The sequence below is a fragment of the Tachyglossus aculeatus genome, chromosome 19 (genome assembly GCF_015852505.1).
Source record: "Tachyglossus aculeatus isolate mTacAcu1 chromosome 19, mTacAcu1.pri, whole genome shotgun sequence".
Lineage (NCBI taxonomy): Eukaryota > Metazoa > Chordata > Mammalia > Monotremata > Tachyglossidae > Tachyglossus > Tachyglossus aculeatus.
In genome coordinates this window covers 7,445,363-7,567,258 of record NC_052084.1, presented here as the reverse complement: position 1 = coordinate 7,567,258, position 121,896 = coordinate 7,445,363, and the positions used below count along the sequence as shown (strand labels likewise).

Below are 121,896 nucleotides of genomic sequence, written 5' to 3'. Positions count from 1 at the left end.
TCACCTGGCTGCTGCTTCGTCCCCATCAATCAATCAATCAATCAATCAATCGTATTTATTGAGCGCTTACTGTGTGCAGAGCACTGTACTAAGCACTTGGGAAGTACAAGTCGGCAACACATAGAGACAGTCCCTACCCAACAGCGGCCTCACAGTCTAGAAGGGGGAGTCAGAGAACAAAACCAAACAAACAAAATAAAATAAATAGAATAGATATGTACAAGTAAGATAAATAAATAAATAGAGCAATAAATATGTACAAACATATATACATATATACAGGTGCTGTGGGAAAGGGAAGGAGGTAAGATGGGGGGATGGAGAGGGGGACGAGGGGGGGAGGAAGGAAGGGGCTCAGTCTGGGAAGGCCTCCTGGAGGAGGTGAGCTCTCAGTAGGGCCTTGAAGGGAGGAAGAGAGCCAGCTTGGCGGATGGGCAGAGGGAGGGCATTCCAGGCCCGGGGGTTGACGTGGGCCGGGGGTCGGTGGCGGGACAGGCGAGAACGAGGCACTGTGAGGAGATCAGCAGCAGAGGAGCAGAGGGTGCAGGCTGGGCTGGAGAAGGAGAGAAGGGAGGTGAGGTAGGAGGGGGTGAGGTGATGGACAGCCTTGAAGCCGAGGGTGAGGAGTTTCTGCCTGATGCGCAGATTGATTGGTAGCCACTGGAGATTTTTGAGGAGGGGAGTAGCATGCCCAGAGCGTTTCTGGACAAAGACAATCCGGGCAGCAGCATGAAGTATGGATTGAAGTGGGGAGAGACACGAGGATGGGAGATCAGAGAGAAGGCAGTGGCTTGTGACACTCCTGAGGATACGCTGTTCAGCCAGTTGTCCCCAGGTGAAACCTGCAGAGGTGAGAGTGGGGCATCCTCAGGAGAAGATCTAATGCTGTGGTACACTGACCTTGCAGTGCTTATGAAATCTGCTGTGAGGACTTTTAGGAAATACCCTGCCCGTCTTCTTGCCCTGGTTCTATACCTACCACTGGGCAGATTATCGGGATTTCAGCCCATTAGTTAAGGCACAGGGAACCACACTCCCTTCTCTTCAATTCTGTGCTTTCCTCTCTCCTGATCTAAAATAACCTTTGAGCCCCAGGGCCTTGGTCATTCAAACTAGCACAACATACAAACACAGGGAGACAAAATCAGGGTTTAAACAAGGTCAGGTCTTTGATGAAGATAAGACTCTGAGAAAAAATGAAAAACATGATCAGAATCCTTCACAGTTTCTGTTGTCAGCTTTGCTGCCTGCTTCAGATACTGCCCCGACACCTGTATGCTGAAGAAGAGAGGGTAAAAATGTGAATGGCCATTAGAATCTTGGAACTTGGTGTAAAGCTATGATAAGTCCCTGACAAATTTGCAGACTTTCATGTCTAATTGTCCTTTGGAGCCTGCACTGAGGGGCTCAGTGATCCTCTCTGCCTAGGATGATTTCCTTTTATAAGAGGGAAAATGGGCTGGGAATGCTCATTTGGCCTTTTAGGGAGGTAGGGCAGCATGGCCCTGGGCTTGGTGTCCCCCAAACAGGTGTTCTAGAGGAGACAGCCCAGTCTTCAGACACTGCTTCTGGTGGACCCACTCTTTGGTGAATTTGGAAGCTTTCACACAGGGGGATTCATCTTGAGCTTTGAGATTCACCTATCTATGAGGTGGAGAGCGATATATGGAGACGTTATGTTTGAAGGGCATCTCAAAACTCTTTAAAAAAAAAGAAATTTGAAAAGTTCTATTTCAAAGGGCCTCAAATAGCAATCTGAATGAAAAAACCTCCCTTCCATCTAATGACCTCTGAAAGGGGAATGTGGGAGGCAGGAGAATGGTGCTTAACCTAGGCAAGAGATGACTAAAACTGCATAGGGAAAATTAACACATGTACAAAGAAGCATCCTTGTCATCAAAGTAAGGACTTTGCAACCAGTTTTTCTTGTTGTCTTGTTCTGGACCCTGCTGAAATACATTCATTTGAAATTCTAAAATCCAGCTTTCTTGGCCCGTGAAACTGTCCTCAGGGATGGTTCCTGCTTGCAAATCCCTGTGGTCCTCTTATCTGCTCTCATTTGCTCTGCACTTACTAGCTGTTTGTTCATTTGTAGTTTATCTATTTGTGGTCATTCACCTCTGCAAGCACTCATTGACCTTTTGTTTTCTCAGAACTCAGGATGGCAAGTAGCCACTGAGTGGAAGGACAACTCTTGGAGCAGGTAGAAAAACTTGAAGTAATAGCAATAGTATTTATTAAATGCTTAGTGAGTGCAGACCACAGTACTAAGCTCTGGAAGTTAGAAGGGAGCAGGTAGTGGGCTTCCTGGAGGAGGTTGGCTCTCAGGAGGCTTTAAAAATGATGACACCTGTGTTCTGGTGGATTTGAACGGGAAGGGAGTTCCATGTAAGGGGACAGGGCATGCGTGAAGGGGGAGAATGCTTAGTTTAGTGCTCTGCACATCATAATTGCTCAATAAATACCATTGATTGATTGAAGAGTGCAGAACAAGGAATAGCTGGGAGAAGTGAAGAGCATGAGTAAGGGAACAGTAAGTGAAGAGATAGGTAATCAATCAGTGGTATTTACTGAGTGCTTACTGTGTGCAGAGCACTGAACTGAGCACTTGGGAGAGTATAATACAATAGAGTTGATAGATGCCATCCCTGCCCACAAATAGATTACAGTCTTCAGAAAGGAGAGAAGCAATGTGGCTTAGTGGAAGGACCACAGGCCTGGAATTCAGAGGACCTGGGTTCTAATCCCAGCTTTGCCAATTGCTTGCTGTGTTAACTGGGGCAAGTCATGGAACTGTGCCTCAGTTCCCTCAACTGTAAAATGGATATTAAATCGCTGTTCTCCTTCTTGAGCCCCATGTGGGGCAGGGACTGTGTCCAGCTGACTCACTTTTACCTACCCCAGAGCTTAGAAGAGTGCTTGACACATAGCAAGCACTTAATAAATGCCACCATCATTATTATTAGAGAGGTGATGGAAAACCTGTCTCATCTACTGTTGATTCTTGCCTAGGGTGCAGCAGAAGAGGAATTGGGAACCTCTGGAAACCCCAGGGACTGTGTCTGTTTATTGTTGTATCATACTCTCCCAAGCACTTAGTACAACTGCACACAGTGAGCACTCAAGAAACACGATTGATTGAACGAATGAATGAAGTTGTGTGGGAAGCAATGGATGCAGCAGTAGTGGAACTCATGAGCACAGGCTTGGTGGAGTGCAGAAAGCCATACTGTATCAGCTGTTACTTCCTGTTTATTATCTGTGGTGGCGGCTACTACTCTCTGCTGAGCTCCCTGCCACTGAAGTAAGTCCCTGCTGCTGCCACCAGAAGCCCTATCTTTCCAGTGGTCTTGCCAACTGATTTTTAGGATGAGGGATTAAATTCTGTTGCCGTCCCATCTAACACAATACCTCTGTTCACGTTATGCCGAGGGTGGGAGTGAATTTGGGGGCCTAGGAAGTGGTGAAGGATTGAGCAGAAGGCAGTGGTGATGGGTTTCGGGGAGAAAAGAAACAAGCAGGAAGCTACCTTGGCTGTCCTGTTTGGCAGAGATGGTTTGGGGAGTTGACCTGAGAACTACTGAGCCAGCTAAGAAAGCATCGTTGGCACCATTTAAGCTTCAAGCTGGAAGTCCTGAGATAAACCTTGAGACTCTCAACCACTCAAGCAGCAAGAAAAGGCCAGGCAGAAAAACAGATTAGAAGAGCCTGATGAGGGGAGTTATGGCAGCTTTAAATGCTGGCAGAAATCTATTCTGGTGCAGCTCTAAATTAAAGTTGGAATGGTGAGTTCCAGTTGGATTCACTAGGCAATTCAGTCACTGTTCTTATTCTAGATTACAGCCTGAGAGGCCCATCCCTCACACATTCAAACTCACTCATGCATTGATGTTCTACCCTCAAACAGATGACCTGTTTAGCAGGAGCCAAAATATCATAGGAAGTTGAACTGTGAAACACACTGAAGGTGGGGACTGCCAAGGAGAAGTTCATTTTAGCCACACCAACTTTTTCCTTCACATTTTCCAAATATATTCAAGCAAACAGAGACTTCGGATTTTATTATCTGGGCTTTCAAATTTATTCTTTGAAAGCTCTCCTAAGGACCATTTATTTATTTATTTATTTTACTTGTACATATCTATCCTATTTATTTTATTTTGTTAGTATGTTTGGTTTTGTTCTCTGTCTCCCCCTTTTAGACTGTGAGCCCACTGTTGGGTAGGGGCTGTCTCTATATGTTGCCAATTTGTACTTCCCAAGCACTTAGTACAGTGCTCTGCACATAGTAAGCGCTCAATAAATACGATTGATGATGATGATGATGATGATGATGACCAGAAAATTCTGGTCTTATCATTCAGGGGCTGGTTAATATACCACAGGAACCTCAACGTTCAAGTCCCAGGTTTCCGAATGTGTCAGTTTTCTGCCATCCTGGGACACAAATATGATTTTGCTTAGTTGCTTTGAGATTTTGTTGTGCTTACTATATGCCAGGCACTGTTCTAAGCACTGGGGTAGATCCAAGCTAATCGGGTTGGACCCGGTCCTTGTCCCACATAGAGGTCACAGTCTTAATCCCCATTTTACAGATGAGGGCACTGAGGCACAGAGAAGTAAAGTGACTTGTCCAATGTCACACAGCAGACAAGTGGCAGAGCTGGGATTAGAACTCATGACTTTCTGATTCCCAGGCCTGGGCTCTATCCACTAGGCCATGCTGCTCCTCAAGAGAAGCACCAGTTTGCATTTTGTCTGCAGTATTCAAGTTTGCCCGAAATGTTAGGTGGAAGGTTTCTACAGTGTATTCCATTTTGGACTTTTAAGACTACAACTTTCACTACTGGCTGTTTTTCTTTTTCCCAAGATGTCAGCCTGCCTCTTGCCAAGTTTGAAATTTATGACTCTCCGGTTAGTGAGTTTCATGAGTGTAAAATCAGGTTGTGGTGGGTTTTTTTTTTCCTTTCCACTTTTTAATGATGCCAGAAAATGTCTATGTGTTCCAACATCCCATCACTCAAAAACAGTTGAAATTATTTTTGCTCACTATTTCCCCAAAGATTCACTTTAGGCTTGCCTCAGAACACGTCAATGCAAATAACATTTTTTCCAGGAAAATTAGAGCAATTAAAAATGGGGAACGAGTTCTTCACTGTTTTCACTGTACTATTCATCTGTCAAATATACTTGAGAAGGTCAAGAAATAGATGCATTACTCAGTCTCTCCTAAGGACAACTAAAGTTGAAGAGTTCTCTCTGTTTTGAATGTACAGTTTCTTTTAATTGCTTTCTCTTCAAGGTAAGATTTGTGATTACAAAAAATACAAATAATTAAAGTTATTTAGAAGCAAACAAATCCAGCAGCAGTTGCACAGCTCTGAGTGACTGTACTGATTGAGGGAAAGCAGATGATTTTATCCCCTGAAGGTGAACAGGTTTGTGCGTTGCTGAATTGGGGAAGGAAACTCCAAATGCAGGACCTTCATTTAGAACCATCTGCGTCTTTCTTAAGGGTTCAGTTGTGGGAATTGTGTTTGCATACTTGTCAACATGACTCTATGCATGGGTATAGCAAATCAATAGCATTTATTGAGCACTTATTGAGAACACTATATTAAATACTTGGGAGAGTATAAAGAGTGTGTAGACATGATCCCTGTCTCAAGGAGCTTGCAGTTTAGTGATTTTGTAATTATATGAACAGGAATAATTTTTAAGGTAATTGCACTTAATGTTTGGAGTTCTATAATCATGAATAGATGGTAGCCAAAGATCATTTGATTTTGTGCCTCTGTGTTTGCTTGTGTGTATGCTTTTCACTAGCATTTACCAGGACTCTCAGTAGAGTGAGTACCCAATTAGGCATCATGAGAGTGCTTTACAGTAGAGGTCAGAGCTGAACGTTAGATTAAATTGCCTACTTATATACTTTGTGTGTGGTGGATTTTGAAGTCATCCAATGAGAATAATGCCACCTGGGTCAGACACCTCTTGCCTTAAATGTGGTTAGGGTTTAATATGTATTCTATGTATTCTATGTTATTTAAAAATGCACACATGTTCACTTATTCACCCTTGTGCGACTCTGACAAACTTCACTTTTACATACCTGAAATTTCCCCATAAGTAAGAATTGTAATGGAAACTTGCTTATATTTTGCCGGGGTGGATTATGACACCTTCCTCCTTGAGACCAGTCCCCAGTTCTCACCAAGCTCTAGGGATTTGGACGCAGGATGTGGAGGGTCAGAGAGGGGTTCCCTAAGATCACCCCTGAGCCATCAGGGCAGTTTTGGAGTGCCACATCTGAGATGTCAAATATGCTTTTGGTTGGGCCGAAGGGGGCCTGCTGGACCCGCCTTGGAGCAATCCCAAGCCCATGTTCGTCTCCCCCCGGCCCCCGAAGGCCAGAACCAAAGCGGACTCTTTGATGCCCTTTGGACAAGGTGGTCCAGGCAGGACCCCCTGAATGAACCCTCTTCCCCAGAGCTCAGCTGGGTAGTCAGGAAAGGCAAAGCAGAAAGGGGAAAAATTCATTCAGTAATGTTTAATGGGCCAGGATAGTATGCTGGGCACCTGGGATAGCACCATAAAAGTAAAAGCATAGTCCCTGCCTCCTACCAAGGGACCCAGACGACTATTTACATGTGGTGACTAGTCATAAGGCCAAATGGGAACCCCCACAGAGGCCAGGAAGAGAAGGCTAGCTGAGTCTGGTTGGGGGATTTTTTTTATGGTATTTAAGTGCTTACTATGTGTCAAGACTGGTCAAATATAAATCACTGAGACTCCTATTTTATTACAATGTGGCCTCACAGTGCTCACTTTCTCTGAGTCGAGGCAGCACGACCGTGCCATCTGATTTCACACTGTGCTGTGGGATTTTTCGCACACCTTCCGACACTCCTCCTATTCTCGCCTTGTTTTCTTGCAGGACGGCGAAGACTTAGAAATACAGCTCTAGACAGGCTGGATTAAAACAGCGTAATGTCTGTGCAGATATTGTGTAGATGGGGCAGTCACAGAGCAGGGGATAGAGGTCAGTGGGAAAGGGAGTCTGGCCTCCTGCAGCCCGTGGCTGCTTTGGAACTGGTAGGGAAAGGGGTTGCATGAAGCGGGTGGGGACCAACGGAAAGATCACTAGGTCAGCAGCAGCCATCGCCAATCCATCAACATCATGGACTGATTTGAAGCTGTTGCTACTGGTATATAATAATAATAATAATAATAATAGCATTTATTAAGCTCTTACTATGTGCAAAGCACTGTTCTAAGCGCTGGTATCTTATGCTGATGGGTGATTCAGGGAAGCCCCGAAACCCTGGCTGTAAACTGAAAGAGCAGTGTGGCCTAAAGGAAAGAGCACAGGCCTGGGAGACAGAGGATCTAGACTCTAATCCCAGCTCTGCCATAAGTCTGCTGTGTGACCTTGGGCAAGTTCCTTAACTTCTCCGTGCCTCTGTAACCTCATCTGTAAATTGGAAAGTAAATCCTACTCCCTCCCATTCCTTCCTACCAAGACTATGAGCCCCATGTGAGACAGGAACCATGTCCAACCTAATTAAGTTGTATCTGCCCCAGTGCTTAGTTCAGTGCTTGGCACATAGTAAGCACTTAAAGTACCATAATAATAACAATAATGGTACCTGACTCAGGTAACCCTGTTCTTATTGCATGACTTTAAAATCCACCACACAACAAATACGTGATTAGGCAGATAAATCTAATGTTCACCTTTGACCTCTCTACTGGATCTGGGTACTTATAATTAAAGATTTAAGAGATCTAAGGGTGTTTCATAGAAAGGCAACTTTGTCGCGGGGGGTCAGTGATTTAAAAAAGAGTAAAGTCCTTTAAGAAGCAAAAATAGTACAAGGTCACAGGAACTTGAAGTCTCCTTGGTGCAAAAATAAGCTTATTTAAAATCAGCACCAAATAAGTGATTTAAGATACTAGAAAAAAGTCAGCTGTCTTATCTAACTGGGGAATGCTACCTGGGTGACAAGTCAGCACTTGGAGAGGAGCATTAACTCTTTCAAGCCACAGAGGTTTTTTGGTTGTTTTTTTAAAAAATTCTAACTAGGAGCATGGCCTTTGGTAGCGTAGGGTTAGGGAGACTGAGAAAGCAAAAGAAAGCCCTTTGCTCCCACCTCAGTCACTTAACCACACATACAGGGAAGCAGCACGACCTAGTGGAAACAGCATGGGACTGGGAATCAGAGGACCTGGCTCCTACTCCTGGCTTTGCCTAATGTGTGGCCTCGAACAATTACTTAACTTCTCTGGGCCTCAGTTTCCTCATTTGTGAAATGGGAGTTCCTGTTCCCAGCCTACTTGGAATGTGAGCCCCACATAGCCAGGGTCTGGGTCCAATCTGTGCTTACTACCGCAGCACTTAGTACAGTGCTTGGCACATAATAAATACTTAAACAAATACCACAAATGTTGCTATAAACAGATTCAGCCTCACACACTTAGCAGCATACACCCTCAAGTACAAAGATGCAGTCAACCTCACGTACTCAGTGACACACCCATATACACTCAGCAATACACCCTTACACAGATGCACACATGATCAGTTGGACATATAATAATAATAATAATTATGGTATTTGTTAAACGCTTACTATGTGCCAGGCATTGTTCTAAGCACTAGGGAAGGTAGAAGATAATCAGGTTGGACCCAGGCCCTGCCCCTCATGGGGCTCACAATTTTAATCCCCATTTTACATATATGGATTCCACTACATATGCACACAGGCATATTCGCAAACAAAAATGGGTGGGTTTGGCCCCCTGGGCACCTTCTGCCACTGACCTCACAATCCTGGAAGGAGAGGTGCAACAACCAAGGCTCATTTTATGCAGAGCACCAAGCCGGTGCTTACTGGCATTCCATCCTCTATGGCATTTAGTGAATGCTTACTGTGTGCAGAGCACTTGGGAGAGTACAGTACAACAGAATTGGTAGACGGGTTCCCTGCCCACAATGAGATTACAATCTAGAGGGATTCTATTTAGTGCTTCTATTACCAAAGTACCTTATATTAGTTGTTTTAATTTACCCCTCACAAAATCCCTGCAAGGTAAGGCTCAGTATTATCATCCTCACTTTACAGATGGGGAAACTGAGGCATGAGGAGGCTAAGTGACTTGCCCAAGACTACCCGGTATACAGGTGGTGGAACCCGGGACTTCCAACTTCCAGGGTTGCAGCTCTTCCACTTCGCCATACTGTCCCCCGCCATGTTCAGAGGAACAAAAAAACAGTTCCTGATCTTGATTTTTCAATCCAGTGAGAGACAAGACCACACAATTGTTCATCATCATAATGAACTTAAAACAGGGAGTCTACAAAATATAATGAGCAAACAACTGAAAGGGGCATATGAACATATCTTGAACAGAGATACCCATATGTGCTTAGAGAGGTTACTATCAAGCAGTAGTATTAAATGCTGATTATAATAATAATAATTATGGGTTTTGCTGCATGCTTACCATGCACCCGACACTGTACTATGTGCTGGGGTAGATACAAAATAATCAAAGTAGAAGGGAGAACAGGGTTGAATCCCCATTTTGCAGATGAGGAAGCTGAAGCACAAGAAGCTAGGGACATGCCCAGTGTCACACAGCAGGTAGATAGTGAAGCTGGGATTCGAACCCAGGCTCTCTGACTCCCAGTCTCATGCTATTTCCACTAGACCAGGCTTATGTGATACAAGGGGTAGGGTTAGGTACCCAAGTGCTTAGATAGTGTGACCTGATGATCTCGTCTCTACCACCGCACTTAATACAGTGTTTGGTATAGAATAAGTGCTTAACAAATACCACAATTGTTATTATTGTTGCTGTTATTGCTATTATTATTATTATTAAAGTACTAAAGTGGCAGTTGCTGAGGATGTAGAATGGGGAAATGAGTAATTCATCAGAGATGGCCTTCTGGAAGAGATGTGATTTCAGAAGAGCTTTGAAGATGGAGGGAGAAGAGATCTGTTCATTGTGAAGGGAGAAGGTATTCCGAGTAAGGAGGGTTTGGGGAGGGGGGCGGGAGCAAGAGGTGAGCAATGGGAGAGAAGAAAATGAGGCACGGTGAGTCCTGGAGGGATTGATGTCATTTAAGGTAAATAGAGTTTGTCTGGGAATACTTACTTGAAGAGGATGGCTTAGTTTTTGAAGCAGGACGTGGCATGGTTCAACAAAAGGGTGCACAGAAAGCCTTCCAGCCATGGGGAATTTAAAGAAAAAAATTTGTTAAGCACTTGCTATGTCTCAAACACTGTGAATGGGACATGCTTTGTGTGTGCTTGGCTGGAGGAGAGAGGTCTTCCTTAGTCTTTCCTCATCCCCTCTTTGTTGGAAATGTCAGAAAACACCAAGTTGTCATCTTAGCTGCATTCCCTGGTATTTCTGAACTCTTCTCCCCAAACCTTCTGCCCAGGTTGGGAGCCAGCTGCTCCACCACTTACTTATCTGCTGAATGACTCTGGGCAAGTCACTTCACTTCTCTGTATCTCAGGTACCTCATCTGTAAAATGGGGATTAAGACTGGGAGCTCTATGTGGGACAGGGTGTGTCCAGCACGGTTATCTTGTATCTACCCCAGCACTCAGTACAGTGCCTGGCACAAGTAAGCACTTAAAAAATACCATACAAAATGATAAAACTCATTTTCTCCTGAGGTTTCCCACTTCAGCCAGCAAATCTTGCAGGCTTAGGATTAGATCCAGCTACAAGCGAAAAATGGCATGGCGAGTCTAGCCATTACCTGATCTCATGCAGCTTCCTCCTCTCTGTCGTGGCTAAGATATCACTCTAATGGTTTGCAATTCTATCTGGTTGGCTTTCTTTTTCACCTCCTTTTCTTTTAACACGGATTGGGAGAGTTTATCTAGAAACCACCCAACGTCCTGATGATTCTCAGGCCACTTGAAGTAGTGTTGCCTCTGGATAAAGACCCTAATGGGTTGGTACTTCATCAGCTGGTACTGAGAGAGTGATCCTGCCACAACCATGATTAGTCCCTCCTTAAGGTCAGAGAAATATCTGCTCTGGGCAAAATTGAAGGCTTCAATACACCAGCCGTCTTTGAGGAACTGCCTCGTGACCACGCAGATTGTCTTTCTGCTGTTCCAGATGGCATCTCGGATGTTGCTAATATGTTCTTCTCCTGGAAGGAAGTCTCTTGCTTCAAAGCACAAGTTAAATCTGTTGTCGTCATTGTACTGGGAATCCAAGTGCATGAGAAAAGCTCGCTGGACCCACTCAAAGTCCTTGCTACTGAAGCACAGATAAGCGTCATACTTATATGCATTTGATCCTGTCCTTTTTGGATGATCTCCTAACACCAATCTTGTGACGGTTTTGAACCCAGTGAAACAAAATCCCCGAAACTGTGTGTAAACAATGACACTAATTATGATCAGGAGCAAGCTCACAGTAAAGAAAAGGAAAAGTGAAAACTTGAGCGGCCTTAGGACTTCTTCTTCATCACAGTCCTCCAAGGAAACGGAATAGAGTGAGACCCCAGAGAGGGATTCTGGATACACACAGTACATGTCGTTGGCTGACCCTATAAAAGTGACATTTGACTGGTTTAGCCAGCCTAGAAATTCTCTGAGTTCACACTCACAGATGTACCTGTTATGGGTTATATCTAGAACTTTCAGGGACATGAAGAGGTTAGGATCAGGAGAAAACAACTGGTTTCTGGATATATCCAAGAAGACTAAAGTGTCAGGCAAATCACCATGGGAGAGGGAAATTAATCGATTGCCGTTCAGGCTAAGGATCTGAAGTGATATCAAGTTACTGAAAACACCCGGTGGAAGGAAACTGAGGTAGTTGTTATTCAGATAGAGATGTCTGAGGTGAGAAAGCCCCTTAAAAACATCCCAACACAACCCTGTTTCCCAGACAAGTTGCAACATATTTTCAGAAAGATAAAGCTCTGTCAAGTTGAAGTTCTCTGTGAAACGGTGACTTGCATAACAATAGGAGAAACGATTTTGATTTAAAATGAGAAACTTGAGACATGGAATTTGGAGGAGGAGGTACAGATCGTCCAAATTTTCCAGTCTGTTTCCTCCCAGGTGTAGAAATTCTGCCGAGATGATACTTCCTTTCAGATGTACCAGTTTGTTACCAGACAGAAAGGCACTGTCAATACTTGGGAGAAAATTGATTTCTTTAATAGCGTTGTCACGGAGATCTAAGGTTCTTAATTCTTTCAGGTGGGTGAAGGTTTGGTCCTGAATTGCCCCAATGTGATTTTGTTTTAGATCAATATACTTTATGTTAGGGAGGCCATCAAAATTGGAGTTGTAAAGTTCACCTAGCAGGTTGTATGACAAGTTGAGAATTTGGAGAGTGTCGAGGCCATAAAACGCCCCCTTTTCAAACCTGTTTATCTTGTTGTGGGTGAGACTTAGGACTTTCAGCCATTTGAGGGCCCAAAAGAGCCAGGGCCTGATAGAGAAGATAAAGCCATGTGAGAGGTCCAGTTGAACGACCGAACTTCTCTCGAGCCCTGAGAAGGTGTCACTGTTGGGGTCCTTGAGGTTCTCAAACCCAAATCCCGAGCCCATGACGTGGTGGCGGAGCACCAGCGAAGAAACCTGTGTCCTGTTGATGGCGGCACAGAAGTCTCGTGTGATGTCGGCGGACCAGCCGTTCCCTGAAACGTCCAGGGTGTTGAGGAGGATGTTCCTGAACGGGTTCCCACATGCTCCCCAGTCGACCGGCCTGCGGCTGAACAGCTGGTTGTCGGCAAGGATAAACAGGGAGAAGTATTTTCCCTGGATGCTCTGGAGATCCCTTTCACACACAGAGGAGATCTGGTTTTTGGACAGGTCCAGGATCTTCAGAGATCTCAGCTTCCGAAACGAGGTATGAAGGGGAAGACTTTGGATGTTGTTTGCGGACAGATCCAAGCGGATCAAGGAATGTAAATCCCGCAAGTGGCCGTCCCTGAGCACGGATTCCGAGAGGCCGCAGTAGAAGAGTCGGAGCTCAAGCAGATTGTACAGTCCTCGGAAAGCGTCGGGATCCAAGGAGAGCGCCGGATTGTATCCCAAGTCCAAGACTTTAAGATTGGGCAGGTTCCTGAAAGCGTCTCTGTGGATGGTCAGGGCAGTGGCTTGGTTCCCAAGCTCCAGCAGTTCCAACTCCTCCAGCAGTGGGAAGGAGGTGGCGTTCACTGTCCTGATACGGTTGAAAGCCAACAGGAGCTTCACTGTGGTGTTAGCGACCAGGGGCACCTGGGTGAGGTTCCAGAAATGATACACGGCGATAGGTCCCGACGTGGAGTGGGGCAGAACTCCTCGTGCAGGGCTGGCTCCCAACAACATTCCCGAGAATACCATCAGAGGGAGCCACATGATGACTCTACAAGGAAGGAGCAGGAGGAAAAAACAGTTAGGCTTTATACTGGAGCGAAAGCCCATCAGTACGTTCAGATGTCTAGAGACTTGAGTTGAAATTAGGCATCTTCATTTCAGTTTTACTGTGATGCTGACTGGCTTTACTATGGCCAGGACTTCTTTCCCCCTTATTTTTCTGGTGCTTTGAAGATGGACCCTCCGGCTTGACTTCCAGCCTTTCAGAAAAACGCTCAAAGTGGGTTTTCTGCCTTCCCGAAACATCATTTTCTTTAGTATTTTATAAATCCCAGGTGTTGGACGAATAGAACATTTCCAAATTGATGGCTTTAAAATGTAAAGATAGGCTAAGATAGATTAATGTAAAGATAAGCAGAGGGGGCAGTGGAAGGGCCAGCCGGGGAGGGTCAGCCTGGAAGAGGAGAGGAAAGTTTCAGAAGAGAATTGTCCTGTGAGGTGCCTCGCTCTTTGTCACTTCACTGCCAACACTTTGTCATTGAAACCTCATCAGCGGCAGACACCGGCTTGTTCCCCTCATCAGCTGTTGAGAACAATACTCAGGTTGGGAGGGAAGTGGTCTTTTTCATTTTACAGCTACATCTCCTCCAAGGAATCTTCACTGATTAACTGTACTCTCCCAAGCACTTAGTTCAGTGTTCTGCACACAGTAACTGCTCAATAAATACCATTTATTGATTGATTAATCTCTCATCTTCCCCAGGTTATATTCCCACAGCTGCCACTTCAACATTCATATGCTACGTCTGTGGTTCTCACAACTACCCGTAGCACTTATGTACTACTACTTGAGCATTTACTCATGTAAATATCCCCCCTTTCCTTCCTCTTCCTAGTTGAAGTTTCTTTTGTTGCCTATCTCCCCAGCTAGCTTGCGAGCTCCTTGAGAGTAGGGAAATTTTTCTATTGGCCTCTCCCAAATGCATAGTACAGTTCTTTGCACACAAAAGATAATAAATACCATTGATTGACTGATTGATTAATTAAAACCACTTTGCAGCAACAGAAAGCATCATATGAGCATCACAAATCATATTTCACTGTCTTGGTTCTCCTGTCACTTCTGCCTGTGAGGAAATATTCCCTTTGTTGATATTCCGTGCAGCCTAATATCATAGGCTCAGTATAAACAGTATAACAAACTGATTAACCAAAGCACTGCAGGCCCCCAGCTGGCTGGAAAAGCCTAAACAATTCATAGAATAAGGGTCATGCAGTAAGAAGTGAGTCGTTAATTTACAAGAAGGCTAATCTCATTAATTTCCATTATTGATTGACTGTTTCACTAGCAAAACAGATTACCCAGAAGAATCACAGCAGTTCTTAAGAGTTCAAGTTTCTGCCCTGAGGACAAAACAATACAACTGAAGATGTGTCTTTTAGAGAGCAAGTGATTTGTGCTGTTGTTTTTAATAGACTTTTGAGGCAGTGAAAGACTAGAGCAGAGACCTCTGGCAAGCATGTTTTGTTACACTAAGAAGAATCTTGTCCTGTCAGTCAACTTTAACTGAACTCTCCATTTCCTAATGAAAAGAAAATATCAGCAAGATTAATTCAGTGTTGCTGTAAACAACGGAAAAAACCATAAAAGCTTGGATGGTCTGAGGAAAAAGAGATCCTCATTTATTTGCTTGCTAATTCTTTCTAAATCCCAGTTGGCCCACTACTTTGGCTTTAAACAGGAAGACTGTCAACGTAATAATGCATTTCCTTCCCCTGTGATGATACTGCCATGATGACTTGAGTTTTTCAAAGAAAACTTATTTTCAGTACTTACCCAACTTATTTCCTTTCTGGCATTTCAGTTTAAGCAATTAAATTACATTGCAATAATCAGATGTGCTTATTGAATTTGTTTCCACTATTGTAAGTGAATCTTAACATTATCTTCAGTGGTATTTATTGAACACTTACTATGTGCACAGCACTGTACTAAGCACTAGAAAAAGAACAATACAGTAGAGTTGGCAGAGGAGTTCCCTGACCACAATAAGCATCCTTCTCTTCCCTAAGGGCTTCACTGGTTCAGCAGGAAGGGGAGTGTTATGTGATCCTGACAATGCCCTATGGAGAGAAGCCTGACAAGTAGCAGAAGGTAAGGGGATACCTCAGTATATCACTATCACTGATTTAGGGCCCTTAGTTTGGCTTATAGATGACTCCCAGGAGGTGATTAGCTGGGCTATCGATCAATCAAGGGGGGTGGGGGGGGCATGAGCACTTGCACCCTTCCCTCTGTAACCCTACCGGATTCTTACTCCTCATCGATGCTTCTTTGCCCGTTCTTGTTTCCGTAGTCTTGCAGCATTTCCAAGCCTCTCTGAGGAGTTCGATCATTTTCCTATGTTTGTGTCTTCTCCAACTCAGATTAGTAACCTCCTATGGTGGAGACACTATGCCCTCAATGTTTAATATCATGCTCTGCCTCTGTTATGTAAAACTCAAGTGATATGGGTAAACAGAAGAATCAATCAAGAACATTTCTTGAACACCTACTGTGTGCAGAACACTGTTCAGGGCCCTTGGGAGCGTGCAGGAGAATTGGAAGGCATGGCCGATGATCAAATGCAGGGAAACCAGGGGAGGAAAACATAATTTACAATCAGTCAGTTGTATTTATTGAGCACTTACAGTGTGCAGAGAGCACTGTAGTAAGCACCTGGGGAGAGTATAACAGAGAACCACCTAGGGATCACGACACAGATTAACCACATCACGTTGTTTTAAAAGCCTAAGCACAAGCACACATACCATCCCAAGGAATACAGAGGCTAAGAATCATGAAGTTCTACTCAGTATGTCAGATTCTTCCTCATACTAGGAAACTCTAGCAAGACCTGGGCTCTTCAACTCAGAAAGGGAGCCACAAGGAAGACTAATTGTGGCTTTACCTAAGGGCAGGGGAATGGACTAAATGGCCTCTCAAGCTTCTTTACAGCCATAAGATTCTAAGTTTTGGGTCTGGGGTTCTAGGGAATATCAAATGTTCTAAAACTAGCTGAGGCTGAATCCAGGGTAGGAATGAAAAGTATATGTGTCTATAGGCAAAGACAGTTGATGTGACAACCACATTACTGACAATTATTACTCTATCAGCTGCAATGATCCCTTATCTGGCTTCTCATTTTCACCATTCAGACAGAGAATTCTAACAAGGTTAAGGGCAAATAGAGCACCAGAACTTGATTAGATAATTTAAGCTGCAATGTTTTCTGACCAGATAGTTGTCTTTCCCATTTAAGATGAGGCAACTAATAGTGACTCATTGTTCTTGAATGCAATTAAAAATCTTTGATTTGTGACTGCAGAGAGCTCAGCATGTGGCATTATTGTCAACAGCATTTATTACATGCACATTGTGTACACAGCACTGTCCTACATGCTTGGGGAAATACAGATGTTTAAGATATTTAGTCCCTGCCCCCAGCTAACTTATAATAATATAAATAATTGTGTTATTCATTAAGCACTTCTGTGTGCCCAGCCCTGTCCTAAGCACTGGGTTAGAGAAAATACAATCAAATCAGACACCGCCTCTGTCCCACATAAGTCTCACATTCTATTCGGGAGAGAGGAGAAAAGAGGAGACAAATTGCCAAATATGCAAGTGATGGTGATACTGGAATCTCCTGTCTTAAATGATGGATGAGCCTTAGTCAAGGTATGAAGCTTTGAGACCCGAGGGCCTATACAAAGGGCCCGTCACTCATGTTCCTGCTGGGTCATGGGGTGCAATAAGTGAGTAGGGCAGGGGTGCAGCACATAGAGAAGCCTGCTGTGTGACCCTGGGCAACCCACTTAACTTCTCTGTGCCTGTTACCTCATCTGTAAAATGTAGATGAAGATTGTGAGCCCTACATGGGACAACCTGATTACCTTGTATCTATCCCAGTGCTTAGAACAGTGCTTGGCACATAGTAAGTGCTTAACAAATACCGTAATTATTATTATGTAAGAATCTTACAAACAAAATCCATTTGGCGTATTTCTTAAGTGCTTACTATGTGCCAGACACTGTACGAGGCCTGGGGGTAAATAGAAAATCAGGTTGGACACAGTCCCTATCCCACATAGGGTTCATAGTCTTAATCCCCATTTTACAAATGAGGTAACTGAGGCACAGAGAAGTGAAGCAACTTGTCCAGCGTCACACAGCGGACAAGTGGCGAGCCAAGATTAGAACCCAGGTCTTTGGACTCCCAGGCCACTGCTCTTTCTACTAGACTATGCTGCTTCACATCTGGGCAAAGTGACTGCAGCACTGTTATGGGGCCACAGCACAACACTGGCACTAGTAGACTGTGAGCCCACTGTTGGGTAGGGACTGTCTCTATATGTTGCCAACTTGTAATTAAAAAATAAACAGATACACTTGCTGTTAAGGGAGCATAATCGGGAAGCCGTTTCAACTCTGTTCCCTCAGCTGGCTTTCTTACAATTTCCTCTTTTGAACCCCTGCTGGGAAGCACTGAATACAGAAGAGAGCACCATTCATCAGGTTGAGATGCCAAACTGGTGACCGGATTTTAAAGCAAATAATTCTGAAAATTCTGTAATGTTCTCTTTACAGCCTGGGGAGGACAAAAAAACTTGAAGTTGTGGTTGTAGGTGGTGGAGGTCAGGAATAGACTTGATGAGGAAGGAGGAGGGGAATTCCAGCCCAGGACCTTACAACTGATGGGTGAAGAGCCACAAAATGTCCTCCGAAAGCTGCATTCTGGTTCTTCAGGAGCCACAAGGGACTAGAGAACCAGTTAGCCAAACCCTCATTCAGCCAATTCATCAACATTATCTATTGAGCCCTCATTGCATCCAGAATTCAACCCCTGACTTTCTGGTGTTTCAATCCAGTGAACGATACAGGACCAACATACAAGTAAATCCAGATAGGACCAACATACAAGTAAATCCAGATAAACCCTACATTGGACCAACTATAGCTGCTAATAATAATAATAATGGCATTTATTAAGCCCTTACTATGTGCAAAGCACTAAGTGCTGGGGAGGTTACAAGATGATCAGGTTGTCCCACGGAGGGCTCACAGTCTTCACCCCCATTTTACAGATGAGGTAACTGAGGCCCAGAGAAGTGAAGCGACTTGTCCAAAGTCACACAGCTGACAATTGGCAGTGTCGGGATTTGAACCCATGACCTCTGACCCCCAAGCCCTGGCTCTTTCCACTGAGACACGCTGCTTCTCCAACGAAGAGCTAGCTAATGAAATATTAATTAAATGGGGAGGTAGGAAGGACAAGTGACGTGAAGGTTGCTGGAGCAATGGATGAGGCTGGAGCTAGATTAGGTTACAAAGAAGGATGAGAATGTGGAGTGGGGTTTAGAAAGAGAGGAGGGACATAGCTTGGTGAAAAGGGGTGAGGGACGCTTCCAGGAATGGGGAGCAGTATGAGTGAGAGTAACCCTGAGGTGGGCCATTAAAATTGCTTGGCTGGAGTGGAAAAGCAGGCACCAGGTAGTTGCAGAGATAAGGAGGAGTGGGAGGGGAGGAAGGTGGAAGGAGAAGATGACTCTGAAGCCCAAGGTCCCAGAAAGGTCATAGGCTAAACTATGGAATTTGTACGGTGAGGATGTAGAGCTTGCAAGGGAGCTCTTTGGAGAATTAAGGACACTTGCTGGTGCTGTTTCACAAATGACAGAACTTACTTCCCAGAACTTCAAGTCATGCAAACTGACTAGCGATCTCCAGTACTTGTGTGCCCTTCCTGATCACTTTGGTATGTAGGTTATTTAATTTTCCATCCAATTACTTCATACGTACACACCCCTGCGATATGTGGCATGTGATTCCCATGCAGAGTTGAATATTTGCCATTTCCCACGAGGGCATTTACGGGATTATTATGTGTGTTCCAGGGGTACCCACGCAGAGGTGTGGAAGAGTGGGAAGTTATGAAATAATTATTCCAGAGGACACCTTGAAAGACTTCAGTTGAACTGGGCCACCTTGCAAGTTGGACTCCTCATTCCCAATTAAAGGTAACTGAAAACTTAATTACTTACAGCCTTGCACACAGCCAGGCACACAGAGAAATAATTTGTCAGTGTAGTAGAAAAATGGTGATATTTTTTTGTTACCTGCTGAACACTTGAGGGGAGTGTGGGACAAGAAGAATATTTGGGCTATTGAATTATTTTGTAATTATTTGCAAGGTTGAGTTCCTTTGTTTCATAGGCATTGGATCCAAAAGACAAAACAGGAAAAGCACAGTCAGTGCAAACCTCAATAATTCTGCCAATTACTGTTAGGTTAATGAGACTAGTGGGAATGGGGTCATAGTCTCTTCTGTTTGGGTTGAGATTCCTTTAGCTGAAATTCTTGGCCAGTATGTTACTTGGCCAGAAGGTTTGCTTGTTTCGCTAACTGGTCAGGCCTAAAGCTCTGAGCTAAATGTCTTCCCAGTAAATATACAAAGCTTTGCTGCTTCAGCATGAGCCTTGCACTCTGTGCATCATAATTGGATAGAGAATCACTTAGGCAAAGGCTTGTATTATGTTGATTTAATGTTTGGCCTTCAACAAATATAATAACAATAATAGGCTTTTTGGCAGTGCCTGGAGATCCTGAGCTCTGCTCTTGCTGACAACCCGTAGGCTTTGTAGCTGAATGGAAGATGAGTCTGTGTTCCCTTGGCCCTATAGCCCTGCTCGCTGTGATGAAAATTGAGTTCATTAATAGGCAGCAGTAGAGAATTTTACCCAGAGTTCCAGGCACTGTAAAAATATTTGATAAATTTAAAGTGTACATATGAAGAAAAGTAATGATTGCCTATGGCTCTAATGAAGACAGGGTAGTAAAACTGTACCATGGTGACTTACGGTGGGATACTTTTACCCATCTGTTTGTGGTAATACAGTATTAGACCAAGTCAGTACAATAGAGCAGTGAAATTTTTGATCAGCGACAGCAACAATGTGGGCAGATGGACCAATCCTGATTGCTGGAAAACAAAATTGCTGGGCATGAATTGGACGTTTAGGTCAACCTTGCACACACAGATTGTTTGTGCGTGTATGTCATGGACATATGTGCATATAGTTATGTGCATGTGTATGCAAACACATATACACATTTCTTTTTGATGGTCTGTGGCCATTCTTCACAAGTTTGGCAGATTGGAAAACTGAAGTTTACATCTACATGTATATGTTGTGCTTGTTTATGTGGGCCATTAGAAAGATAGCTTCTACTTAAAGCACTGTGAGGTTAGAGGGGAAAAAAAAACAACAGAACTGAAAGATTATTTTTGCTAAAGAGAACATTTGCTTCTTTCCATGTTGTCTGGAAAGTTTTTAAGAAAATTATCCTAGGTAAAAATCTACCTCTCCACCCCTGACCCCTCTCCTCCTCTGTGGTCTCGTATTTCTTCCTGCCTTCAGAACATCTCTTCATCCTGCCGACACCTCCAACTTAACATGTCCGAAACAGAACCCTTCACCTTCCCACCTAAACCCTGTCCTCCCCTTGATTTTCTTATCCCTTTTAGACATTACCATCCTCTTTTGCCTCACAAGCCCATAACTTTGGCATTATCCTCAACTCACCTTTCATTCAACCTACATATTCAACGTCACCAAATTGTGTTGGTTCTACCCTCACAGCGTCTCTAGCATCCATCCCTTCCTCTCCATCCAACTGCTACCATGCTGATCCAAGCACTTATATCCCACCGCTGCATCACCCTCTTCGCCGATCTCCCTGCCTCCAGTCTCCCCCATTTGTACATCTCTAGGCTGCCCAGATCATTTTTCTAAAAAATGTTTAGTCCATATCTCCCTACTCCTCAAGAACCTCCAATGGTTGCCCATCCACCTCTTCATCAAACATCAACTGCTTACCATCACCTTTAAGGCACTCATTCATTCAATCAATTGTATTTATAGAGCGCTTACTGTGTACAGAGCACTGTACTAAGCATTTGGAAAGTACAATGCAGCAAAATAGTACAATACACTCAATCAGCTCTTCCCCTCCTACCTTACTTTGCAGATTGATTACAACCCAACCCGCACACTTCACCCCTCTAGCACCAACATACTCATTCCCAACATACTCATTCTTCCTCATTCTCGTCTCTCCTGCTGCTGACCCCTTGCTCATGTCTTCCCTCTGGCCTGGATCTCCCTCTCCCTTCAAATCCAAAATTTCGCCGTTCTCCCCACTTTCAAAGCCTTCCTACAGTCACATCTCTAAAAGGTCTTCACTGGCTGAGCCCTCACTTCCCTTCCCTACGCACCCCACTGGATTGCCTATGCACTCAAATCTGTACCCCATAAACATTTGACATTCACTTCCCCATCACTGCACTTATTTATATAGCTTTATGATCTACCATTTCCTCTCTCTGTAATTTATTTCAGCATTTCTCTCCGCCTCTAGACTTCCTGAGGGAAGGGATCGTGCCTGCCAACTCTGTTGAACTGGACTCCTCCAAACTCTTAGTTCAGTGCTCAGCAGTTAGCTTTTAATACCATAGATTAATTCATTCATTCATTCAATCGGATTTCTTGAACACTTACTGTGTGCACAGCACTGGGAAGTACAGATTGGCAACAATTGATTAAAATGGCAGCACACAGCACAACCAGCTACAGTACTAGTGGGGACAGTGTTCAAGATGATTGTAAAAGTACAACAGAAGCTTCAGGGCAGGGCAGAGGGAGAGCCAGGAGGAGAGGCAGGGCTATGGCTCTTAACCCCCTGGGGGCCCCAAGCTGGCAGAGGAAGTTACAGTGGTCCAACCCTCCTCCAACCATTCTGCGGCTGCATTAGCTTTGATTTTTTTAGACCGTGAGCCCACTGTTGGGGCGGGACTGTCTCTATATGTTGCCAACTTGTACTTCCCAAGCGCTTAGTACAGTGCTCTGCACACAGTAAGCGCTCAATAAATACGATTGATTGATTGGGGTTTTGGGGGCCGGGGGGGTGGGGGGCGCAGAGCTGCCCTAGGGTGGTAGAGGCAGGGGGCAGAAGTAGGAGATTGCCTCGGATTCCAGAAGTGAGATGCAGGACAGGGCCTGGATCTGATTATCTTGCATCTAACTCAGGACTTTGGCACAGTGTTCAGCACATTGTAAGCATTTAACCGACACAGTTATTACTACCTCTGTCAAGGACCTTGGCCCAGGCTCGAGTGAACTGCTTGGGAGGCAGCCCTGTGGCTTTAGTCCCAGAATAGTCCTGAGGCTAAAGTTCCTGCAGGGGAACCATGAGGTCCCTGGGACTGGGGAGGCTCTGCTCTGCCCGGAGATGCGGACGGGGTTTCCTCTCCAGCTGTCCACCCTCTCCAGACTGGAGCATCCCGAACCCTGGTGGGATGGTCCCAATGGACAGGGATACAGAGTTGGAAGCCAGCCTCATCCCACCCCAGAGTAGGTGGGAGGCCACCCTGACCCAGCCGCAGCTCCAGCTGGCTTTGTTTGAGTACTCTTTAAGCTGGAGTTCAGGAACAGTAAAAGAAGAGATTTTTAAGGATAATAATAATAATATTTGTTACATGCTTACTAGGTGCCAAGCACTGTTCTAAGCGCTGGGGCGTCATCATCATCAATAGTATTTATTGAGCGCTTACTATGTGCAGAGCACTGTACTAAGCGCTTGGGAAGTACAAATTGGCAACATATAGAGACAGTCCCTACCCAACAGTGGGCTCACAGTCTAAAAGGGGGAGACAGAGAACAAAACCAAACATACTAACAAAATAAAATAAATGGAATAGCTATGTACAAGTAAAATAGAGTAATAAATATGTACAAACATATATACATATATACAGGTGCTGTGGGGAAGGGAAGGAGGTAAAATGGGGGGGATGGAGAGGGGGACGAGGGGGAGAGGAAGGAAGGGGCTCAGTCTGGGAAGGCCTCCTGGAGGAGGTGAGCTCTCAGCAGGGCCTTGAAGGGAGGAAGAGAGCTAGCTTGGCGGATGGGCAGAGGGAGCAGGGCATTCCAGGCCCGGGGGATGACGTGGGCCGGGGGTCGATGGCGGGACAGGCGAGAACGAGGTACGGTGAGGAGATTAGCGGCGGAGGAGCGAAGGGTGCGGGCTCAGGTTGTCCCATGTAGGGCTCAGTCTTAATCCCCATTTTACAGATGTTGTAACTGAGGCACAGAGACGATGTGACTTGCCCGAAGTCACACAGCTGACAAGTGGCGGAGCTGGGATTAGAACCCACGACCTCGGACTCCCAAGCCTATGCTCTTTCCATTTCTCCTCAAGGATGCAAATTAACTCGCATTCACGTATTAGATGGTTGTGTGTTTGTGTATGGCAGGCACATACAGAAGTGGCTGTCATGGATTAAACTCTAGCCATGAAGTTCTACTTTTAAGGGATGCTGTGTCAGGGCTGAATAGCACAGTCTGGCCCTTTCCTAGATTTCGAGGACCAGTAATTTGGGGTCTGCATTAGCACAGATCCATGAAATAGATCCTTGAAACTCAAGCGTGCTAACCCAAACTCGGGTGAGCAAAGGTTCTCCCCGTCGGATCCACCCCAGCCCTTAGCACAGCCCCGAACAGATAGTAAACGCTTAACGGACACCGCAATAATCAGTTGATCGATGGTAAGCGCTTAGTACAGTGCTCTGCACATAGTAAGCGCTCAATAAATACGATTGATGATGGTATGTATTGAGCGCTATGTGCAGAGCACTGGACGAAGCACTTGGGAGAGCAAACCGCAGTACATAGGAGAAGCAGTGTGGCTCAGTGGAAAGAGCATGGGTTCAGGAGTCAGAGGGCGTGGATTCTAATCCCGCCTCCGCCACTTCTCAGCTGTGTGACTTTGGGCGAGTCACTTCAGTTCTAATTGTCAGCTGTGTGACCTTGGGCAAGTCACTTAACTTCTCTGGGCCTCAGTTCCCTCATCTGTAAAATGGGGATTGACTGTGAGCCCCACGGGGGACAACCTGATCACCTTGTAACCTCACCAGCGCTTAGAACAGTGCTTTGCACATAGTAAGCGCTTAATAAATGCCATCATTATTATTATTATTATTATTATTATTCTCAGTGCCTCAGTTTCCTCATCTATAAAATGGGGATGAAGACTGTGAGCCCCATGTGGAACAACCTGATTACCCTGTATCTATCCCCAGCGCTTAGGGCAGTGCTCGGCACATAGTAAGCGCTTAACAAATACCAACGTTATTATTATTATTATTGTCAGAGTTTCCCGGCAGACTGTCTGGAGCTTCCTTTGCCCTCCGCGGATATCTTCTTTTACTGTATTTATAATGATGTCCGCGTCGTTCTCCCAAACTCGAAGGGCTGCGGAACTGTATCAATCAATCAATCAATCAATCAATTGTACTTATTGAGCACTTACTGTGTGCAGAGCACTGTACTAAGCACTTGGGAAGTACAAGTTGGCAACATATAGAGACAGTCCCTACCCAACAGTGCGCTCACAGTCTAAAAGGGGGAGACAGAGAACAAAACCAAACATACCAACAAAATAAAATAAATAGAATAGATATGTACAAGTAAAATAGAGTAATAAATATGTACAAACATATATACAGCGTGGCTCAGTGGAAAGAGCCCGGGCTTTAGAGTCAGAGGTCGTAGGTTCGAATCCCGACTCTGCCACAAGTCTGCTGTATGACTGGGCAAGTGACTTAACTTCTCTGAGCCTCAGTTACCTCATCTGTGAAATGGGGGTTAAGACTGTGAGTCCCACGTGGGACAACTTGATCACCTTGTAACCCCCCCAGCGCTTAGAACAGTGCTCTGCACATAGTAAGCGCTTAACAAATGCCATTATTATATACATATACACAGGTGCTGTGGGGAAGGGAAGGAGGTAAGATTTGGGGGGATGGAGGGGGGGGCGAGGGGGAGAGGAAGGAAGGGGCTCAGTCTGGGAAGGCCTCCTGGAGGAGGTGAGCTCTAAGCAGGGCCTTGAAGGGAGGAAGAGAGCGAGCTTGGCGGATGGGCAGGGGGAGCAGGGCATTCCAGGCCCGGGGGAGGACGTGGGCTGGGGGGACAGGCGAGAACGAGGCTCAGTGGAAAGAGCCCGGGCTTTGGAGTCAGAGGTCAGGGGTTCTAATCCCGGCACCCCCGCTTGACAGCTGAGTGACTTTGGGCAAGTCACTTCACTTGTCTGGGCCTCAGTTCCCTCATCTGTAAAATGGGGATTAATCAATCAATCGTATTTATTGAGCGCTTACTGTGTGCAGAGCACTGTACTAAGCTCTTGGAAAGTCCAAGTTGGCAACACATAGGGACAGTCCCTACCCAACAGTGGGCTCGCAGTCTAAAATCTGGGAAGGCCTCCTGGAGGAGGTGAGTTTTCATCAGATCGGCGTGATTTTCGCAGGGGGCCCTGCCGTGGTAAAGCACTGTGGTTTTCCGGGGGGGGGGGGGAATCTGAAAGCGGGCATTCCTGCAAACGGGCGAGCGGGTTTGGGGGACCCCTTCCTCGCCTATTCAGGGGGTCCCCCTTGGCGGCTGCCCCCCTCCGGGTGCCCAGGAACCAGTGCCCTCCCTTACTCCGCCCTCCCACCGCCTGGGCCAAGGCCACTCACTTGTGCCCTCCCTCTTGTGCCCAGAAAGGTGCCCTCTGTCCCGTCCCCCCGCCCCCCGCCCCGCGTTGGGCCCGGGGGCCCTACCCACCTGGCCAGGGCAGGTTGGGGGGCTCCTTCGGCCCCGGGCTTCCTCCTCTTTCTCCTCCTCCTCCTCCTCCTGGTCCAAGCACCCCCCCCTTCTCCCTCCTCCCGCTCGTCCCAAAGCCTGCCTCTCTCCCTCCCTCCAGCCCCAGCTCCGCCCTCCACTTGCCCCTCAACCCCGGGGCCGCCGACAATCAATCAATCCATCAATCGTATTTATTGAGCGCTCACTGTGTGCTGAGCCCTGGACTAAGCGCTTGGGAAGTACAACTTGGCAACATCTAGAGACGGTCCCTACCCAACAGGGGGCCCAAGGTCTAGAAGGGGGAGGCAGAGAACGAATCGCAACGTATTAACAAAATGAAATAAATAGAATAGATAGGTACAAGTAAGATAGAGTGATGAATATGTACACACGTGTATCCGTATATAGAGGTGCTGTGGGGAGGGGAAGGAGGGCAGGCGGGGGGGGGGGGAGGTGGAGAGGGGGGCTCAGTCCGGCAGGGGGCGTGTGTCCCGGGACGGGGGGAGGGGGGGTGGGGGTGATGTGTGCGTGTGTGTGTGTGTGTGTGTGTGTGTGTGTGTCCCCGTCCCGCGGCAGGGAGGGGCCGCCGACAGGGGGCGTGTGTGTGCCCGGGGGCGGGGCCGCCGGCAGGGGGCGTGTGTCTAGGAACGAGGTGGGGGGGACGGGGGAGAGAGAGAGGGGGGAGAGGGGGAGAGAGGGGGGGGGGGGAGAGGGGGAGAGAGAGGGGGGGACGGGGAGGGAGAGAGAGAGGGGAGGAGAAGAAGAGAGGGAGGGGGAGGGAGAGAGAGAGGGGGGGAGGGGGGAGAGGGAGAGGGGGGGAGGGGGGGAGAGGGAGAGAGGGGGGAGGGGGAGAGAGGGGGGAGGGGGAGAGAGCGTGAGAGAGGGAGAGGGAGAGAGGGAGAGAGGGAGAGAGAGAGAGAGAGAGGGAGGGAGAGAGAGAGAGAGAGAGAGAGAGAGAGAGAGAGAGAGGGAGGGAGGGAGGGGGGGAGAGGGAGAGGGAGGGAGGGGGGGAGAGGGAGAGGGAGGGAGGGGGGGGAGAGGGAGAGGGAGGGAGGGAGAGAGGGGGGAGGGAGAGAGAGAGAGAGGGAGGGAGGGAGAGGGAGGGAGGGAGAGGGAGAGGGAGAGGGAGGGAGGGAGAGGGAGACAGGGAGAGGGAGAGGGAGGGAGAGAGGGAGAGAGGGGGAGAAGGAGAGGGAGAGGGAGAGGGGGAGAGGGAGGGAGGGAGGGAGAGGGAGAGAGAGGGAGGGAGGGAGAGGGAGAGAGGGAGAGACGGGGGAGAGAGGGACAGAGAGAGGGAGAGAGAGAGACAGAGAGAGGGAGAGAGAGAGACAGTGTCCCCGTCCCGAGGTAGGGAGGGGCCGCCGACAGGGGGCGTGGCTGCCACGGGGCGGGGCCGCCGGCAGGGTGTGTGTGTGTGTGTGTGTGTGTGTGTGTGTGTGTGTGTGTGTGTGTGTGTGTGTGTCTGTCTGTCTGTCCGTGTCCGTGTCCCGAGGCAGGGAGGGGCCGCCGACAGGGGGCGTGGCGGGACCGCCGGTAGGGGGCGTGTCCGTGTCGGTGTCCGTCCGTGTCCCCGTGGGCGGGTCGGGTCGGGGCTGCGTCGGTGTGTGCCCCGGGCGGCGCGGCCGGCGGGGCCCGTGGCCGGCGGGGAGAGGGGGGCCGGAGGAGCCCGGAGGAGCCCGATGGGCCCAGCCGGGGGACCGTTTGGGGCCAGGCGCGCCGGGGCTCGGCTCTCTGGCTGTCTGTCTGTCTGTCTGTCTGTCTGTCTGCCTGTCTGTCCGTCCGTCCGTCGGCTGACCCGCGACCCACAACTGACCCCCCGCCCGGGGGAGGCCGGGGCCCGGGGCGAGCCACCCCCGGCCCCCGTCCTCCCCCGGGCCTGGAGTGCCCCCAATCCCTCCGCCCAGCCGCCCAGCTGGCTCTCTTCCACACTTCAAGGCCCTACTGAGAGCTCACCTCCTCCAGGAGGCCTTCCCCACAGCACCTGTATATATGTATATATGTTTGTACATATTTATTACTCTAGTTTACTTGTACATATCTATTCTATTTATTTTATTTTGTTAGTATGTTTGGTTTTGTTCTCTGTCTCCCCCTTTTAGACTGTGAGCCCACTGTTGGGTAGGGACTGTCCCTATATGTTGCCAACTTGTACTTGTACTTCCCAAGCGCTTAGTACAGTGCTCTGCACACAGTAAGCGCTCAATAAATGATTGATTCCCAGACTGAGCCCCTTCCTTCCTCTCCCCCTCGCCCCCCTCTCCATCCCCCATCTTACCTCCTTCCCTTCCCCACAGCACCTCTATATATGTTTGTACCTATTTATTACTCTATTTTACTTGTACATATTCATTCTATTTATTTTATTTTGTTAGTATGTTTGGTTTTGTTATCCGTCTCCCCCTTTTAGACTGTGAGCCCACTGTTGGGTAGGGACTGGCTCTAGATGTTGCCGACTTGGACTTCCCAAGCGCTTAGTCCAGTGCTCTGCACACAGTTAGCGCTCAATAAGTACGATTGAGCAAATGAACTGGTCAGAGCCTCAGTTCGCTCAGCTGTAAAATGGGGATGGAGACCGTGAGCCCCACGTGGGACAGGGACGGCCTCCAACCCCATTTGCTTGCCTCCACCTTGGTGCTTAGTGTAGTGCCTGGGCACATGGCACTTAAAAAACACCAGAATTATTCTTCTTATTCTCATTTGTACAAAGACCGAACATGCACAGAGCCAGCCAGGTGTTGGGCAGAAATGAAGCCGGGCCGGCCTGGGTTTTTCCGCCGGGAAATGGGCCCAGATAAACCCGTTTGAGGCCACGATCCTGGGCGACCCCGGTGGGAGCTGATTAGCCCGGGCAGGGCTCGGCTCCATCCACGTGGCCCAACCGCTTCCAGTTGTCGGAGGGTATTCCCAACATCTCCTCCTCCGCTGAAAAAAACAACCACCCACAACAGCAGAGTACAGTATGTATATATATTTTTTTGTCTCTCCTTTTAAATAAGAATTCCAACTGTCGCGGGTGTTTGGGTGTGCCAAAAAAAAAATGCCATCCTGTCCCTGTTTCATCGCTTAATCCCTTCCTTTGTTACGTTTTTCTTGATCCCAGGTGCTGGATTTTTACCAGATTACCAAACAGATGTTTAGGAGGAAATAAATATACTGTAATCAGTCAGTAGGTTGAGAGGATTAACTAAAGGTCTTCCATTCTGGAATTTTCGAGGATCTGAAGCTGCGTGGATTTGGGGTGTGAGATGGGCCCGGGTTTATTGGTGGGCTGTGGTTCATTCATTCGGTTGTATTTATTGAGTGTGTAGTGTATTGTACGAAGAGCATTGTACTAAGCGCTTGGAAAGTGCAGTACAGCAGTAAAAGAGTCCCTGCCCACAACCGGCCTCAGTTGTATTTATTGAGTGCATAGTGTGTGCAGAGCATTGTACTAAGCGCTTGGAAAGTGCAGTACAGCAGTAAAAGAGACAGTCCCTGCCCACAACCGGCCTCAGTTGTATTTATTGAGTGCATAGTGTGTGCAGAGCATTGTACTAAGCGCTTGGAAAGTGCAGTACAGCAGTCAAAGAGACAGTCCCTGCCCACAACCGGCCTTTGGTCTGAGCTGAAGCTACTCTAAGGACAGATCTAGTTACCAAATGCAAAATAAGAAGCCAGAATGTTGCCCGACAGGACTTTTGCGGCCTTAACAGTTGTGTCTCGATCAATCATAGTGTTTATTTTTCATGGTCTCTGTTAAGCATTTACTATGTGCTAGGCACAGCGCTAAGCACTGCGGTAGATTCAAGCTAATCAGATTGTGCACAGTCCATGGCCCACGTGGGGCTTACAGTCTTAATTTCCGTTTTACAGATGAGGTAACTGAAGTAATAATAATATTAATGGCATTTGTTAAGCGCTTACTATGTGCAGAGCACTGTTCTAAGCACTGGGGAGGATACAAGGTGATCAGGTTGTCCCACGTGGGGCTCACAGTCTTAATCCCCGTTTTCCAGATGAGGTCACCAAGGCTCAGAGAAGTGAAGTGACTTCCCCAAGGTCACACGGCAGACGTGTGGCAGAGTCGGGATTCGAACCCATGACCTCCGACTCCAAAGCCCGTGCTCTTTCCACCGAGCCACGCTGCTTCAGGTACAGAGAAGTTAAGTGACTTGCCCAGAATCGTACAGCATGCTGGCCTGTGGCGGAGCCAGGATTGGAGCCTAGGTCCTCTGACTCCCAGAGGACCTTTACACTTGGCCGCACTGCAGAGCTGCGGAACTCGGCAGCAGAAACATCATCATCATCAATCGTATTTATTGAGCGCTTACTATGTGCAGAGCACTGTACTAAGCGCTTGGGAAGTACAAATTGGCAACATACAGAGACAGTCCCTACCCAACAGTGGGCTCACAAACAAACAAACAAAGTCGGGGGGGAGTCTAGATGCTTAAAAATGCTAGACACAAAGGGGTACCTGTACCAGAAGACGGAAAAATCAGCTTGAAGATGATGATGGTGGTATTTGTTAAGCGCTTACTATGTGCAAAGCACTGTTCTAAGCGCTGGGGGGATGCAAGCTGATCAGCTTGCCCCACATGGGGCTCACAGTCTTAATCCCCATTTTACAGATGAGGTAACTGAGGCACAGAGAAGTTAAGTGACTTGACCAGAGTCACACAGCTGACACTTGGCGGAGCAGGATTTGAACCCAGGACCTCTGACTCCGAAGCCCGTGCTCTTTCCACCGAGCCATGATCAGCTTCAAACCAGACCATACAGTATAAAACCAGATGACAGGCCACTCTTTGCACTCTGTCATCCTTTCCTGGAGTATTCCCCTTCCCTACTATGAGTGAGCTCTCCCCTCTTGCAAAACTCACTTTTCCCACACAAACCCGACTCCATGGGTTTATCTACCCAGATAAAACCCGCCTGGCTGCAGTCACTTTGATCCATTCAGTTTCCCCTGCCATTCACCACTTAAATATGCATACAGTGTGTTGACATGCCTTCTGTGTTCGGCTTCATACGTTTCTTTTGTGTGGTTTTATGCGCCTTTCACTTGTATTTTTTATTTGGGTCTTGAGGAATTTGGGTGTTTTTTTAAAAGCTTCTTCAGGTCAGGAGCCATGTCTGCTTTTTGTTGTCATTCTCCCCTTCAGGGCGATCTGCATATGGTTGCCATGGAATTAATTTCACTGCTTTGACTGATTGATTGAAGCTAGGTGGTTAATCCTAGGCCTTATTGACTGTACATCATTAATAATGGCAATGCTTAGTGAACCAGGGAACATAGATGGAAAACAGACTCACTTCAGAATCTGCTTTGGAGTTGCCAAGAATGCAGGGAAAGGCCAAATCTGGATGGAACAAACAATTGCATATTTAAAAAAAATGATATCAGAATCTCTTGTTTACAGAAACACATTAGTTTGGATTATTTTCTGAATTGTCGTGTTTGGAGGCAGTAGGCGGGAATAGATGATTTCTCACGGGCCCTCTCACCTCTAGGATTTTGAATCAGTATCGGGATTCTGGAGAAGAAACGGGAAAGTGAAAACTGAAGTGCTTTCTAGATTTCTTTTTCACTGCAGCCCTTGGTTGAAACTGAGTGGAGCGAAACTCCGGATAACGAGCCTGGATATGCACAGTACATATCTTGGGGTGATTTAGACAAGGTGATGTTTGTTTGATTCAGCCAGTCTATAAAGTCTCTCAGTGCACATGTACAAATGTACCTGTTGTGTGTTAAATCCAGGACTCTCAGTGCAAGGAATAGTTTGGGATCCGGAGAGAGCAGTTGATTTCTTGATAAATCAAGTTTCTCCAAATTGGCAGGTAAATCGCTGCGAGAAAGTGACGTCAGTCTGTTGGAGTTCAGGTTAAGGGTCCGAAGTGATATCAGGCCTTTAAAGACTCCCGGTGGAAGAAACCTAAGGTTATTGCTGTTCAAGTAGAGAACCTGCAGACGAGAAAGCCCATTAAACACATCCCAACATGACCCTGTCTCCCAGACAAGTTGCAACATGTTTCCTCCTAGAAAAAGTTTCAGTAAGCCTGAGTTCTGTGAAAAATGGTAATTTCCATAACAATGGGAAAACCGATTTTGATTTAAAATGAGAACCCGGAGCTGTGGCATTTGGAGAAGGAGGTACAGATCTCCCAAATCTTCCAGTCTGTTTTCTGCCAAGTGTAGAAATTCTGCCGAGATGATACCGCCTTTCAGATGTACCAGTTTGTTACCGGCCAGAAAGGCACTGTCGATGCTTGGGAGAAAATTGATTTCTTTAATAGCGTTGTCACGGAGATCTAAGGTTCTTAATTCTTTCAGGTGGGTGAAGGTTTGGTCCTGAATTGCCCCAATGTGATTTTGTTTTAGATCAATATACTTTATGTTAGGGAGGCCATCAAAATTGGAATTGTAAAGTTCGCCTAGCAGGTTGAATGACAAGTTGAGAATTTGGAGACTGTCGAGGCCATAAAACGCCCCCTTTTCAAACCTGTTTATCTTGTTGTGGGTGAGACTTAAGACTTTCAGTCTTTTGAGGGTCCGAAAGAGCTGGGCCCCGAGAGAGAAGATAAAGCCATGTGAGAGGTCCAGTTGAACGACCGAACTTCTCTCGAGCCCGGAGAAGGTGTCACTGTTGGGATCCTTGAGGTTCTCAAACCCAAATCCAGAGCCTATGACGTGGTGGCGGAGCACCAACGAGGAAACCGGTGTCCCATTGATGGCGGCACAGAAGCCTCGTGTGATGTCGGCGGACCAGCCGTTCCCCGAAACGTCCAGGGTGTCGAGAATGATGTTCCTGAACGGGTTGCCACACGTTCCCCAGTCGACCGGCCTGTGGCTGAACAGCTGGTTGTCGGCAAGGTTAAGCAGGGAGAAGTGGTTCCCCTGGAGGCTCTGGAGATCCCTTTCGCACACAGAGGAGATCTGGTTTTTGGACAGGTCCAGGGTCTCCAGAGATCTCAGCTCCCGAAATGAGGCGTGAAGGGGAAGACTTCGGATGCGGTTTGCGGACAGATCCAAGCGGATCAAGGATCGTAAATCCCGCAAGTGGCCGTCCCTGAGCACGGATTCCGAGAGGCCGCAGTAGAAGAGTCGTAGCTCAAGCAGATTGGACAGTCCCCGGAAAGCGTCGGGATCCAAGAAGAGCGCCGGATTGTATCCCAAGTCCAAGACTTTAAGATTGGGCAGGTTCCTGAAAGCGTCTCTGTGGATGGTCAGGGCAGTGGCTTGGTTCCCAAGCTCCAGCAGTTCCAACTCCTCCAGCAGTGGGAAGGAGGTGGCGTTCACTGTCCTGATACGGTTGAAAGCCAACAGGAGCTTCACTGTGGTGTTAGCGACCAGGGGCACCTGGGTGAGGTTGCAGAAATGATACACGGCAATAGGTCCCGCCGTGGAGCGGGGCAGAACTCTTTGTGCTGGGCTGGCTCCCAACAGCATTCCTGAGAAGAACACCAGGGAGAGCCACATTGTGATTCTACAAGGAAGAAACAGGAGGAAAAAAGTTCCATAAATATATAAGAAGGACCATTCTGAAAAGGAAATCAATGTCAGTTATGTTTATTGAGCACTTATGTGCTCTGCACATGTACTAAGCGGTTGAAAGGATGGACAGGAGAAAAATTTTGGCTTCTAAGCCCAGGACTCACTCTGTCTGGGGATTATTAGGTCCCGTGTGAAGGAGTTCTAAGGAAAAAGAAGACATAACATTAATTTGACAGGATAGAACCTAAAGGAGGAGGCAGGTCATAGCAAGACTATTTATAAACTCAACTCAAAAAACCTAAAAACACCTGATTACAAATTCAAGTGACAGCTCCATACAGTGTGGCAGAGATATACACATAACAGGAAGTAGTAAAGGTTGATGATGTCATTGGGTTAAGGAAGGGATATTGAGTTGGACGATAAGTCCTTGGCAAGATATTAGAGACAAACATAGAGTGTGTTTGAGAGAAACATTGAGGAGTATTAGAAGGTTCATCTCTAACCATGAGATGTAGTGGGTGTAGTGAAGGTAATTATCACACCGATCCCTCAACCAGGCTTGATGATGATGGGGTCTCCTGTCATAAACGGTGGTCAAGTCTTGGTCCAGTCCCAAAGCCCTTCGGAAGCTGGGGTGAAGGAATTTGTTAGACCGAAAGGGGTTTGCCCACCACTATTCGCTCACTTCCACTCTCTCATCCCTGGCAGTATTGGGTGCAAAGAGGGAGGAGAGGGTACCCAACGTGAAGTACAGGAAGCCTTTTCACCCGTAACTCCCATTTACGGCAGAAGTTACTGCGGCATATAGCCAGTACTCTAGTGCTGGCCATCCCAGAAGTTTCCAATATTGGAGGGGAGAGGAGGAGCTGGGGATCACCATTAGCAATCACAATAATGACAATAATTGTGGTATTCGTTCAGTGCTTACTGTGTGCCAAGCGCTGCGCTAAGCTCTGGGGTAGGTACAAGGCAATCAGGGCCCACGTGGGACTCATAGTCTTAGTAGAAGGAAGAACAAGTATTGAATCCCCATTTTGCAGATGAGAGGGAACTGAGGGGCAGGAAGTGAAGTCACTTGCCCAAGGTCTCACTGCAGACAGACGCCGGAGCCGGGATTACAACCCACGTTCCCTGTCTTCCAGGCCTGTGATTTTTCCACTAGGCTGCACTGCTTCTGAGAGAGAGATGATGAAAGTTGAGTACAAGGATGCAGCTATGGTAATGATTGAGGTCTTTTCTCAGGGAGAGAGGGGAGTTCTACAGGAATTGGAAGAGAGAAGGAGGTAGACCAGTGAATTCTTCTTCCCTCAATTTTCAGGAACAAGCCTCAACCCTAGATCATTATCCTCTGCGGTTTCATGTGTTCAGCGTAATGATGAGTGTACTGTGCCGTTTAACCAAAGCACCGCAGGCGGCTAAACGACAGGCAAATAAATGCACTTTATGTAAAAGAAGAAGAAAAGGGGTCATCCATTTTTAAGTGGGATCATCCCGTTATGTTCACCGATTAGCTGTTCAGTAGTGGAAATAGATCGCCCAGAAGCATTACAGTAGAAACACAAGGCTTCACGCTTCTTCCCTGAAGACAGAGTACTGTTTGATTTGTGGTAGTGCTTTTGTAGACCTCGGGGCTCCTGCAGATTACATCAAATTAAGTGTTCTGTTGTATCTGCCAACTTTTCCTAAGGTATCTTTCTGTAGGGTATCTTTTCCTAATAACAAAAACATTTGACTTGGCAGTAAGTGTCATGTAAAAACATGGGAAGTGATTTTCCCCATCCTTTTATTCAGAAAGTATCCCTTATAATTTTTAAAATGCCAAATGGCTCTTCCCTTTATTTTAAATATTAAGATAGCTCACAGAAAACTAACATTTTTCCTTTATCTGGATTAGAACTGATTATTTTCCAAGTCATTTTATCTCCCAATATTTCACCATATTTTATATTCTTTTGTGTTTTGCGCAACATAAACAATGAAGGATGAAACAGTGCTCAGCGCTTAGAACAGTGCATGGCACATAGTAAGCACTTAACAAATGCCATAATTATTATTACTTCAGCCTTGTTCCTGATTTCCTTCATGCAGTTCCTGTTGAATTGCTGAAGTGTACACCCTGTTAAAGAGGTTTTTTGAAATTAGGGTGATTGAAAAGCAACTGTCTTTTTAAAGATGGGATAAATAGTACAACAAATAAAATATTAATTTTTTTAGAATGTTTCAGTTCAGGTTTTGCAGTTGAGGGTGAAAATTATAGCAAGTTTGGAGAAATGTGCAAAATTTCTAAATTTATATGGCATTTTAAGTCCCAAGAAAAGTTTCATTAAGTGGTCTTTAAAATATCACGGTAGTTGTCACCTATCTGTCATGCACCTTATCCCTAGTCTTTAAAACCGAATTCTTTTTCACACCTCTTATGTGAGTTTGATTTTTTAAATGATATTTGTTAAGGACTTACTGTGTGCCAGGCACTGTACAAACTACTAAGGGAGTCTTCTGGTCTCCTTTGCCAACCGTGGTTTTTCCAACTGTGGTTCTGGCTATCACACTTCATGTTTAGTTTACTGTATTGGGTGGGCAGTCACAACCATAGTTTTGAGGAACCATGTTTTTTTTATGCCTGTATACCATGCTACTTGTCTTTGCAAGCTGACAGTTCCCTTCTGACTGTTTGCTACCCCAAGCGCTTTCAAGTCAAAATCTGAACTCAGGCCTCGAGGGCGAGGGAGTGGTGGGGTCTTAGGCCTCAAAAGTATCCCTTTCCTCTGTCCCGTGCCCCACCGACAACTAGTGGATACACCTACACAAACCTCTACACACACACACACACACATTCACTCACTCATTCACTCTGACAGGGCCGGTAGTAAAAGGAGAGGGGCCAAGGGAAAATTGTAGGAGAAAAATATGAGAAAGAAGGAGAGAAAACTGAGGAGGAAAGAAAGAAACAGTGAGCATTTCCGCTAGCAGTTTCTGAAGAGCTGTCTGAGTATTTAAATTTTGTTTTGTGTGGAATGATGACTGGCCCTTTTGCTTCTCATGCATACTGCCCGTTTGCCCGTGGCAGCTATTAAAAGCTGTGGAGCCCTTGCTTTTTTTAATGTTATTTAAGTGCTTACTATCAATCAGTGGTATTTATTGTGTTTTCTGTGTCTAGGAGACTGCCAGACACTGCACCAAGCGCTCGAGTAGATACAAGAAAATCAGGTTGGACACAGCCCTTGTACCATGTGGTACAGTATTAATCCCCAATTCACAGTTTGGGCAACTGAGGCACAGAGAAGTTGTGTGACTTGCCCAAGGTCACACAGCAGACAAGTGACAGAACCTGGATTAAAACCCAGGTCCCCCTGACTCCCGGCCCCATGCTCTATCCATTAGGCCATGCTGCTGCTTCTTGCCTCCATAGTAAAGACCCTGACAACCTGTTGCATGTAAATTAGAAAACCATTAAAGGAGGTGAGGGGCAGAGCCACAATACTAGGGAAGCAATATGGCCTAGTGGAAAGAACACAGGGCTGGGAGTCAGAGGTTATGGGTTTTAATCCCGTCTCTGACACATGCCTGCCATGTGGCCTTGGGCAAGTCATTCAATTCCTACAGACTTCAGTTACCTCATCTGTAAAATGGTGATTAAGATTGTGAGCCCCACGTGGAACATGGGCTGTGTCCGTTCTGATTGGCTTGTACGTACTAGTGTCTGGCACATACCAAGTGCTTAACAAATACCATAGAAAATACTATGGTGGGTTAGGGATAGAGGAGGAGGAGATGAAAAGAAATTACAAAACACAAATGTTGGTCTGGGAGAGATTATTGACTGCAAGAAACAGAGAACTGTCAATAGGAACCTCAGCCAATATAAACATATCCGCTTTGCTGTCAGGAGTTTGCTGGGCTCTGTGAGTTGTGAGGCTTGGAGCCAGGAGAAAGGAAAAGAGGAGTGTAAAAGCCCAAGTGACTCGCGTTTTAGCTGTACAGGCTGTTGGCGCAGCAGGGATTAAACCCGAGGGATCCAAGGCAGGTGGAGTGGGTGAACCTTGAAATGTGCTTTCGGCAAAGGCCTAATGAGCCTTGTAGTCATCAATCAATCAATCAATTGTATTTATTGAGCGCTTACTGTGTGCCGAGCACTGTACTAAGCGCTTGGGACGTACAAGTCGGCAACACATAGAGACAGTCCCTACCCAACAGCGGGCTCACAGTCTAGAAGGGGGAGACAGAGAACAAAACCAAACATACTAACAAAATAAAATAAATAGAATAGGTATGAACAAGTAAGATAGAGTAATAAATATGTACAAACATATATACATATATACAGGTGCTGTGGGGAAGGGAAGGAGGTACGATTGGGAGGGATGGAGAGGGGGACGAGGGGGAGAGGAAGGAAGGGGCTCAGTCTGGAAAGGCCTCCTGGAGGAGGTGAGCTCTCAGTAGGGCCTTAGTCATGGGAGAATGACCAGCTCTGGGAGAGAGAGAGACAGGGCAAAGGTTGGCAGAGGAGGGCAATTGCTCAAGTCCTTCCTGTTCAACCAATTAGGAGCCACCAGTCTTGCCCTACTGTTGGGGCTGGGGAGGATTGGGCAGTCGGAGGAAGAAATCTACTCATATAAGGACGCAGATCAGAGTAAGGGAAGGGGAAGGGTAAAGTACTGAAAGATACAGGCTAGGTACCAAAGGGGAATGAAGAGTTGTTTGGGCCCTGGGGCATATATCCTTGTTGGGGCGTCTGGCATGGGGGTGAAGGGGGGGGGTGGCAGTGTCGTGTAGTGGTGAGGGAGGAAGTGTAGAACTCCAGAGTCTTTATCTCCAGAGGGGGAACCTGCTTACTGGGCATGCTGCCAGCCACAGTCACCCAAACAACATTGGAGGGCTTCTTGCCAAGAAAAGGTCCAAGTTCAGACCCAGGCAAAATCTTCAAGGCGAGAAATGGCCGGAGGGCTGTGGTTGGGGCTAAGACAAGTTGGTAGAGTCCTCCATCTGATGTGCCGGTATTGAAGGACATAACGGCAGGTACTGTTTGGAGATGCTTCAAATCTAAACAGCGTGCCAAAAAATTGATGCGATTATGATCTTCTTCAAAGGGTAGTTTTTCTGCATTTTAAAGCCTTCCCTGGCTTTTCTTTATTATCCCCTAATCAATCTCTTTTCCAGAAGCTCTGGGACTTCTTTCTGTCACCCAGGTAGGAGTCCTTCCATATGTTAGAGGAGAAAGAGGGGAAATTGGGTTTTTCAGAGACCTGAGTGTCCCTTTTCACCCCTGGGATGAGAATGGGATCGGACTACTCTGCGTCCCACTCCCTGTTCCTCCACCTTCCCCGAGTGTGATCCAGGACCTGGCAAATTCCATCGACAATCCCAGTGATACTAGAAAAGTGAGGAGACCTCGTCGATGGAATTTGTTCAGTGCCAACTGAATGCACAGCACTGGTAGACCGTGAGCCCACTGTTGGGTAGGGACTGTCTCTATATGTTGCCAACTTGTACTTCCCAAGCGCTTAGTACAGTGCTCTGAACACAGTAAGCGCTCAATAAATACAATTGATTGATTGATTATTGACTGCTTTGGAAAGTACACTCGAAACAAAAGATTTAGTCCCGACCTCAGGAAAGTTACAGTCTAATGAGGGAGGCAAACTTTGATTCTATTTACTTCTTTCATTTCCAAAGCACTTTCACATTATTCATTCATTCATTCAATCATATTTATTAAGTGCTTACTGTGTGCAGAGCACTGTACTAAGTGCTTGGGAAGTACAAGTTGGCAACATATAGAGACAGTCCCTAACCAACAATGGGCTCACATTATCTCAATTTTGTCTTCCCAGTACCTCTGCATGGTAGGAAAAGGCAGATATTATTTTTCCCCCGTTTATTGCTGAAAAAACTGAGGGGAATAGAAGTTAAATAACTTGCCCAAGAGGACACAGCAGGCAAGTGGCAGAGCCGGGATGAGAACCTGGGTCCTCTGTCTCCCAACACCCTGTTTTTTAAGTCGGTCTTGGTTTTTTAAAATAGGAGGAGAATAGCAGGGATCAGCAGCCCTGCAGTCATCCCCCCCAGTTCATTCCTTCATTCATTCAATCGTATTTATTGAGTGCTTACTGTGTGCAGAGCACTGTACTAAGCGCTTGGGAAGTACAAGTTGGCAACATATAGAGACGGTCCCTGCCCAACAGCGGGCTCACAGTCTAGAAGGTGGGGACAGACAACAAAATAAAATAAATAGAATAAATATGTACAAGTAAAATAAATAAGTTCTAGCCAAGGACCTCTCCTGACCCCAGGGGATGGCTAAGGGGGCCCCTCAACATCCCAGCCCCAGATGACTGGTCAAAGCAGCTAGCACTGGTTGTTAGTCCATTGGGCCAAGTTCGGTGCCCTGAAGATGGGGTTAGATTGATTTGTCAATGATCAAATTTTAGGCACTTTTATGTACTTTCAACATTAGCTCCTTTTTCAAAGTGATTTACGATTCATCCCTGAAGTTCCTGAAAATGGGACCTGCATGAATTCAAAAAGACTGCAGACCTTGATTGATGAGTGTCCACAAAGCCTCTGTCTGGGACACCCTTTTCTCCCTGCTCCCGTCGCCCCCTCTGCCTCCCCACTCTCCTCTGTCCCATCACATGTTCAACCACTCTAAATGGCTTTTATAGTCATTCATTCATTGAGTCGTACTTATTGAGCGCTTACTGTGTGCAGAGCACTGTACTAAGCGCTTGGGAAGTACAAGTCGGCAACAGATAGAGACGGTCCCTACCCAACAACGGGCTCACAGTCTAGAAGGGGGAGACAGACAACAAAACAAAACATGTAGACAGGTGTCAAAATGGTCAGAACAAATAGAATTATAGCTCTATGCACATCATTAACAAAATAAATAGAATAGTAAATATGTACAACTGTATACAAGTGCTGTGGGGAGGGAAAGGAGGCAGGGTGGGGGAATGGGGAGGAGGAGAGGAAAAAAGGGGGCTCAGTCTGGGCAGGCCTCCCGGAGGAGGTGAGCTCTCAGTGGGGCTTTGAAGGGAGGAAGAGAGCTAGCTTCGCGGATGTGTGCAGGGATTGGGGGCATTCCAGGCCAGGGGAAGGATGTGGGCCGGGGGTCCACGTCATCATTATCGATGGCCCAAGCACTATACTGTACTATGTCCTTGGGAAAGTGCAATAGAGTTAATAGACAACATCCCGTCCCTTAAGGTTCTTACAATGCAGAGGGGTAGACAGACATTTAACTTGACTACCTGATGTAAATATTTTTCTGTCTGTCTCCTTCAGAGAGTAAGCTCCTTGTGGGCAGGGAACACACTTCTTTGAATGGTGCATTGTAGCCAGTGGGCATGCAAATGCTACTGCTATTACTACTAGAATACCTTCTGTGTCTATGCACTGTTTTAGGGGGCATTCAGGGAGGGGAGGAGTACTGCTCAGTGTGAATATTTATTCGGTCTTGGGCATGGCCTCTGATTTTTCACCTTTGCTCAGTTTCTACTTCCTCTTTACAAAAGTCCTGGCAACCCTTGGTCTGGACATGATGATGATGATGGCATTTGTTAAGCGCTTACTATGTGCCAAGCACTGTTCTAAGTGCTGGGATGGATACAAGGTTATCAGGTTGTCCCACTTGGGGCTCACAGTCTTAATCCCCATTCTACAGATGAGGTAACTGAAGCACAGAGAAGTGAAGTGACTTGCCCCAAGTCACACAGCTGACAAGTGGCGGAGTGAGGATTAGAACCCACGACCTCCGACTCCCAAGCCCGGGCTCTTTCCACTGAGCCATGCTGCTTTCCAACCTCGTTAATATTGGTCCCTGTTAGAATCAGAGTCCCATCAGGTGCTTGTGGAGTCATTCCAGAGGGCTTCACAGCCTGCTGGGCCAACTTTCTTACTGTCATTTTCAAAAACACTGCCTTTCCAGGCCTCTATGATTCTGGAGTTACGGTAACTGGGTTCACTATTACCACATCTGTATTTCCTCTTTCGTAACAGGGACCGGACTCTTTGTTGCAAAATGTTCATGTAGAGGGAAAGGAAAGTTAAAACTGGTCGAACTAAGATGCATTTCAGAGGCTGCACTTGGCAGTCACTGGTTTGAGGCCCTTAAGGCTGCTAGCAATGGGGTAGCCCCGCTCTGGGAGAGAAACAGGAATAGCTTGGGAGGGAGGCATTGGCACAAAATGTAAATACAAACTCCACTGCCTGCGGAATATCTTCGTGCTCTCTCTTTCCTTTTTCCTCCCCACATTGCCTAGGACTCGGACTAGAGCTCCGCACCCAGTGGAGGCTCCATAAATTCACATGACTACATGAGCCACCTGTCTTTCCGGAAGGGTGACCTTCACCTTGACCCCGCTCCCAGTCTCAGCCGGGCTTTGCAATGCGGCTTGTGTATTTTACCTCGGCAGGTGGCTTTCTCTCCTTCTGTGCGAGATGGTCCCTGGAAGCCCAAATCTTCCGGCCCAGGAAGGTCAGCTCCAACAGTCTGGCACCCCGCGGGATGAACTCACCTTCCCTATCTCCTTCCTGCACTGTGTCCCAAGGAGGCTGAGAGCTGGCCGGTCTCCGCTGACTTTGACGGTCACTACTCTCAGGGATGCTTGTGCCCTGGTCAAACTCTTGCTTACTTTTCGGTAAGGACTGCCCACTCCCAGCCACCCCCACCCTAATAAGAGCCGGAAGAAGGGTGCAAGACCCACTGGTCCAGGAGAAACTTCTACGCAGGAGGATGATGAAACCATCCAGGTCAGCTGGTTGGCTGTTGTTCTTAAAGCTCTTCAGGGAAGGAGTTTCCGTGGCCTCCCAGGGCAATTCCTCCCCCCACCCCCCCCCCATCAACAAATCAGTCATATTCAGTGAGCATCTACTGTGTGCAGAGCACTGTACTAAGTGTCAGGGAGAGCGCTAATCATTCTGGGATTTGTTTAGACTGTGAGCCCACTGTTGGGTAGGGACTGTCTCTATGTGTTGCCAATTTGTACTTCCCAAGCGCTTAGTACAGTGCTCTGCACATAGTAAGCGCTCAATAAATACGATTGATGATGATGATTTGTTTAGTGCTTACTGCATGCTGAGCACTGGAGGAGATACAGGATGATCAGTTTGGACACAGTTCCTTTCCCACGTGCGGCTCACAGTGTGAGCAGGAAGTAAATGCAAGAGGGCTGACGAGAAGCCAGTTCTTCTGACTCCCAATTCTGTGCTCTTTTCACTGGAATTAGTGCACATGGTGCCCGCTCTCAAGGAATTTACAATGTTGCAGGGAACCCAGATACCAAAATAAATTACAAGTAGGAGGAAGCAGTATAGTATATAGCTCCGAAGTGCAACAGGGGTATGTGAGTACCCAAGCAAAGAGGGTGGAGGCAGAAATAGAGAGAAGCCTGCTAAACTGAAGTGTGCTCGTAATAGAAACCCATCAGGCTCAGAGGAAAATGTTTTTATTGTTTTTAGAGTAGCTGTGAATGAGAGGAGCTTCTGTGCCAGAGCAAGAGCAATTTATTAATGCAGAAGAGCTGCGGTAACCACCAGAGCCCAAACGTGGTTTGGGATTTTTATAATGGGTGATGGGAATGTTTTATTATGGGGTTTTTTGTTTGTTTTGTGGCCAGAAAGTAACTGTATATTGCACATCTAGGCAAAATGGATAGGAATGCCTTCACATCTAAGCGAAGCAGGAGATAATCATCATCCGCATCATCTCTGCTACAGAAAAACATGAAATCTCTGCGTGTTCTGGGCCTGTAGGGGCAGCCGTATGGGGCCAGCTTCAGAAAAGTCTGCGTCTCAAGACTCCACTTGGACAACCGCAACCCGTGACAGCCCTGAGGGCAAATGAAGAACCAGGCAGGGCTGGGACATGGCCCATGCTGGCGCTGAGTGGAAAGGAGGAGCCAGGTGAGTAGCGGGACAAAGGTGACATGAAAACTTGTGAAGGGTTCCATATTTTGGAAGTTTTCCCTGACTAACTGCTCATCTCCCCACCCTGTTCTCCCTCCTATGCACTTGGGTCTGTGTCCTCTAAGCACTTTGCTACCCCACCCCAAGCTCCCCAACTCTTATGTATATATCAATCAATCCGGTATTTATTGAACGTTTACTGTGTGCTGAGCAAGATACAAACTAATCAAATTGGACACCATCCCTGCCCTACATGGGGCTCACAGTCTTAATCTGTGCCAGGCTCTCAGCAGCCTCTCCTATAGCACCATCCCAGTGACCTGCAAAGATCAGTGATTATTTCCTTCCTTTTCGTGTTTCCTGGGGTTATTGTCACTATCCTCCTCACTACTGATGTTTTCTTCCTTCTACCTCTCGTAGGTCGATTCCTTGCCTGTGGTCCCAAACTCCCTTCACAGACTACCCTGTAGGAAGTCCCCCTCTCCATCCCCCCCATCCTACCTCCTTCCCTTCCCCACAGCACCTGTATATATGTATATATGTTTGTACATATTTATTGCTCTATTTATTTATTTTACTTGTACATATCTATTCTATTTATTTTATTTTGTTAGTATGTTTGTTTTGTTCTCTGTCTCCCTCTTTAAGACTGTGAGCCCACTGTTGGGTAGGGACTGTCTCTATATGTTGCCAATTTGTACTTCCCAAGTGCTTAGTACAGTGCTCTGCACATAGTAAGCGCTCAATAAATACGATTGATGATGATGATGAAGTGGGGAGAATGTCACTTTGGGATCTGGAGGAGAGGGAAAGGTGTCTTTGGTTCTTTCCTGTCTTGTAGCATTTAGCTCCATTTGCCCAATTCCCCAAGAACTGGAATAGCACTCACATTGATAACTGTAATCAATCAATCGTATTTATTGAGCGCTTACTGTGTGCTCTGCACGCAGTAATAGTTGAAGCCCAGATCCTGGGGGGAGGAGGAGTATGCGTGCGTGCGTGTGTGTCTGTCTGTCTGTGGTGTTTGGTTGTGGGGGTGGGGGAGATGGTGAAGGCAGTGCAGTGTCCATGGGTTGGAGTTGGAAAAGAAGCAGCGTGGCTCAGTGGAAAGAGCCCGGGTTTTGGAGTCAGAGGTCATGGGTTTGAATCCCGGCTCCACCAATTGTCAGCTGTGTGACTTTGGGCAAGTCACTTAACTTCTCTGTGCCTCAGTTACCTCACCTGTAAAATGGGGATTAAGACCGTGAGCCCCACGTGGGACAACCTGATCACCTTGTAACCTCCCCAGCGCTTAGAACAGTGCTTTGCACATAGTAAGCGCTTAATAAATGCCATCGTTATTATTATTAAAGGTACGTGTGGGCAGTCATTGCTGTCTGCAAGCTCAACAGTGTTTTTAGAATTTAGTATCTGAAGAGCAGATAAGCAGTGTGGCCTAGTGAAAAGAGCATGGGCTTGGAAGCCAGCGGTCATGGGATCCTCATGGGGTTCTAATCCCAGGTCTGCTTTTTTTTAATGGTATCTGTTAAGCGCTTACTAGGTGCTAGGCACTGTTCTAAGAGCTGGGGTAGATTCAGGCTTATCAGGTTGAACACAGTCCGTGTCCCTCATGGGGCCCACAGTCTTAATCCCCATTTTACAGGTGAGGTAATTGAGGCACAGAGAAGTTAAGTGACTTGCCGAAGGTCACACAGCAGACAAGTGGCAGAGCCGGAATTAGAACCCAGGTCCTTTTGATTCCCGGGCCCCTGCTCTTTAATAATAATAAAATAATAATAATAATAGTAATAATAATAGCATTTGTTAAGCACTTACTATGTGCAAAGCACTGTTCTAAGTTCTGGGGGGGCGATACAATGTGATCAAGTTGTCCCACATGGGACTGACAGTCTTAATCCCCATTTTACAGGTGAGGTAATTGAGGCACAGAGAAGTTAAGTGACTTGCCGAAGGTCACACAGCAGACAAGTGGCAGAGCCGGAATTAGAACCCAGGTCCTTTTGACTCCCGGGCCCCTGCTCTTCAATAATAGTAATAATAATAATAATGGCATTTGTTAAGCGCTTACTATGTGCAAAGCACTGTTCCAAGTGCTGGGGGGGGATACAATGTGATCAAGTTGTCCCACGTGGGGCTCACAGTCTTAATCCCCATTTTTACAGATGAGGTAACTGAGGCTCAGAGAAGTGAAGTGACTTGCCCCAGGTCACACAGCAGACTTGTGGCGGAGCCGGGGTTCAAACCCACGACCTCTGACTCCAAAGCCCGGGCTCTTTCCACTGAGCCATGCTGCCTGGCATTCTCCAGCACATCCAGTATCTCTCACCCCTAACCAAGGCAGGGAGGCCTGGCCTCCTCCTGCATGGATACTGGTTTCGTTCTCCATCCGGAAAACAAGGCACTAGGAAAGCAACAGCTCAGTTTAGCCTTCGGTTGCTAAATGAAGCCTGGCCGAGTGCCCCTGGGCATTGAGCTCTTCCTAATCACCGATGACCATGGGCTGAGGAAGATGTGTCATTTCAACCAACCCATCCCTGTGTTTCGGGAGGAAAGGCATTGGTTAAGGCAAGCCACAGGGAAGGGAGAGGGGAGATGCCTGTTTCTAGGGATTAGATGGAAAGGAGACTGATTGAAAACAAGCAAGCAATCCCCAGGGTTTGAAAGTATTTCTGTGGAAAACGTGTTCAGTGCCAAGCAGCAGAAGCTGATGATTCAGAAAGTTCAGGGGGGAGTAAATGGTCTGTTTTTGCAGGGAACACACATGATCTGTCACCAGCCTCTGGGTGCTTTCTCCAAACTTCTTCCAAGCTTCCAGCAGCCACCAGTTCAGCCAGATCCAGGAGTTTTTCTGCGTGGTGAAATCACGCAACGTGCAAGGGTAAACGGTGAGTCGCATTTTGTGTGTTTATAAAGAACAGAGTGGAACCAAGGGGCGGAAAAACGTGACCCTTTGAAGCTGTGTTAATTGCTCAGCCCTGTTTTCAGAAAAGGAAGAGGAGGCTGGAAGTGGAGGGTGGGGTCTCAGGAAGGGCCAGGGTTGAGGAGGGGCTCTCAGGGTGGGGGTTACATCAATTAGGCCGGCCTGGATTAGGAAACTATTCAGGGCAGTACAATGATGCGTTAACCAATGCTGTTTCTGTAACAATTAGCCTGTAACTTACTTCATACTTTTTCACCAAGGATGGTATTTCATCATTAGTCTGAGCTCCGGGATGAGGTGGGCATCAGTGGGGCAGGCTGTCGGGAAGGCACTTGTGGCAAGGACGGGGATCATCATCATCATCATCAATCGTATTTATTGAGCGCTTACTATGTGCAGAGCATTGTACTAAGCACTTGGGAAGTACAGATTGGCAACATATAGAGACAGTCCCTACCCAACAGTGGGCTCACAGTCTAAAAGGGGGAGACAGAGAACAAAACCAAACATACTAACAAAGTAAAATAGACGGGATATGTACAAGTAAAATAAATAAATAAATAAATAGAGTAATAAATATGTACAAACATATATACATATATACAGGTGCTGTGGGGAAGGGAAGGAGGTAAGATAGGGGGGATGGAGAGGGGGACGAGGGGGAGAGGAAGGAAGGGGCTCAGTCTGGGAAGGCCTCCTGGAGGAGGGGATGCGCCTAGGAGGGAGACAGACGTGTCACTCCTCTGCTGCCAGCCATGGGGCCCTTCAGCCCTTGGTTTCTCCTCTGGAGATCCCTGACAGACTCCTGCTCTTTCCCTGGCTGCCAGCGGCTCCGGTCAGACGGAGAAGAGCTGCTCTCAGGGCCTGAGCTTCAGGCACTGTGGATGCGAGGCCCACGGGTTGAGCCCACAATCAGAACTTTCCAGTTGTTGATACACAAATGCACAAAGCCCCCCCTCCCAGCTCTAATAAGAATAATTAGGATAGTTGCTAAGCGCTTACCACGTGCCAAGCACTGATCTAAATGCTGGGTTAAATGCAAGGAAATGAGGTTGTCCCACGTGGTGCTTCCAGTCTTCATCCCCATTTTACAGGTGAGGTACCTGAGGCACAGAGAAGTTAGGTGGCTTGCCCAGGGTCATGCAGCAGATGAGTGGTGGAGCTGGGATTAGAACCCACTTCCTCTGATCCCAAGCCCGTGCCCCGGCCGCTATGCCATGCAATAACCACAGTATTTGTCAAGCACTTACTGTGTGCCTGGCACTGTACTGTGCGCTGGGGCAGATACAAGCAAATTGGGTCAATCAATCAATCGATTGTATTTATTGAGCGCTTACTGTGTGCAGAGCACTGTACTAAGCGCTTGGGAAGTCCAAGTTGGCAACATATAGAGACAGTCCCTACCCAACAGTGGGCTCACAGTCTAAAAGGGGGAGACAGAGAACAAAACCAAACATACTAACAAAATAAAATAAATAGAATAGATATGTACAAGTAAAATAAATAGAGTAATAAATATGTACAAACATATATACATATAAGTCCCTTTCCCACATGGGGCTCCCAGTCTTAATTCCCATTTTACAGATGAGGGAACTGAGGCACAGGGAAGCGAAGTGACTTGCCCAAGGTCACACAACAGACGAGCGGCGGAGCGCAGATTAGAGCCCGGGCCCTTCCGACTCCCAGGACTGTGCTCAGTCCACAAGGCCACGCTGAACCTATTAACTCATAAACCTATTAGCTTGTACCTACCTCAGTGCTTAGTAAAGTGCTTGGCGCATAGTAAGCGCTTAGCAAATACCGTTATCGATTAAAAAACAAAACAAAACAAAAAACCCCCTCAGCAGAAGCCAGGAGAGGAGTAGGGGAGGACAGTTACCCCTGCTCTAGGTTTGACATTTGATCCGGATGATGGGGGTATTTCAGAGGAAGTAAACTGGGGAACTGAAATTGAACACTGCTGAGCCTGCAGGTGTGGAAGAGGGGAGGGGATCGCTGCCTGGAGCCGAGTTGGCGGAAGGGAAGAGAAGGAAAAAAAGGAAGGAGTTGGGGTCAGGAAAGAAGAACGCCAGTTACTCTTTTAGTGCTTCCTCTTACCATAGCTCCTCGTGCAAGAGGTGCAGCCGGGGCTGACTGTTCCTGTTGGGTTTTCCATTCTATTTTCATTTTGAGGCTTTGAGGGTTGTATAAGCAGTCAGGGTGGCTTGACATTGACACGGAGCCTGTAGCTCTCGTGGGAACCAGGCAGCTCTCTGTCCATCCTGCTGGGATCCCAAGTAGTCTGGGTCCGGCAGTAGTCTCTGGATGGTCCAGGAGGTAGGTGGCAACTGCTTCCCTTCACATGGCAAGCGCCTTTCCTGCCAGCGACAATTGGCTTTCACATCTATCTGCCTGCTTCTTCCGAGACCCGTTCCACGAGGATTTTTCTAGTAGGGGAGACAGGGAGGCAGTGCCTCGTAGGAAAGGAATTCAATCCTTCTCCTGGAAGTTGATAGACTGTTTAGGCACCCAGACAGGCTCTATAGTCAGCAACACGATTGTCATGCAAATCACACCCCTGTCGCATTACTCCTAGACCCTGGTGAATTGCATCTTGTTTTGGGCTGCAGAAACGCCAGTGCTCTGCTTGTGTACTCAGAATTAGCCGCTTCTCTTTTGGGGAGATGGGAGAAGCAAGGTCTGTTGGGGATCGGGGATTCCAGCCTGAGGAAGTAAAGGAAAAGGGAAGATGCAAGCCAATTCAGTTGCTCCACAATGGTGAGGGCGGCAACACAGAAACGTTAGGCAGAAAAGGATGAGTTTGCCCCAGTTATCAAATTATCAGCCTCAGGAGGAGCAGCTCAGTGAAGGGTGGAACGGGTACAGAACTGCACTCCCAATCCGGGGAAGGGCTCATGTGAATAATGTTGACCTTTAAGACCTTCAGGAACATCAGATCCAAATGTAGAGCCTGGGGCTTTAGGGAATAATAATCATTCATTCATTCATTCAGTCGTATTTATTGAGCTCTTACTGTGTGCAGAGCACCGTACTAAGCACTAATAATAATAATGATAGTATTTGTTAAGCACCTACTAGGCGCTGGGTGAAGATGAGTGAGGAGGTAGAAGAAAATGTAGATAATAATGGTGGTATTTGTTAAGCACTTATTATCCCAAGCATTGTAGTAAGTGCTGGGGTTGATCATCAGGTCAGACACAGTCCCAGTCCCATATGGGACTCACAGTCCGAGTCATGTTGGAGATTTACAGATTCGGTTGCCCAGGCATTTTCCTTCTCTCCCTGCATTGCCATGGAGAGTAGAGAATTGTTAGGTTCTGATCTCATGACAAAATGTTTTCCGATTCCTTGTGAACAGTTACAGGAAGCTTGTAAATGACCAGAGGGCAGTGGCACATATGCTACCAGTTGCTTCTTGGACTTAATTTCATCTCAGCTTGGATTTGTTTCCTTTCACTACTGTCACCACCTCTGGTCGACTAAAGCCCAAGGAAATTCCCCCCAGGGAAGTGTGAGAAGAGAGAACCCTTCCCTTGGAAAACAGGCTAGACAGCTCTGTTTGAAAATGTAGGGGCAGTTCTTCAAGTATTGGAGATCAGCACATCAAAAAGCCAAGGAAGGAAGCTGTAAAAAGTCATCCTCCCACCCCTAGCCTGCAGTTAAGCCAAGCCATCCCCACTGGAGTGTGTGCTTGGATTTTGAGAGCCTCTGAGGAGATTTTCCCAAGAGTGGGCCCCAGGGTCTCTGTTAAAACTCGTGGGAGTCCTGCCTGGCTCATGAGATGGCACTTCACCAGAACAGAGATAAAGAGAAAACCATATCAGGTGGAAGAAGTGTTCTGACTTGGAATTTTACTTGGACCTGTTTGTACAAAGGCTCCTAAAGCCTGAGTCCGAGGAGGGTTCTGAGCCCCTTGGAAAGTTTTGCTACTGGGTAAGGTGCAGGGCATGGACTTTGGATGATGGGATTAGGACCCCACAAGCCACAGTGAGATGCAAGAGCAGTTGGAAACGGGCAGGATGGATTCCGGAGTGGGCTGTGCAGTGTTTAGGACAGTGCTCTGCACAAGGTAAGCAATCAATAAATACAATTGACAGAAGGTAGAGCCAGGGCTTATTGTGAGCCCTCTCTACCTGTCCTGTTCCAACACAAATAAAGGAAGGGAAGGCATAGCCTAAGAGGAAGGACAATAGGGAGATTGTCACCTGGCGACAGCCCTCAAGTCTTGTGACCGATGTCCTGTTGAGGATCACGAGCGTAGGTTTCCCATCTCAGCTAAGGGCCAAGCAAGAGGAAGTGGCTCTGTGTGGCAGCGTGAGGGATTTGGGTCAAAGGGAGAATTTCCCAGCAGTGTGGGGCGCAGGGCCAGGGAAGCTAGGGAATCATTCCCCTGCTCCAAGGATCTTTACCCTTGAGGATTTAGCCTTGGGGGTCGGGAGGAGCAGGAGGCGGGGGCATAGGTGGTGTTGGGGGTGTGTGTGTGTGTGTGTGTGTGTGTGTGTGTGTGCGCGCGCGTATGATGGTTTGGTGAGTGGCTGCAGAAGGCCTGTGGGGTGTCACGTGGCTAAGTTACGACTAGTCTCAGGATAAATAAATAAAACGTATTTATTTTACTTGTACATATCTATTCTATTTATTTTATTTTGTTAGTATGTTTGGTTTTATTCTCTGTCTCCCCCTTTTAGACTGTGAGCCCACTGTTGGGTAGGGACTGTCTCTTTATGTCGCCAACTTGTACTTCCCAAGCGCTTAGTATAGTGCTCTGCACACAGTAAGCGCTCAATAAATATGATTGATGATGACGATGACTCCCCAGTCACTCAAATTGTCCTTGTCTTTCCAAAAGCTGAAGCTTTAACCAGTACAGTTCTGGACTAATGTTCAGTTATCAGGCCTAAGCTAGCAAGTGATACCGCTCTCAACTTAATTTTCCAATTGACGTTTCCATTTTCCTCATTTTTCTACCCAGTGTGCAATATCTGGGACAGCTGCACCCAGACCAAGATTAACCCTGGCAAGGCTGGGCTGAAGTTGGACTGCACTCGACCGGATGATGTATATGCTAGACAAAGAAGCAGACAACAGAAATAGGAAGGACAGCTTCTCAGGCAGAGGATGGCAACCCAGCTGCATAACAGAGTAAGTTGGGGCAGAAATTAAAATTATTTTTCCTCTTTCCACACTTGAAGGTTGGAAGACCACTTGCACAAACCAAGGCTTTTGGTTTATGTGTTTTCTCTCCCTAAACCGTTTGTGCATTAATTTGCAGATTTTGAGAAATTTTTAGTTTCAGAAAAGTACATTGTTCAGGTGTGGAACCATGCTGTAGATGCAGGCTTTTGTGAGGGATGCTAGGACGATGCGTGACAATTTAACTGGGACATTGATTCCTAAGGGCTTCCTGGGGCAGCAGTGGGGGCAGAGCAGAGGTTAGGACTGGAGGTAGATGGAAAAGTTGGCAATCCAGTCTTGGGGATAGGCCAACGTCACAAAATTCCCAGGGAGACAGAGGGTAAGACTGGGAGTCCTAAAGCAGACCTACCGGTGTCTACTGGGAAAAAGAAGTTTGCTCCGTTTCAGTTGGATTTTGTTCAAAGATGGCTGTTTCCAGTGGAAAAGTACTCTGGGGCCTAAGCTCATTTTGCTTTATAGTTGATGAATGTCCAGTCCTGACTCCACAGAGGGCTAGTGCTGAAGCCTCTGGAGGCCCCCACCATTCCTTCCTCCCCCTGCTCAGGGGCCTGGGATCTGGGTTAAAGAGGATGGAATTCACAGACAGAATTTAAGAAATAGCAATCTTCAGTGCAGCAACAAGCAAAAATTCCTTCATGCTGTATTAACTGTCCCCCCCGCCCCCCCGTCCAGCTAGGGAGAGTTTTACTGATCTGTATCTGTTGTCTGTGGGACCTATAGCATGTGCCAGTAAAGACAGTTTCTTGCTGCCTGTGAGCTTTTGCTCATCACAGTGCCCCACCCTACAGGGTTTTCTACTTCATGCCTCCTCAGGGACACTGTGGGAATTAGTGAAGTAATGAGGTGGAGGGACCCTATGAACTACACAAGCCTTCGGCTTGGCCTTGTTTCTCTCATCCTGTGGTTGTTGTTAATGGTATTTAAGCACTTACTGTGTGCCAGGCACTGTAGTACGCGCTGGGGTAGATTCAGACTAACCAGGTTGGGTACAGTCCGTTTCCCACATGGGGCTCACAGTCTTAATCCCCATCTCCTCCCCCTGGCCTGGAATGCCCTCCCTCTGCACATCCGCCAAGCTAGCTCTCTCCCTCCCTTCAAGGCCCTACTGAGAGCTCACCTCCTCCAGGAGGCCTTCCCAGACTGAGCCCCCTCCTTCCTCTCCCCCTCACCACCCCCTCCATCCCCCCGTTTTACCTCCTTCCCTTCCCCACAGCACCTGTATATACGTTTGTAACATATTTATTACTCTATTTATTTTACTTGTACATATCTATTCTATTTATTTTATTTTGTTAATATGTTTGGTTTTGTTCTCTGTCTCCCCCTTCTAGTCTGTGAGCCCACTGTTGGGTAGGGACTGTCTCTATATGTTGCCAACTTGGACTTCCCAAGCGCTTAGTGCCGTGCTCTGCACACAGTAAGTGCTCAATAAGTACAATTGCTTGATTGATTTTACAGAAGTGGTAACTGAGGCCCAGAGAAGTGAAGTGACTTGCCCAGAGTCACACAGCAGACAGGTGGTGGAATCGGGATTAGAATCCAGGTCTGTGCTCTAGCCACTAGGTCATGTTGCTTCTCTAATTGGCCAGGCTTTAGGACTTTGTAAGAATCCCAATTGAGGCAAAGGCACCTAGCTGATGAGATGAAAGGGGCCACTAGCAAACCAAGCTTATACTCAAGGCCCAAAGCTTGCCACAATAGAGAGATTCCAGCCCCTCTTCTTCTCCATCCCACCTAGCAAATGGGCTTCTCTGCTCAGCCTGCGCAGAACGCACCTGGCCCAATGACCATATTGTGTACTGCTGCTGCTACACTAACACAGCCCCATGATGGGAGGACTACCATCATCATCAATCGTATTTATTGAGCGCTTACTATGTGCAGAGCACTGTACTAAGCGCTTGGGAAGTACAAATTGGCAACATATAGAGACAGTCCCTACCCAACAGTGGGCTCACAGTCTAAAAGACTATGTTTTTCTCTGTTAAAATCACAGGAGAGGGAAGAAATCAGCTCTGCGGCATGGACTTGAGGAGACACTTGTGGAGTCGGGATTTTTTCAGAACCAAAGGCTTTGGGGAATACGGACTTCACAGAAAGCGTGCGGGATGAGAAGGTTTGCCCGTAGGAGGGAAGGAGGTGGAAGGGGCCGGGATCCCGTGGCAGGGGGTGGGAGGGTGGGCTTCTTGACTTGCGCTCCCTGAAACGTCGGGTGCTCTCGGGAAATCGCTCACTCCTCCGCTACCACTTGGCTTTCGGCTGTTGAGGGGAAAAGAAAGTGTTTTTGAAGTTGGGAATTTTCCTCCTTAAATCGTTTTTATTTGGGTGCAGTCAGTGAAGACTGAATGAGGCTGGTGACTTAGGACACAAACAACAGGTGAAAAGTGCTTAAGGAATATTGCAACAAAACATTTAACCCTTCCTCTGCCCTGATCTTACTTGCATACGTTCTGGCTGCTTCTAAAACAGGTTTTATAGCAAATGTCATGGATCCAGATTAGTGCTGCATAAATACAAACACTGATACTGTACTTTAGACACTTCTATCATATAAACTCTACCTACTTTAAAAAAAAACTCCAGAGAGCACAGTCCGAGTCCTTTCCCTTTATATATATATATTTTTTAAATAGGATTCTTTATTTTTTAACCTTTTTTTTTTTTAATCCACAGTCCTATCCCGCTGCATCTTCAGTCTGGCTCAGGACGGAAACCGTCCACAGCCGAGAGGAGTGTCAGACCCCTGCAGAAAGAGCTCTCTCCCAGTACCTTTTTCTTACCAGAAATGGGAAGGGGATCAGTCCATTCAGTCCCTCGACGGATCACTTTGCACGATCCATCCGAAACCACAGCCCAGGAGATAGTATAAAGCAGATTTTAGAAGCAAATTTACATAATCGACATGCTTTTTGTTGGGAGGCAGCTATTTGCTCGTATTGTAATTCAGTGGGCCGTGTACAGAACTGTCTGGTGTCCCGTGTCGTGGAGCGTGTGTTGAACCCTGGGGGGCAAGGGGGTAGGGCTTGTTGTATTTTCTACTGGTCTTGGCAAAGCCCCGGGTCTCATTTAAAAGCGCCGCTACGGGGCAGCTGGTCACCCCGCCATCGAGTCTGACACACTGCTGCCGTGTGGATAGATTTGGGAAGAATGTCCTCCCACAGAATGGACCCGTTGTAGGCAGGCTAAGGGTCGTCTTCCATCAGTGGAATTTCTGTAAATTCAAAAAAAGAGTAGTTGGTTTGGGGCACTAGAAAACGAGTCAAGCTACCTTAAGGACGCGTGCTGTAGGGATTACACTGCATATCGGTGAGACTGCGATATATCTACAGCTGGGAACGGCCTTCAACCCCGTCGCTCAGTGGGGCTGTTTGAGGGCAGGAGGGAAAGCTGCCGAGAGCCTGCCCGTAGTTCGGACCGTCCTTGGGAGGAGGGGGAAGAGGAAGCAATCTAAAATGCTCTCCCCGATTCCTGGGAATGGGCCAGCAGACAGGGCTATAGCGGTTGCCGTCCTCGGGCACCTGGGGGAGGAGGGCACGTGAGGTGCTCCGGGCACTTACCGTCCGCAATGTCGATGCTCAGGCTGGAGGACGCCGTCTCTCCCACGGAGCTGCTGGCCGCGTCCGTTGGCTCAGCGTTGGGACAAGCTCCCCTCACCTGGCCCAAGGAGGATGAACGTAAGGTCCGGAGTAGCTCCGAAGAGCCCGGGATGCTGCCGAGGACTTCAAAGTCCCTGGGCAAGTCCGTGCCCCCTGGGCCTGGGTAGGCTGGCGGGTTCTGGTCGTCGGTTTGCGAGAGGCCACCCTGGCCCGCACAGGACAAGTAGCCTGGCACTAAGGCATTCAAGCCACTGCTCACAGCTTCGTCATAGGAAGGCAACATGACGGGAACGCCGTCCACCACCACAAAGTCCGGGTCGCTGCTGGAACTCCCCGGGGCGCCCCTGCACCCAACGGACACGGGTCAGTGACTCGGCACCCGACCTTGGCCCCGACTGCTCTGGGGAGAGGCCGAAACCTGGGCAACAGGCAGGTGGGTGGAGGGGGTTGCGTGAGGCTGAGCTAGCCAAGAGGTTGAGCCTCTGGCCCATTACGAGGGACAGGGACAAAGCCAGCCGGCCCGAAGCAGATCAATGACTCTCTGACTCTGCACGGAGGAAACCGGGAGGCTCCTCTCAGTGATGGATGGGCAACTTTCTGCCTCAGAGGGGTGGCTGCTGAGGCCAGGGGGAGTGCAGTGTGCAGGCTCTTGCACCCCCGCTGCAGCTTGCCCTTAGCCTTCTGTTGGAGTTGCAGTTGTGGAGCAAATTGGGTTTTCTGTCCTTCTGTCCTCCCATCACGCCCTCCCGTTTTCCATTTCACTCATTCTTTCTTCCTCCCAGTTCCCCAACCAGTCTGACTGACCCTTAGAGAAAATACCTGTGTCACTGGCCTCAATCTACGGGTGTTTCCTTGCAGGAAAAAAACACTAATTCTCTATTGCTGCAGGCCTGGAGTTCTTCTCCAACCCACCAACCTTTGCAGAGGGGAGAGAGAAGCCCTGCCCCACCAAAGAGATACCCACATCCCTTCCCCACTACGGGACCGTTGGAAAGGCCGAGGAACAGCTCTGTGAGACCGGTGAAGAACCTGATGATGTCTCTTAAAAGTAACGTACCTTAACTGCTACTGCTTTTTAAAATTAGGTGATTTAAAAATACTGATGGTATTTATTAAGTACTTACTCTGTGCTGAGGTACTGGAGTAGATTACAAAGTTACCAGACTCAGTGACCAACCCACATGGTGGTTTAGAGCCTGAGGGAACGTGTATTTTTGTCCCCACGTTACAGATGAGGAAACTGAAGCGCAGAACAGGTAAACCACTTGCCCAGTGTCACACACAACAGTTGCCCACGTTGTTTCTTCTAGAGTCCTCATGTATGTACCTGTCACCGGTACCCACTAACCCCCCTTTTTTTTAATGACATCCTTGTACCTTTCCCCAGTGCTCTGCCCAAAGTCAGCACTCAACGGTGCACTAAATAGTAATCCATAGTCACGGAAGCATGGGGCTATTGTGAATACCTGAAATCTTCAGATTCTGCCCCAAAGTGCCATGTTTTTACTGGCAAGGGTTTCCTAGCCAAGCCATTTGGATAGTCAGCCTGGACAACAGTGGAATCCATGTTGTTCCCTTAATTATGCATGCATCATAATCTCTCTGAACACTATGATCCCTTTTGTGAAAGAAAAGAAACTGTGATTCCCATGCAAAAAGGTAAGTCTAAGGGGTACTGCTGTATGACCTTGGACAAGTCACTTTGCTTTGCCTCAGTTACCTCACCTGTAAAATGGGGATTGATACTGTGAGCCCCATGGGGGACAGGACCTTTGTCCAACCCAATTTGCTTGTGTCCACCCCAGCACTTAGTACAGTGCCTGGCAAATAGTAAGCGCTTACCAAATACCATGATTATTATTATTACAGTTCTTTTCTGTCTCCAAGCAAGGAGAATTGGAGGACTTACTTCTACATCAGAGTCCCATTCTCCTTACCCCGCTGCTTGAGGCCCTTCCAACCACCAACCTCCCTTCTGTGTTCTGGTTCCCCATTCTCCTCACTGTGCCTGGGGAGTTCATCCACTTGCCTGGCTTCAGCTACCACCTCTGTGTGGATGATTCTCAGCTCTTATCTTTCTAGCCCTGACTTTTCAACCGACCTGCATCTCCTCTCGCCTCTAGGACTTCTCAACTTCCAGTACCCTCCTCCCATTTCAGAAACCCGTCTCATTCGCCCTTCCACCTAAACTGCTGCCATCTTGGTACAAACTCTGGTCTTACTGTGGCTAGATTACTTTCTGCCTCTCCCCCATCTACTCTAAACTACACCTTGATGCAAGGATCATCTTCCTGAAGCATTGCTTTGTACGTATCTCTCCCAGAAAAGGCAAGAATAGACCTAAGCCTTCTCTGACAGATAGGTAACCAATGTAATTTTAAAGAAGCTCAGGGAAGGAGATTTAAACAACTTCACGCTGTGACTTTTACTAGAAGCAGCATGGCCTAGTAGAAAGAGCACAGGACTGGCTTGCCTGCCCTGTGATTGTTTTCCCACCTATAAAATGAAGATTCAACACGTGTCCTTCCTGCTGTCAGCTAATTCTGTTGCATTGTACTCTCTCAAGCACTTAGTACCATGCTCTGCACATACTAAGCACCCAATAATTACCATTGATTGACTGATCAAAACCCTTCACTGATTTCTTGACTCTTATTCAAAAAATCTCCTCACCCTATGGCATCAAGTCAACCACCTGGTCCCGCCTTACCTATCATCTACTCTCTTCTTCTGCTATTTTCCAACTCTCTATCTGTACGCTACCCAAACCAACCTTCTAATTGTACTTCCCTTAAGCTGTTCCCTAAGATTGGAACGCCTTCTCAGATTTAAAGCCCACCTAAAATCCCACTTTTTCCCAACAAGCCTTGTCGGTGTTTGTTTACCCAGAGCGGTGTCAGACATTAAGAGAAGCAGCGTGGCTCAGTGGAAAGAGCCCGGGCTTTGGGGTCAGAGGTCATGGGTTCAAATCCAGGCTCTGCCAATTGCCAGCTGTGTGACTTTGGGCAAGTCACTTAACTTCTCTGTGCCTCAATTCCCTCATCTGTAAAATGGGGATTATGACTGTGAGCCCCCCATGGGACAACCTGATCACCCTGTAACCCTCCCAGTGCTTAGAACAGTGCTATGCACATAGTAAGCGCTTAATAAATGCTATCATTATTATTATTAAGCACTAAAGCTCTTTACTTGATGGCCTTGGTCAAGTGCCCAGCACCTGGTTGTTTAAAAACTACTCTGCCCTCCCCATTTAATTTCTCACATGCCCCCTCAACTGCCTCTTTAGCATTACTGTGCCACTCAGGCCCCTCCCCATCTTATACGCTTTTTTAAAAAATGGAATTTGTTAAGCACTTACTATGTGCCAGGCACTGTACTAATCAGGTTGGATGCCATCCATGTCCCACATGGAACTCAGTCTTAATCCCTATTTTACAGATGAGGCGACTGAGGCACAGAGAAGGTAAGTGACTTGCCCAAGGTCACAGAGCAGACAAATAGTAGAGCTGGGAATAGAATCCAGGTCCTCTGTCTTCTAGGCCCACGCTCTTTCCTCAGTATCATGCTGCTTCTCTTCCCCTTAGTTTCTATTTGGTGCCTTTATTACCAAGCACCTTACGTTATATTGTTGTAGTGTACTCTCCAAAGTGCTTAGTACAGTGCTCTGGACACAGTAGCCACACAATAAATATGAATACTATTTTAATTTGCTCCCTGGGAGGTAGGATTCAGGAGTTATTATCTCTCCTTTGCAGCTGGGGACACTGAGTCATAGGGTGGTTAAGGGGCTTAGCCAAGGCCACACATTAAACAGGTGGTAGAGCTGGGACTAGAACTCAGGACCACCGCCTTCCCGGGCCGCAGCTCTCCCACTATGCCACACCGCCTCCCCGCACTGCAATCTATTTTAGGGTCTGCCTCCCCTGCTCAGTTGTACGCTCCTTGAATTCACGGATCACGTCTACTACTCCTACTGTACCTTGCACACAGTAAGCACTCAAACACTACTGATGGAGACTAGAACCACAGAAGACTCTTTTAGCACATGAGCAAGTGAATGGCAACTCCGTAAAGTTGGTTTCTTCCCCTGGGGCAATGCCCGCAAAGATAGGGGAGTGCTTCTACCCCCTCCACCTGGAGCATCATTCATTCCACCGTCGTTCCCACCCCGGTCAGAAGTTCCACACGCGAGGGTGCAGGGGTAGAACCAACCCCAGAAATCAGCCCCGCTGAGACACACCTGGGAAGAAAATGCGTCTTGAACTTGGTCTGGAACAGCCGGGCCAGAATGACCAGCAGAAGCACCAGCAGGACGCTAGTGGCAGTGAACGCCACGATTTTCCACGTGGTTAGGAGGGTCTCCTGGGTACTGGGCCAGGTTTGCTCTGTGGTAGAAGGAGACAAAAGCAACACCCGCAAAACAGCCGATCTCAGGGAGCGCCGTCACAGGGAATCGATTCCTTAGAAAGTGCCCCTCGCCCCCATGCACGAGTTTCCTTTAGCAACAGGAGGCAGATCTGTCCCTTGCCTGGGCTCACCTCCCACTAGGCAGGCAGAGGGCAGGGAGAGAGATGGCTGGAGGCATTTCCAGGTCTCTCTTGGGGACCAGAATTTGGGAACTCAGATCTAATTGCCCCCAAAGAGCCCCAGCACTGATGCAAGGTCAAGCCTAACTGCCTCCAAACCCTCCCTTCCAGCTAAGTGCACACCCTGGGGTGGGATGGGGGCAACGAGAAAGAGAGATATAGTTAACGACCCCTCCATCCACAGCACCCATCTCCAACCCCTCCAAGGGCTAACCCGGAATACGTCCGAATACGCTCCGCCAATTGCCAGCTGTGTGACTTTGGGCAAGTCACTTCACTTCTCAGTGCCTCAGTTCCCTCATCTGTAAAATGGGGATTAAGACTGTGAGCCCCCCTGGGACAACCTGATCACCTTGTAACCTCCCTAGCGCTTAGAACAGTGCTTTGCATATAGTAAGCGCTTAATAAATGCCATTATAAAATACGTCGGTGCCAAGCCTGGAATCTGGACCTCGGGAGTCCTGAACCCGGGATCGCTCCATTTACCTGTTTTGACACAGTATACTTGGTAGGAAGGAAACCATTCTCCGTACTGGCAGGTGATGTATTTGTAGTCGGTGGTAAAAGAATAGCCAGGATCACAATAAAATTCAACCACAGTTCCGTGATTGTACTGCTCACAAGGCCGCGGGTGGCAGATGTAATCTCCGTGATTCACCATTGGAGGTAGAGGACAAACTTGCACAACAATGGGGAAGCCCAGAGAGAGAGAGAAGGAGAAAGAGAGAGACAGAGAGAGATTCAGCAATGGCCTTCTTGCCCCGGGATGCACAGCAGTCTGGGAAAAATGTAATGGAGACGTGTTTATGAAGGAATTATCTCCAGAGACTGGCCGCTTCCAAATTTTTTCACAAGGTTAGGCAGGCTTGCGATTAAAATATTCTTAGCACCGGCTGCTATTGTCACATACGGTGGTTAAAGCACAGTATACAAAAAAAGTTTTTTACAATGCAAAATATATGCCAATTTAATAGATGACACTGCTATTCTGTTAATACATGCTGCTTCATGAGCCAGCCTCCCTAGTAGATAATTTCGAGCTACTTCAAGGCCAAACCTTCCATAACAGGAAAATGCATCCCAAAGAAGTCTCAATTTCTCTCCCACTGCTGCTGGCTGGAAGCTTGTTGTGGGAAGGGAACGTATCTATCAACTCTGTTGTATTGTACTTTCCCAAACACTTAGTACAGTGCTCTGCACACAGTAAACGCTCAATAAAGACCATTGACCGATTGGCTGGCCAAGTCGAGTCGAACCTTCCACTAAAGGAGGAGTCATTGATTATTTCCAAGTTTAAGACTCCTTAGCAGTGGCCAGAAGCAAGCGCCACAAATAGAGTAAGACTTGGAGTCTTTTTTACAGCAAAAGAGCTCCCTTCACCAGATGAGAACAGATGGAAAACACAATCATCATCAATAGTATTTATTGAGCACTTACTATGTGCAGAGCACTGTACTAAGCGCTTGGGAAGTACAAATTGGCAACATATAGAGACAGTCCCTACCCAACAGTGGGCTCACAGTCTAAATCCCGACTGCAGACCTGCTGCTGCTCAATCGATCTAGAAGGGACCAAGTCCAGCCATGGGGCCTCGTTGAAAGCTCCGTCACAAGTTTCCAGGAAGAAATCCATCCTACTGTTAAGTCCCTCACTTGGAAGGAACCAGATGTTCCAGGGCAGCAGGAAAACAGCCCCCTATTTGGGCCTGAGTGCTCTTCCGTTAGAAAGCGGAAGTAGATGAGATCGAACAATCCCTATTCCGCCTCTGGTGCTGCCTGCAAATCCAGTAATTACAAACGGGAGTCTTCAATATCAAAGACTCTGGGCATTTTTTTATGGTATTTGTTAAGCACTTAGTATATGCCAGGAACTGTACTGAGTGCCTGTATTCAGTGGTTACAGGCAGAATATATGGTTGATGCTGAACAATAACTACTAATTCCTCCAAATGACTGATGGTCTCCTGGCTGCAGAAGGACTGAGAGTTTGGGCGGCTGGGCCTGCCTACTCCTGCCTGATTAGCAAGTACCTTTCCTGAAGGCCTAAAGGGTACAGCCCCATGTCACCTTCATCTATCTTCCTGGCCTTGTGAACTGTGAGCTGGTGGGCTGGTGGTCTCCAGTTGGCTCCCGCCACGAGCAGCTGCCGCAGGGTGTGAGGAGCTGATGCTAAGGCAGCACACTCATTCATTCATTCATTCAGTCGTATTTACTGAGCGCTTACTGTGTGCAGAGCACTGTACTAGGCGCTTGGAAAGTACAAGTCGGCAACAACAGGTGCCACCCAACAGGTGGGTCGGTTCCAGCTTCACCTCCCCGCCGCCACACTGGGACTCCCAGTTGTCACTTTCATGCTCCCCAACTCACTCCTAGTAATTAATTAAATTTCTCTGAAGGAAGATTCAGGGCACCTTTCCTTCTAAACTGGCACTCGAGGGCATAAGGGACAAACACTTGAGATCGACTTCTTAACTGCTCCAACACACTTGAGGTTTTCTGCCCTGGCACATCCTCATTCTGGGATTGCTGGTACCTGACCTTAGACTCTAGACCTCTGAACACACTGGTCTGGAACTCCCTTCCACACTCCGTGTGCCAAGCCACCACTCTCCTCTCCTTCAAGACATTATTAGGGTCACAGCTCCTCCGAGAGGCCTCCCCACCATCCCGACTCCCGCTCCCTTCTGCATGCTCTAATCATCCAGATCTGCGATCTTCAGGCATTCGATACTCACCCCATCCTCAACCTCCCAGCACTTACATACACGTCTTTAAATTATATAAGTTATTTCTCTCTATGAATGCGTCTCCCTCTCTAAACCATAAGCTCATTGTGGAAAGGGAACGTATCTGCCAATTCTGTTATAGTGTACTGTCCCAAGCGCTTAATACAATGCCTAATGCAGTGCTTAATATACCTCCTCCAGGAGGCCTTCCCAGACTGAGCCCCCCTTTTCCTCTCCTCTTTCTCCTCCCCTCCCCATTGCCCCCTTCCCTCCCTTGCCCTTTCTTTCTTTCAATCGTATTTATTGAGCGCTTACTGTGTGCAGAGCACTGTACTAAGCGCTTGGGAAGTACAAGTTGGCAACATACAGAGACACCCTATCCCCTTCCCCTCAGCACTTGTATATATTTGTACCTATTTATCACTCTATTTTGTTTGTACATACTTACTACTCTAATTAATGATGTGTATATAGCTATAATTCTATTTATTCTGATGGTATCGACACCTGTCTACTTGTTTTGTTGTCTGTCTCTCCCTTCTAGACTGTGAGCCTGTTGTTGGGTAGGGACCGTTCTCTATATGTTGCCGATTTGTACTTCTGCACACAGTATGCGCTCAACAAATACGACAATGAATGAATGCTCTGCACATAGTAAGCACTCAATAAATATCAGGAAAGGTCACTGGATCAGGATTTGACAGAAAGTAATGAAGTCACTTGCTCTCACAAAACCATCCACCCTGAACAGAATCATTTAAGAATCATCTGAGAGGGCTGGAGGGCTGTGTGTCAAAGAAAGGAGGAAGGAGCAGTGACAGTTATTTTGAATTTTAAAAAAGCACCAGAGTCCCCAAGGAATGCTAGTTAGGCTTGCGAACTCTTATCTTCTTGTAATCATTGTCTTGAAATGGGTGAGCCGAACAGGAAATGTTATTAGAACAATTTACTCTTCCTCGAGAACAGTGAATTAGCAAGATTGCTTGCTATTGTGCATATTCCTATAATAATAAACCCTGCCCAGGGTCAGGGGATTTTGATCGCCGAGAAGCAGAATTGGACTGTGTTGATTATTAATTTATATGTCAATTCCAACACATTTTCAGTTCTCAGAGTAGCAGCCATGCTGTTTTAGACATGGCTTTCCTGGCTGATTTGTTTCATAAAATGGTTAACGGCATTGGATCTCTCTTTCTAATAATGCCCCGGAGTTCCCACTCCCTTAAATACTCCAAAATGGAACTGACCTTTACAGCAAATTGTAAAGATTCTGAAATTTACAGTGCCATGAGGGTTCGCTGGGCCCACCGTGCTGGCGTGCAGGCTGCTAGGCAACCACCTGCCCGTCTGCTCCGAGGGCAGGGAGAAGGGGGCAGTGGAAGGTGGGTACGAGTGAGCAAAGGTTGGGGGGTAACCCTCATTATCTCCTTTCCTCCACCCGTCCCCGAGAACAGGCTCCGGGCAGGCCCGAATTTTTGCCACCCACTTTGTGCGGGCCCCATTGGGCTCCTCAGCCGTGTATGGGGGTCCCAGCCAGTCCTTGCACAACACAAACACAGTCGAACCCGCCTGACAACCCTTAACATTAACAGTTGGGAGGAAGGGAGGGCTGGGGGGATGGCCCTGCTCCCACCAGTTGCCAGCCTCAACCCCAAGGGCAGCGCATGCTGACAGAGGAGAAGCAGCGTGGCTCATTGGAAAGAGCACGGGCTTTGGAGTCAGAGGTCATGGGTTCGAATCCCGGCTCCGCCACATGTCTGCTGTGTGACCTTGGGCAAGTCACTTCACTTCTCTGAGCCTCAGTTCCCTCATCTGTAAAATGGGGATTAAGACTGTGAGCCCCACGTGGGACAACTTGATCACCTTGTATCCCCCCCAGCGCTTACTGGAGCGCTTAGGGAGGTCGTGGAGCTGGGGAGTCCTCTTGGGGGGAACCCTCTGGACCCCATCAGAAGCAGTGTGACTCAGTGGAAAGAGCCCGGGCTTGGGAGCCAGAGGTCATGGGTTCTAATCCCGACTCCGCTGCTTGTCAGCTGTGTGACTTTGGGCTAGTCACTTCACTTCCCTGGGCCTCGGTTCCCTCATCTGTAAAATGGGGATTGGGACAGTGAGCCCCACGTGGGACAACCTGATCACCTTGTATCCCCCCAGCGCTTAGAACAGTGCTTTGCACACAGTAAGCGCTTAACAAATGCCATTATTATTATTATTAGAACAGTGCTCTGCACATAGTAAGCGCTTAACAAATGCCATCATCATTATTATTATTATTATTATCTCCCTGGCAGGTGACAGCCCCCTGCAGATCTCCATCTGGTTTGGGAGACCCAGGCTGCCCCGACTCTGCCTTGGCCTTATGACATCATTAACCTAAGCACCATCTGGGGGCCCAGAAACCTGAAATGTCATCACGGATCGGTTCTAGGACTATTTTCTGTGCTACCGATTTCCCCTGGTAAAATGGGGATAAGAACGCTCTCCGTCTCCAGCCTGCCTGCCCATCTGAAGGGTTAGGCTCTCCTTTACAACCAACTTTGGCACCCGGCCTGAAACAGACAAGTCGCTCATCTTCCACGGCAAAGCAATTTCTGTTGAATCCCAGGACCAGTGTGCTGAAACCACCTCCTGCTCCTTGTCCACAGCTCACTTGGAAGTTCAGAGGAGCACAGGGGGAGAGACATGGCACACACATTTTCACTTATGAAGAGAGTAGGTACAGTGAAAAATCTGGGACAGGAGAACAGGCTTCTGCCCAAATTCAGTATCTAAAATAACCTAGTGGGAACTGAATTTCAAAACCAGAGGGGAACATCTCCAGTTTTCTTCCATTTTTTTTACCCCCTTCATAAAATGGCCAATGGCCATTTTAAAATGGCCCGGACGGGAACCGTCTCTTATAACAACCGTACCGGTGTGCTCTATGAAATTGGATTGTGGACTAAGAGGAAGCTCCCCCAAGTCAGCATGAGTTTTTTTGAAATGAAAAGAAGAGAAGCACTTAGAGCATCCTGCCCTCTGGGTTTTGTAGAAAACGAACAAAGGCTGGAAATGTTCTCTTCCTAATGAGGTCGGGCCCCCTTGTTCCCGGGAGAGAAGCCAGCCAAACGCACCAAGAAAAAGGTGGCTGAAAATGACAACTGCAGGCGTGCTCCACCTGCGGTGCCACAAACAAAACTCTTCCAAACTTTCAGTCTCCAGGCTACTTAGTCTTCTCTTTGGGAAAAACAAACAAGCCAGTGGAAACAAGGCGTTCCTGGATTCGCCAACTATACCAAACGGGGTCCGGCAGCTAAAATGAAGCAGCTTTTGATCAACATGTCACCAAAATGACCTAATTGACCCAAATCTTCCAGGCCACTAGGCTGCACTCAGGAAACTTTTTCCCCCTTTTTTTCTTGATATTTGTTAAGTGCTTTCTATGTGCCAAGCACTGGGGAAGATACAAGGTACTCAGATTGGTCTGGCAATCAATCAAGGGTATTTATTGAGCATATACTGTGTGCAGAGGACTTTACGAAGTGCTCGGGAGAGTCCGATACAATGGAGTTGGTAATCATGATCCCTGCCCTGGGGGAAATGTCATCAAAATACTGATTCAACCCATGACTTTGTAAATATATAAAATAGAGTATAATAAAAAAAAATGGTAATATTGTTTGGTCAATAACATTCAGTGAATATAGTTATGAAAAATATAACAGAATAAATGCGTAGCCTAGAAATATCTGACCTTTGGGTTATACATATTTAGTAGAAAAGCAGAGATATTTAAAGAAAACGTAATATAACACTAGCATGCCTACCAAATATCTTTTGATGCCCAAACTATATGAGGTGTAAAATCTTCAGGTGTACTAATGCATGCTGCCTCAGGTATTATGACATATTCGTGTTTCTGGGTCTCAGAACACAGGACAAAAAGAAAAGTTGGCAAAGGATTAAAATGTGATGCATGCAAAAACACCTGGCCTGAAATCTGACTTGTCACAATGTAAAAAAATTCAAGCAACTGGGATCAAATCATTTGCAACAGATTGAAAAAAGCAAAAAAGGTAAAGACAAAAATAAAATGATCTAGAAGAGGCTGGAATGCTGAAAAGGTCTTGAAAGGAAATACCGAGGCATGAAAGATATTAACAAAATGATCATCTCAAACTCCCAACAAAACCTAAGGGGAAAATGCTAGTGATCAAAGTGGTAAGCAGGAAAGGCCATGCTGACCCAAGAAGAACAGGTCAAGCTAGAAGTTAAGAGTCAATCACTAAAACTTTTTTGATGATGGAAAATGCCCCTATAATGCCCTAAGTTAAGCCCTTCAGGCAGAAATGATAAAACTACACCACAATCAATCAAACCACGATCACTGAAGTGAGGCTACCTTATTATAGGAATTGGAAGGCAACTCAGGTGACCTTCATGTGGAAATATTAGCAAGAATGTCAAAGCCACAGAATAAACTGGGAAAGAAAGAGCACAAAAATCAATCCTGTGAGAAGACAGGCACGGAGAGAGTAGAAGCGAAAAGTGACACGATGGTTTACTCTAATGATGAGACGAAATGACCTCCAGTGAGAGCGGAGACATAGCTATCTCCAGGAAGGGCGGGAGCTCCCTGAGTGTAATAGGAGTAATAGCTTCTAGGGATCGGTCAGTCTTGTGGAGGCCAAGCGGCTGGCAGTCGCGGCAGTAGGACACTGGTGCTCTGAGAGCTGGGTTGCAAGTGGGAGTTTGCACCGAGGGCGATTGGAGCCCAGCGGAAGCCCTGGGGTCCTCATCACCCCTGGCCAGGCTGCTGGGAGGAGCTGCGTGGTTGTAGGGGAAAGAGCGCTCTCTCGATCCTGGCCCAACCAGGTGCTTGGTACTCGCTTGGTGGGGCTTGAAAGGATGAAATGGAGATTCCGTTCATGCATGCATGCTCACGCATGAGCCCCTTCCTTCCTCTCCCCCTCGTCCCCCTCTCCATCCCCCCCATCTTACCTCCTTCCCTTCCCCACAGCACCTGTATATATGTTTGTACATATTTATTACTCTATTTATTTATTTTACTTGTACCTATCTATTCTATTTATTTTTATTTTGTTAGTATGTTTGGTTTTGTTCTCTGTCTCCCCCTTCTAGACTGTGAGCCCACTGTTGGGTAGGGACTGTCTCTCTATGTTGCCAGCTTGTACTTCCCAAGCGCTTAGTCCAGTGCTCTGCACACAGTAAGCGCTCAATAAATACGATTGACTGATTGATTGATTGCCTCAGAGCAGAGCAGGGACTCCGGAGGATGATCTAGGTTCGGCTGGAGGCTCTTCTTCCATCAGTCCCCCTGCCCCCACCTCCCCACTCCCCAGCAGAGCACTAGGTGGGAGCGGGGCTCTTCTTCCCTCTCAAGGGCTCCACACTCCCTCGTGGGCCCAGGTTTGAGAGGCACCCCAACCTCTTGAGGTTTTCTCTCTCTTGCCAGGCTCTGCTGTCTTGGCACCTTCACTGGAGAACTGGAGGAGAGCTTCTGCCTCTGAAATTCTCACTCCCTGAAAACCACCTCTTCCATCCAAAGCCCCTTTCCAAAGTCACCCCTATGCTTCAAAATCAGTCAGTGGTGTTTATTGAGTGCTTACTGTGCGCAGAATCAAAACAATATTTAAGAATTGAATTCAGTACAAAGACAGACATGCATCCAGAGGTAACTGAACAAGTAGATAAGTATATATCTGTATATATGTATATACCTGTAGATATGTATATATATATGTGTACATATTTATTACTCTATTTAACTTGTACATATCTATTCTATTTATTTTATTTTGTTAGTATGTTTGGTTTTGTTCTCTGTCTCCCCCTTTTAGATTGTGAACCCACTGTTGGGTAGGGACTGTCTCTATATGTTGCCAACTTGTACTTCTCAAGTGCTTAGTACAGTGCTCTGCACACAGTAAGCACTCAATAAATATGATTGATGATGAAGTAGAGCTTCAGCACACTCAAAGTGAAATTCCCAAACCAAAACCAATTCAAAAAGTAGAACGGTTACAAAACCACATTGTTCCAAAACTTAAATACAGCCTGAAGTGTGGGGGTGTTCCCTCAATCCATTCACTGAAAGTGATTGATGACAGGCTGAGACCACACTCTTCAGAATGGTTTTCTCCGTCCCTTAATGTGGCCAACAGGTGACTGACTCTCAGAGAGAGGCTAGGGGCCTGGATGGGTGAAATGAAAGGCAGCAATTCCCATCATTACCCAAAGAAATATTTTAAGACTAATGAAATCTGGAGATGCAAAAAACACAACATCTTCAGAAGAATGGTCCACAAAATAGAGAAAAAGGAAAAAGAATTGATAGATAACTAGAAAAAGTGGGAGAGTTTATGACATGGTCAGAACTGACATCCCAAGGCATTAGGGATAAGAAACTTGTTCAAGATAAAATAAATAACTCACGATTACTGAAACCTCCTGAGTTTAAAGGCAGAATTATTTGCAGAGCCCTTTAACTATTTCCAAATAAAAGCCCCCAAGAGAGGCAGGATGGGAATAAGTATAATATGCAGATGTGGCAGTACAAAATACAAATTTACAAGAATCTCGTTTTTTATGGTATTTGTTAAGTGCTTACTATGTACCAGTCACTGGTCTAAGTGCTGGGGTAGCTACAAAGTAATCAGGTTGGACACAGTCCATGTCCCACATGGGGCTCAGAGTATTAATCCCATTTTACAAATGAAGTGACTGAGGCACAGAGATGTGAAGTCACTCGTCCAAGTTCACAGAGTCGACAAGTGGTGGAGACGGGATTAGAATCCAGGTCCCTTTGACGCCCAGGTCCGTGCTCTATCCACTAGGCCTTGCGGCTTCTCTAGGGCTAAATGTAACAGATTCATTCATTCATTCATTCATTCAATCGCATTTATTGAGCGCTTACTGTGTGCAGAGCACTGTACTAAGCGCTTGGGAAGTACAAGTTGGCAACATATAGAGACGGTCCCTATAGCAGTAGGGGGAAAGGAAGGAGGGGGCTCAGTCTGGGAAGGCCTCCTGGAGGAGGTGAGCTCTCAGTAGGGCTTTGAAGGGAGGAAGAGAGCTAGCTTGGCGGGTGTGCGGAGGGAGGGCATTCCAGGCCAGGGGGAGGACGTGGGCCGGGGGTCGACGGTGGGACAGGCTGAGCCCACTGTTGGGTAGGGACTGTCTCTATATGTTGCCAATTTGTACTTCCCAAGCGCTTAGTACAGTGCTCTGCACATAGTAAGCGCTCAATAATCAATCAATCAATCGTAATAAATACGATTGATGATGATGACGACAGGCGAGAACGAGGCCCGGTGAGGAGATTAGCGGCAGAGGAGCGGAGGGTGCGGGCTGGGCTGGAGAAGGAGAGAAGGGAGGTGAGGTAGGAGGGGGCCAGGTGATGGACAGCCTGGAAGCTGAGGGTGAGGAGTGTTTGCCTGATGTGTAGGTTGATTGGTAGCCACTGGAGATTTTTGAGGAGGGGAGTAACATGCCCAGAGCGTTTCTGCACCAAGACGATCCGGGCAGCGGCGTGAAGTAGGGATTGAAGTGGGGAGAGACAGGAGGATGGGAGATCGGAGAGGAGGCTGATGCAGTAATCCAGTCGGGATAGGATGAGAGATTGAACGAGTAGGGTAGAGGTTCGGATGGAGAGGAAAGGGTGGATCTTGGTGATGCTGTGGAGGTGAGACCGGCAGGATTTGGTGATAGATCTGATGTGATCAAAAGGCAGGAGAATCCCTTGCCAAGATATCGGTGAAAATATTAAAACAATACATTTTATGATTCAAAAGACCGACTGAAACTGGATCTGAGATTTTACTTTTGGAGCCCTGATCTGGTAATTATGAAAGGCAATTCTGCTACAGAAATCGGAAATGACTATATAGACTAATTCAACAGAGACAGTCTAACAGTAGTCTTAAATGGAAAGATCTACTAAATAAAAAGTAATTGATAACAGGCACTGAGAATGGAGTAGAGTGAAAAATTGTTTTTTTCTGAATGCGTTGTTCGGAACTATGTAACACTGCATGAAAGCATTTAGAAATGAAAGAAAGACAAATTAAACCCATAGCCAAAAGGGACAGATCAGCTGCATTACTAACATCTTGGATAAGACTTTTTCTTTCCCTCTAGACTGTGAAGCTTATTGTGGGCAGGGAATGCATCTATTTGTTGTATTTTACTCTCCCAAGCGCATAATACAGTCGTTTGCACGCAGTAAGCACTCAATAAATACGACTGAATGAATGAATTCATTTTGTGATTGACCAAAGTGGATCAAGTATTAGTAATCATACACTAATTTCATACATTATTGTTAATCATTTATAATATACCTACACATATTACTGTGTTTATAAATTTCCCCCTTCCCTGTGATTCTTTTTTGTTCCCTCATTCTAACAAAGAAGGAAAAAAAATCTACCTAGAACAAGAGGTTTGTTAAAGCCTTGAAAAAACTGCACAAATATTATTTCTGGTAAAACTCTTTCTCACTAGGAATCCCATGAAGATTAAAACTGTCACAATTGACTAGAGACATAAAATATGCCTATAAACCTGGAAAACAAGCTTGGGCAGTCAGGTCTATAAATGCAGTGGGGACCATGGAAAGGTCATCTATGAATCTTTAGATGACCATATATCCGAGTCTGCTATTTCCCCCATTAGATTCTAAGTAACTTGAAGGAGCTTATTATTTCCATTGTAACTCTCTCAGCACCTGGGACAATGCCCTGAACAACTGACTTCTTAAACTAAGATTTTAAGTGTTAAGAGGCAGGAAATTTTCCAACAATACTGCCTGCCTTAAAGGCAATTTGGCCCCAAGAGAAAGCTCTAGTTTCAGTTGTTTGTTTCCTTTCTAGATCCGTTGAGCTCAGTGGGATTTCTTTTCTTTTCTTTTTCCTTCAGGAAAGAGAGCAACAAAGTAGAAGGAGGCAAAGATGACAAAAGCAAGACTCAGAAAAGAGACAAAGATTATTTTTTCTAGAACCCAATGGAAAAATAGCACATCAGTTCCTGCACAGGGTTTGAACCTTTTTGATAATAAAACGGGAGAGACCTAAGAAAGGTTAATGTCATCTCCCCACTTAATAGCCCCCAAACCTGCCACTTTGGCTATTGTGTGCCACCCAAGCACTTGGGTACTTCTGCTCCCTTCTCCTCATACTTAGGCACATAGTGTTATACTCTACCACTTCCCCGAACGGTAATTTATTTTAGTGTCTGTCTCTCCTACTAGATTGTAAGCTCCTTAAAGGCAGGATTCATGTCTACTAATTCTATTGTACTCTCCCAGTCAATCAATAGTACTTACTGACTGCCATATGCAGAGCACTGTACTAAACACTGTACTCCTGAGTGGTCTGCACATTGTAGGTGCTTAATAAACATTATTATTGTGGTATTTGTTAAGTGTTTAGTATGTGTCAAGTGCTATGCTAACAGCCGGTGTAGGACAAAGTCCTTGTCCCACCCAGGGCTCTCAGTCTAAATTGGATGGAAGACAGGAGTTGAATCCTCAACGATTCCTGACCTAGGTTCTGTTCCCAACTCTGCCACTTGCCCGCTGTGTGATCCTGAGCAAGTCACTTAACTTCTCTGTTTTCAGTTTCCTCACCTGTAAAATGTGAATGAAATACCTCTTCTTTCTACTTGGACTGCAAGCCCCATGTGGGATGGGGACTGTGTCCTACCTGACTAACTTGTATCTACCCCCAGCACTTAGAACAGAGCTTAAAACATAGTAAGTGCTTAACAAATACCACAATCACCGTGATCAATCAATCAATCAATCAATAAATGGTATTTATTGAGTGCTTACTATGTGCAGAGTACTGTTCTAAGCACTTGGGAGAGTACAATACAATAATAATAATAATAATGTTGGCATTTGTTAAGCGCTTACTATGTGCAAAGCACTGTTCTAAGCGCTGGGGTAGAAACAAGGTAATCAGGTTGTCCCACGGGGGGGCGGGGAGGGGCTCACAGTCTTCATCCCCATTTTACAGATGAGGGAACTGAGGCCCAGAGAAGTGAAGTGACTTGCCCAAAGTCACACAGCTGACAAGTGGCAGAGCCGGGATTTGAACCCACGGCCTCTGACTCCAAAGCCCGGGCTCTTTCCACTGAGCCATGCTGCTTCCAATACAAGAGAATTGGCAGCCACGTTCCCTGCCCACGAGCTTACAGTCTTAGAGGGGGAGACGACATCGTCATTTTACAGAGGAAACGGGCACAGAGAAGTGACTTGGCCATAGCCACACAGCAAGCACTTGGCAGAGCTGGGATTCAAACCCAGGTCATCTGACTCACAGGTCTGTGCTTTTTCCACTAGGCCATGCTGCTCCATGCTGGTTGGACAGGAAAAGCAAAAAGCTGCCCATGCCGATTTGGGGTGACCAAGCAGAGTGACTACACAGACGCTGGCACTGCAGTCCCTTCCTCTGGGAATGCTGGCAGGGTGGGTTTAATGGCCCTCCACCCACTGGACTGGGATTTCAGACACGGGATGGGGAGTGGCAACAGGACAGAGGTGCCCCTGCTACTCACTGCCTCTCTGGAAAAGTGCATCTGTAGCCCACAGTCCACTTAGCAAGTGCCCGAAAGCCACCTAGGTAGCCCAACCCACCTGTCCGGGGCACAAGCCACACTCTGCTCTTCTCTGGGAGGCTGCTTTCGGGGTGGCCTACTTTTGGGAAAGCAGTAAGGCCTGATTGAGACTGGGGAAATGAACAAGGATGTTCCATGCTCTTGGTTTCACAGACCCTACAGCTACGTGCAGGGCCTTCGCTACTCATTTCCTGCTCTCCTCACTACTTTCTACTAGTGCTCTGAACATAATTAGCATTCAATAAATGCAATTCACCGATTGACTGACACACGGTGAACTGTCACACTTACAAGTGCCCACTAGCATAAGTGTGCCCATTTAAGGGCCGTGGCACCATGCGAGTGACCCCGGATTTACTGGCCACCGCTTGGAATTGGAGAAGCAGCGTGGCTCGGTGGAAAGAGCCCGGGCTTTGGAGTCAGAGGTCATGGGTTCGAATCCCGACTCCACCTCCATGTCTGCTGTGTGATCTTGGGCAAGTCACTTCACTTCTCTGTGCCTCAGTTACCTCATCTGTAAAATGGGGATTAAGACTGTGAGCCCCACATGGGACAACCTGATCACCCTGCATCCTCCCCAGCGCTTAGAACAGTGCTTTGCACATAGTAAGCGCTTAACAAATGCCAATTATTATTATTATTATTATTATGAAATCAGAAGCTTGCACACTCCACTGTTAGTGCCATCCTTTACTGGAAGTGACGAGGATATTGCTCAGGGGATCTTAAGAGGGACCCTTCTCCCTCAATTTTGCCTCGATCACTGGTGAGCCCTCCAACACCTGTGCAGTTTTCAAGTAACCCTCAGGAACATGCGGGTCTCAAGTTGGAAGGCTATCTTTTAAAGCCAACACCAAATGTGCTATAAAAGTTCTATGAACGAGTTTTTTTGGCTTCTTAAATGGTATTTGGTAAGTGCGTACTGTGTACCAGGCGTCGTTCTAAATGCTGGAAAAGTTCTTTAAAAAGTCCCAGGCCAAAGTCTGTGTGTATAAAATCATCCGCCCTATCTCTCTTGCTATATGACACACTTATCAAGGCTTGGACCATTACAAAACCAGGTGATTTACATAAGTGCCTCTTTTTTTTTTTGGACAGTGAGAGACAGTAACAGGGGAGCAGTACCAAAAACATGGAGATGCAAAATCGTTTGTGCGCGTGCAAGTTCCCAATTCCAGGGCACTGACACGTCTCAAGGGACAGCCCAAGCTGCTGCTGAATAACAATAATGAGAATAACAGACTAAAATCTGGCTGCTCATTTTGCAGTCAGCCCTAGAAAATGGCAGTAAATAACGGTCCTCCTTGAAAGGAAATACATTTAGAAGGGTCATGTGTTTTGAATTGCTACCGACAGAATAGGTGGAATGTTTCTTTGTCATTTGGATCTGGAAAGCTGAGCAACTTCAGGGGTCGTCATGGCTCCTTATCATTGATGTGGTTTGCGAGGCCACATTTGATGCTGCAAGTCACGATTTCCAAGACCAAAGTTAACATTAGTCTAAATTCTAACGTGCCAGTGGACTTGACCCAAAAAGATCATTCTCTGTCTCTTTCCATGAATTATTCAAAGGATTCTTGGTCATCTGGCTCAAGTCACACATCAAAATATAAATTCTGAATTAATGCGAACTCGGGTGCTTGTTTTTTTCTGAATATGGCCCTGTATATAAGCCTTGGTGCAGTCAAGAACTTTTGGAGGATAGTCATTCTGAAGTTTGGAAGGAATTTGAATTTGATTATTTTTCTGCTCTTTAATTTAGCTTCTGTAAAACTGGCTTAAAAATGTATGTGCAACACCGCCATAAATAAAAATGCCCCTGCACTTCCAGAAACTCCCACATTTTCATAAAGTATACAACAGTTCATCATTTTGGTCACAATCCAGACACACACTTTCTAATTTTAAATGCCTTACAAAGAAGAGAAATTCCTTTTCACCCAGATCTTTTTGCCAAAGCAAAGTTCTTTTCATCAAATATTCTAAGATGAAAATACTGACTGCCAAAAATTAGAACCATAATTCTAACATCAGGTAAAAACAGTAAAGAACCCAAGAAAATAACTTTGAAATTCGTAGGCTAGGTACAACTGCATATACTCAGAATTAAAGTGTTTGTTTCTAAAAGCTACCTAGCAGCAAATTTATTTTAATACTACCAGATAAACTTTAATACAGAGTCTGTTATAAGTTTAACAGTTGTAGTAGAGAAGCAGCGTGGCTCAATGGAAAGAACCCGGGCTTTGGAGTCAGAGGTCATGGGTTCAAATCCCTGCTCTGCCAATTGTCAGCTGTGTGACTTTGGGCAAGTCACTTCACTTCTCTGTGCCTCAGTTACCTCATCTGTAAAATGGGGATGAAGACTGTGAGCCCCCTGGGGGACAACCTGATCACCTTGTAACCTACCCAGTGCTTAGAACAGTGCTTTGCACATAATAAGCACTTAATAAATGCCATTATAAAAAAAAACGTTGGGGTGAGTACTAAATCTTGATTACCCACGTTCCATTGTCTTGATCTATGGGGAAGCAGTGAGGCCTGCGTGGCCCAGTGGAAAGAGCAAGGACTTTGGAGTCAGCGGTCACAGGTTCAAATCCCAGCTCTGCCAATTGTCAGCTGTGTGACCTTGGGCAAGTCACATAACTTCTCTGTGCCTCAGTTGCCTCATCTGTAAAATGGGGATTAAGACTGCGAGTCCCCCATGGGACAACCTGATCACCTCGTAACCTCCCCAGCGCTTAGAATGGCGCTAAATAAATGCCATTATTATTATTAATGGAAAGAACACGGCCCTGAGAGTCAGAGAACTGAGGTTCTAATCCTGGCTCTGCCTCTTGCCTATTGTGTGACATTCGGCTAGTCCCAACTTCTCTGTGTCTCCATTTTCTCATCTGTAAAATCAGGATTAAATCCTACTCCCTCCTATCTAGATCATGAGCCCTGTGTGGGACAGGGACTGTATCTAACCTAATTACCTTGTCTCTTTCCCAGTACTTAGTACATTGTACGCACTTAATACCACGTAGTAATATCATCATGATGATACTAATAATGGTAAAAGCGCTTAGTACAGTGCTCTGCCCAGAGTAAGCACTCAATAATTAGGATTGTTTTCTTTTATTTTGTTAGTATGTTTGGTTTTGTTCTCTGTCTCCCCCTTTTAGACTGTGAGCCCACTGCTGGGTAGGGACTGGCTCTAGATGTTGCCAATTTGTACTTCCCAAGCACTTAGTACAGTGCTCTGCACATAGTAAGCGCTCAATAAATACGATTGATTGATTGATTGATTGATTGAATGAATGATAATAATAATATGGATGAGTTGGAAGCAGGAGGCAAGTCTGCTCCTTTAACCCCACACCCAAGAACGAGTCCACTTCAGCTCCACACCATCAGGGCCCCTAGTAGCTCCTTTGCCAAGACAGCACAGGATGAAGGGGCAGTGTGAGGGCTTTCCAACTTCTAAAATGTTGGTAAGTCTATGGCAGCCACCAGAGCCGCCCCCCGCACCGTGGGTTGTTGTGCACCAGATGCACCAATCCCTGCATGGCAGGGGGTGGGCAAGGATTGAGGCAAACAAGGCTTGAGCGAGGCTAACTGGGGCGGGTCACCACAGCCCAAGCCAGCTTCTCCCAAAAAACGCAGGTCACCTCCAGCCAGGAGCCACGTTTACATCTGGAGACCCCTAGAGAGGCTGCAATTTTTGGTACAAAGGACCATTTCCCTCCCATGGCTTCCTGGGGGTCCACCCGAAGGCCGCCTCGCTTTCCCCCCCTCCTCGGCCACAGGCTCGGTCCAGGGAAGGGCTGGTTACCTGACGGGCCGGAAGAGGACAATGCCCTGTGGCAGAGACAGCACCAAGGAAGTATCCAAGAGAAAGGTAGGAAGAGATCCCTAATCCGGAAAAGGGCGCAGTCACATCAATGATCTCATTTTATCCTTTCACTAAGGGCCCAGAAATCATTCTCCCTATTTTACAGGTGAGGGAACTGCGGTCCAGAGACTTGCCCATGGTCACAAAACAGGCCAGAAGCAGAGCTGGGATCGCCCTCCCTCTGCCCATCTGCCAAGCTAGCTCTCTTCCTCCCTTCAAGGCCCTGCTGAGAGCTCACCTCCTCCAGGAGGCCTTCCCAGACTGAGCCCCTTCCTTCCTCTCCCCCTCGTCCCCCTCTCCATCCCCCCATCTTACCTCCTGTCCTTCCCCACAGCACCTGTATATATGTATATATGTTTGTACATATTTATTACTCTATTTATTTATTTATATATTTTACTTGTACATATCTATTCTATTTATTTTATTTTGTTATTATGTTTGGTTTTGTTCTCTGTCTCCCCCTTTTAGACTGTGAGCCCGCCATTGGGTAGGGACTGTCTCTATGTGTTGCCAATTTGTACTTCCCAAGCGCTTAGTACAGTGCTCTGCACATAGTAAGCGCTCAATAAATACGATTGATGATGATGATGAGAACCTGGGCTCCTGACTGCCAGTTCCAGGCTCTTCCCCTCAGGTCACGTGGCCATTTTGACCTACCCAGGTGGAAAGCTTTTCAGGCTTCTCTCCTTCATTGGCTCTATTTCTTGGACCAAAGGGAAGGCTATGCTCCTTGTGCTTTCCCACCTAAACCCCGGATGCTGCTCCCAAGCCAGATGGGTCTGGTTGGGTCTGCAGGGGCCCAGGCGGCTTTTGTGGGGGCCGCTTACGGGGCCATGTTGAGTGGGTGCATTGATGTCCATAAGCTTAAACTCTGGCATTTACTTTAACGTCTGTATTCCCATCTAAACTATGTATTCCTGGTGGGTAGGGATATCACAGCTCCCAACACTATGGTACTGTACTCTCCTAAGCACTTAGTTCTCTGCTTTGCATACAGTAAGTACCCAGGATATCCGACTGATTGATTGAAGCAGTGGTTCACCTAACCCCTCCATGATTCATTCTTTTACTTGTTGATATCATCATTTGGTTTGTAGACTCTATTGCTTGAAATTGGTGTGACTCATTGGTACCTTTAACTTCATGTGCCTTTCCCCACCTAATAATAATAATTATGGTACTTGTTAAGTGCTTACTATGTGCCAGGCACTGTACTAAGTGCTGGGCTAAATTGTGAGCCTCATGAGGAACAGAGACTGCTTCTGATCTGTTATCATTTGTAGCTACCCCAGCACATAGCACTCTGCTTACTGCTTAATAAACACCATAACTTCTTCGCTAAGTCAGGGTAACATCTGTTATCTTTCATGATAGCTGATTAATTGAGCTCTATGTCTTCCTATGAATCTCAGCATCTTCAGGATCTTTAGCAAAGCATTCTGACATCATAACCAATTATAAATACTATTTGAATTTTAAATTCCTGCGGGTACCCGGCTCAACAATGAAGGTCTCACTTATTATTCCTAGTTATTACCTACCCAGAGCAGAGTGGACACAGATCACTTCCAAAAAGAAATGGGGGGGGGGGGGGGGGGCAGCTTCACAAGGCTAGCAGCTTAGAGCCAAATCGGAATATTACAACTTGGAATGATTCCAAAAGAGAAGTTGGGCTTTCTTCCCAGAACACCCTGCATAACAGGTGGCATTTTTTGGAAGCTTTGGGAAAATGAAGAAATGTGGATGTTAAGGTTAACATATATCACCTATATTCCACTTAAACTGGGTTAGTCTATTTACTTTTTATACACTGTGCCATTATAAAGTGGGACTCGATGAAATATCCACAGTCGCCCCATCAATACACAGCCTGTGTGTACAGTGCAGTAGACGGAAAAGGAATGGATTTTCAAGCTGGGAGTGAAGTGGGAAGTGCATGGCTGAATCTGCCTGGTGACTTTCCACCCTACTGCGTCAGAAAAGTATGGAGCTACATTTTCCTACTGCTGGGGCCACCAGGCTCCCAAAAAGCAAGAGTGCTGGTTCCTTATTTGGTGTCAGCAGTATGAGTAGAAAGAGGGACAAACGGGGCAAAGGCTGGGATGCAAGAACAAGGCAACAAAAATACAAGGAGGCTCCAGCTGAGATTGCATGTGTACACACAATCAATTTTTTGGTTTTTCTTTGTTTTCATTTAAGTACTGATAAACACTGCGGTAAACACAAAGCAAATCAGGCACAGTCCCTTGGTGTAGCTTCCCACCCACAAAGTTACAGGAATTCATGCCGGAGTACCCACCGGATTAGCTTGTATATACCCCAGTGCTTAGAACAGTGTCTGGCCTATATTAAGCACTTAAATACCATAATAGTTACTATTATTATTTTTATATGAATTGGCAACACCAAACGCAAGCAGCTTCATGCCACATCTGTGAGCCAACAGGTGAACCTCTGGTCACCGCTGAAAGCTGGCAAGAGGAAAAAGGAATATGGTGGGCGTTGGTTTGGTATGAAGCCTATGGGCAATCCCTCCACTTTTCATAAACTCTAACCCAATCCTGGTGTCTCACTTTGCAACTTGTGGAAAGTTCTGTCTGGGGAAGCTCTATCAGCAGCTGAGAGGGAGATCACTAGGCAGCATGACCTGGTGGAAAGACCATGAGCCTGGGAGTTACACGACCAATTCTCTGGGCCTAAGTTCCCTCATCTGCAAAATGGGGATTCAGTACTTGTCCTTCCCCCTAGTTAGGACTGTGGACCTATGTAGGATCTGATTATCTTATACCCCAGTGCTTAGTACAGTGCTTGGCACAAATTAAGCTCTTAACAAATACCACAATTATTAAAGAGTTGTTAATCATTGCTTTAGGAATCCAACATGATCAGACCTCAGCTTACACCTGTCCTTCAATTTGCTCACTGTCTTTGCATCTCAGATAGCTTCAGCCAAAGGGAGAATAAATATCCCTCTCGGCCTGACACAGCTTTCACGGAGTCGCAACTGACGGAGGTGACAGAAGCTGCTGTGTTTGAACCCCGGGAGGCAAGGAGGTTTGGGGTTTGCGAAGCTGAAACCACCAAATGTGAAAAACGAAGACATCTGGAACTGACAGGACTTCAGGCTGCTACCTCAGTAATTGGCTATTTCTGTCACTTGGCCAGCTCCACTCCCCTCGCCGGTGGCTTGAACCTGCATATTCTCCCTGAGACGGCGGGAGTTCTGACAGGGTCCGAGGAACGGATGGATTTCTTTAAGAGGCCAAGATTTAGCGAAGCTCTGAGTGAATATTCTGTTGGATTATACTCTCCCAAGCCCTTAGTACAGTGCTCGGCACACAGTACGCACCCAATAAATGTGACATTGATTGACTGAAGTATGTGAAATGGCAATGTTTGCTGGGAATGAGAAAAGAGGATTGATCAGGTGATGTGAGCAGACATCCCTCCACCTCTCCCCTTGGTCACAAGAGGAAGATTTGAGGTGGCAAAAGAAAGAGGAAGTCCTGGTGAGCCCACGAAGGCAACTATTTGTATGTATACTGGCTTGACAGCTCAGGTCAGACCCACTAAGAAAGGGACTTCAGAAGACCAGAAAGGCAGAGAAAACGCTTATAAATAGAACATGGTCAGATGTACACATCTGCTTAGATGGAACATTACCTGCTATTTGTCAGGAGACAAAACACCTTGCGTAAAGAAGCAAGGCTAAATGCTTTCTGAAATGTTTGTGCTCTAGGAGTTTTAATGTAAAAAAGATGCAACAACTCTATTCTTAGTTTTAACTTGTGGATCAACCTATATCTTTACATTCACATTGTATGATAATATTTACTGCACATAAAAATAGCATGGTCTCCTCTAAGGATGCCAAAATGCTACGCAGTTGTCAATTCGACAGCTCTGCCAGATGAGCAGATGAATGGCATTATAATTAAGAGCTCACTATGTGTGAAGCACCGTTCTTTCTTGTGTCCTTCCTGTTTCACAGGAAACAGGCACCAAAAATGAAAATCATGGGTAACAGTAGGAACAGCACCGGGGTCTTAGCCAGGACATTAGTACTCTGCTCTGCCTTTAGCAAGCACTGTGGTGCCACACAGGACGACCTAATCACAGGGGCACTGTAGGAGAATGCTAACTGAACAGATCAAAATTCTTGTAGAAGGGCAGAACAATTTTGGCTACCTGCTGCTGGAGAAGGAAAATCCTGTTTTTAAAGCAGAAAATCCACCTCACAAAGCAGAGCATTCCAATCTGGAGGGTGGACTTAGTAGTGACTTGTCACCCAAGTTAGATTTCCTCTGCCTGATTGGAGGGTTGGTCAGATGTTGCACGGTGGAACAGACAATGGATTTGCTCTATCAGAGATCTGACGTTGGCATTGTTAAGGCACTGTAAATTGGGGGCTTGTTAATCTTGACAGGTCCCTCGGTAAGGTGTCACAAGAGAGGGTGTGGGCTCAAAAGAATCTCCACCCCTCCCCCTTGGTTGTCTACACACACACAATTACCCAGTCATACATTCCTCTCCTATCCTCGCAACCAACCTTAGACACTTATCCCGCAGAGCCGTCCTCAGTGCCAAGGGCCAGAGCAGTGCAGGTAATGAGAAAAGTACATGAAACGGGAGCAGATGGGGCACAAGATATCATCTTTTTCTGTAGAAAGTGTTTGCCGCTTTCAGCATGCAACGGGGCCGGCCCAGTCGGCTATGGGTAAATTACCAAATTTGACAGCAGCCACCAATGGGTCTGTCAATGCCCTGGGCCAATTCCAGGGCTTGGAAGGCAACGATCCCCTCTTTATACAGACACAAGTGGGAATATATGAAACCGTCAACACGAGTGACGAAGAAAGCCAACAGCGGCTGTCCGATCTCTCAGGAAGGGTTGCTAAGGGCAGATGTTAAGGCTTTTTCAACACGTGCTGCACGGCTGGTTGGACATGTTCTCAAACAGTAAAATCCTGTACGATCTGCAGCTGGTTTGGCTCTTTTTGGCATAGAAGCAGCGTGGCTCAGTGGAAAGAGCCCGGGCTTTGGAGTCAGGGGTCATGGGTTCGAATCCCAGCTCCGCCACACGTCTGCTGTGTGACCTTGGGCAAGGCACTTCACTTCTCTGCGCCTCAGTTACCTCATCTGTAAAAGGAGGATTAAGACTGTGAGCCCCACGTGGGCTGTGATCACCTTGTATCCCCCCAGCGCTTAGAACAGTGCTTTGCACATAGTAAGCGCTTCACAAATGCCATCATCATTATTATCATTATTATTATTACAATACCCGAGAGAAAGAGCCAAGAGGTCATTTCAGAGGGAGGGGCAGGTTGTCGCTACCAAGAGAATCGCCGTCTGATTCCCCAAGCACCAATAAGCCTCTGGGCCGCAGAGAGAGCAATCACAGCAGATCTGTCTGTCCATAAAAGTGCCCCTCGCGGTATATGGGACTCAAGCGAGGGATTAACGTGCTCTATGATGTATAGCAAACCTGCTAATACCCTGCCCGGGGTCTTTGTTCAATTACTGAATTTTCAAAACAGCATTTAGCCAGCCAGCCTCTGACAAAACAGCTGGCCTGGATGTTTCGTAGATATCATCAATCGCATTTATTGAGCGCTTACTGTGTGCAGAGCACTGTACACAGTAAGATATGTAAGATAGATATGTAAGATAGCTATGCTAGGGGATGATCGGAGAAACACAGACTTTCACTGGCACTTAAAAGAAAAGCCCGTAGTTGGGTAGGGACCATCTCTATACGTTGCCGATTAGTACTACCCAAGCGCTTAGTTCAGTGCTCTGTACACAGCAAGTGTTCAATAAATATGACAATGAATGAATGAATGATGTGGTGAGAAATGAGTTCATCTTTCCCAGCCTTTCTGTTTATTCACAGTACAGCTGGGTCACTGACATCACTGTAATCTACGTCTTTTTGTTTTTTAAATAAGGAAAAAGGGAAACGACGACCCATTAAGGAAAGGAGCATGGTATATACATGTTCCCCGGTGTCAGAGAGAGAGAGAATTGAGCTTGCATGCTAGAACAGGTACGTATGGAAGCTGGAAAACCTATTATGTGGAGATTCACTGCTAGGAAGTCAGAGTTACACTGGCAAAGGCCTGGAGCTGCCGTACAGACACACAAACCTATCTACCCGCTTTTCTTCCAGGTGGTGCCAAGGGAGCAAAGCGAAAGAACTCAGCAGCCTTCCGCTTATCTGGCAGAAATCCTGACTCACCCCGGGTGGGTGGCTGTTTGCAAGGCAGAACAAAGGGAAACAGCCAGGACAGCTCTTGCTGGAACAACTGTGTGTGGAGCAAGAAAGTTTCATGGCTCTGACAAAGGTCGGGGTACAGTGTGGCTTGTGGAATGGAACCTGCTTCTGTGGGTAAGAGTGTGTTAGAGTATTCTGCTTTTATGGGATTAGAACTAAATACAATCTCGGTTCCCAATAACTGAAAAAAATATCAGACCCATGTACCTTGCACCTAAAGAGCCTCCTCTAATGGCTTTCTAGCCCACCCCTCACATACCCAATTGCCATAGTTTTAAAGATGGATCACAGATTCTTTCTTTACACATTCCTTTGGGATAAGGTGGTCCTCATTTGGATGGCCAAGACAAGCAGAATCCTTTGCATGGTTAACGGACAGACATGGAACACGGAATGCTGCCTTGTGGAACAAATGCCACTATGCATCAACGGCTGCCCATAATAACTTTCTGGTGTCGCTTCATGCTTCTTACAGAGACAGAAATATCTGCTCTTCTCAGTAATTTGTTGTCAGGAACGCTAGGTTCTGCTAACTCCCCTCTGGACTTTCAAATTCTCTGACTAGACAGGTGCCTGGAGTTGAAGTGCTCCATAAACGTATTGATCGATTGATCGATCAATCACAAGTGCCTTTCAAACCTTGGGCGCTGTATGTTGCAGACTAGCAGCCATAACAAAATCCAGAACCAAATCAATTTTCAATGAATTAATCTCAAATTTTGTCTGTTTACAATATAACGCGATCCATTTAAACAAGCCCGAATCTTCAACAATAACCAATTTTTAAAGCAAGATTTCCCTTTAGAGTAGAAATATTTCCCATGAGAAATCCTCACAATAAATCTAATAGGCATCTTTATGCCTCTTGACTGTACTATTTCTGTGCTAAAAGATAAAATCAACATTTGTCTGATGTTTGCATTTCTAAATAACTTTGCAAAATGAAACCACCCTGCCACTCTGAAATGTGATTATTATTTTGATACGTAATTTACTTTTACTTCAGAAAAATCACCAGGAAGTTACTGTCCCAATCAGTTTAACAAAACACATTTTTCACGCATCAAAAAATCTTGGCAGAAATGAAAATCAAGTTGTTTCATCCAATAAGTGCATGAATAAATACTAAAGATCATCCATAAACTGGGTCAGTCTGCCACACTGATTCATTCCTTAGAATTAAGTTCGATGCTGGACTAAGAAGTAACAAATGACTCAGTCACATTTGGTCAGTGACTGTTTCTAAATACCACACACAGGAGCCATCGGTTGACAACTAAATAATAAACAGCCTCACCATGACCCAGGTTGCTCCTTTGCAGTTGGAGAAGAAAGGAACGTTAATACTTCGTTTGAGAAGGCGAATGCTTCTCAATCTTGGCACTCCCGGATGACTAGTCAGTGTGCATTAAAAGCTCAGCTCCTAAACCTTCATCGGTGTCAGGACTTTGAGCTCTACCTCTCTCATAAACAAACACTGGCTACGGTGGCAACAAAAACATCCCTTTAGCAGGGGGCTGTATGGAGACGCTCCTTACCTTCTTGTAGGCACACGGGTGTATCGCTTGGTTTCCAGCCCAAGGAGCCATTGAAATGTTTCACACACAGTTTTTTCGAAGGACCTGTCAGTTTATATCCTTCTTGGCAGTGAAATCGGGCTACAGCACTTTCAAAGAACACTCCTCCCGTGGCCATACTCTGGGTCCGGTAGCCATACTCTGGGACGCCAGGGTCAGCACAAGCGTGAAGGTCATCAAATCCTGCAGTGGGAAAGACAGATGGGAGCCTGTTAACTCCACCTCTAATCCACTTGTGTCTTTTCCATCTGAAAGACTGACTCTATAACATTCTGTATCCTTGGCCCCCCTGAACCTTGGGCCAAAACCGGATGAACAGACTGAATGGACTCACATTGTCCACAGCTTATTACCGGTTTAACTTCCCGGTTAACTGGGGGGAATTTGGGTTCAGGGGCCAGATAGGTGGGATTTTAGTAGGGAGGGGGAGAGGGAAAAATTGACAGGGCTAGAGATCCTGTCCTTTTTGCAGGGAGGCTTGGAGAGAGAACTCTGTGAAATAGGAGGAATTTCACAGAGAGAATTAGCTGGCCCCAGAAGCCCCCGGACCTTACCTCCAGGAATATCCCCCTCTCCCTCTACCACCTAGCTCTACTAGACCAGCCACTGTTTGTACACCTGCAAGTCTATCCCAAAGCTCTCTCTGTGAATATAAAATTTAGGTGGAAGCCACAGAAGTAGACTGAGAGCCAAGAACCTTCCTGCACAAACAAAACATGCGGCTCCCTAGAGCTCAATGGGAAAAGCCCCCAGGTCTCAAGCTAACCTCTCCACACCTCAGTACACCCACTTGATGGTATGGAAGCTTTGTCCAGTGGACTGCCCGACAGAGAAAATCCTCAGCTCTCGCTGAGAAGGGCTATGCCAGGCCTCAGATGGGGGGGAAGATGGGTGCAGCATATAACGGAAAACTGAGGACAAGAGAAGATTAAACTGGGTCAACTGGAAACCGAGCAAGACGCTGATGCTCCAGGTAGGTTTGATGCCACCCATGTGTCTTCTATTGTACTCTCTCGAGCCCTCCGTTCAGTGCTCTGCAACAGGAGGCATTCAATAAATACTACTGATAGATTGACTCTTCTGACTCTCCTCTAAGGGAAGTGCTGACCTACTGACTGGCCATCCTCTTCCCTGGGTCCCTGAATTCTTCCAGATGTTTTCTGGCCAGTTAGGTTGTTCTTGCTTTCCCTGAGCCAGGCTTGATCCCTCACTCTGCTGACATGGGCACGGTAACAGCCCAAATCCCACAACAGTGGTAAGTGGACAGGAAGAGGGCTAAAATGTAGGCCACGTTAATCTGGGACAGCAAGCAGAAGAGAAAGGAAAGAAGGAACGAGGTAGGGACAGGGCATTCCATGTTAATTCAAAAGCCCATCTGTGAAACCGGCACCTGGCTTTCTAGCAATCTCATTCTGGATGCAGATAGTGTCCTTTCTACAAAAGAGGAAGCAGGCTTTCCCTCTAGAATGATCAAGGTTTACTGGTGTACCGATCGTAGACCGCACATTAATAGCACGCATTGCTTTTCAAGGGCAATTAGTGCCTGTGGGAGACGGTTGAGGAATACCAGGAAACCATCAAGCTACGACTTTGTCAAGAGATAAAAAATGCAGGCCATCTTCCCCCGGAGCCCCCATAAAATGTGAAGAAATTAGTGGCAAGGGTTTCTTACCAGATCACTCGAATTTACTGACTGCTTACTGTGTGCAGAGCCCTGTACTAAGCGCTCAGAATAATATGCTACAACAGAGTTGGTAGACACATTCTCTCCCCATAAGGAACCTACAATCTAGAGGGGGAGACAGACAATAAAATAAACTACAGACTTGAAGTTAAATGCTGTAGGGCTGGGGTGAAAAACAACTGATTAGAGGGTACAGATCCAAGTGCACAGGCAACACAGAAGGGAAGACGAGTAGGGGAAATGAGGGCTTACTTGGGGAAGACCTTTTGAAGGAGATGTGATATTAGTAGGGCTGTAAGGGTGGAGAGAGTAGTGGTCAGTCAGATAAGAAGCGGGAGGGAGTTCCAGACCAGAGGAAGGACATGGGGAAGGGGTCGGCAGCAAGATAGATGACAACCATTCTGATCTTAATGGAAAAATTCCTGGGAATAAAGCCCCTTCCAGTTTATAGAGTGTGAATATAGACAAACTCAGAGGCCCCCAAACCTAAATTATAGAGGCCTTGCTTTTTTTTTGTGCCAGTCTATGGGTAATGGTCAGGATCCTACTTGTCCCCATTATTTAATACTATCTGTGTCACATCATATCTCCCCACTCTCAAAAACCTCCAATGGTTGCCTGCTCATTTCCAGATCAAATGGAAACCCCTCACCGTCGGTTTTAAGGCACTCAATCAGCTCTCCCCTCCTATCTTACACCTCACTCATCTCCTCCTATAACCCAACTCACTCCCTTGGCCCTTCCAACACCAGCCTATTCCTGTACCCTAAATTCATTTGTCTTACTACTGACACCTTGCCCACATCCCCGCTCTGGCCTAAAGCACTCTCACCCTTCATATCCTACAGACCACCTCTCTCCACTCCAGAGTGCTACTAAAATCACATCTCCTCCAAAAGGCCTTCCTCATTTCCCTTTGCACTTTGGACCCATTAGAGGCAGAAGGGGACACTTGGGCTTCCTCACCTTCCTGACCCACTCCTAGGAAGCAGCAGTTTGCCCACCTTTAAGTTCCTCAGGTAACTAGCTGCCACCAATGTGCGGCTGGTGAGGGAGACTCAGGAACGAGAGTAACTTTTGGGCAGGGAGCTGCTGATCTGCTCCCTGAGGGGCTTAGCAGCAGTTGAAGAAGAAAGCCAAAAGTCTCAGTTGCACACAATCTCCCTGCATGGTCAGGTATAACCCAGGGTTGACTTTATATTTTTAACTATGCATTAACTTTGACTTCAGATTTCCACAAAAAGCCAACTGTGAAGGGGAACTTTCAAGAGATGAGAGTGGTTAACTGCCGGGGCAATACCCACTTTGTCCAAAGGGATGGAAGCTGTTGATGAGAGAAACCTCCTTTTTTCCTGCCATTTGGGGATTAAGATATAAAATATCCACTGCCCCGGCCTGGGTTTTGTAAAACCCTGGCCTTTCAAGAGGAGAAATGGGCTCTGCCCTCACGCCAGTGTGGCTTATGGAAGAAAAATAAACTTGGGGCAAGATAAACTGAGGTCTCTAGCACCAAAAGGAGAGACAACACCGGAATTTTTAAAATGCTGTTTCTTTTTGTTTGTATCTCTGTGCCACTGTGTTCACCATCAGTCATATACTTCTGAGTGGTGTGAAAACATTGATTACTGCTTCCATTCATTAAGCTAAACAGTTTTTACCCTGCAAAGCATCTCTTGGGAAATACAGCAGATGCACATCAGAAATAAAATCATAGCAAGTTACTATCATAATATTTTTGCTAGGCCAACAATACAGTGCACAATCTATCACAGCAAATCCACAGTAATGAAATGCCACTTACTCTTGTTTTGTGAAGGCACAACAATGAATTGAGAAATTCATCTCTCTGGGTTGAAGATTCAGAATTTGAATTATATTACCAAATTCAGTAGAGCTGATGCAGTGAATATAGGACGTGCATTGAATATCTGGATGGTAATTAATCCAGAAATTGAACTCTCCTGAAAATCAGGTAGGCACGCTTCACCATTTAAGAAATAGTTCAAAATGTTCATAAAGCTAGGTAAAGGATGGGTGTGAAACAGAATTGAGCTTTTTAGTTCCAAATAAACTGCAGCCCAGTGAATTTTATAAATATTGTAATTTTGTAAAGTCTGCAGATATTGGTCACCAGAACTTTATTATTCAAGCAATCAGTGGTATTTACTGAGCACTTACTGTTCAGAACACTGTACTAAACGCTCGGGACAGTACAATACAAAAGAGTAGAGACATGTTCCCTACCCACAAGGAGTTTACAGTCTGCATTTAGGATCAAATCAGACCTTTCTCCCATCTTATTTTAATTAGCTTTGATTCACTCTCTATCACCAAATCCTCTCCCTCAATCTCCATTAACGTTAGTAAGAAATGTAACTCAACGAGTCTTATAGCCTTCTCCTTAGCTGGTCAGAGTGAAATGTGCCTCCCCGAGCATCAAATTTCCTGCTGGCATGTCTTGGACCTCCTAATGGGATTATTTTTGGTCCTGTTTCACGGATCTGCCCTACAAAATAAGATCAAATACAACTGATCACTCAATCAAGCTATTTATTGAGTGCTTACTGTATGCAGAGCACTGTACGAAGTGCCTGGGAGAGCACAATGCAACAAGTTTCACTGTCCACAAGGAGCTTACAACCTAGAGGGGGGAGACAGACGTTAAAATAAATGAGTGCTGTGGGGCTGAGGGTGGGATGAATGTCAAGTGAGTAAAGGGTACAGATCCAAATGCAAAAGTGATGCAGAAGGAAGAGGGAGGAGGGGACATAGGGAGAGAGAGTACTGATGATAATCAATAAGTCGGTGATACTTATAGAGCACTTACTGCACAGCACTGTAATAAGTGCTTGGGAGACTGTAACAGAGTTAGCAGACATGTTCCCTGACCACAAGGCACTTTCAGTTTAATGACAGCGCTCTCTAAAGAGATGGGCATACAAAACACCCAACTTCTGTTCAGGACTAGAAGAAGGAAGAAAAAAAGCACCAGTGGAAATGGAGAAAAAGAAATATCAATAGGAGTGGTTGCCCGAAGCCATTCAGTGAGAGGAGGGATGCAAAGTCAACCAGCTCTGCCTTGGGAATTTCGACTTACTCACAGGTAGGTACTGCACAGTCCTAAATAAGCCCAAACCAGGAAACCTACTCCAAGTGTCGGAGAACCAATCAATGGTATTTACTGAGCACTGAACTAAACGCTTGGGAGAGCACAATATAACAGAGGTAGCAGATATGTTCCCTGCCCAGAAGAAACATAGTCTAGAAGGGGAGACAGAGCTCTGAGATACGCTAGCCATTTCTTTCAGGCCTGAACCCTGATCTCCCCCTTCTTTATTGCCAACAAAAATGGTGTTCTGAACACAGCATCCTACTTCCTCTTTGCACTGTGATCATCACTTAGGGATGTTGGCCCCAAGCATGCAGTTGAAGGTTTCAGTTCCATGCTTTTTTGCACAGGGAGTATATCTACTGCAAGCTGGAGGAAACATGAGAGCTGATTTGACCCATCAACGCGTGCAAGAAAACAAAACAGATGGATGCAGAGGTAGGAGGGGCGCCTGTAGGAGGATGATAATGAGCAATTCTATCCTATCCTGAATGAAGGCACTGAAATGCTGGGTTATAAATATGCCATCACAGGTGTCATGCCAGCTGTAGGAAAGGTATGTGAACTGAAGGAGGTAGGGTGAAATGCCATCAGTTTCCAAAACAAGTTTCCCTCTCTCTGTTCTGGGTTTCAAAGCTGCTTGGAGAACACGAGAAAATGCTCCTCAAAACGGGAAAATGACTCCTGTCAAATTGCTCCTCTGTCTTATCTTGTGGATAAAAAAAGCTTGTCATCACAAGAATCACCTCTGTGAACCTAGGCTGCTCTTACACGCTGCTGGTCCCCAGTCCTACTTGCCTCTTTGTCCTGACAGTTCATTGCTTAAAAGTTGGCAGGTGAATGCAGTAATGAAGTCAGATGGTAGTAATGAGACCCATCCGACAAGTTGACAGAAACAAAGTCAGCAGAATATTTTCAGCAGACTTTGTGCATTCTTATCTCTTCAGGAAAGATGTGAGTTGAGCTCTGAATTCTCCATTTTTCCCATAGAAGCCAGGGAGAACTCAAAAGCTCCAAGATGCAGGAGGAAGGTATGGGCTCTTCTTCCAATGATCTTCCCAGGAACGTATATTACTAGTCTCAAAAAAAAGCTAAAGCTAAAGCTCAGTGGTTAGAACCTGAGAGGATCTGAACTGGCAACATCTTTTTGTTTCCAAAAGAACTGCCACTCTCAGCCTCAGCTCACACTATCTTTCTGGAAGATCATTTCAGTCATAATTTCATCCTTTTAACACTACTTTGATGCAAGACCTCAGGCAGGGCATACACCTGTGAGGAATTACTAAGAGGCAACCAGGAGACCAGAAAACCATTGGTGCTTTTTGCAAACTTAATGGTGAAGTGCAAGATAGCTAAGCCTCATAGTATTTTAGAAAAGCTAATCTGAAAAACCATACGATTCTGGTTAAATTTAAAAGCTCCTGGCTCCTTCTGGTAGGCCTTGTCCAGTGCTGTGCTGTCATGCAAATAAGAGCCTCATAATTTCAAAGTACAGAAGGCAGAAAAGGGAACAGCTGCTATTTAACGTTTTATGGATAACACAGTTCATCTCAGCCAGCAAAGAGGAAAGGACTTCAACTAGCAGAGAGTTCTGAAAAATAATAATGAGGAGAGTTTTACATTTTGGCCCCTGAACTGGCTGGACTTCAATATGAAATGTTCAACAAAGAGTGAAGATTTAAATGGAGCAGAATCTTTTTTGGGGTAGGGAGGGTGGTGGAGGAGTGAGGATGAAGAATGGGAAAAAGCAGAATTGACCTGGAAATAAAAAAGATACACTAGTGGGTGGAGAAGTAGAGCAGATAGGGTCAGCTTTCTGTTTCTACTCCCATTCCTCTTTGAAATTCAGTCACCACAAAGGAACAGCACCTTCAGCTGGAACCTACTGAAAATTTTGGCTATGAAAATCCTGGGCGACAGTAGGGCCACCTTCTTCCCCCAATCATCATCAATCGTATTTATTGAGCGCTTACTGTGTGCACAGCAGTGTACTAAGCGCTTGGGAAGTACAAGTTGGCAACATATAGAGACGGTCCCTACCCAACAGTGGGCTCACAGTCTCGATCCTATTCCAATCTCCCCTGCTCAAAAAGCAACTTTAACAGAGTGATTTAAAGCACTGCAGGGTCCCCCAGGCCAGATCTGGTGCTTAGTACAGTGCTCTGCACACAGTAAGCGCTCAGTAAATACGATTGAATGAAGGAATCTGGTGGAGCAAGCAAATGTTCCTTTCGGATTACCTAGAACAGAGGCCCAGGTTCTTTCAGCAGCTGGACCTAAACCTCTATACCTCAACCCCCAGAGGACCTAGAGGGGTCTTGGTTGGCTTAGTTCTTAAGCAGTGGACGGGGGTGGAGGGGTGGAAGCTCCTTGTAGGCAGGAAAAGTGCTCCCTGCTTAGGCAGTTGTTGAAGTAGAGTAAAAATGCCATTTGAATGTCCCCCGGGGGCACTTTTCCTGTCTAAGATTGAATAAATGAAGGAGAATAAAGGAATGCACTTAGAGCACTTAGGTTAACTGCGGTACTTAAAAACTTCCTGTTCAAACAATTGCCAGGATTGCTGCACTGTGTGCTTGGCGTTCTGCTCAGAACACATGGGATTTGAGGTCTCACCTCTTGGGCTCGGCCCTGAGTGGGCCACTTGCCATTACTTCTACCTGGGGAGACAGCCAGGCCGAGTAAGTGGGAAGAGTATTGGATAGGAGTCAGGAAATCTGGATTCACATCTTGGCTTTGCCACTGACCTAAATGACCCGGGACAAGTCGCTTAATTTCTCTGAGTCTCAGTTTCCTCATCTATGCAATGGGGATAAGACCCTCTTCTTCATCATCATCATCAATCGCATTTACTGAGTGCTTACTGTGTGCAGAGCACTGTACTAAGCGCTTGGGAAGTACAAATTGGCAACATCTAGAGACAGTCCCTACCCAACAGTGGGCTCACAGTCTAAAAGGGGGAGACAGAGAACAAAACCAAACATACTAACAAAATAAAATAAATAGAATAGATATGTACAAGTAAAATAAATAAATAGAGTAATAAATATGTACAAACAAATATACATATATACAGGTGCTGTGGGGAAGGAGGTATGGTCCTAATGGCCTGTTCAAACTCTGGGGAGCATAGGAATGACGCTGTCTCCTGCACTGCCCTCCTCCTCTGCCTCTCCAGAAAAGCGGCATTTCCCTGCTATGAAGCACCAGCAGAGAAAAAAAAGTTTCCTGCTCCTTTGGGAAGGTGGCCTAGCCCTAGAGGGGCTTGCAAGGCTTGCAGAACAGCCCTGGAACTGCAAAGATGAATCTGGTTTCTGGTTGGGAAGGATTCATGACAAGAGAATAGGTAAGTATGCTCAGCACTATAAATCAGTCTCCTTTAATTACATCTGCACTTCTCTCCAGCAGTCTTTCCTCTCAACCACACCGAGAGCCAGAATTACAAATAGGTGCCTTTTCCCTGCTCATATCCAGCTCCTATAGGAAAGTAGATCAACAAGCCAATCCACCCCTCCACCCCAGTCATTGGAAGGGGGAAACAGGGGCAAGGGGAGGTCTTGGCAGCTGGCCCAAACTGAATTATAGGCAGTGGCAGAATCAAGAAGACAATTTAGTTGTTGTTTTTTAAAAAAACAACAACAAAATCCCCCCAAATATGATAATTTGATTTAATATGGCCACCAGAGGGAGCCTAGGAAGCCCACGAATAACAGAAATATACTGAAAGTGACAGGAGGAAATTAATTTTGAAAATTACAGCAGATCTATGGAGCTCCAAAGTACCATCCATAATTCACACCAAGCTCTTCCAATATGCACCACTTCCCATAAATCACACTCAACCTACCATATGATTTTCTCCACACAGCAAATGAGCCATTAGAAGAAATGGGGGTTTTCCTATTCTAAGGTGAATAGTTTTCCATATCATGACATTTGCAGGACTCAGGGATGGGGGGGGGGGGGGGGCTGGAGGGAGAATTTCCACGACTGCTTTCATCCTCTGGGGCACAGCTGCCCCAGTTTGTTTGGCTGTGGTATTTTTTTTAAGGCTTCTCAGCTTATTATGTGCCGTGAAGCTGTTCTAAGCACTGGGGTAAATGTAACGGATCGAACACAGTCCCTGGGCCCACATGCGACTCATACTCTAACAGAGGGGTAGACACATGGAAAAAAAAATGGGGAGGGGGGGGCTAAAAAGTAATCCAGTCAACAAACCAGGGCAACAAGGTCAAGACATGCAAATAAACAGCTTTCATATGGGGTAAGTTTGAAGATTCATCATCCCTATCTACCCTCCCCTGTGTACCCATTAAGCACTCTGACACTCACCCAGCCCCACAGCACTTACAAATATAGCCTTTTACTCTACTATTTCTCCTGTCCCTAATCTATTTTAATGTCTGTCTCCCTCTGTGGGCTGTCCGTTCTTCAGTTGTACTGTACATCATCATCATCAATCGTATTTATTGAGCACTATGTGCAGAGCACTGTACTAAGCGCTTGGGAAGTAAAAATCCCAAGCGCTTGGTACAATACTCTGCACGCAGTAAGCGCTTGGTAAAGAGCACGGATTGACTACTCCAAACAAACAGGCCTTAGTTTGAGCCACCGCAGCCTCCCCAAGGGGGAGGAGGGGAAAGATATGGTGTGTGCGGAGGGAGTGGGGATGGAGGAGTCAGAAAATGATGTGACTGATGACAGTGTGTGTGTGTGTGTGTGTGTGTGTGTGTGTCAATCAGTGGTATTTATTGAGAGCTTACTGTGTGCAGAGGACTGTGCTAAGCATTCATCCCACCACAGGATGAACAAGCGATAGAAGAGAAAGTGAAATTCATAAGCAGTGTGGCTCAGTGGAAAGAGCACAGGCTTGGGAGTTAGAGGTCGTGGGTTCTAATCCCGGCTCCGCCACTTGCCAGCTCTGTGACTTTGGGCAAGTCACTTAACTTCTCTGAGCTTCAGTTCCCTCATCTGTAAAATGGGGATTAAGATCGTGAGCCCCGCATGGCACAGCCTGATCACCTTGTATTTCCCCCCCAGCGCTTAGAACAGTGCTTTGCACATAATAAACCCTTAACAATGCCATCATCATTATTATTATTTAAAGTCCATATGCTGCTAAGCGCTTAATACAGCACTCTGCAAGCAATAAGCACTCAATAAATACCACTGATTGCTACTCATAAACCCTACTAGTAAAAAAGGTTGGGTGGGGTTGGAAGTTTGAGGTGAGATGTGTCCATGCCAATGTTCAAATCATTGCCCCCCCATCACCACTCACCCCTCAGTAACAGGGATCATTTGGAAAAAGCCATTCTCATTAAGATAGAACTTTTTACAGCAAGCCCAAGGGGCAGGAAAGTCATAAGCCTACAACTTTCTGGCTTTAGGGCACCAGTTCTGACCACCAGAGAATGCTCCCTCCCCTCTTCTGCAGCTCACATGACCTTTGTTTACTTTCCCTTTTCCTTTCTGAGAGAAAGCCACTGGATCTTCATTAGCAAGGTCATGCTGGTTTCTGTGTGCCCACTTGAAAAAGTTTTAGTCTCCATCACCACCGAGTAATAAAAAAAGTGTGCTAACATTTTGGAGAATATTAGACCTGAAAAGTACACTTGGATGTGTGATGAGTTAGAGTTCAGATTGGAAAACAAGTCCCAGATATCATGGCCTTATTATTGTTTTAATTCAAGTTTTCTTGGATGGAAAATGCCCCTGAGTTTCTTTCAATTGCTCTTTGTTTCTTCAGAGTTCTAAAACGCCTGTTTTTATGTTTTCCAAAGACTACACCTGTGTGCTTCCAGTTCTATGCAGAAGACAAGGAGGCAGATGCAGAAAACCATGCACACAGAAAAGCACCTACACTGTTCAAAGGCAAAAGGGAATATCTACCAGAAAAGAACTTATTTTGTTAGCACTTTTAACTTTGTCTCCCCTGGCACCATCAGAAATAAAATTGCATTATCCCAGCTTATAGCCACCTAGATAAAATGAGGGCCCCAGGCAGTAGTAGGTGAAAAATTCAAGTTCACTGAGAACAAGTTCAAGCAAACAGACTCTAGACACAATTGAATGCAGCATTCGTTCATACAGTCCCCGGAGCTGGTAGGTGCCCTACAGAAAGGAAAAAAGAAAAATGGCTATGGAACACAGGCAGAACACATAAAAGTTCCACACATCAAGGCAGTGGGCAAAGGGAGACATAAAAAGAGGAAGGGCAGGAAGAGACAGAAGGGCACTGCTAAAAATAGTGGTTTAGCATCTGACATTTCTGACATTAGAAAGGCCGGCCATTCATCATATTTTAGACTTGGACCACCTGGTCTTTGGCTGGACTGTCCCCTGTCTGGAACTGATACGGCACCAGATGCTTTAATGTCAGGTATTTCAAATTTAAAAGATATTTGACAATTTGGGGGCCTGCACAGGGCAGGAAACAGAGTCCAGTCTGATTACCCCCCCCCCCCCTCCATCCCCCTCATCTTACCTCCTTCCCTTCCCCACAGCACCTGTATATATGTATATATGTTTGTACATATTTATTACTCTATTTATTTATTTATTTATTTATTTTACTTGTACACATCTATTCTATTTATTTTATTTTGTTAGTATGTTTGGTTTTGTTCTCTCTCCCCCTTTTAGACTGTGAGCCCACTGTTGGGTAGGGACTGTCTCTATATGTTGCCAATTTGTTCTTCCCAAGCGCTTAGTACAGTGCTCTTCACACAGTAAGTGCTCAATAAATACGACTGATGATGATGATTACCAGTACCTATCCCAGTGCTTATTATAAAGCTTGTACATATAGGAAGCACTCGAATACCAATATTATAATAATTAGGATCACTATTTTATTCACACTCATAGAGCATCAGGTGCTGCCTCAGTCTGCCTCAGTGCTCACCACCGAGTCCAGTGGCATGGAAGTAAAATCCGTGTCCCCATCGGGTGGGAAAAGGGTTGGCTCTGGAGCAAAGGGAAGGCATCGGAAAAACACTCTAGGATGTGCTGATTTCTGCAAAGACCTCTCGCATTTCCCACTGATGTTATGACACACGTAATGTGTGGCACCTGTTACTTCCCACTCAGGAAAAGATATACTTTTGGTATCCTTTAGTGTCTTCAAATGCTAGTCCAGGTGCCACTAGCCAACAGTGGGCTAGACTGTAGATATTCGCATGCTTGCCATGCTACTGACTGACGATCCACTGGGTTCAATGCCCCACTGCACTGGTGGTCCAGCTTGGCCCCCGACTATGTTCTGTTGATTTCTCTCCACCCACCCGAGCAGCAGCGGTGTGTAGTTGGCTGACATCAGCAGGTCGCCCCGCTACTGCCTAACCTCCATACTCTGTTACACCACCCCTGGGTTATTCCATTGGAAAGCTCCAGTGCGCTTTCAATTTCCAAACTGGATGTGCAACGGGGCATACCGACAGAGCCCAGTCATTTCATGCAAAGACCTAGCCGAACTCCTGTCACTCTGACGGCTAAAAGGGCCTCGAATCAGCAAATGAAACCATGGCTTGGAAATTACAGTCATTTTACCCACCCTGCATGAAAGCATCCACTTCACTTCCCAGACCTGTGCTAAGACCTGCGGTGGAGAGCTACGGAATTCTAGAAGGATGTCTGTTAAACAACCACCTGCTGAACAGTTTGCAAGTTCCCGCCCCAGCCAATTCACATGGCCTTTGATGCTTTTTTGTTTTCTCCAAGCTGGAATTAATCTGGCCAAGCCATCTGCTCCTGAAATAACAGCAGCAGTGCAAGGATGCTGAAGAGTATGAGTTTAGGCTTGGTGGTGCCAAAATGACACAGGGTCATGTTTTGTCTTCACCAAAAAGCCATACGGTAGAAGATTTCCAAGTGCAGGGTGATGTAGCTTTTGGGCTTCTTTTAAAAAAAAACAACCCGTGAAAATAGTAATAAGGCACTGGGACTCAATGACAAGGCCACATGCAAATTCTACACGATGCCTGAAGGAGAGAAGGCTTTCTAAAATTTACAAATGCTACTTTGGTCCCATCACTTTGCTGTGAGGATCTTACCTCTTTAAACCCACAGTGTACTAAGCACAGCTAATGACACAGGCTTTTCCCAGGCCCCAAATTGCAGTTAAATGCCAGGAGAGACTGAAACAAGCTGCTAGGAGGTGGTGTCTCAGCAGTGCTACGTGCAGTCACAAAAACACCTGAAATGCAGTTCATCAAACAGTTGGAGGCTAGTATGAGGCAGCACTATTAGGATGCCTCAGAGCAATGTATTTTAAATATGTTCCTGTGTGCCTTTAGCTCCGTAAAATATTTCAACACATAAATAACTCTGAGTCAAACACGGTGGCTGAATCCCAACAAGTTTCAAAGGGATTAAATTACTCCAATGAGTTTCTTTGCTAAAATGGGGCATTTATTACTACTGATAAGGATGAGGATGTTCAGAAAGTACTATACTGCTCAATACCAGCTTCGCCAGTTCAATGTTCTGTGCTTTACAAAATTAGTGTCTGCCCATTTTAACTAGGAACATTAATAATTAATTAATGTTTAATGTTGTTATTTCACGATCGTTTTACCGTATTTTATAGTGTAATGATGCTCACACCAGAGAGCCTGCATATCACAAGCACTCAAATGACTCTTTGTTCACTCTAATTGGACAATTAGCCCGGGTAGTGTTTGCCACACATAATTATCCACCTACAAACTCCCCTCCAAGTCCATAATGGGTCTGCCTTTTAAAAAGACTTATTTTCATTAAACAGAACCTGCCTTAAATGGGCCCTTTCAATTATTTGGTGGGCACCCGCGGTGGACAGGGTCACTCACTACCCGAACTTCAAGTTCCTCGGTACAAGGCAGCAGCTGCTGGCAATGTTCATGCTGCATTTCTTCAATGTGTCCACGAGCACATTCAGCTCTGCCCACCAACCCCACTAAAGATCTCCAAGGCATCGGGGGTGCCAAGACATCCTGCCAACCTGACAGCCAAACCCCGGTCACCGCTGAGGCTTCAGACAGAGCACTGGGACACAGGGATCGAACAGGATTGTTTGGGGGAAGTGGGAGCACCATTATTGGATGACACTAGGAACCGAAGCCTTAATCGCAACACACAACTCGCTGTCCCCAGGGAACGGTTACCGAGGAACGAAACCCGCTGCCAGATGAGGGCCTTGGAAATGTCCACTTCCTTGAGGATCCTCAGGTCCTTCCCTGCTCTTCATCCTGCTGTTGCTAAGTGTTTTATCTTTGGAAATATCCAGGATCTGCACCGGCAGCAAAGACTCGCCCCTGCCTCTGGTGGCTCCATAACTGGCCCAGCCCTGTTCTCTAACCAATCACCAAACTAGCCCGTCTTCTGCCGCCGCCGTATACCCGTCGGCACATTTCATCATCATCATCAATCGTATTTATTGAGCGCTTACTATGTGCAGAGCACTGTGCTAAGCGCTTGGGAAGTACAAATTGGCAACATATAGAGACAGTCCCTACCCAACAGTGGGCTCACATTTGCTACGTTCCTCCCGTCCTCGAGGCATCTCTTCTGCATTCCTCAGGCAACCACCTAGCCAACACTCCCTCACCCAAAAGCCATTCGGGCCCCCTGGTTCCATCTGTCTGGAGCCCGGCCCATCAAGCTGAGCTGCAGTAAGCAGGCCCTGTGTTCCCAGACTTGGCTATGCTCCAAACCCCCCACCATGTGAGACTTTGCAATATGTACAGAAACTGGATGAGGGATGATGAGAGTGGGAGCCGAATGGACCCTGAAACATTTTCCAGAGTTATAACAATGGTGCCTCTGATGGCAAGGAGCACCAGCCGTCACCGGGAAGGGGAGAGGGCCAAAGCTCTGGGTCATATTTTCCCTTTTCATTAAAAAGTATCCCTTACTTACAGCTTTTCTAGTAGGTCCTAATTCCTTTCAGATCTGTTGCCTATGAGCCTGAGCTGCTTTGTAAAATGGTCTTAAAGAAGCCTTAGTACACTAAATATTCTGTATTACACATATTGTGGGAGGCATTCCCTGATTAATTTCCTATCGCCCAAGTCAAGCCAAAAGCCACCTCAGCACTAAGGTACATATTGATTTGTGTGCTCTATTTCTGCATACTTACTCACTTATCTGCATTTGCATTCTCTCATTATACCTCTGGTCCTGCAAACAATTTGCTTCTGCCATTCTCCTTTGCTAGCCCGGGCAGGGATCATGTCTTTTACTTACACTGTACTCTCCTAAGGGCTCAGTACAGTGTCCCGCCCAGAAAAGGCATTCAATAGAGGTGATTGATTAGGAAGGCAAGCCTTGGCCTTCCCAATGGATACAATTAATCAATCACATTTATTGAGTGCTTACCGTGTGCAGGGCACAACTGTTAAAGGAGGAACTGTGCTCTATCTGCTACATGCTGCTGCTTCCCATACATGATGCTGCTTTAGGCCAGAGGGAAAGGTGGAACGTGGAACCATGAGCTGAGTGGTGCTACAGGGGATGGCGGTGATCAGAGGGCAGGGAAGAGGAGGAAGAGGAGGATGGGGGCATGGGGGTCCATGGCAAATGCAGGTGGGATATGATATTTTATGGGAGAGGGAACTGGGTACTCACTCTCAGGAAAGAGCCTGGGCTCAGGAATTAGAGGGCCTGGGTTCTAATCCCGGCTCCCTCATTTGTCTGCTGTGTGGCCTTGGGCAAATCACTTAAATTCTCTGTGCCTCAGTTCCCTCATCTGCAAAACGGATGCAATATGTACTCTCCCTCTTAGAATGTGAGCCCCATGTGGCACCTTATTCTCACGAAAGTGCTTGGCACATAGTAAGCACTTAACAAATATCACAGCTGTGATGTGATTCGGAATCCTCGGCCTATCCACCCATGCCGCAAGTACACTCCTGCCAAAGAAGGACTTTGGTGATCTGATCTTTTTCTAAGTCTAAGCACACTGAAACAGTATGAAACTGGGGCAAGTTAAGCTACCCAGAACTCTTCCCCTCCCTCCGAGAGCAACAAAGCCTGCTTTAAGGCTATCGTCTTGGATGGCAAATTTTGGTTCTCTCTGAGAAAAAAGGTTTTAAAGCTGAGGGATAAACTCCTGAAACTGGCTGTTGATATGAAGCGATGCTGCAACTGGCTGTTCAGAATAGAATCTCTGTCGCAACCTTAACAACAGTGATGCACAGCCATCTGCTCAGAAGTCAGCAATCAGAACCAGGCCCGCTACGAGTTTTAACTCCCCATACTTTGATCAGTGAGCTGTGGGCCAAAACTGTCCAGCCAGATTCCCCCAGGCTTGCACTGTGTCAACTGAAGCGTTACACCATCAGTTTGCAACGGTGCCATTCTGATTTTACAGGAGACAGTCTTATTATTTTTAGCACGAGTTCAAGTAAAGATGAAATTGAAAATAAAAGCCTGAGATAAAGCCAAATGAATATCTGGGAGAGAGGATGAAGATGCAGGGAACCCTCAGAGAATCCTGATCAGCTGCCCCTCGTCAGCCCGATCCTCTCTGGAGTATCTGGTTCCCTGATGCTGCGACCTTCTGCCTGGTGATGTTGGTTTTTATCTAGTAGACTGCCATGGCCCATTCTTATTGCATTTTCCTTACCCTCTCTGGGCTGAGGAGTGGGGTTGGGGGGCTCTTGAAGAGCCTTCAGAGCTGGGACAGGAACAGATACATTCCCACTACTCCCACAAAGAGCTTGCTACCTCACCCCCTTCCCATGATTTATGATGCACGTTTTCCAACAGCCCTTTCTGTTGGACCTGACCTCAGGACACTTGGTGCCTTTACAGCAAGCAGCCAAAGTGACAAGGTGTCCAATTCAATAACATCTCCACAATTGGAGAGAGAAAACCCCATGATAACCTATTTTAAGATGCCTTCCTTCTCCCAGGGTGAGATGGAGGGAAATGCAGGTATCAGGCACCAGAGGAACCAGTACAAGAAGGTTTACTGCTCACTCATCTCAGAAGTCCGGCCCCAAGACATTCATTTCAATTGTATTTACTGTGTGTATTTTTTTGTTTTTGTTCTTTAACAAATCTGCATTCCTCTAAAGAAAGGTTAAAAATAAAAGCCATTCCAGGGCGGCCTTTGCTAAAAGCACAATAGTTGTGATGACTGCGAAACACTCACACCACCTTGTCCAGTGGCCAAGTGCCACAATCGTTATCCCAAAGTTACAGTATCATAAAATTGAAAGGGGCCTCAGGACTCAAGAGGTGAGCTAGTCCCCATCTTTCCAAAGCAGGTTTTATAGATACAATGGTATCCTTTATGGAAATCCTATTCATTCAATGGTATCCAAAAAAAAAAAAAAAGGTTAAAGTGACCTATAAGGTTCTGTTGTGGGGGTCGAGAAGCAGCCTAGCCAGTCCCTGGATTGACCCCCAGTCCCTGCCCTGCTCCCACCCGAAGGACTCCTGCCCACAATGGATGCCTGCTCAATTTCATCACAACTACTGGCCCTGCTTCAATTGGAGAACCGGAGCATGATTCAGCACCAGGAGAGAGGCTGTCTCTGCCGGCGCATAGCAGACAACTTAAAAATAGCAAAGCTGTTTCCTGAGCGGTTTCCTCATGCTGTGACGACACTCACAGCTGCCACTTTCTATGCTTAAAAAACTGCCTGGTCACCCCCTTGCTCTCCGCCACTCGGGCATCCTGAGGCTCTAGAGGCTTAGGGTGGAGGGCTTAGTCTGTGAAGCCCCAAAGGGGTGATGTCAGCATCTCCGGGAGAAATTCAGGAGGAGGGTTTCACCCTTCATGCATGCATATGTGCCAGGAGGAGTAAATACGGGGAGTCCTTTTTGACTCACCTAAAACAAAACCACCAGCAGTGCAGCCCCGGTTGTGGATTTCTCTAAATGCCCCTCAGTTTGGCTCAGAGCCAGTCGTATTTCTCATTCCATAATTTTATCATTCAGGGCACATTCACTTGAACATTCCCAAGAGACGTGGTAGTACAAGCATCGAGTACTGCATTAAAAGCTTGGAAAAGTAGTGGTGGAAGCACTAGGTATATTCCCTGAACCCTCCCTTCCTTTTTCTTACTTTCCCCTCCTTTGTTCTCCTCTCCTTCCCTCTTCTCTCCCCTCCTATCCCTCTCTCACCCTTTGTCTCCCCTCCTCTTTCCCATCGCATCTGGGAAATATCAGTTGTTGCTCTGAAGCAACATCACAGCACCATGGCATCATCACACCGTGCCGCGTACAACTGGATGTCATCATGTTACAGGTCACATTGCGGGTGGCAAAAAGTGCATGACTCTTTGGGATCCAATTGCTCTAAGCTTTCATTTTATTTGGCTCTTGTGCCAAAGGGTAATAAAATCCAAAATGCCACAGGCCAACTCCCACTTCTGGTCGATATCTTTGGTCTGGGAAAATATACTTTGAAAGTTGCTTGAGAGTCCGGATCTAAGATCAAACCTCATCTGATTTCTATTTATTCTCTCTCCCCCGAACCAGATATGCCCTCTACAGAATTATAAGACCACATAACACATCAATGCCACGTAAATAACAGCCTGCTCGAGAAGAGCCGGGCTCAGAGGAGCAATGGATGATGAAGATTACAGATGAAAGAAGCGGCGTAGATTAGCTGTAAGAGTATGGGCTTGGGAGTAGGAGGTCATGGGTTCTAATCCCTGCTCCTTCACATGCCAGCTGTGTGACTTTGGGCAAGTCACAACTTCTCTGGGCCTCAGTTCCCTCATCTGTAAAATGGGGATGAAGACTGTGAGCCCCACGTGGGACAACCTGACTACCTTATATCTACCCCAGTGCTTAGAACAGTGCTTGGTACATAGTAAGCGCTTAACCAATACCAACATTATCATTATTATGAAATAAACAAGATGGGCTGATGGAGTTGAGGGTGAAAAAGGGCAAACTGACTATGTTATACCAATGGTGTAACTCTGACTTTATGGAAGGGGTCTGACCAGAGGCTCAAAAACACTTGAGCAGCCCCCAAACCACTTTTGTAAAACTTATGTAGAAATTTTATATTCATATAACATGTAGAACAGTGCTTTGCACATAGTAAGCGCTTAATAAATGCCATTATTATTATTATTATTATTATTATTATTATTATGTACAGCTTGATGCTGAATCTGGGCGCCTCTCTTGCCTGCCCATTAGATTATAAACTTGTTGCTTGTGAACAAGCACCATGTCTAATGATTTATTACCTTGGAACCAAGCGGAGATCTGTTCAGGTACCTGTTATTCAGTCACTGTGCTGGTCAGAAAACACTTGCGATCTTGATCACGACCCCTCCACAACACTTTCATTCATTCAATCGTATTTCTTGAGCATTTACTGCGGGCAGAGCACTGTACTAAGCGCTTGGGAGAGTACAATACAGCAATAAACAGTCACATTCCCTGTCCACAATGGACTTACAGTCTAGAGTGGGGGAGGCAGACAATAAAAATAAATTACACAATGTACATAAGTGCCATGAGGCTGGGAGGGGGGGAAGAGGAAAGGGAGCAAGTCAGGGAGCCGCAGAAGGGAGTGGGTGATGAGGAAACACTGAATTTCCCCATATTCAAAATCTAGATGATCCCCAAAAATGATGAGGGAGGGGCCACAGGCAACATGTGAAATAACAAACTGTCTGGAGAGAATAATGCTGACTTGCTTTTAGAGAGGGCTTTTACTTCCAAAACACTGTCTCATCCATCTCATTTTATTGCCCTGTTTTTCCAAGCAATTGGCCTGCCTGAATGCACCTTCTCTCTCCCCAAGGCTCCAGAGGAAGATGCGTCTGGCTGACCTTTTCTAAGAGGCTGCATACCTGATTCAAGTGGCCAGTATTCACTAGAGTTTGAATATCAGTTTAATGCTCGAGGAAACCAACGTGGTAGGATCCTCTTTGATTTGTGGTAGATGCTTACCAGTCAATCAATCAATGGCATTCATTGATGGTCCCTTCATTCCGAGCACAGCACTTGACCCAGCCACCTCATACAGAACAACACTAGATTTTGCAAAATCTAACACCAGGAAGAGTCTGCTCGAGAAAGAGCTGGGCTCAGGCGATCGAGGAGTGCTGAAAATTACAGATGAAATAAACAAGATGCTCGCCTCTAGGCTGTAAGCTCGTTGTGGGCAAGGAACGTGATTGCCAACTTTGTTGTACTTTACGATCCCAGAGTAAGAGTTCAATAAATACCACTGATGGATTAAATAAGGGGCAGATATGGTCTGACAAAGCAAGAGTGTGAAAAGTGTCACGCGGATTATCCCGTGCAAAAACTATTGCTAACCGTGTCTTTCATGGGACACTGCGTGAGTCTAACAGGAAATCAAAATGCTTCCCTTAATCCAGAGACATTCCCCAATTTTAGTTTTTTCTCTCCCCAATCTTCAGCTACAACCCAAGGTTCAAGAAAACACCCAGAACAGTAGGTCTTCCTTTCTTTAGGTCACAAAACAGAAACTCCCGAGGTTCTCTATCAGCGCTCTCACTCTCTCTCATATATGTGCTCTCTTGACCCATTACACCCAGCCCATTCTGCTCATTCCTCCCACACCAACTTCATTGTACTTTGCTTTCAACATCAACTCTGACTCCTTGCTCATGCCCCACCTCCAGCCTGGAATTCTGTTCCCCTTCAAATCGGCCAGACCACATTTCTGAACTCAGTGACACCTTAGCACTCGCGTATATCTGTCTACTCTATTTAGGCCACTCTAGTTGTAAATATGTTTCTCTCCACAGTTAGAATGCAAGCTCCCTATGGGTAGGGGGCTTACCACTTAAGTTCTTCAGCACTTCCCTAGTATTTAGTACAGTGCACTGCACCAAGTGGGTGTTAAATAAATACTACCACCACCACAGCCCCACCAACGGCAAAACCCTTCTGAAATCCCATCTCCACCAGAAAACATTCCCGGATTAATTTGCCAACAACCCTGGTCATCCCTTCCCAATAGCCCCCACCAAAAAAGGCAGGGAGGAGAGAGGTGAGGAATATCGGCTACAGAAAAAGATAAAGATGGGGAGAAGACAACTGAGAGGCTCGCAGAGGTGATGGGAAAGATGATGGAGTAATAGAGCTTTTTTCAAGCCGAAGCACTATATTTGGGGGAGAGGATAAGCCCAAGTGCAGGCATAACTTGGGGGATACATACTATCCACCACAACTATGCCAAAGAGCATTGTTTGGTAGGGAGTGCAATAGGCTGGGAATTGGGAACCAGGGTTCTAGTCCCTGCACTGCTACTGGCCTGCCCTGTGATCTCGGCCAAATCACTGAACCTCTCTGGACCTAAGTTTCCTCAACCACAAAATGGGATAATTAAACGTGCCTCTCCCTACCCAATAGGGTTGCCGTGTAGCTAAAATGAGATAATTGATGTCAAAGTGCTTTGGCTGAATTTAAAAGTGCTGTTAATCTTCTTATTTCACTCCAACCTTAACTTGTAAAATACACTCTGCAGACCCAACATATAATGAAATAGCCTGCATACATTTCTAACTTAATTGGAAGGTTTACAACTAAAACAGTGACTTAGTTTTTGATTTAGCATCACTTTCACTCACGACAGACCATTTGGCACTCTATATATACCATAGTAAATTTCTGTACGAAATCACAGATTTGTTTGTTTCCTCCCTGAGATCTGCTAGATTTCCCAGAATTGAAGGGTTTACAGAACTCAGGGAATGTATTTTATAGCCCGGAGAACTGGATTTGGAAACCATCCGACTCAAGAGTATTCAAGGCAGATTTGCCACGAAATGAAATTGATCCAAAGCGGATATTTTGCTTCCTATTTGTGTGTTTCTCCAATGCATCCAGTTCACCTGACATATTTCAATTGGAAGCTGCCCAGAGAAGAGCAGTCCTTCCCTCGCTGCCCTACGAAAATGGAACACACTGTCTGTCACCATTCTCAGAGCTCGTGATTTACAGGGACCTAAAACGACTCAATCCCAAACAGAAGCATGTGTCACCAGGTTGAGCCATCCTTTCCTATTTCTCTTCCCCATCCTCAGGATTACGAGGCTGAATTTTCCAGATGATAACCTTTAAAGCAATTCTGGATTGGACTCACTGTACCTCTCCCTTTTGTCCAAGGATCTTCATTTCTATGTGTTCACTGGCATATGCTTCTGAATGCTTTAACTGGATGTCTAAGTCCTTCTAATCTGTTTCTCTCTCTGCCTCTGCCCTTTCTATAGTATACCATAAGGGATTTTAAGTAGGTATACTGCCATTTCTCCATAATATTCAGAATGATTTTGTTTTTCTTGCCAAGTGTTCTCATCTTACCTTGTTTAAAATCAATAAAGCAATTACCAGACTCTAAATTAAGTTATTTTAATGTGCATTTTTAATTCCAGTTCACATGCAAACCATCTTCCCTTCCCTTGCAAAGCTTCAAGTTTCTACAGCACAAGCCCATACCTTAAGAAAGCGAGCCCTAGTTGCAAATAAACTAGACAGAAATGGAGCTTGCACCTGAGCACCGAATCTTCCTGATGAGGGAAAGACCTCAGAAAACAGTTGCTGGCCACAGGCAAACCTGTGGGAAACCAGATGCAACAGGGCAGCAAGAGGCAACCACTACATGCACACGCTGTGGAAAGGGTTGTCGTTCACAGAGTGGTATGTGATCACACTGCCTAATGCCTCCCCGTCGGCATCGTCTTCATTCATTAATTCATTCATTCAATCGTATTTGTTGAGTGCTTACTGTGTGCAGAGCACTGTACTGAGCGCTTGGGAAGTACTTCACAAACTTTTGGGACAATCTATGAACTCTCTCACATAGAGTTGGGCCCACTCGGCATAGAGTGGTTTCCTGGGGTGGTACTGTAATTAAGTCAATCAGGAAAGGGCAGTGGCTTCTCATTGTATGAAAACAGAGGGGAATGTCAACCCTGGAAGAACCGCCTCTTCTGAGGACTCAGGATCATCCATCCATCAACAGTATTTTTTGAGTGCCTACTGCGTGCAGAGCACTGTAATAAGCGCTTCTTAAAATGATGCTGATCCAGAACTGGCTTCCCCTCTCATACGTTTCCTTCACTGGAAAGGGACTGCAACCAGGGAGCTGATCACAAGGGCACATGAGCAAAAATTCACCATGATCAAAGTTCTTAGGCTCACAGAATTGCATCTGTAGTTTTGCACGGCATATGGAGGGAACAGGATCTCCTCTCTGAACTTCTTCCTCACTGTCTTCCTGTCTGGTTCAGTCTTTTGCTACAGTACTTTATTTTGGGCACTTGTCTTTCTCTTACTAGCTGCCAGGGCTAGGGTACTTCCACTAGGACTCATCAAAAATGAAAACCCCAAATTCAGAATTCAGTGACTGCGGAATAGACTTGTTTTGGCTGATGAGAAAAGAAAGCTTGACTGCTCACAACACCGGACACTGAAGCAGAATTTTTCAGGCCCGTAACGCTTTCCGTTTTGGTTCCTCAGGTTTTGAAACCGAACATGACTTCAGAAATACTGATGTCAGCAGAAGATCCTCATACCATGTTCCCTCAAATCATCATCATCATCATCAATCGCATTTATTGAGCGCTTACTATGTGCAGAGCACTGTACTAAGCGCTTGGGAAGTACAAATTGGCAACATATAGAGACAGTCCCTACCCAAGAGTGGGCTCACAGTCTAAAAGGGGGAGACAGAGAACAAAACCAAACATACTAACAAAATAAAATAAATAGAATAGATATGTACAAATAAATTAAATAGAGTAAAAAAATATGTACAAACATATATACATAAATATATACACAAATAAATCCTTTCTTAGAACACAGAGGCTGCATTGGTAAAGACTAGGGAGTGGGAAAGGGCTCTATTCTAGGCTCTTAAATGCCCTCGTGCCTGTTACTTAAACTTCTTTCCTTAGTCCACCCAGGTTCCTTGAGGAGAAAATGGAGAAAGCCCATACGGTCAGTTCTATTACAAGGGCATTTTCATTACACGATTTGGATATGACTCGAGAGAAGAATTAGGGTATTTTCTTCCAACACCATTCTGTTCTAGATACAACAGAATCCTCAAGTTGGCACAGGCAGAAAGAAGAAATGGATGCACTCCTGTACGTGGCACTGGTCAAGGTGTGATGCTCCTAGGCTTATTTACAGGATTCTAAGTTGATGTTTTTGCAGTTTTATATTTAATACCTTGAAATAACAGGGAGAGGTGTAAAACATTCTAATGGTGGACATAGCGGTATTACAAGAATTGGAATATAAAAAAGTCAGTCATTGTGGTATCTTTGAACCATCTACCTCTTAACCCAGTGACACCCAATCAATCTATGGTCCAGCTAATGTAATTTTCCCATAAAAAGGCTCTTCAAGAGAGTGCTATGACAGAAATGGAGGTACTCCATTTCCCGTGGCATAATATCAAAATCAGGGTTCCCACAAAAGCCTCCACTAAGGGTCTTCCTTGTGCTCAAAACCAGAGTAAAAAGGGAAGAGAAGAAACTAATGAAGTTGTCTGCCTAGGTCCCAACTTGCCCTGAAGCTTCTGTGGCAGCATAATGAAAAGAGAACCAAAGCATGGGGTGTGCATAAAATGGCCCCTCCTTCTCTCTCTCATGGGCCACCCACGCTTTGTTTTACTAGGCCACAATCTGAGCAGCGGTTACTACTCCATTCCTTATCTTATCACAAGGATGTAAGAGGTCCAGAGTTAGTACAGAAGTCAGGTTTCAACCTTTTGCTGGAAGTGTAAATCCCAAACTGCTGTACGCCCAAGATCTCCTACGGTGTGAGGGGTGCGTTCTGGCAAAACCCAACATACAAGAAAACTGGCACAGGTAGCACTTTCCCAACCCCACATCGCAGGTGGGCACACAAGCTTTTTTTTCCAGTACCCCTGCACACTGCCTCCAAACAGACCCGTGCTGTCAGACAAACATTCCCTAATTTCTAACAATATCTCGGCCGAAACTTACAATGGAAAAACGCATGATGGCAGAATGGAATATATTCAAGATTACTGCCGTGGAAATTGACAAGTGTTTCTTCTCCAAAACCTCCTTTAAAATGTATACCTATTGAATGAATCTCTCCCAAGGAAGCTTGAGATAGGATAACCAACTTGTTGCCAACTTGTACTTCCCAAGCGCTTAGTACAGTGCTCTGCAAACAGTAAGCGCTCAATAAATACGATTGATTGATTGATAACTAAGATGCAGTTGAGGAAAGACGGGGAAATCAAAGAAGAAAGAACTGAGGAGGAAGCTTCGATGGGCATGGAAAGAGGTGAAGGAACAGAAGGGTCATCCATCCCCCAAACCAATTAATCCATCAAGCATCTTCAGTGAATGCCGACTGTGTGAAGAGCACTGAACTAAGCACTTGGGCGAACACAACAGGAGCAAAAGACACAACCTCTGCCCTCAAGATGCTTACACTCATGGGAACTTACAGCCAATCTTCCTGGGTGCCCTGAACTAAAGATGAGCCGCTGGCTCCCCGGCAGATGCACCCACTTGATGAGACTCTTAGTAATTTCCATGTTCCACTACTTGAAGCTCAGACTACTCAACAGCCTATTTCAACCCTGTATTCGAGAACCACTTTTGTGAACAATAAAAGCACCGAAAGAGGCATTCCTTGTAAAGTTCCTCACCCAAAAGCGCGTAGGTAATAGCTAATATTGATTAGCAGTGAAATAACAAGACGTAGAAATCAATGTAACTTCTGCGGGAGTCAGACAGAAACCAGGCAAAGATATGCACAGCATGGCATGTGCCTTGCTATGAAGAATGCAGTTCAAAAATCCCAAACGGAATAACTGAATCTTCCACACAAAGCCTCATTTGTTATTTTCTGTTCCCCTTAGGGACAATATTTTATTATTATTAATGATAATAATAATAATCATTATGGCGCTTTTGTTAAGCGCTTACTCTGTGCCAGGCATTGTACTAAGCGCTGGGGTGGATACAAGCAAACTAGGTATTTTAACCAGGTATTTTATCCTCCCTTTGGAGTTCTCAAATGCTGTTAGAGACAGAAGAAAATAGGAAAAAAATTGGCCTTTCCCTTTATTTTTTTCCAATTGGAATTTATTAATCGAATAACAGTACCTGAGGTCAGGAGATCATTTGTTTTCATTATTCAATGCCAAGATCAGAAAGACCGCAGAGAAATTTTAGGATAGAAAATCATGATGGACTCTGTGGGACCTTGAGAATCTGATACTCTGACAGAAGCTCCTTCTTCCCTCTTCAACTGAGACAACCAACAGAGTTTATTTGTTCCCCTCAAGCACTAAATATGCCTTAGATTAGAATCCCACTCCAGCAATCCATTTTAATCCAACTAACTTCTTCTTCCCTCGAGAGTGCTTTCTTTCACTGAGGACTTTTTCTGTCGCACAGACCTAAATCAGAGCCAGCAAATTTATAAATATACCCGAATATAAATATCTGAAAAGGCCTAAAAAATAGAAAGGAAATCTACCTTAGATCAGGGGTGATTTTCTGACAAGGGAATTCTATTTTTATTAAGTATTTATGGTCTCTTCTCCGTGTTTTTTCCCGGTGGCTCGGCTTTTGCCCAATGTCCCCACCATAGAAAGACTATATCCCCTTCCGTTGAGTTCTGGGGGCCAACAACAGTAAGCTACATGAGGGCGCACTGACCGACCCACAACTTGCTTCTCTTTGCTAAAGCAACTACAGTACATTCCTTAAATTATTACTGAGAGAACTGCGGGAAGAGCAGAGGCAGGGAAAGTTGGGGGGACGGGATGGGATTTATGGGATAATGGGAATTTGGTTTTCTGTGTATGTTTTTATGAGTGAGGTGCATTGGCGAGTTAAGGTGTTCTAATAATAATTATGGGTTGGAACACATTTTCTGTAGAAGAGTATGTTTGAGGGGGCTCTCCCAATTCTTCTATCTGTAATTCACTTTAATATCTGTTTCCCCCTCTAGACTGTAAGATCCTTGTGGGAGGGATCATGTCTACCAACAGAATTGTATGGCACACTCCTAAGTGCTTAACAGAGTGCTCTGCATACAGTAAGCGCTCGATCATCATCAACCGTATTTATTGAGCGCTTACTATGTGTACTAAGCTCGATAAATTCCGTTGACTAACTGAAATGAGGGAACAAGCAAAAGTCCCTTTAATTCTTCTGTGTGGGAGGGAAAGGTGGGGGGTCAGGGAATGGCAGGAAGCATTCTTCTGAAAGCTATAACCCCCTTCTTGACTTCCTCCTCATCATCATCATCAATCGTATTGAGCGCTTACTATGTGCAGAGCACTGTACTAAGCGCTTGGGAAGTACAAATTGGCAACATCTAGAGACAGTCCCTACCCAACAGTGGGCTCACAGTCTAAAAGGGGGAGGCAGAGAACAAAACCAAACATACCAACAAAATAAAATAAATAGAATAGATATGTACAAATAAAATAGAGTAAAAAAAAAATATGTACAAACATATATACATATATACAGGTGGTGTGGGGAAGGGACTTCCTGAGACCTAATCTGCTACCCCACCTCTATTCTATCATCATATGAGGAAGTCACTCACCACCGGTTAGCTGGGCAGGACCGAAACAGAGCGCCAGCTGAAACCCCAAGATTACTGCGACGAGTCTTGAGGACGACTGATGCTGTTGCTGCTGCTGCTGCTCCAGAAACGAACCTCTGCTGTTCGGGTTCATTCCATGATACATTTTTTATCCACAGAGGGCATCCAGGTTGCAAGAGTCTGCAACAAGAGACAGACTACGTCGGTCCTCTACAGCTCTCGAGGTTCCTTCACATCAGCTCCAGCCACTCCATACCCACCTCCCCAGTCATCATGAACCCCCCCCCCCCCACCCTTCCCTGGTCCCTTAATAATAATAACGGCATTTATTAAGAGCTTAATAAGAGCAAAGCAGTCACCCCTCGAGCCCCAGTATTTAATAAGCATCACGCGCTCCAGCCGAACGCCGTTTCTGCCAAAACCACCGGCTCGAGGGGGCAGGGGGTTCACTGCAAATCTGAACTGCGCTGGCCCCGTGTTGCCACCATGACATCATCAGCATCAATCGTATTTATTGAGGTGATCAGGTTGTCAATCAATCAATCGATCGTATTTATTGAGCGCTTACTTGTGTGCAGAGCACTGTACTAAGCGCTTGGGAAGTACAAGTGGGCAACATATAGAGACGGTCCCTACCCAACAGTGGGCTCACAGTCGAAAAGGGGGAGACAGAGAACAAAACCAAACAGGTTAACAAAACAAAATAAATAGATGTGTACAAGTAAAATAGAGTAATAAATATGTACAAACATATATACATATATACAGGTGCTGTGGGGAAGGGAAGGAGGTAAGATGGGGGGGATGCAGAGGGGGACGAGGGGGAGAGGATATGAAGCCTGCGTGGGGTCTCATGGCTGTCAGGCCACTTTTTTTTTTCCCTAGGCCTCTTCCAAATTTCATTCTAATACCGGAACTGGCGCGGCGAATGATATTTATCAGGCACCTGCATATTCCTCACTTTATGATGATGTGCGGTTGCAAACGGTTTCTGTCACTGACCAATCACATTTATTTATTTTTTGCACATATTTATTCTATTTATTTTATTTTGTTAATATGTTTTGTTTTCTGTCTCCCCCTTCTAGGCTGTGAGCCCACTGTTGGGTAGGGACTGTCTCTATATGTTGCCAACTTGGACTTCCCAAGCGCATAGTACAGTGCCCCACACACAGTAAGCGCTCAATAAATATGATTGATGATGATGTTGGGTAGGGAGCAGCGTGGCTAAGTGGAAAGAGCCCGGGCTTTGGAGTCAGAGGTCGTGGGTTCAAATCCCAGCTCCGCCACTTGTCAGCTGTGTGACTTTGGGCAAGTCACTTCACTTCTCCGGGCCTCAGTTCCCTCACCTGTCAAATGGGGATGAAGACTGTGAGCCCCCCGTGGGACAACCTGATCACCTTGTAACCTCCCCAGAGCTTAGAACAGTGCATTGCACATAGTGCATTGCCATTATTATTATTAGGGACCGTGCCTATATGTTGCCAACTTGTACTTCCCAAGCGCTTAGTACAGTGCCCCGCACACTGTAAGCGCTCAATAAATACGATTGATTGACTGACAACCTGATCACCTTGTAACCTCCCCAGCGCTTGGAACAGTGCATGGCACATAGTAAGTGCTTAATAAATGCCATTATCATTATCAGGGACCGTGTCCCTATGTTGCCAACTTGTACTTCCCAAGTGCTTAGTACAGTGCCCCGCACACAGTAAGCGCTCAATAAATACGATTGCTTGATTGACAACCTGATCACCTGGTAACCTCCCCAGTGCTTGGAACGGTGCACTGCACAGAGTAAGTGCTTAATAAATGCCATTATTATTATTAGGGACTGTCTCTAAATGTTGCCAACTTGTACTTCCCAAGCGCTTAGTACGGTGCCCTGCACACAGTAAGCGCTCAATACGATTGATTGACAACCTGATCAACCCGGGCCTGGCATGGCCTCCCTCTGCCCATCCGCCAAGCTAGCTCTCTTCCTCCCTTCAAGGCCCTGCTGAGAGCTCACCTCCTCCAGGAGGCCTTCCCTGACTGAGCCCCTTCCTTCCTCTCCCCCTCGTCCCCCTCTCCATCCCCCCCCATCTTACCTCCTTCCCTTCCCCACAGCACCTGTATATATGCATATATGTTTGTACATATTTATTACTCTATTTATTTATTTATTTTATTTGTACATATCTATTCTATTTATTTTATTTTGTCAGTCTGTTTGGTTTTGTTCTCTGTCTCCCCCTTTTAGACTGTGAGCCCACTGTTGGGTAGGGACTGTCTCTAGATGTTGCCAATTTGTACTTCCCAAGTGCTTCGTACAGTGCCCCGCACACAGTAAGCGCTCAATAAATACGATTGATTGATTGACCACGATCACCTGGTAACCTCCCCAGCGCTTAGAACAGCGCACTGCACACAGTAAGTGCTTAAGAAATGCCATTACCATTATCAGGGCCCGTGCCTATGTGTTGCCAACTTGTACCTCCCAAGCGCTTCGCACAGTGCCCCGCACACAGTAAGCGCTCAATAAATACGACTGATTGACCACCTGATCACCTGGCAACCTCCCCAGCGCTTGGAACAGTGCACTGCACGTAGTAAGTGCTTAATAAATGCCATTATCATGATCAGGGACCGTGCCTATATGTTGCCAACTTGTACCTCCCAAGTGCTTCGTACAGTGCCCCGCACACAGTAAGCGCTCAATAAATACAATTGATTGATTGACAACCTGATCACCTGGTAACCTCCCCAGCAAATAGTAAGTGCTTAATAAATGCCATTATCATTATCAGGGCCCGTGCCTATACGTTGCCAACTTGTACTTCCCAAGCGCTTAGCACAGTGCCCCGCACACAGTAAGCGCTCAATAAATACGACTGATTGATTGATTGACCACCTGATCACCTGGTAACCTCCCCAGCGCTTGGAACAGTGCCTTGCACACAGTAAGTGCTTAATAAATGCCATTGTTATTATTAGGGACTGTCTCTAAATGTTGCCAACTTGTACTTCCCAAGCGCTTCGTACAGTGCCCCGCACACAGTAAGCGCTCAATAAATACGATTGATTGATTGACCACGATCACCTGGTAACCTCCCCAGCGCTTGGAACAGTGCATTGCACACAGTAAGTGCTTAATAAATGCCATCATCATGATCAGGGCCCGTGCCTATATGTTGCCAACTTGTACCTCCCAAGCGCTTCGTACAGTGCCCCACACACAGTAAGCGCTCAATAAATACGATTGATTGATTGACAACCTGATCACCTGGTAACCTCCCCAGCACATAGTAAGTGCTTAATAAATGCCATTATCATGATCAGGGCCCGTGCCTATATGTTGCCAACTTGTACCTCCCAAGCGCTTCGTACAGTGCCCCGCACACAGTAAGCGCTCAATAAATACGACTGATTGATTGACCACGATCACCTGGCAACCTCCCCAGCGCTTGGAACAGTGCATTGCACACAGTAAGTGCTTAATAAATGCCATTACCATGATCAGGGCCCGTGCCTATGTGTTGCCAACTTGTACCTCCCAAGCGCTTAGTACAGTGCCCCGCACACAGTAAGCGCTCAATAAATAGGACTGATTGATTGACCACCTGATCACCTGGTAACCTCCCCAGCGCTTAGAACAGGGCACTGCACATAGTAAGTGCTTAATAAATGCCATTATCATGATCAGGGCCCGTGCCTATATGTTGCCAACTTGCACCTCCCAAGCGCTTAGCACAGTGCCCCGCGCACAGTAAGCGCTCAATAAATACGACTGATTGATTGACCACGATCACCTGGCAACCTCCCCAGCGCTTGGAACAGTGCATTGCACACAGTAAGTGCTTAAGAAATGCCATTACCATGATCAGGGCCCGTGCCTATGTGTTGCCAACTTGTACCTCCCAAGCGCTTAGTACAGTGCCCCGCACACAGTAAGCGCTCAATAAATAGGACTGATTGATTGACCACCTGATCACCTGGTAACCTCCCCAGCGCTTGGAACAGTGCATTGCACACAGTAAGTGCTTAATAAATGCCATTACCATGATCAGGGCCCGTGCCTATATGTTGCCAACTTGCACCTCCCAAGCGCTTAGCACAGTGCCCCGCGCACAGTAAGCGCTCAATAAATACGACTGATTGATTGACCACCTGATCACCTGGCAACCTCCCCAGCGCTTGGAACAGTGCATTGCACACAGTAAGTGCTTAAGAAATGCCATTACCATGATCAGGGCCCGTGCCTATGTGTTGCCAACTTGTACCTCCCAAGCGCTTAGTACAGTGCCCCGCGCACAGTAAGCGCTCAATAAATACGACTGAAGGACTGGATTCCCGCAGCTCCTTGGCGGCTTTTCCACGGGATTGGAAGGGCCCTCTTGCACAACCTCCGGCTGTCAGCTCAGCCCGGGGGGGGGAACCAACCCAACCCAACCCCCCCCCCCCGCCCACCTTCGCTCCCCTCCTCCTCCTCCTCCTCCTCCTCCTCCCGGCCGCCCCTTCTTCCCGGATTTAACGCCTTTTCCCGCTTGTCCGCCTCACCTGCGGGTCTCCCGCGTGCAGCCGCCTCCTGCTCCGCTCTAACCCGCATCTGGGCAGGACCAGCTCCGCCGCCGGAGGAACCAGCGGCAGCCCCAAAGCGCGCGCCCGCCCGTGCGCGTGCCCGTGCGGCAGCCCTCGTGCTTCCCGGACCTGGGGGCGCGCGCGGGCGCGCGCGTCTGCGGCCAGGTGGAAACGGGGGCGCGTGCGCGCGGGCGGCGCGACCTCCCCCGGCCAACGGGGAGCGCGCGCGCGCCCGTGCGGGAGCGCTCCTACTTCCCCCGTACCCGGGGGCGGGAGCGCGCTCGCGCGCAGCGGCCAGGAGGCAACAGGGGCGCATGCGCGCGGACCGGCGCCACCTCCCCCCGCCCCACTGGGAGAGCGCGCGCGCGCCCGTGGGGGAGCGCTCGTACTTCCCCCGGACCTGGAGGCGGGAACGCGCGCGAGCGTGGCGGCCAGGAGGTAACAGGGGCGCATGCGCGCGGGCCGGCGCGACCTCCCCCCGGCCAACTGGGGGCGCGCGCCCCCGTGGGGGAGCGCTCGTGCTTCCCCCGTACCTGGGGGCGGGAGCGCGCGCGCGCCAGCCAAGTGGAAACAGGGGCGCATGCGCGCGGGCCGGCGCCACCTCCCCCCGCCCCACTGGGAGCGCTCGTGCTTCCCCCGTACCTGGGGGCGGGAGCGCGCTCAGGAGGTAACAGGGGCGCATGCGCGCGGGCCGGCGCGACCTCCCCCCCCCGCCCAACTGGGAGCGCTCGTGCTTCCCCCGTACCTGGGAGCGGGTGCGCGCGCGCGGCGGCGGGCAGGAGCGCATGCGCGCGGGCCGGCGCGACCTCCCCCCGCCCCCCGGCCAACTGGGAACGCGCGCGCGCGCCCGTGGGGCAGCGCTCGTGCTTCCCCCGTACCTACTAATTTTATTTGTACATATCTATTCTATGTATTTTATTTTGTTAGTCTGTTTGCTTTTGTTGTCTGTCTCCCCCTTTTAGACTGTGAGCCCACTGTTGGGTAGGGACTGTCTCTAGATGTTGCCAATTTGTACTTCCCAAGCGCTTAGTACAGTGCTCTGCACATAGTAAGCGCTCACTAAATACGATTGATGATGATGGGGGCGGGCGCGCGCGCGCGTCTGCGGCCAGGTGGAAACGGGGGCGCATGCGCGCGGGCCGGCGCGACCCCCCCCCGGCCAACTGGGAGCGCGCGCCCGCAGGGGAGCGCTCGTGCTTCCCCGGTACCTGGGGGCGGGAGCGCGCGCGCGCGCGCCGGCCAAGTGGAAACAGGGGCGCATGCGCGCGGGCCGGCGCCACCTCCCCCCGCCCCACTGGGAGCGCTCGTGCTTCCCCCGTACCTGGGGGCGGGAGCGCGCTCAGGAGGTAACAGGGGCGCATGCGCGCAGGCCGGCGCGACCTCCCCCCGCCCCCCGGCCAACTGGAAACGCGCACGCGCGCCCGTGCTTCCTCGTACCTATTCATTTTACTTGTACATATCTATTCTATTTATTTAATTTTGTTAGTCTGTTTGGTTTTGTTCTCTGTCTCCCCCTTTTAGACTGTGAGCCCACTGTTGGGTAGGGACTGTCTCTAGATGTTGCCAATTTGTACTTCCCAAGCGCTTAGTCCAGTGCTCTGCACATAGTAAGCGCTCAATAAATACGATTGATGATGATGGGGGCGGGCGCGCGGGCGCGTCTGCGGCCAGGTGGAAACGGGGGCGCATGCGCGCGGGCCGGCGCGACCTCCCCCCGCCAACTGGGAGCGCGCGCGCCCGTGGGGGAGCGCTCGTGCTTCCCCGGTACCTGGGGGCGGGAGCGCGCGCGCCGGCCAAGTGGAAACAGGGGCGCATGCGCGCGGGCCGGCGCCACCTCCCCCCGCCCCACTGGGAGCGCTCGTGCTTCCCCCGTACCTGGGGGCGGGAGCGCGCTCAGGAGGTAACAGGGGCGCATGCGCGCGGGCCGGCGCGACCTCCCCCCGCCCCCCGGCCAACTGGGAACGCGCACGCGCGCCCGTGCTTCCTCGTACCTATTCATTTTACTTGTACATATCTATTCTATTTATTTAATTTTGTTAGTCTGTTTGGTTTTGTTCTCTGTCTCCCCCTTTTAGACTGTGAGCCCACTGTTGGGTAGGGACTGTCTCTAGATGTTGCCAATTTGTACTTCCCAAGCGCTTAGTACAGTGCTCTGCACATAGTAAGCGCTCACTAAATATGATGATGGTGATGATGGGGGTGGGCGCACGCGCGCGTCTGCGGCCAGGTGGAAACGGGGGCGCATGCGCGCGGGCCGGCGCGACCTCCCCGGGCCAACTGGGAGCGCGCGCCCGCGGGGGGGCGCTCGTGCTTCCCCGTACCTGGGGGCGGGAGCGCGCTCGCGCACAAGCGCGGCGGCGGCCAGGAGGTAACAGGGGCGCATGCGCGCGGGCCGGCGCGACCTCCCCCCTTCCCCCGGCCAACTGGGAGCGCGCGCGCGCCCGTGGGGCAGCAATCGTGCTTCCCCGTACCTGGAGGCGGGAGCGCGCGCGCGTGCGCGCGACGGCCAGGAGGAAACAGGGGCGCATGCGCGCGGGCCGGCGCGACCTCCCCCCCCCCCGCTAACTGGGAGCGCTCGTGCTTGTTGGACAGGGACCGTCTCTATGTGTTGCCAACTTGTACTTCCCAAGCGCTTAGTGCAGTGCTCTGCACACAGTAATTGCTCAATAAATACGACTGATTGATTGATTGATTGAGGTGGCTCACTGGAAAGAGCCCGGGCTTTGGAGTCAGAGGTCATGGGTTCAAATCCCGGCTCTGCCAATTGTCAGCTGGGTGACTTTGGGGCCAGTCACTTCATTCATTCATTCATCCCATCGTATTGATTGAGCGCTTACTGTGTGCAGAGCACTGGACTAAGCGCTTGGGAAATACAAGTTGGCAACATATATAGAGACAGTCCCTACCCAACAGCGGGCTCACAGAGGATCCCCAGGTACCCTGGCCATTTAAATGGGGGAAGGGAAAGAATAACAATAACAATAATAATTGGGGTATTTGTTATTCATTCATTCATTCATTCAATCGTATCTATTGAGCGCTTACTGTGTGCAGAGCGCTGCACCAAGCGCCTGGGAAGTACGAGTCGGCGACATACAGAGAAGGCCCCCACCCAACAACGGGCCCACAGTCTAGAAACGGGCTCACAGACGATCCCCAGGTACCCTGGCCATTTAAATGGGGGAAGGGAAAGAATAACAATAACAATAATAATTGTGGTATTTGTTATTCATTCATTCAATCGTATCTATTGAGCATTTACTGTGTGCAGAGCACTGCACCAAGCACCTGGGAAATACAATTCAGCGACATACAGAGAAGGCCCCCACCCAACAACGGGCCCACAGTCTAGAAACGGGCTCACAGAGGATCCCCAGGTACCCTGGCCATTTAAATGGCGGAAGGGAAAGAATAACAATAATAATAATAATTGTGGTGTATGTTAGGCACTTAATAGGTGGCAGGCACTGTTCTAAGCGCTGGAGTAGACACAAACCAATCGGGTGGGACCCAGTCCCCGTCCCACATGAGGCTCCCAGTCTTAATCCCCATTTTGCACATGAGGGAACTGAGGCACAGAGAAGTGAAGTGACTGGAAGTAATTAGAATCCACATCCTTCTGAATCCCAGGCCTGTGCTCCATCCACGGGACCTTTGAATCACAATTCTCCCTTTCAGCCATTTTCCTCTCCTCCCCCCCAGCTCCTTTCTCTATGACATACTTCTATGACTTCACTTCTCTGGGCCTCAGTTCCCTCATCTGGAAAATGGGGATGAAGACTGTGAGCCCCCTGTGGGACAACCTGATTACCTTGTAAACTCCCCAGCGCTCAGAACAGTGCTTTGCACATAGTAAGCGCTTAATAAATGCCATTATTATTATTACTATTATTCTCCTGTACCTGGGGGCGGGAGCCCAATGTTGGGTAGGGACTGTCTCTATATGTTGCCAATTTGTACTTCCCAAGCGCTTAGTCCAGTGCTCTGCACATAGTAAGCGCTCAATAAATACAATTGATGATGATGATGATGGCCAGAAGGAAACGGGGGCGCACAATCTCCCCCCGTCCCACTGAGAGCGCGTGACTGCATTCATTCATTTCATTCAATCGTATTGAATAATAATAATAATGATGGCATTTATTAAGCGTTTACTATGTGCAAGGCACTGTTCTAAGCACTGGGGAGGTCACAAGGTGATCAGGTTGTCCCACGTGGGGCTCACAGTCTTCATGATGATGATGGCATTTATTAAGCGCTTACTATGTGCAAAGCACTGTTCTAAGCGCCGGGGGGGGGGGGGGGGATACAAGGTGATCAAGTTGTCCCACGGGGGGCTCACAGTCTTAATTCCCATTTTACAGATGAGGGAACTGAGGCCCAGAGAAGTTAAGTGACTTGCCCAAAGTCACACAGCCGATAAGTGGCGGAGCCGGGATTCGAACCCATGACCTCTGACTCCCAAGCCCTTGCGCTTTCCACTGAGCCACGCTGCTTCATCCCCATTTTACAGATGAGGGAACTGAGGGATGAGGGAAGTGAAGCACTGTTCTAAGCGCTGGGGGAACACAAGGAGATGAAGTTGTCCCACGTGGGGCTCACAGTCTTAATCCCCATTTTACAGATGAGGGAACTGAGGCACAGAGAAGTGAAGCGACTTGCCCAAGGTCACACAGCAGACATGTGGGGGAGGTGGGATTCGAACCCATGACTTCTGCCTCCCAAGGCCGCGCTCTTTCCACTGAGCCACACTGCCTCTCTGAATTCAATACAACTGAATTAATTAACCTCCAACCTCATGTGATTGTATTATACACAAACAACTGCAACTGTGAATCTCCGCCCAAGTGCCCAGTGCTATATTTTCAAAATAACTGCAGCTGGTAAAATTTAAGGTATTTAAAAAAAATTCAACGTGGAAATATTCTGTCTTTCTGTTTGCTTACACACTGGACACATTTGCATTAACATTAAGTCCTCGGTACTTTTATCTTGTTCCAAGAAAGGCAAATAAGTGCTATAAGGCATATTTAGTAAGAGTCCCTCCACGTTTAAATCTCTTTTGCTATTTACATATATGCTTCATTTGTAAAGATGAAGCTACTGATGAGATTCTATCCGATCTGTAAAATGTAGCTGAAATGACCAATACAGGACCAACCTACCGCATTGTTTGAA

At 46.9% G+C, this 121,896-nt stretch overlaps 3 protein-coding genes across 6 annotated transcripts; all 3 read right to left on the bottom strand.

Moving 5' to 3' along the window:
- Positions 1–1,227: 1,227 nt before the first annotated feature.
- LOC119940721 (toll-like receptor 5) lies at positions 1,228–26,108 on the bottom strand. 2 transcript variants are annotated; one of them, XM_038760994.1, is made up of 3 exons: positions 26,046–26,108; positions 10,781–13,398; positions 1,228–1,278 (listed from the first exon to the last, which is right to left on the bottom strand). In XM_038760994.1, exon 2 carries the CDS (start codon positions 13,389–13,391, stop codon positions 10,815–10,817), a length of 2,577 nt encoding a protein of 858 aa, XP_038616922.1. In that variant the 5' UTR covers positions 13,392–13,398; positions 26,046–26,108; the 3' UTR covers positions 1,228–1,278; positions 10,781–10,814. The 2 variants fall into 2 exon arrangements, with proteins under 2 accessions (XP_038616922.1, XP_038616921.1); XM_038760993.1 differs by lacking the exon at positions 1,228–1,278 and having other exon boundaries at positions 10,612–13,398.
- A 5,152-nt stretch (positions 26,109–31,260) lies between these two features.
- On the bottom strand, positions 31,261–42,049 carry LOC119940723 (toll-like receptor 5). The gene is made up of 2 exons (XM_038760996.1): positions 41,947–42,049; positions 31,261–33,529 (listed from the first exon to the last, which is right to left on the bottom strand). Exon 2 carries the CDS (start codon positions 33,520–33,522, stop codon positions 31,618–31,620), a length of 1,905 nt encoding a protein of 634 aa, XP_038616924.1. The 5' UTR covers positions 33,523–33,529; positions 41,947–42,049; the 3' UTR covers positions 31,261–31,617.
- An 11,686-nt stretch (positions 42,050–53,735) lies between these two features.
- On the bottom strand, positions 53,736–116,834 carry SUSD4 (sushi domain containing 4). 3 transcript variants are annotated; one of them, XR_005455031.1, is made up of 8 exons: positions 116,698–116,834; positions 112,159–112,338; positions 84,776–84,997; positions 60,231–60,422; positions 59,399–59,543; positions 55,120–55,502; positions 54,343–54,773; positions 53,736–53,821 (listed from the first exon to the last, which is right to left on the bottom strand). XR_005455031.1 is itself a non-coding variant. In XM_038760998.1 (7 exons), the coding sequence occupies exons 2-7, from the start codon at positions 112,301–112,303 to the stop codon at positions 54,745–54,747; spliced, it is 1,116 nt and encodes a 371-aa protein (XP_038616926.1). In that variant the 5' UTR covers positions 112,304–112,338; positions 116,698–116,834; the 3' UTR covers positions 53,846–54,744. The 3 variants fall into 3 exon arrangements, 2 of the variants coding, with proteins under 2 accessions (XP_038616927.1, XP_038616926.1); XM_038760998.1 differs by lacking the exon at positions 53,736–53,821 and having other exon boundaries at positions 53,846–54,773; XM_038760999.1 differs by lacking the exons at positions 53,736–53,821; positions 112,159–112,338; positions 116,698–116,834 and having other exon boundaries at positions 53,845–54,773; positions 60,231–60,522; positions 84,776–84,915.
- Positions 116,835–121,896: the final 5,062 nt, after the last annotated feature.

Coding starts and splice junctions, on each gene's coding strand:
- LOC119940721 (XM_038760994.1), bottom strand. CDS start 13,391: ATGTGGCTCCCTCTGATGGTATTCTCGGGAATGTTGTTGGGAGCCAGC.
- LOC119940723 (XM_038760996.1), bottom strand. CDS start 33,522: ATGTGGCTCTCCCTGGTGTTCTTCTCAGGAATGCTGTTGGGAGCCAGC.
- SUSD4 (XM_038760998.1), bottom strand. CDS start 112,303: ATGTATCATGGAATGAACCCGAACAGCAGAGGTTCGTTTCTGGAGCAG. Junction 84,998..112,158: donor TCCTGCCCAGCTAACCGGTG/GTGAGTGACTTC, acceptor TTCCCACTGCAG/GATTTGATGACCTTCACGCT. Junction 59,544..60,230: donor AGTATACTGTGTCAAAACAG/GTAAATGGAGCG, acceptor CTTCTACCACAG/AGCAAACCTGGCCCAGTACC.